Raw genomic sequence first — 121,896 nt, forward strand, 5'->3', positions numbered from 1 at the left:
TATTGACAGTAATAAGGGAGAGTAATAAATATAATATTTTTATTCTGTTCCTTATGTCTAGAGAGAAAGAACCTAAAAAAGAAAAGTTCATTTTAAAAATGAGGTTTCTCCCAGCACTTCTGAATATTTGACAATCTTATAAAAATCATAAAACAAAAGTAGCTTATGTGACAAAATCTGCAAATAAATTCAACTTTCTCAATTTATCATTAACTTGCCTATTAACCTTGAGCTCAATTTTCAGTCAGCACAGAAAAATCACTTAAGTTACATATTAGACTAAAAACTTCTAACAACCTAATTTTTATTTGCTTAAGTTGTGCCTGAAGTCTTGATTGGAAATGTTTCCATATTAAAGTCAAGAGTGAGCCCGGCTCCCTGCTGTATAATTCTTAACACATTTGAAATGGAAAGTCTTTCATGTATGAAAGTCTCCCATTAAGGCAAAGTCAATAATGATGCATTCCGTCTGAATATTTCTGTATAGTGCCCCATCTTGATGGCGCATACATGATCTCAACTCCTGCTCATAATGAATTGTGAGGCAGACCTGACCAGGAATGGGACTCCATTTTACAAACATGAAGTTCACAACTCCAGGAGATTAAATAACTGACCCAAGATTGTGCCTCTGGAGCACAGAGACAGGACCACCTTGATGCTTCCTCCTAAATAAATTCAATGGGCTTGTTTGTGCAACAGAAAATATTTTATTAGTACACTGATTATTCTCTTCTCCATGGCACCCCTTCTTAGTAGGTGTATAATTATCTGGGCATATAAGTATTCTGATGCTCATAGGTTGATTAAAACAGTGAGTTACTGCTAGAGAAAGCCAAGGGGATAAAGTGTGAAAGTCTTGAATTGTAGATTCAGAGCCCTACCTTCAGATCACAGCTTCATTTCTTGCTAATGAACACAAGATGCAGGAACTCTTGCAAGTTAGTCTACATATGCATCCATTTTTCATCTATAAAAGTGAGAGAAAAGAAAATCTGCCTCATATGTGAGGTGAGGATAGAGTGGGGGCAATGTTTCAAAGCACCTGGCACAGTGCCTGATATAAAGTAGAACTGCAAATAAATGTCAGCTTTCCTCCTCAATCAGTCTGTATGTACTTCGAGAGGCATTGATTCCAAACAAGTTGGAGAACTTTATATCTGATTTCTACAAATAAAACTCCTATAATGCCTCAATACCAACCATTACCAGACTCTTACCATGTCAACAATGCTGAAATTGTTCCTGTGATCCATATAAAAGATAGTGTGGGGTTGAGGAAAGAATACACATAAAAAAAAAGAGATTTAGCAACCATAGAAATTTGTGCTCTGTGAACAATGAGTGTGACAGGACAGATGCCTCAGGAGGCCCGCTAACACCAACAGTGTAGGTCTCTTCAGAGTGACTCATCTAAACTGATGAAATATTACTTGTAACTATACTTGTCTTTTTCAGCCCTGCTCCATTTTAGATCCTGCAGGTCTGTCTAGAGATTGAATTCTAATCTGTCCCTGAGGTAAGCCAGGCTAAGGCAGGTATCGGCATTCACCCAGTTCAGACTAGCCTTAACCTTCCACAGCTAGTATGTCTCAAATTTGTCTATTTGGGTGTCTGATGTCTCACCAAGTCACATATTTCTCCCCTAACATGTCAACAGATTTATCGAACCTGACATGATCCTTAAAACTACACTAGTAATCTTATGCTAAGAACAAAGAAAAACATTGGACACTCCCAGAGTCCAAAGCATTATTCCTAAACCATTTGTCAAAACCCACACTTGACAGTTCACGGTTTTTTAACCTCTAATCTTTCTGGATTTAGGCCTAGCTTACTTATTCTCTTTCCTCCTATGAATTTGACTTTCAGAATTGTCTCTGTTAGTAAAAATTGATTCATTTTAAACTGAGTTGGGAGCCAGACAGTGTACTCAAGCTTGGGTGAGTATACATATTACAATGTGCAAGTACCCAGATTCAAACCCCTGGTCCCCACCTGCAAGAAGAAAACTTTACAAGTAGTGAAACTTTTCTTCTTCTCCTTCTCCTTCTCCTTCTCCTTCTCCTTCTCCTTCTCCTTCTCCTCCTCCTTCTTCTTCTTCTTCTTCTTCTTTTCCTTCTCCTTCTCCTTCTCCTCTTCCTCCTCCTCCTCCTTCTCATTCACCTTCTTCTCTGTCTCTGCCTCTGTCTCTCTCCATCTACCCATTACCTCTCAATTTCTTTCTGTTTCTATCCAACAAATAAATAAAATACATAAAAATAATAAACTATGGACTGGCTCTCCAAAATGTTCTTGCTACTTTGACTTATAAATCCATCTCTCCCATTTCACCTGACTCAAGAAAGCCCTTTCTTTTATTTTTGTTAATGATTTAATAATGATATCTTATAAAGATTATGAGATATCAGGGGTGTCGTTCCACATCACTCCCACCACCACTGTTCTGTGCCCTCACCTCCATTTACAACCTCCAGTTATAACCATCATAGTTCTGCCAAGAGGTAAGAAAACCCTTACTTCAGACCATATGGAAGATTTATCTACTTAAACTTTGCAAAGACAAATCAGAGGAAAATACCTTATTTGCTCTCTGGTTTCCTTCCTAGGATCAAAGTCCTGCCCTACATTCTAGTTTTGGGGTATGAAATCCTGGCACATGATCTAGCATTTGCCAGCTCTTCCCTTCAGGTACAAATTCAGTTCTTTTCATTCGATAGCAACAGCATGGGCCTGACTCTTGTTCATATAGAACTCCAATAGGGAATCAAGGAAGTCAAAAATACTTTCTATCTAGAAATGTCTATTGCTACGCCAATCACTTTGTGACATGATAGCCATTGAAGATGTTCTTTGCAGGCACCCTGGTCCTGACTTCTTGTGGTCACTAGGATCTTGTGATCGGTTTTGTTTAATGAGCTGTGAGAAAGAATGGATGTTATTTTGGAACCAAGTCTTTGATTGTCAGTGTTTAAGCCTACTGAGCTTTCTTTTCCTCTTATACAACAACCAGCAATGTTCAGACAGAAATTCTTCTTCCTGGATTCCAGTGTGGAGCTGACTCATAGCAGAGTCTATAACCAATCCAAGTGAGCACAAATATTGGGTGTGGGAAGTATAGATAGTTTAAGGTGGCTTTTCATTTCAGTTTATTTCAGTATAATCTAGCCTATTCTGACTGATATACCTCATAAAAATATAAGTAACACCATTAGAACTACACTTGCTCATATCAAAAACAAGTTTTGTGTGATCAGAACAGTAGGGTCATGCTTGCGGAAAGACATTTAGCTAGATTAATACCTAGCATGTCTCAACTACCTGTCATGCTTCTTTTCCACTCAATTTCACAGAAAATCAGCAAGATGCCTTCTTACCCTACTCCTAGGTTTCCCAAGAGGATATTTGTCAGTGGGGGGGTAGGATTTAGCTACAAGAAATGTCAACCCATCACCTATATGATGAGCTATTTATAATCTGATTTGTGCTTTCATTATTTCCATCATGTCCAAGTCCTTTTAACTCTTTATCCACTCCCCCATTACCCATCCTTTACTGAGGTCAGTGCCAATGACCTCAGATTGCTTACTTCCTGATTTCACAATACTATCATCTTTGACTGTGCATTATTTTCCACATAAGAGCATCCACTAGTGAGGACTGGGTGATGGTTGACCTGGTAGAGCACACATATGACCATGTGAAAGGACTTTTTCTGTCAGAAAACTTATACAGCATATTTCATAGCACTTAAGTTGAACTATCACAGTAATTTGGATTATAATTAGTCTGAGTTCAAAATGTTTTGACCTGAGTGGTATGAAGCTTTATTTTATGTTGTCTGTGAATAGGAGGTTTTACTCATTAAATTAATAGTTACTAAGTGAAATTTTGTTGTTTTATCTAACTATCAAAACAAAATGCTATTTACTGCTTTGCTATATCAAACACTGTCTTAGAAATGTAAATAACTAGTTATCAATGTCTAAGTTATTACTTAAAGATAAAGGCCTTTAAATACCTTTATTTACAAATGTACAAGTAGTCTGTCAATTAAATTCACTTGTACTGTCAGTTAAATTTTAGCTTTAGAAGCACCACAGATCAAACCATTGGCAAAGCAATTGTAAAATGCCCAATAATAATAAGCCTGAAATTCTTTGTGATCTTCTTCAATTTAGTATTTCTGGTTATTCGGTTAACTTTTCCTTCCCTCTAAAATATTTTCCATATAGAAAGCTCTTTTGTCACATATGCAGATTATTAACAACTTGTCCATCCTTACTTCTCCTCTCTAACTGAACCACACACACATACATCCAACATAACTTTAATATATTGCTAGGTGTTTGCTTATAAAGAGCAGAAATCATTCCCAAACAAGTAGCAATGAAAGATTTATGGCACATTAACTGTTTTTGAAACATGTAGATAGATTTGAATTCTAAATTTTGCAAATTGTATTAAAATTGTGATAATTCCAATTCCAACATTATTGAGAAATTTGAATATTGCTTTTTAATTGCTTTTAAGTTTGTTGTTTTTTTAAATACATTAATGGTTTTAGAATTTTTGGCATATCTACTGTTGGGTTGTTGGAAGCCATGACAGATTTTTCTCTGCAAAAACTTGTCATGACTTTCCCAATAGCCCATTAGATAAAACCATGTTACTACTAGAAATAATTTAAAGTCACAAAACAGTTATGTTAATAGCAAGAGTATTATTTATGTCAAGTATGCATCTTTTTGACATCCACATAGTAATTTTTTAAGTATTTTTTTGAAACACATGGCTTAATTTTTCCACACAGGTGTTGTACAGTGCTGGAGAACACATTGTGCTTATGTATACACAAGCATATGCTTCAACCATATTTTTCTTAAAACAAACACTTCATAGACTTCCTGCTATTTATTGTTGGGAACCTGCATTTGGCTTCCAGATCACCTGCTCTTTTTAATACAGGCACTTATCAGGAAACTTCTGAGAGCTTATAAAAATGTACAGGAAATAAATACAATGTCAACTTTGTTACAAAGGTGCCTGAGCTGGTAAGGAAGTGGTTAAAAAAAATCCTTTAGGACTGTAAATGTTGAATGAGATAACAACTTGTGACCCTTTTAAACCTTTCCTGATTAGCTCACTTTCCCCCACAACCCTACAGAAAACAAAACAAAAACTTTATTTGGTATTTTAAAACTTTATTTGGTATTTCTTCTAACACTATATTTAATTTACAAGGACAACTTTCATTCATAAGAACAATAGCCTATATACCAATAAGCGTAATATCATAGTAATAGTAGTTTGTGTTGGATAAGTGCTACCAAAAACATTTAGGTCTTATGAAAGTATACTAGATTAGGAGCCTGGTGGTGGTATACCCTGCTGAGTACACAAATTACCAGGTGCAAGGCCCCAAGTTCAAGCCCCTGGTCCCAACCTGTGGGGGCTGAAGGCAGAGGAGAAACACTTCACAAGCAGTGAAATAGTGCAGCAGAAGTCTCTCTTTCTTTCTCCCTCTATATCTCTCCCATCCCTCTCAATTTCTCTCTACCCTATCAAATAAAATTTAAAAAGAAAGTAACTTAGAACCACCTTAAAGGTTTTTCTACTGGCCAAAGACAGGACAACGTTTGCATCTAAAAAGTAATGACTAATATATATATATATATATCAAATACATCAACATCTGATTCTAAATATAAACATGATAGCATATACTTTCTAAATAGCTATGGAACATGGTGCTTACCAAGTCATATTTATGCAAATATATTTAGTCAGGATTGGGGAGGAGGCATCTCAGTCTGTTAAAGCACAAACTTGATGATAATGTGCATTTAACAGGGTGCATCACTGCCTGGTCAGAGCACATGCTTGCATGCCTGGGGGCCCAAGAAGCCACAGGATTAATCCCCTTCACTACCATATGTTAGAGCTAAGCAGTACACACATCCCCCTTCCTCTCAGAAATAAGTAGGTTTTAAAATAGATATTCATCCAATCCTTCTACATTGAACTTAAATCTAAGATGGTACCAAATTATAATCACTCTTGGATAAATATAGTCCTGCCAGAGTGAAAAAATTAACAGTCACTCTTATCAAATTTGGAGAGCACTAAGGATAATAAGCTTGTCCTCTGTATTGATCAGATTTATTCAGAGGAAAGTAACCAATTATAAGTATATATTTAAAGTGCATAATAAGGAGTTTACTTACATAAACATGAAGACTGAGGAGTTCCACAGTTCACCCTCTGACAAACTAGAAATCCAAAAAATTCAGTGGCATTGTTCTAGCTAAGTCCAAGGATCTGAGAACCAGGAAAACTAATGATACACATCCCAAGCCAAGGGCAGAGAAAGACCATTATCCCAGCTTAAACACATAAGCAGAGAGACAGAAATCTCTTTCTCATCTTTGTTTTATTCAAGTCCTTCACAGATTAGGTGTTACTCATCCCCAGAAGAGAGGGCAATATTGATTAATGTTATCAGTTTCAAATGCTATTCGAATCTTGAAACACCCTCATAAATGTGTACAGAAATAATGTCTAAGCAAACACCTGGGAATTTTGTGAACCTGTAAGGTGTAACACACAAAAAGTGATTATACCATCCATATTCAGAGCTATGATTCTTGTAGTCAGTCCAGTGATTCTCATCCATATTTACGTACTACTTAATACTTTACTTAATGCATCTGGGTTCTATCTTCAGACATTCTCACTGAGTTGCTTTTGTATGTGAGATGGCACTGATATGTTTGAAAAACTCTCCAAGTGATTCTAAAATACAACTATCTGTAAGAACCATTGCAGAGGTTGGGAAAGTCCTGAAACAGAAGCACACTGGACTTGCCTGGGAGAGGTCTCAGTTTCAATCTTCCTCCCTACCAACAACCATAGTGGAACAATGCTCTGACAAAAAGTAAAGGCACTGCAAACTAATTATCACCCTAAACTTAGGCTCTTTCTGGAAGGGGCCCTGTGAAATAGAAACAAGAAAATACTCTTTAGGAAATAAATTTTAGGGGGTATGGTGGTGGTGCACCTGGTTGAGTATATATGTTACCATGCACAAGGACCCAGGCTTGAGTCCCTGTTCCCCACCTCCCAGTGATGGGGCAGGGGGCACCTCAGATGTGGTGAAGCAAATACTACAGATGTCGTTCTGTCTTTCCCTCTCTCTCTATCCCCCTCCTCTCTTAATTCCCCTCTATCCTAACAAATAAAGAAGAAAAAAAAAGTCCACCCAAAGCACAGCACCTAGACCCAGAGATAACCCTTGTAACAGTTTTTAAAAGGGAGCAAGGGGAATAAACTGTAAAACACTATCACCAACAGTAACAGCTGCTCAATGCCAGACATGCCAGAAAGGACAGTAGTACTTATTCAACACTCTTTAAAGCTCTGAAAAGGAGATTTTTTTTTTAGGGGTAGAAGGATTGGGGAAGAAAATCAAACCCAAGAGTTCCTACATATGAAGCACAATGTACTACTGAGATACTTCCCTGGCTGTTCCCTTCAGTTTTCTAGATGAATAAATCACCAATATTCACAGAGTCAATAAATAGTGAAGCCAAGACACAAACAAATCTGCATGTATGCAAAACCCACTCAGATCGCTTTTCTTCCTGATGCTTAGTTAAAATACAAAAATAAAAAATTACTGTCTAGGCTGAACTGTTAACTTCTTAGTATCAGCCTGTGTTGACAAGCGTTTTTATTATACTTCATCAAAGTGCTCCCTCTGGGGAGATAAACACTGGCAGACCTGATTTTACAGGTGTGGTAAAGGCACCTCTGATTATGACTTATTTGACAGTGTGTCATAGGCTGTTAATTCCTCAGAATCATTACTTAGCATTCTCAAATGCAGTATGCATTTTATGTGCAGCAATCAGTATTCAAAGCCATAAACTACTTCTTTCATGAGAGAACGTAGAATTTCCATAAATTGGAACTTGACATAGTGGAAAAGAAGGAGCTGACAGACTTGTCATTAAATTACTATTTAACAGCCCTTTCCAGAAGATGAGAAAACATTGTTTAGATCAAAGAATTAATCAGAAAAACAAGCAAAAAACGTTGGAAAACTATTTTCCTCCTAACCCCCAAACAAAACAAATTAAAAGAAATCCTACTTATTACTTCTGCTGTTCCTCATAGCTAAACCATACTATTTGAGATTAAAAGTAATAAACTATGTATTCTGAAAGTTATGATTGTCGTTATAACTATTCTTAGATTCATCCCCCCTTTTGTTAGAACTCTATTTCCCCACATAGTTTTTTTTTTATATTTTATTTTATTTATTTATTCCCTTTTGTTGCCCTTGTTGTTTTATTGTTGTAGTTATTGTTGTTGTCGTCGTTGTTGGATAGGACAGAGAGAAACGGAGAGAGGAGGGGAAGACAGAGAGGGGGAGAGAAAGATAGACACCTGCAGACCTGCTTCACCGCCTGTGAAGTGACTCCCCTGCAGGTGGGGAGCCGAGGTTCGAGCCGGGATCCTTATGCCGGTCCTTGTGCTTTTGCGCCACCTGCGCTTAACCCGCTGGGCTACAGCCCGACTCCCTCCCCACATAGTTTTTACCGCTTCCACTAAGACTAGGTCAAATCACATCTCATGGTTTTCCTCCTCACTACCTTCTTGCCTTTGTCCTTTAATCTAGTCTGACTATTGCTATCAAACTCATTATCATTTCTATTCTAGTGTTAGTTAGTTAGTTTCCTTTTTTTCCCCCTGTGGTACTGCCACCACACTTACATCCAATTTCACCACTCCTGGGATAATTACTCCATAAAAAAAAAAAAAAAAAAAAAAAAAACAGAGAAAGAAAGAGAGAAGAGAAGAAAGAGAAAAGTGGTTACACCAGAACTTCCCAGGCTGTGGTGCTTACAGTCTTGAGGTGTGAACTCACACACAGGCCTCCTAAGACATATGTCCTCCTAAGAGAGCTACACTCTTCCCACACTTCCTATTTTTAAAGGTAAACTTAGATAAAAGGACCACTCAGGAGAAGCCTAAGTGGGCATATGAAAGTAAAATTCTTTATCACTGTGGTGGGGGTTTGACAAGGTAGAGACAACAGAATGATGCCTCAGCAGAGATGCCAAAGTCAAGGACAGGACACTTTGTCTAATCTGGTTTGCTCTTTTAATAGATGTGAGACAGGGATCTCAAATGAGAAAGAGCAAGGATTTGAGCAAGAGGTAGTCTAAATGAATGCCAGAGAAAATCGCTGGTGACTGTAGCCAATCTATCTGTCTGTTTGTTTGGAGAGGAGTGTTTTAGATGAAGTCCCAGCATGAGTAGCCAGACTTATTTCAAAGGGTAGGATGGATTTGACTAGACATACTCTGACTGCCATGCTCTATCATAAGAGAGGAGGAGGGATTTCTTAGCCCACATAATCCTTGGTGGATCTGTCACTGTGTCTGTTTTGTCACTGGGATTTTGTAACTACTTTTCCCATCAGATTTTTTTCACCTGTCTGGGAATGTGTACAAGGCAGAGGTTATTGAATAACTGTAAACAGGGTCTTAACAGTTCCTCAGGACTACTAAATTCTGCTCTTCCTTCCTTCCTCCCTCTCTTTCTTTCTTTCTCTTCCTTTCTTTCTTTTTAGTTATCTTCATTTATATACTGGATAGAGACAGAGATAGAGAGGGAAGGAGATTATAGAGAAGGAAAGAGAGACACCTGCAGCCCTGCTTCACCACTTGCAAAGCTTTCCCCCTGCAGGTGGGAAATAGAAGTTTGAACCTGGGTCCTTGTACATTATAACAACTACTTTCTAAATGGCAAACTAACCATATAGCAAATTCTGAGGGGGGAAAGCCAGCCAAATGTGTTACTAGAAACACTTCCTCAGAGTTTCTGTCAGTCTGGGAACCAGGGAAATCATCATGACTTTTGTTTCTGTCAGAGTCTAAGCAGGAAATGGAAACCACCTGAGTATTCACATTATGGACTTCTAAATCAGGAATAAAGTACATAGGTAATGGTGAATCAGTAAAGCAAATATGGAGCAGTGAAACAGCCTAGAGAATATGGAAGGATATCACTATGACACCAGGCTGGAAAGATGTGGGAAGAGATACATTTACTGACCTCTGGGTGAAGGTCGAGACCACAGCAGGACTATTCATTGAAGAGATGTGCCTATTTCTGAAGTCGCTGCCCAAGAGAGAGAAAGAAGTGCAAAAACAAAACAAACAAACAAACAAAAAACAACTCGGCTTGCTCTCACTCCAATTACAGATCTCCCAATAATGCTGGTTGAATTGGGAGGCTGGAATACCTGTAGAGGGGACAGGGCAGAGGACCTAATAGAAAGCGGTATGTCAATAGCTCAGACACTAACCGCTCGTCTTTGTGGATCTTCACCCACAGACACACTTCTATATCAACATTGCTCCTTGGCAAAGCTCCACAATATATTTTGTACTTCCATCATCCTTCTGCTAATCCTTGGAGTTCCCAATTCATCCATACTGACTCAATATACTATGGGCTATGAACCTCTCTCTGCAAACACTCTTAGGAGGAGAGGTTGGGTGGGTGGTGGCACACATGTTACAATGAGCGGGCACCTGGATTTGATCCCCCCGGTCCCTACCTGCAGGGGGAAAGCTTTGCAAGTGGTGAAGCAGTGCTGCAATTGTCTCTCTATCTCTCTCCTTCTCTGTCACCCCCTCCCTCTCAATTTCTGGCTGTCTATCCAATAAATTCAGACAGTTTAAAAATAAATAAATAAACACTATGATGTTAACTAAAATGTGATTCAATTTTGACAAAGCCCTTCATATAATGCATATTCACCATACACTTGATAATAATTTATTTTTTAGATATTTGCTTTCTTTTTAATTTTTATTGGTGTTTTAATAAATATTAGAAAGATTGCAAGATGAAAGAAGTACAATTCCATAAAGTTACCACCACCAGAGTTCTGTGTCCCGTCCCCTCCCTCCATTGAAGACTTCCCTATTCTTTGTCCCTCTGGGAGTATGAACCAGAATTCATTATGGGATGCAGAAGGTGGAAGTTCTGGTTTCTGTAATTGCTTCTCCGCTGGACATGGGTGTTGGCAAGTTGATCCATAACCCCATCCTGTTTCTATCTTTCCCTGGTGGGGTAGGGCTCTGAAGAGGGCAGGTTCTGGGACTCATTGGTGAGGTCATTCTGCCCAGGGAGGTCGGGATGGCATCATGGTAGCATCTGCAACTTAGTGGTTGAAAGGCACTGACATATAATACAGGACAAATTGTTTAATAAACAGGAACCTAAAGGTAGTAATAGAGCAGATGAAACTAAGGGACTTTTTGTGGGAAGAAGCTAGGGAGAAGAGTCATAGGATAAGGAACAAAACATACCCATCCATAAAGATTTGTGTATACCTATGTTCATAGCAGCACAATTTGTAATAGCCAAAACCTAGGCGCAACCCAGGTGCTCAACAACAGATGAGTGGCTGAGAAAGTTGTGGTATATATACACAATGGAATACTATTCAACTAATAAAAATGGTGAATCCACCTTCTTCACTCCATCTTGGATGGAGCTTATAGGAATCATGTTAAGTCAGCTAAGTCAGAAACAAAAGGATGAATATGGAATGATCTCAGTCATAGACAGAAATTAACAAACAAGATCAAAAGGGAAAACACTAAACAGAACTTGGACTGGAGTTGTGTATTACACCAAAGTAAAAGACTTTGGGGTGGTGGGAGGTGGCTCTGGTCCTGGAGCATGATGGCAGAGGAGGACCTAGTGGGGGTTAAATTGTCATGTGCAAAATTGGGAAATGTGACCCATGTACAAACTATTATGTTTAACTGTCAAATGTGAAACATTAATCTTCCAATAAAGAAATTTTAAAAATTAAGTAAAAAAAAAAAAGGTGAGTTATATGAATAACTAGTCTTTCAGTGTTGCATGAGTCTTATACAAGTTCAGTCCTCAGATTCCCACAACAATCTTAGATTCTCTTTTGTAGATGAAGAAACTAAAATTTTTATGTGCTCGCTTCGGCAGCACATATACTAAAATAAAATATAAAATATTTTTTTAAAAAATCCTACTGGTTTGCTGGCAAGCTAGCTCACAGGGGAAGGTGCCTGCTCTTCATGCATCTGCCCCAGGTTCAAGTCTGACCCCCACAACACTGGAGGAAGTTCTGGTGCTGTGATGCCTTTCCCTTTCTCTCTTCCTATCTGAAAAAGTCATCCTGAAATAGTACAACTACACATCTGCTGGTAACATGGCGTAGAAGTGACAGACCCAGAAATCAAACATAGAGTCAACCTCCAGAACCCAAACTTTTACCCAGCATTCATTCCTGTTCTAATAATGTGCGTCAGGTAATGATCAGCATAGAGATCTTTGTAAATGACATCATGGTTTAGTGGGAGAAGATATTTTAACTGTTCTTTTTCTTTATTTTTATTATTATTATTTTTATTTATTTATTTATTATTTTTTTATTTAAGAAAGGATGAATTAACAAAACCATAGGGTAGGAGGGGTACAATTCCACACAATTCCTACCACCCAATCTCCATTTCCCACCCCCTCCCCTGATAGCTTTCCCATTCTCTATCCCTCTGGGAGCATGGACCCAGGGTCATGGTGGGTTGCAGAAGGTGGAAGGTCTGGCTTCTGTAATTGCTTCCCTGCTGAACATGGGCGTTGACTGGTCGGTCCATACTCCCAGTCTGCCTCTCTCTTTCTCTAGTAGGGTGGGTCTCTGGGGAAGTGGAGCTCCAGGACATATTGGTGGGGTCTTCAGTTCAGGGAAGCCTGGCCGGCATCCTGATGACATCTGGAATCTGGTGACTGAAAAGAGAGTTAACATACAAAGCCAAACAAATTGTTGAGCAATCATGGACCCAAAGCTTGGAATAGTGGAGAGGAAGTGTTAGGGGGGTACTCACTGCAAACTCTAGTGTACTTCTGCTTTCAGGTATATATTTTGCAGTAGTTTATGGATACGTGTGAACATATGCTCTCTCTCACAGAAACTGGTGTATATCTAGGTTTTGGGACTTTGTTAGAAAGTGAACCACCTGAGATGAAATTAGAGTATACTATGAAAGGAAAGGTCTCACCTGAGTAATGAAGTTGAAGGGTTGTCATTCCACACGTGAAGTCTCTGGACACAGTCTGAAGTGAAGCATGTTGAGGTGGCCATCGTTGCGTTGGTTAGGTTGTGATCGGCAGATGCAATATTATTTGATATGGATTGGGAGAGGCATACGGGAAAGTGGGCCCTATCCAATGGTTCCAGGACTGGGGGAAGTAGAGGCTCTATAGTGGAGATGTGAGGTTCCTGCTGTCTTAGGGTTCAAAAAGACAATCAATAGTTAATGTTATCATCACATTATTTCGTAATTGGGTTAACTTTGAAAAGTCCTTTTGTTAGGGTTTGTTGTTCAGTACCCAGTATCTTGTATATAGCTGTGCTATTGGATGCTTCTGATCTACTTGGTCTAGACTTTTGAGAGAGTCTGCATATCAATTACACAGCCTATATATTGAAAAGATTCAGTTTGTGATTTGAAAAACTTTGAGACATACAATTAATTTTCCCCCTCTCATATTAATTAACTAGTGATTTATATGACTACATTTTACTAAGAGTGTACATAAACACCATTCCCACCACCAAAAGACTGTGACCCATCCCTCCCACCCACTCCCACCCCCCACTGGACCAGGAAGCTGCATTTCTACCCCTCACCACAGGGTTTTTACTTTGGTGCTCTACTTACAATTTGGTCAGGTCCTGCTTTTAGTTTCCCTTTCAGATCTTCTTAGTCAACTTCTATTGATGAGTGGAATCATCCCATACTCATCTTTATCTTTCTGACTTAGCTCACTTAACATAATTCCTTCTAGCTCTGTCCAAGATGGGTCAGAGAAGGTGGGTTCATTGTTCTTGATAGCTGCTTAACTGTTCTTTTTCTCTTCGATCATTTTACTAGGGGGTAAATGGTTTACAGTACAGTTGCTGACACAGGTTTCCAATTTTTCCTCTCCCCATGAAAGGCATTTTCAAAAACACTTTCATCTCCAACTTAGGTCTTTCCCATCATTTTAAGATAACTCTAGTTTCACGGATTTACAGAAAGTAGGAGAGTTGTATATACATCATTATTTGCTTTTCCCAGTGTTCTCAGCTCACACATTCATCGCATAGCTGTGATTACAGGGTAACTAACACAAGTGTAATACTAACAAGTGAATGAACTACCGACTTGAATAGACTTCACTAGTTTTTCCTGTTTTTGTTTCTTTTCTTCCAGGAACCCACATAGTCCACCACATTGCAATTAGTCATCAAATTTCCTTCGTTTCTTTCAACCTATGACAGTTCCTCAGATTTTCTTTGTATTTTTATGACCTTGACATATGAAAAATAGAGGTCATATCTTTCTAAGGAAGTTCATCAGTATGAGTTTATCTGATGTTATATCAGAGTTGAATAGAGTAATAATTAACATAAAGGGGGAGTACAATTCTCACCACTCTCTGCTAAAGTTCCATGCTCAAAATATCATTTAATATTGGTGACATTAATCTTAACCATTTAGTTAAGGTAACATACAGAATTTTATAATTTATTTTTATTTATTAATGGGAGGGGCAACTGACAAGAGGGCTGCTCAGCTCTGTCTTCTGGTGGTACTGAGGATCAAACCTGGGACCTCAGGCAATAAAGTCATAGGCATAACCATTATGCTGTCTCCCCAGCCCACATACATAAATTTCTTCACTGTTAAGTCACCATTTCTTTGTTTTCATATTCAATAAATCTCCTCCAATTATATACTCAATCTTTTACATCAGTATAGATTCAGATGTTTTCTTATAAGGGATGATCTAATATTGTGATTTTTTCTGCACAATTTTTTTTACAATTTTATGGATTATATTTGTATATACTAGACTATGCACAACACATGCATAGACTAGAAAAAAATGCTATAAATGCCATGCTTTATGTCAAAGAATTATAGGTGTGATTCAATATAAGTGGGGCAAGGCAGAGCTAAGAATACTCACTTGAACCCTTAGGTTCAAACCTGGTACGTGAAAATTTATTGGCCAGGTGAAGGATAGGAAGAAGGCTTTCAGGCAATGGGAGCAGCATCTGAAGAAACACTGAGTGGAAAGAGTTCAATGCCTATGGACACCTGGAAGAGGTCCATCATGGTTGGAACACAGTGACTCAGGGAAAATGAGACTGTAAACGGGCAATGTGCAGTCACGTGGGGTTCTGAAACTCATGGTAAGGATTTCTGATTTGTCAGGCCAGCTGTGAATTGCCATATGGGAGGAAGGTGCATCTTGTAGAACTAAAAGGCTCTGTGGAATGGGAGCATTACCAACCTCCTCATCTCTTCTATACTTCAGCCTATAAGCTCTTCTCTGCTGACAGCCATCTCTGGGGAACCACACCATATTGCTCTGGTTCACACCGCAGGTGTATTTTTTCAGTTGTTAAGGTTTCACCAAGATCATATAAAACAGGTGCATGCGATACATGGGTAATTTTGTTGTAAAATGTGCTCCTGTTTTCACTCTTATTTGACTCAAAATCTTTAGCCCTACTAAATATTAAGACTACACTTTCCTTATTACAAATTGTGCTGCTGTGAACATAAGCATACCAGATCTTTTTGAGGGGTGTGTATGATTCCTTAGCAGTATAGTTTGTAATAGCTAAGATCTGGAAACAACCAAAGTGTCCAGCAATAGATGAGTGGCTAAGAAAGTTGTGGTATATGACACAATGGAATACTACTCAGCTCTTAAGAATTATGAATTCACCTTCTTCATCTTTGCTGGAGCTTGTAGGAATCATGTTTAGGGATAAACCTGAAAGAGAATATAAATTGGGATGTTCTCACTCATAGACAGAAGTTGACAAATAAGAACAGAATGGGAAAACACAAAGTAGAACTTGGACGGGGTTTGGTGTAATAACCAAAGTAAAGGATTTTGGCTGGGTGAGGGTGGGGAGCAGGGAACTTTCAGGTCCTGGTGCATAATGGTAGAGAAGGACCTAGACTGGGGGTGAGAGTATTTTACTGAAAACTGAGATTTTACACATGTAACTACAACTGTATTTACTATAAGCCATTAATCCCACCCTCCCCCACCCCCAAAAAAAGATTACAGTCATCCAGAGCCAGCAAAAACCCCTCACCTGGGAGTCCAGCTGCTTGGTCTTGTTTGTGACTAGGGTTTTATTCTGACCCAGGTTTGTTTTGCTTCTAGTAGCAAAAAAGTTCTCCATCATGTTTTACAATCCCTTTATGGTGTCTTCTTCAATTGTGAGTTATTAATAAAGATTTTCATCTTCTACTGTTTGACAGGATCTAGTGAATACTAGGGTGTACATTATTTCATTTTTTAAAATTGTAATTACTAGATAGAGGGGGAGGGAGGGAGGGAGGGAGAGAGAGAGAGAGAGAGAGAGAGAGAGAGAGAGAGAGACCTGTAGCACTGCTTCACCATTTGTGATGCTTTCCCCCTGCAGGTGAGGACCAGAGGCTTGAGCCCTGGTCCTTGCATGTTGTATTGATAACATATATATGTCCTACCAGGTGTTCCACCACCTGGCCCCAGGATGTATATTATTGCACTGTAGTTTTACTGTAAGAAAATTTAGGATCTTTGCGGGGGGGCTGTTGCCATGATGCACACAGTTAATCACACATAGTAGGAAGCTCAAGGAAGTGGTCAAGAATCTGAGTTCAAGTCCATCTCACATTTGCAGAAAAGACACTTCACAAGTGGTGAAGCAGGTCTTCAGGTGTCTATTTTTCTCTCACCCTCTTTCTCCCCCTCCTCTCTCAATTTCTCTCTGTTATATCCAATAACAGCAGCAATAGTAACAACAATAACAACAACAGTGGAAAAAAGATGGCCATCAGGAGCAGTGGATTCTTATTGCAGGTACCAAGCCCCAGCAATAACCCAGGAGGCAGAGAGAGAGAGACAGAGAGAGAGAGAGAGAGACAGAGAGACAGAGAGAGAGAGAATGAATGTAGGATCTTTTAAAAAGTAAGATAGTTACAAGATTATTTTAAAAATTATCAAAGCCATAAAGAAGTTCATTCTACCACTGACTGCAATAATCTTATCCTTCACCTACATTATCTGCTTCAGCTTGTGGATTCCAGTAACATGAAGCTCCTGGGACTTTTCTGCTTCTCTGAACAACTCTAATTACTGCAGAGTTTTTAGAAGTTTATTGATCTTTGGGTCAAATAAATTAACAACGGTCTATTGTTTTTCTTAAATAATGAGATGGTAGTTGTTTAAAAATGTTTATAGTGTCTTATATAAGATCTAAATACTAAGTATAAAGCAGATTAGGAAAATAATGTATTTATTAAAAGCATAGATTTTAAATGCATAGTTTAAATATAACTATAAAAACGGAATGTAGAATAGTAGTGTTAGCCTATGATAATGGGAATAAGTATCTCAGAGAGACACTATTATAACCATTGCTTAATTAAGGTTTACTTTTCTTTCCTCTTGTGATAATTATTCACCCCCTTTGGACTTAGAGATGTTGACAGTCTGCTAACACCATGGTTATTTTTGTTCCCCACACACTGTGGTTTTCTCTCATTTAGTCCGAAGACAAAGTATTCAATTACTTTCACGTCCTAAATTTAATTTAATTCAACTTAATGCTGTCTCTGACTACTTAGATTAATGAGTCTCTAATTTTTAAAATATAGATTAGTGCCACATTGATATTGTGGAAGTATATACAAAGTAATTTAGCAAGGTAAAGAATTGTCAGTTCTTATACTGTACATAAATGAAAGTTTGGACAAGCTAGAATAGCATCAGGGCTTGGAGTCACAAGACTTGATTTTGAATGGCAAGTCTACTATGTACTAGCTGTGTGTGAACTTGCACAGATTAATTATTTCAAGTTGTCCTCTTTTTTTTCCTGGTTTTATGATAGAGTTGGTCATCACTTACTCAGACAATTCACTGGATTATTACCCAGTTTAAGCAGAATAATGTCCAGAACCCTATTCATTTTGTATGCCATACAGTTTGCGTCAGTTATTAGTAACAATGCATATACTCATGACTTTCAAAAGGATTTTCTTTTGGTGCTCAAGCTAGAAATTTACAGATCTTTGAATAGAAGCTCATGGGACCAGTAAGATCCCTAGATAATAAATCTGCTTTGTTATGCAAATGACCCAGGTTGAAGGAAGCTCAGTATGATTTGCTCTTTCCTTCTCTTCCTCAGTCTGTCTTGGTTTATCTGACAAAGTCGGCTCAGGCTCAGACAGTTATGAAAATAATAGTCAGCCCATATCTATGATCTTGGGAGAACTACTGTAGCTTCCAGTAGAGAGAAAAGGAATACAGAAATCTGGTGGTGAGAATGGTGTGTAATTACACCCCCTGTTATCTTATAATTTTTTAAATCAATATTAAGTCACTAATACCATTCAAATTAAATATAAGTAAAGTATAAGGTAAAAAAAAAACTCAACTCAGAATGGTGAAACCATGACAATGACAAAGCAATATTTAAATAAATAAAGTTGAAAATTATGATAAAGGCAAAGTTCCTCAGGTTAAAATTTTAAGTAATTATCCTTCTATTTGCATAACAATGAAAAATTATTATAATGATGTCATGATTTTTTCCAACTATCTTTTTTCACAATTTATGTTTTGCTCATTTTAATAACAATGTTCCTACTTTGACATAGATATATTTGTTAAGTGTTAACCTTTATGTAGCTGAATTCTGAATTATAAAATTAATTCTGTTGTGTTTCTACTACTTTGGATAAAGCAGTCAGATTTTCACTAGTATTTGGTTAAAGTAGTGAATTCCCTCAGCATTTATGTTGAATTCCCAGTGTTGTCTTTGATCAATATGGGGAATGCACAGGTGGAGAGAAACTTAGTCAGTTGCCAGGGCTCTGAAACTAGATGCATTCCAGGGTAGAGAGAGCAAAACCACAGATAGTAGACATACATTTGATCAGAAGAGGTCAGGTGGGAATACAGACATATGAGATCCCTAGCTAGGACAGTGTCGAGTATGTGCCTCTTTCATCCCAAGCTTCAAGGAATATTTATTTGTAAAACTTGGGGATTACATAACATACATCACAAGTAGATGTTCAGACAAAACAACAGGTGGCTATACATTACATAGACAAAGATCAGAAACATCAGGGTAAGGGTGCCTAAAACTGTTATTATCCAAATGTCATTATGTCAGGTACATTCTTTTGATGCCATCAGATACTGAATTTATTCCAGTTATGTTATGCACACTTTCCTCACAGGGCAGCAGTCAGACATCAGAATTACCGGTGATTGTATGTGACAACCCAACCCTCTACTGGCTGTGTGCAGAAATCTCTAAAATATCCAGATTTAACTTTAGAGAAGGATTTTATTATAACAGAATAGAGCCTGAAATAAAGGCCTCATGTCATATATTTATCAAAAGAATATACTTACTAGACAAATGACACATTTTTGCAACCTAGATGCAAAGGTACGGTGGGGGTAGATAACATAATAGGTATGCAAAAAATCTCATACTTGAGGCCCCAAAGTTCCAGGTTCAATCTCCCACACCACCAATAACTAGAGCTGAGCCATGTTCTGATAAAAAAAAAAAATACAAAGGTAATAGTCAGTAGGATTTTTAATAATAAGTATCAGGAAGTCTGGGATCAGAAAACTTCAACAGGTAAATTTTTATTTTCTACTTATTAACTTAATTTATAGAGCCAGGGTCTCATTCATGTACCTTTTTACTGCTCTCAGTCTCTTCCACTCAATAGAAAGGTGGTGAGAGGGAAAGACAGCCTGGCACCAGAGCTTGAGTACTGTCATATGATGTAAGGATTGGAACCAGGACTGTATTCATGGCAAGGCAAATGTCCTGCTGAGTGAATTGTTCTTCACTCCCTGTCACTATAATCATGGACAAGATTTTATAACAGTTTTTAGGAAATTTCACTGAAAGTTCTTGAATAGAATCCAAGTCTTGAATTGCTTAAATGAATTCCATTTAGTTCTGAATGGCTGTGTGGGGCTTCAGGATGTTAGATAATAGAATTGTGATCCTTCAGCTTTAGTAGAGCTAATTCTATTAACGAACTCAGACAGCCTCTTATATAGAATGATAAAAACAAACAGCATAGCACTTTAAACATAGAACTTTCAATCTCCTTAGAGCAATGCCACAAATATAGAAGTAAACTTAATTATTTGAAGAGAGAGTGCTTTCACATATTGCTTAAACTAAAGTACTTGGGGTATGGGAAACAGACTGTAAGGATACTTAGATTATAAGGACTTCTGGTTCCATTCATCCAGCAAAAAGTAAGGTCTCTCCACTTCCTGGATACCAAGAGGTAAGCATTGCTGCTTCCAACATGATGCTGTTTAACAAGCTTCATGGACATCACTCTGTTGATAGGGTATTTCTGCATTTAAGACTTGTATCATCCTAGCTTCCTCCAACATGAAGACCCCAAGTCTCATCTGCTATATTCTTACCTTTATATTCATGATTATTGAACAGTTTGTTCTACTCTGTATCTTGATGCTTTACAGCCACTGAATTTCAAATGCTAACATGAAGCTAAGGTGACTTCCCTGGGCAGACAACCTCACCAATATGTCCTGGAATCTCACCTCTCCAGAGCCCTACTCCACTAAGGAAAAATAGAAACAGACTGGGTGTATGTATCGACCTGTCAATACCCATGTTCAGCAAAGAAGCAGTTATAAAAGTCAGACCTTCCATTTTCTGCTTCCCATTAAGATCTTTGGTCCGTACTCCCAGAGGGATAAAGAATAGGGAAGCTTGGAGAAGAGGGAATATGGAACTCTGTGATAGTGGGAATTGCATGGAATTGTACCCCTCTTATCCCACAATTTTGAGGATCATTATTAAATAACTAATAAAATAAAATAAAAATGGACAAATATATAAAAATATAGATAGATAATCAAAATAATAATCAACCTATATCTGTGATCTTGGGAGAACTAATGTAGTTTCCAATGGAGGGAATGGAGATACAAAACTCTGGTGGTAGTAACTGTGTGGAATTATGCCACTGTTATCTTATTTTTTTGCAAATAAATATTAAATCACTAAGAAGATTTTTTTTAAAAATGTGTATGATACTAAAAGAGAAAGCAGGCCAATGAGATAGTGCATGTGGAAGGCAGCTACTTCGTTAAGTGTAGGTCCCACGGGCAAGTACTTGATCCTGGTGGTTCTGGGGGAGTTTTAGTGCTGTAGTCAGTCTCTATCTCTCTATATCTGTCTTCTTCTATCTAAAAAAATTTGTCCGGGAGCTGTGAAAGTCCAGCAATATCAAAACAAATAATAGTAATAATTAAAAAAAAAAGATCAGGATAGAAGGCAAGTAGGATAAAATAAGACTGCCACTGCTGAGAAGTCTAAATAATAAAATCCTACATACTTTTTAATAGTGAGGTGGATTTAAAATTTAGCTGTAACTTGTAAAATTGATAAAGTAAAACAATACAAGGCAGATCATTTGCAGAAAGTATAAGACCATTGCTATAAACAGATAAAAATAGAGTTAGAAGTTATGAATTTAAATCCTGCCTCTGTTATTTAGTAATATTTAAATGACTTGTGGCATCCAGTAAGTTATTAGACTTCTCAACTGTCTTTATTTGTAAACTATAGGTAACAGCGAATGCATATGCATAAGGAATTGTTCTGAACAACAATTCGGGCTGGGTGGTATCTGATCTGGTTGAGCACACAGGTTACAACATGCAACGACCCAGGTTCAAGCCCCCATCCCCACCTACTGGGGAAGCTTCATGAATAGTGAAAGAGTACTTCAAAAGTCTCCCTTGTCTTCTCAATTTCTTTCTGTCACTGTTCAATAAATAATAAATCAATACAATGTTGATAAAAAAGAATTGCCCTGTACTTGAATTCTGAAATTAGTGTCTGTGACTTATTTTCTCTTTTGCCATCTAATTTCACTCACCCTTGACTTGTCTACACTGTCCTGGGGTGGGGGGAGGGGTTCTTACTCTGCCAGTGCCACCTAGCAGGCCCATTTTTGCCTCTTGACTTCTGGTTCCATTCAGCCACCAAGACATAAGCTCTCTCTATTTCCTGGAGACCAATAGATAATCCATTCTGCCCCCATTGTTATTACAACTTCTGATGAACAGTTGCCTTTAACACCATTAACTCTAAGTTTCAAGACTGTTGCCTTTTGCCCCTTTAAGCCACACAGTGGCAACAACTTGATGTGACTACCTACCCCTGATGCCTCAGGATCTCTTGTCTATTAACCCTACCCATAATTTCATAAATAAGCCTTTCATTAAATTCTCATCCAAATCCAATATGAGCATGTATTCTGTTCTGGCCACCATCCTCACTGATACAAGGTTAAAATGTTGGCTACAGAGTCTTGTTTTTGAATCCCTATTACTGTTAGGGTTAAGGAGACTACATTTCCCAAAACCCTTTTGCACCAACACCTTGATTTAGTGGCATTGCCTTTACCTGTGCAAATCACAAAGCCAGGTAAATTATGAACAGGACAAATCGTGGACGACAGGAAGGGGGTTAAAGTGCAATTTAACCACTGAGAGGTTATACTTTCTTGGCCTCTTTTGGCCTGTCTTCTTAGTTGGAGGTCTTCTGTGACCATCTCTTCTTTCTTTCTCTTTCTTTCTTTTCTTTTCTTTCTTTTTTTGTTGTTTTTTTAACTTATTTTCCCTTTTGTTGCCCTTGTTGTAGTTATTGTTATTGTTACTGATGTCGTTGTTTTTGGGTAGGACAGGGAGGAATGGAGAGAGGAGGGGAAGACAGAGATGGGGAGAGAAAGATAGACACCTGCAGACCTGCTTCACCACCTGTGAAGCGACTCCTCTAAAGGTGGGGAGCCGGGGGCTTGAACCAGGATCCTTTCATGGGTCCTTGTGCTTTGTGCCATGTGCACTTAACCCGCTGCACTACTGCCTGATTCCCTTCTTCAACCTTTTTTTTTAAAAAATTTTATTTATAAAAAGGAAACATTGACAAAACCAAAGGATAAGAGGGGTACAACTCCACACAATTCCCACTGTCAGAACTCTGTATCCCACCCCCTCCCCTGATAGCTTTCCTGTTATTTATCCTCTGTGAATATGGACCCAAGGTTGTTGTGGGGTGCAGAAGGTTAAAATTCTGGCTTTTGTAATTGCTTCCCTACTGAACATGGGCATTGACAGGTCGATCCATACTCCCAGCATGCCTCTCTTTGCTTAGTGGGGTGGGGTTCTGGGAAATGGGAGCTTCAGGACACATTGCCTTCTTTATTCTTAAGGTAAGAGTGGGCAGAGGAGAGATGGTGAACTAGGTGTTCTCTCTCTCTCTCTCTCTCTCTCTCTCTCTCTCTCTCCTCTTCCTCCTTCCCTCTCCAAGCCTTTAAAAAGTTTGTGCTTAGAGATATGGGGTGGGGGTGGGGCAGGCAGTCCTGCACCTAGTTAGGCAAACTAAGTGCAAGAACCTGCACAAGGATCTGGTTTGGAGGCCCTGCTCCCCACCTGTCGGGGGGATGCTTCACAAGCAGTGAGGCAGGTCTGCAGATGTCTGTCTCCTTCCCTTTATATGCCCCCTCCTCTCTCAATTTCTCTCTATGTCCTATCAAAAAAAAAAATGAAGAAAGAAAAAGAAAGAAAAAAAAATGGGACACCAGCATCAGTGTATTTGTAGTGACTGCTCCAAGTCCTGGCAATAAACCTGGAGGGGAAAGAGAGAGAGAGAGAGAGAGAGAGAGAGAGAGAGAGAGAGAGAGAGAAGGGTGCAAGGACTAAATATAAGAAATATCTAGCAACTCTTACTTGGGCTTATATCCCACCATTATTAAACCCATAGGGTTCTTTTAACAAATAAATCTTGTCCCACATTTAAGGAATGAAGATCCTGATGGCACATAATCTGCGCCCCATCTTTGAAAAATTGCCTCTAAAAAAAGGGCAAAAACTTGGTATTATTGTTATTGTTGATCGTTTTGCTTTTCCTGGCAAACTATTATTGAGGCCAAACACAGATAGACACTATGTATCACAGCTATTTAGTAAAGGATGATCAATCTGAGGAATTGTATGAGACAGGGTGGAGAGAATATCTTGTAACAATTTGCAACATAGCACTCAGACCTTTCCCATCAGATTACACCCTCTCCCCAACATGGACAGTGAACAGAAAATAGTTGAGAGTTATTAGCTCAGGCTGAATAACTACAACAAAATGATAGTACTTACCAAGATGTAAAATACTGCTCTAGATTTTAATAAAATCCAGAGGAATGGTAGAGCAAAGAGTAAGTATACAACTTTTCTTTGTGTACCATTTGGTACACCTGGGTATAAAATGAAGGTGAGTGAGGATACATAATTAACAGACTGACTTATGTTCTCACATGCCTAATTATATATGGGGGTCTGATTTGCAATTTTCAAATGATGTGCCATCAAGAAGAGACTATTTTGCTTCCTGTTCACACACACACACACACACACACACACATACACACACACACACACACACACACACACACACACACTTAAAAATTACGTAGACAGTAGTGAAAGAAACGAGTGTCCACAAAATATGTTATTCACAGGGTTTGAACACAGCATAGCCAAATAAATGTCTGTAGACATCCAGAAAATTCTACTGCTGTTCTTAGAAATCACTAAAGTCAGATCATGTCAAGTTCTCCTCTTCCTGTTCTCCTCCTCTTCCTTCTCTTCCAGACTCCACCAATCCCATCAGGCTGTAATTATTTTATAAGGTAAGATAGAAAAATAATAGAGAGTGAGAGGAAAAGAGAAATATATCACAGGTACCACAGAGTCTATTCTACATGTTGCTTCCATGTGGTGGTGGAGGCTTAAACTTTGCGCATGGTAAATTCTACTAGTTGAGCTATCTCCCAGTCCTAATGTTTAATAAAATTCCATACATGTTAATGCGGTCAAGAGAAAACCTCTCCTTCAGGTCACCATTGTTAATTGAGATTTTTTTTTCTTATCTCCATTTTGATACATTTATAGGAGAGCAGAGACATCTTGGATTCTTTTGTGCACAAGTTGTCCCCATAGGCAAACAGAAAAATCTTGTATAAAATAGCCATAGCATAGAGTTCACACACATACAAAAACCTCAAAGTAAAGCATTTTTATTTTCTTTTCTCCATTTTCATCCTGCCTTGATTTTCAACATGTGTAAGCCATTCTCTTGCTATAAATCTTAATAAATGAAGTAAAAGAGCAAAGACCAAAAATGTAGTAATGAAATGAAGTTGTAATCCTTTGGAATTTTTGGCATGATCAGCTTGATTATATTTGATATACACTTAAGGGGTTTTTGTTTCAGACAGAATGTTTCTTTAAACCATTCATGTGTCCCAGATGTGACCTAGTTTCACTTTGTGAAATTGATGCTGTGTGTTTCACAGGCAAATCAAACAGACATGGTTATTTTAGGAGCCATTAATGTAATGTACTTGTGGAAAGCAAATATCTAATTCCAGCTGGCCATTGAAAAAACTTTATTGAGCATTTATTCTGTACTGAGCGCTACACCAGCCAGTTTCCAGAAATGCGGACACAGAGAACACATTCCGTTCTTGAGCAGCTCATCAACTTGTAAAAGAAAGCAAGTTTGTCACAGTGTAAAAATAAATAAATGAAAAATTAAAAGGAAGATAGTAGATGCAAGCATTAGAAACTGTAAAATGGTATAGAATCATAAAATGCATGCATTTTCTGTCTTCTTTCCCCTTCTATTTTATTATTTGATAGGACAGAGAGAGACTGAGAGGGGAAGAGGAGACTAGACTGAGAGGGAGAAAGACACCTGCAGACCTGCTTCCCTGCTCATGAAACATCCTTCTTCAGGTGGGAAGCTGTGGCTCAAACATGGGTCCTTGCACAGGGTAGTGTGTATGCTCAACCAACTGGGGGCACTACTGCCAGGGTCCCCCAATATTCTGTCTTAACAAACTCCAAGGAAAACTTCACAGAGGGCATAGAGTCAGAACAAATGCTTATGTTTTCACTCCAGTTTGGAAATCTTTTTCAATTAAAGCATGATCAGTTTATGGTTTCCCTGGATCAGTGAGAAAACAGATGGAAAGTAGTTGTGGGAATTAAATAATTCCTGTGTCCTATATTGTAAAAGCTGAGATAAAATTCACTCTCATAAATAATCATTTTAACATATAATTGAGTGGCAACTAATACATTCACAGCATTTTACAAATTCTAGAATACCTTCATCATCCCACAAAGAAATCCAGTGTTCAGTGAGTAGTCACTAGCCATTTCCTCCAACTCTCAGCTTGTTACTGCTCTACTGTGCTTATGTCTCCATGTCTTTTGGGGACATTTCACTTTAATATGTCTGTATAATGTGTGATATTTTGAGTCTGACTTTTTTCAGTTACTATAGTGACTTCAAATTCTACCCACAATAAAATATGAATATTTTGTTCTTTGTATGACTGAATAATATTCAATGTCATATCTACAGAGCATGTCACTTAAGAGGGATAAGTTCTGAAAAATGCTTTTTGTACTGATTTTGTTAGTGTGTGAAAGCTACAGAAGACTGTTTAGCAAGTCTTAATGGTATAATATGGTAGAATCGACAGATTATAATATGGTCTGTTGTGACTGCTATATATGCAATTGGTTATTGACACAAACTATTATTTTTAACTCACACTTTGCAAATCCATTCATTTATGAACATTGGGTTTTATCCACCTTTTAAATGTTGTGAATAATATTGTTGTGAACATTCAGGTAGAAGTTTTTATTTCAGCATATTTTTCTTTTAAAAATATTTATTTAGGTAGAGAATTTAGCACAAAGTCTCTGGTGCAGAACAAAAAATGATTGCTCAAAAACAATAGCCCGAGAGAGGCCCAGAGGGGTTCACACTGACCTATTCTCCTGAAGGAGGACTGTCAGTGGTGAAGCAGGAACCATTAGGTTTCTTGCCTTTTATCAGTTTCAGGATACATCAGAGGAATTCTGAAACAAATTATTATTTCAGCAAAAAGTAGAATGGATTATTAAGGTGAACAAATGACTGTATTTTGGGCATCATCATATTATGAAATTATTTCCTAACCCAAGGTTATAGAAATTTACATTCCTCTAATTCTTCTTTTAAGACTTTTAATTATTTGCTCTTACATTTAGCTCTTTGATACATTCTCTAAAAAGAATGGGACCATTCAGCCCTGAGTGTTTTTGTTTGTTTGTTTGTTGGCTTGCTTGCTTGTTTCTGTTAAAAGTTTTTGGCTACTGATTCATGTCCTGACTTGGTTTATTTATGTGTTTTTAGATTTTCTCTTTCTTTCTGAATCTGTTTCAGTAGTTTGTATGTATGCAGTTTGTGTGTTTCTAAGAATTTATTAGACTAGAGATTTAGACATTGTTTACATATATACTTTGTTGATGCACATATATTTACAATATCCCCTTCAAATTAGTTATCTTTTTATTTCATGAAGTCAATATTATATCTCTATTTCATATTTAATTTTAGTAATTTAAATATTTTTTCTTCATTAGTACTGAATCAACTTTTGGGTTTATCTTATAATTTTGTTACATTTGGCTCTAGTCAGGAAGTTTTAGATAAGCTGTTTTATCCTTCATTTGTGTCGATATTTTCTTTATTATTTTATTTTATTTTATTTATTTATTCCCTTTTGTTGCCCTTGTTGTTTTATTGTTGTAGTTATCATTGTTGTTGTTGTTGTTGGATAGGACAGAGAGAAATGGAGAGAGGAGGGGAAGACAGAGAGGAGGAGAGAAAGACAGACACCTGCAGACCTGCTTCACCGCCTGTGAAGCGACTCCCCTGCAGGTGGGGAGCCGGGGTTCGAACCGGGATCCTTATGCCGGTCCTTGTGCTTTGCGCCACCTGTGCTTAACCCGCTGCGCTACAGCCCGACTCCCAAGATATTTTCTAATTATCTGTTTTTGTCCTGTTGATTGCTTATGAATATGTTTTCACTTATTTGTGAATTTGCTGCTCTTTTTATCTTTTATATCTTTCTTTAAATATGTGTATGTGGAGAAAACACTAAACAGGACTCTACGCTCAACAAATTTAAGTATATACTACAGTATTGTTTACTAGAGACATAAAATTATACAACAAATCTTTATAATTTATTCCTTTGAAACTTTATAACATTGGATTTAGCAATATGACACCAAAAGTACACATAATGAACACAAAATTATACAAGTATGAATTCATCTTGAAATTTTATACCACTACATATACATTTTATAACACTACTCCCTATTCCTTCCTTCTTTGAGTTACTTGTGACAAACATTTACTCTGTTTTTAATATTTCTTTTCTGTCTTTTTTAGATAACTTATGTAAATAGAATCTAGCAGCTTTTGTCCTTCTGTGACTGACCTCTTTCACCAAGGACAATGTCCTGCAGATTTATGCATGTTGTTACATATGGTAGTATTTCATTAATTTTTGAAGACTAAAAAATTTTTACATTGTATTATGTACTTTATTTTCTCTATGCACTCATCTATTAATGTACAAATAATTTGATTAGGTATCTTAACTACTGCAAATAATTCTTAAGTGAACATGGGAGTAAACATTTCTTGTAGCGATCTTGATTTCAATTCTTTTGGACATATACAGAAAGTGGGGTTGTTCACTCATATGGTAATTGTAGTTTTAATATTGTGAGACACTTCCATAAAAATTGCACCATTTTACATATACAAATAACATGCAGTGATTTAAATATTTTCACAACTTTACCAATAAGCATTCATTAAAAAGAATAGCCATTCTTATAGGTTTGAGTGGCTTTGATTTATATTTCCCTGATGATTAATCATATTGAACATCTACTTATAAACCTGTTTGCCTATTGTACGAGACTTGGAGAAGTGTGTGGTTCAACTTGTTTCTGTAATATTAATTGTGTAATTTAAATTTTTTGGCTTTATTTTGCCATTGAGTTGTGAAAGTTCCTTATATAATTTGAATATTAGTCCTCAATAAGATATATAATTTTAAATATTCCCCTATGTATAATATACCTTTTACCCTTTGATTTTATGTTTTGTAGTAGAAATGCCTTTACATTTGAAGCACTCATATTTATTTATTTTGCTTATGCTGTTTGTATTTTTATCATATGCAAGAGATAATTACTAAACTCAATGTCGTGAAACTCCCCCCTATGTTTTCTTCTAGAAGTTTCACTATGACTTATTACTTTCATTTTTATCATAGAGAAAATACTCTGTACATACTCTGTCTTTTAGATATCAAGATTGATTTTTTTGTGACCTAATATGTGGTCTACATGTGGAGAATGTTGCCTGTGCAATTGAGAAGAATGTGCATTCTGTTGTTAATGGGTGAAGTTTTCTATATATGATTCAGGTATAGTTGGTTTACAGTGTTGCTCAGTCTTCTATTTCATTGTTGATCTTGTAGGCTCATTCATTACAAAGGTGAAACAGAGTTTTCATGCTAGTATTATTGAACACTCTATCCTTTTGCCAGTTCTTACTTCATACATTTTGTAGTTCTGCTTATGTGTTTAAAATTAATTTGTCTTCTTGATGTATTGACATTTATCATTATGCAATATCTCTGCATCATAATTTTCTTCTTAAACTCTATTTCACCTGACACTGATATACTTAACTGCAAAGTTCTTTTGGCTAGTATTTTCATGGAATATCTTTCCTCACATTTTAATTTTCAGCCTAGTTTGTCCTTGAACCTATAGTGGATCTCTTGAAAGCATATGGTTAGAACATGTTTTTAAGTAGATCCCGCCATTATTTTTCTTTTGATTTTATTTCATTTAAATTTAAAGAGATGGTGCACAAGAAAAGACTCCTATTTTGCTATGGTCTCCATATGTCTCATATATCTTTTGTTCCTAAATTATTGTATCACTGTCTTTTTGTATAAAACATATATTTTTACACACCTGGTTGAGCACACATGTTATCATGAGCAAGAACCCAGGTTTGAACCCCTGCTCCCCACCTGCAGGGGGAAAGCTTCACAAGTGGTGAAGCAGGGCTGCAGGTGTCTGTCTCTCCTTTTTTTAAAAAAAATATTTTTATTTAAGAAAGGAGACATTAACAAAACCATAAAATAAGAGGGGTACAATTCTGCACAATTCCCATAACCCTATCTCCATATCCCATCCCCTCCCCCCTGATAGCCTTCCCATTCTCTATCTCTCTGGGAGTATGGATCCAGGGTCATTGTGGGTTGCAGAGGGTGGAAGGTCTGGCTTCTGTAATTGCTTCCCCGCTGAACATGGGCGTTGACTGGTCGATCCATACTCCCAGTCTGCCTCTCTGTTTCCCTAGTAGGGTGGGGCTCTGGGGAAGCGGAGCTCCAGGACACATTGATGGGGTCATCTGTCCAGGGAAGTCTGGTCAGCGTCTTGCTGGCATCCAGAACTTGGTGGTTGAAAAGAGAGTTAACATACAAAGCCAAACAAATTGTTGACCAATCATGGACCTAAAGACTGGAATAGTGCAGATGAAGTGTTGGGGCTATTCCCTGCAGACTCTTGTGTACTTCTGCTTTCAGGTATATATTTTCCCCCTACTTTATGGGCATGGGTGAACCTATGCTCTATCTCAGGGGACTTGGACTATACCTAGGTTTGTGGACTTTACTGGGGAGTGGAACACCTGGAATGGAATTAGAGAATACTATGAAAGGAAAGGTCTCACCCGAGTGATGAAGCTGAAGGGTTGTCATTCCACACCTGAAGTCTCTGGTCACAGTATGAAGTGAAGCATGCTGGGGTGGCACTCATTGCGTTGATTAGGTTGTGATCCTCGGTGGATGCAATATTATTTGATTTGAATTGAGAGCAGCATGCAGGAAAGTGGGCCCCACCCTAAGGTTCCAGGACTGGGGGAAATATAGGCTCTATAGTGGAAATGTGAGGTTCCTGCTGTCTTAGGGTTCAAGAAGACATTGGATAGTTATTGTTATCGTCACATTATTTGGTGATAGGGTTAACTTTGGAAAGTCCCTTTGTTAGGGTTTGGGGTATAATACCCAGCATCTTGTATATAGCTGTGCTACCAGTTGCTTCTGTTCTCCCTGGTCTAGGCTTTTGGGAGAGACAACATATCAAAGACTCAGCCTATGTATTAAAAAGACTCAGTCTGTGTTTTAAGAAGTTCTAGACATATGATCAATTTTTCACCTCTCATATTAAATAATGGTTTATATGTTTATACATTAATAGGATTGTACATAAACACCACTCCCACCACCAAAAGACTGTGTCCCATCCCCACCACCTACCACCCACCCCCACCACCCGCCGTGCCAGGAAGCCCCATGGCCACTGTCCCCTTCACCACAGTGTTTTTACATGTCTCTCTTTTTCTATCACCCCTTTCCCTCTCAATTTCTGATTGTCTCTATACAACAAATAAAAAAAATATAAAATTTTCTCAAATTTGCCTTTTGATAATTTTCTTATTTTTCCTATGAATTTTTAAAGTTATTTTCTTAGTGTTGCCTTGAAAATTACAATTAACATTGTAATCTTTAACATCTAGTTTTAATTAATATCAACATGGGCTTAATTATATGCAACTTCTTTACTCCTATATAATTCCATACCCTTTACATTGCAACAAACTATATATTTTATGTGCTATGTACCACTAAAATAGTTTCATAATTATTTTATGCAATTTTCTTTAAATTACATTGGGAAAAGGAGGAATTACAAATTATATGTATAATATACATATATTCTTTCTTTGTCACCAGGGTTATCTTTGGGGCAAGAACCCTTCATGGGGACTCTACCAATATCAGTAGCTTATTTTTTTAAAAAATTTATTTATTTGTTTATTTATTTATGAGAGAGAGGAGGATAGAGAAAATTCAGAGCACTACTCTGGCATATATGATAGCAATTGAACACAGGGCCTCATGGTTGAAGGTCAAATGCTTCATCTACTGCACTACATCCTGGCCTAGATTTTTTAATTCTTTCTTTCTTTTTAACTCATAGAATGCTAGAAGGAAAGAGGAAGGGTTGGGGAGGGAGAGAGAGAGAGGGGGGGGAGAGGGAGAGAGAGAGAGAGAGAAAGAGAGAGAGGACTACAACACTGTTCTGCCTCTAAAGAGGCTTGTACAGGTGAAGACAGGAAACTTGAACTGGGTCCTTGTATATGTTTTTTTTTTGTTTTATTTATTTTTTATTATTTATTTATTCCCTTTTGTTGCCCTTATCTTTTTATTGTTGTAGTTATTATTGTCATAGCTGCTTTGTTGTTGGATAGGACACAGTGAAATGGAGAGAGGAGGGGAAGACAGAGAAGAGAGAAAGACAGACACCTGCAGATCTGCTTCATGGCCTGTGAAGCGACTCCTTTGCAGGTGAGGAGCTGGGGACTTGAACTGGGATCCTTCTACTGGTCCTTGCGCTTTGCGCCACGTGCGCTTGTATATGGTTTTGTATACATTCTATCAAGTGTGCCACAGCTGAGCCCCCAAACTAAATATATACATTAATATTGATATTGATATTTATTTTCCATTGTATTGCCTCCAGTCTCTGCAACTTGGAGCCATCACTACAATCCACCACTCCTGGTGTCCATTCTCTATTTCTCCCTTTCTCTCTTTCTTCATTTTTTATTCAATAGGACTAAAAGAAATTGAAAAGGGAGAAGGATACAGAAAAACACCTACAGACCTGCTTCACCTCTTGTGAAGCGTTCTGGATGCAGATGGGGGAACTGAGGCTCCAACCCGGTCGCTTAGTAATATGTGCGCTTAACTTGGTGCACCACCGCCCATTTTCCAATACTTATTTTTTTTCTATTTTTATTTATTTATTCTCTTTTGTTGACCTTGTTGGTTTTTTTTTTTAATTGTTGTAGTACTTATTATTGTTGTTGTTATTGATGTCATCATTGTTGGACAGAACAGAGAAATAAAGAGGAGGGGAAGAGAGAGAGGGGGAGAGAAAGGCTCCTGCAGAACTCCTTCACCAATCATGAGGCGTGCCCCCTGCAGATGGGGAGCTGAGCGGCTCAAACTGGGATCCTTATGCCAGTCCTTGCACTTTGCGCCACCTGCGCTTAACCTGCTGCGCTACCACCCTACTCCCCTAATCTTTATATTTACAAATGTTGTTATCTTTTCTGACCCCACTGTTTTCCCTTTCCTTCTTTTGCTCCTTAAATTCTAGTTCCTCATTTCTTATCTCTCTCTAAAATCTTTTTATTAGATAAGACAGAGAGAAATTGAGAGAGGAGCGGTAGGTAGAGAAAGGCACGTGCAGATCTGCTTCACCACTCATGAGGTGTCCCCCCTACAGATGGGGAATGGGGGCTTGAACCCAGGTCCTTGTGCTTGGTAATATGTATGTTTAACCAGGTGCACTACCACCCAGCCCCTCTCTAAATTTCTTTTTTTTATGAGCCAGGGCCTTTCACATGTGTGATTTTGTTTTTGTTTTTGTTTTTGTTTTCTGCCACCAGGCTTATCCATGGGGCTTAGTGCCACCAATACTACAAAGTCACCACTTTCAGAGGCCATTTTCTCTTCCTCCTCCTCCTCTTCCACTTTCTTCTCCTCCTCCTTCTTCTCCTTCTACTCCTCCTCCTTCTCCTTCTCTTCTCCTTCTTCGTCTTCGTCTTCTCCTTCTCCTCCTCCTCCTCCTCCTCCTACTTCTTTTTCTTCTTACCATCCTATTCGATAGAAAAGAGGGAAATTGTAAGGGGAGGGTAAGATAGAGGGGGCAAGAGATAGATAGCATCTTCAGAATGCTCGTTGAAGTTGCCCCTGCAGGTACAGAATGGGGGCTCACACCTAGGTGCTTGCACAAGGTGATGTGTGCATTCAACCGGACGTGACACTGCCCAGCCCCTGCACATGTGTGATTTCACAGCTCTTGTGCTACTTGTTCATTCAGGTAGAGTGGCCCAGAAAGAGACAGGGAGAGGGAAAGATAGCACAGTATCAGTTGTATCCTGCCCCAAGCCATGGCAGCTCCTATGTAATAGCAGGACTGATACCTGCATACCTTTTGCATGGCCAGAGAGATAACCTATGCTATTCCCCCATCCCTCTTTCTTTTTGTTTTCTTGCAACACTGCCCTCATTAAATAGTAGGCATAGAAGGGGTAGAGACTGACTTATGTTGCTCCGTATTTCCAATGTCAAAGGAAATGTTCTCTCTTTTGAAAAGTCCTTAATATGTTGCTGTTGATGTTGTCCTAGACTTCCCTTCTCCTTTCTATTGGCAATCTCTTAGTATCCCTGTTTACAGTGAGAAAACTAAGAACCAGAAAAGTTCGAGAATTTAACCAAGGAAATAATGAGGGAATTTTAAAATAATGTCCTTCTGGGCTTGTGTCCAGTACTGTTTTTCAGGCACCTCAGGTTAGTTATCTCTTACAAGTGTACAACAAGCCTTCTTACCACTCACCTGTCTTCTGTCACTTGTAATGAACAATCAAACTGAGACAGCATTCAATTTGAGATGCCTATCTGTTCTCTTTGAATCAACGCTGAAAGCAAATGAAACAGAATTGCTTCCAAGACTCCCTGAATAGTAGAGAGAAACATTTGAAACTTACTCTCAGTGGAAGGGTGACTTTTATGAGGGCACATTGAACAATTTATGGAATCAGGAGGACAGCATGACCATAGTCTGCCCATCTCCAAATTTGAAGTGGGTGAACTTTATCTTTTTAGCCCATATGTGGCTCCTTTCATATATATATATATATATATATATATATATATATATATATATAATTTATTCATTCATTCTCTTTTGTATTGTTGTTATTATTATTGTTGTTATTGATGTCATCATTGTTGAATAGGTCAGAGAGAAATGGAGAGAGGAGGGGAAGACAGAGAGGAGGAGAGAAAGATAGACACTTTCAGACCTGCTTCATCGCTTGTGAAGCGACCCCCCTGCAGGTGGGGAGCCAGGGGCTCAAACCAGGATCCTTACACCTGACCTTGCTCTTTGCACCATGTGGTGCTACCACCCAACTCCCCCTTTCTTATTTTTTTAATTAATGATTTTTTTAGATTGTTTTAACTATTGAATTTGATAGAATAAAAGTATGAAAGGGTAGGAGGATAGAAAGAGTGAAAAGAGACAGATACCTGCAGCACTGCTCCATTGCCTGTGAAGCTTTCCCCCTGCAGATGGGGTACAGAGGCTTGGAGCCAGGCCCTTGAGCATGGTAACATGTGCATTTAACCAGTACACCACCACCTAGCTTCTTATACCTTTTTTTTTTTTTGACTTGAAGAAAGTCAAGGACAAGTGAGAAGTACAGCTGTCAATGTAGGGTTCCAACAAATTAGAACTTTCGTTCTGGGCTGCTTACCATTTCTCACTTGCAATAGTAAGGTGTGTGAGGATTAATCTAAGTCATGTATGTGAAGGTGAGTGGAATAAAAAACATATTCTCTTTCTTTCTTCATCCGTGGTCCCTCCTACTGTCCCTCTCACTTTTTTTAGAGAGACACTGAGTGATGTAATAGCTCTCCTTCTCTCTCTTTTTAAAAATTTTATTTATTTATTTATTCATTTGTTTTTACCAGAGCACTTCTCAGCTCTGGTTTATGGTGGGGAGGGGGCATTGAACCTTGGACTTTGAAACCTCAGGCATGACAGTCTCTTTGCATAACCATTATGCTATCTACCCCTCCCACTTTTCACTTTCTCCAGTATCCTCCTCCTCTAAGCTTCCAATCCCATATAAAATATTTTGACCCTAAAGTGTTAATGACTATGACTTAATGTTTTATTATAATTTTATTAGAATGTCTATATGTGTCTATATTGTTGCCATTATTATTGCTGATGCTGTTGTTTTTGCCACCAAATTTACAGCTGGGGCTTGGTGCCTGCAAGACAAATCCACTGCTCCTGGTGGCCATTTATTTCCCTTCTTTCTTTTTTTAAATTTCTAATTATCTTTATTTATTGAATAGAGATAGCCAAAAATTGAGAGGAAGGGGAAGATAGAGAGGGGGATGATAACATTAACTATCGATTGTCTTTTTGAACCCTAAGACAGCAGGAACCTCACATCTCCACTATAGAGCCTCTACTTCCCCCAGTCCTGGAACCATTGGATAGGGCCCACTTTCCCGTATGCCTCTCCCAATCCATATCAAATAATATTGCATCTGCCGATCACAACCTAACCAATGTAACAATGGCCACCTCAACATGCTTCACTTCAGACTGTGTCCAGAGACTTCATGTGTGGAATGACAACCCTTCAGCTTCATTACTCGGGTGAGACCTTTCCTTTCATAGTATACTCTAATTTCATCTCAGGTGGTTCACTTTCTAACAAAGTCCCAAAACCTAGATATACACCAGTTTCTGTGAGAGAGAGCATATGTTCACACGTATCCATAAACTACTGCAAAATATATACCTGAAAGCAGAAGTACACTAGAGTTTGCAGTGACTATCCCCCCTAACACTTCCTCTCCACTATTCCAAGCTTTGGGTCCATGATTGCTCAACAATTTGTTTGGCTTCGTATGTTAACTCTTTTCAGTCACCAGGTTCCAGATGCCATCAGGATGCCAGCCAGGTATTTCTATTACCATGCTTCCTGCCTCCTGTGGGAATCCTGCTATATTCTTGTGAACTCCATGTTGTGAATATGATTTTATCTACTTTCCATATAAAGTATAAACTATGACACTTGTCTAAAACATAGTTTTCAATACTGTTGAAAAACATTCAGAATTGTCTTAGACACTTATACCGTAAAGTTAGATTTGCTTGCTTTTTAGGGACAAAAATCTGTGGCTTAAATGACTAGCAACTATGTGTCAGAATTTGGCCTTTATTTTAAAAATCTGCTTACATGGATTACAAGGATTGTTGTGCATAAAAAATAGGTCACCATCTGAATAAAAACCATGGGTCAGCTTTCCTAACAGGATGAAATTATTATGTGTCTTATGATTCTTGTGATTCACCTTGGTCAATGGAATATAAGAACAATATTTACATTTTTAATTTTTATATTGGTTAAATTTTACTAAATGTCTACGTTTGCTATATATTTTCTAGTTTTTGAAGAATATGGTACATATATCTATATATTAATTTTTTATTATCTACGTTACTTAGGACAATGTAAAGTAATTCTCATCTTTATTCAACTTGGAGTTTGGAGGTAAGCTGAAATGTACTTATAAATGATATGGCTATGTTTATTTTCACTCATCAATTTTTTTTTAAACAGAGCACTGTTCAGTTGTTCAGTTCTGACTTCTTCTGGGGATTGAATCTGGGATCTTTGGTGCCTCAGAAATGAAAAATCTTTTTGCGTAACCATTATGCTGTTTCCTCAGCCCAAGAAACAAATGGCATGTTAAGCATTCTTTTCCACCATTTTAAAATACACAACAGGCTGTGCCGTGATTACAAGTTTTTTTTTTCCTCCAGGGTTATTGCTGGGGATTGGTGCCTGTGCTATGAATCAGCTGTTCTTAGAGGCCATCTTTTAAACTTTTTTCCCTTGTTGTTGTTGCTGCTGCTGTTGTTGGACAGGACAGAGAGAATTTGAGGGAGAAGGTGAAGACAGAGAGGGGGAGAGAAAGACAGGCTCCTGTAGACCAGCTTCACAGCTTGTGAAGTGACTCCTCTGCAGGTGGGGAGCAGGGGGCTTGAACCGGGGTTCTTAAGCCGGTCCTTGTGTTTCACACTATGTGTGCTTAACCCTACAATTTTCATATCCATCTAAGACAGAGCGCCCCAGTCTTAATTTCTCCAAGTGGCATTTGTTTTATACCAAGTCCCTAATCCCCCAGGTGTGTCTCCTTTGAGTATAGGGGATTGCTAGTATTTATCCAAGAATAAATTCAGGAAGGACACAGAGAGGTAGTGATTAGATAAGAGTTTTACTGCAGGGAAAAAAAAGTGAAAAGAGTAGAATTAAGCAGAAAGTACACTTTAAAGTTCATTAAATAAATTTTTAAAAAACTATTAAGAGAGGACCAGCAAGGTAGCTCACTTTGACAGTTCACTTTCTTTGCCATGGACACCACACAGGTTTGAGCCGGGACCCCACTGTACTGAGAGGGAAGCTTTGGTGCTGAGGTATCTGTCTTTCTTGCTGTCTCACTAACTCTTTCTCTGTTTTTTACTTCGGAAAATGTCAGCCTCTAGCACTGAAGCCCCAGTGGTGATCAAAAAAGAAAGGGCAGGGAGTCAGGAGGTAGCGCAGTGGGTTAAGTGCAGGTGGCTCAAAGCTCAAGGACCAATGTAAGGATCCGGATTCGAGCCCCCTGCTTCCCACCTGCAGGGGAGTCACTTCACAAGCAGTGAAGCAGGTTGGCAAGTGTCTATCTTTCTCTCCCCCTCTCTGTCTTCCCCTCTACTCTCCATTTCTCTCTGTCCTACCCAACAATGATGACATCAATAATAACTACAACAATAAAACAACAAGGGAAACAAAAGAGAATAAATTAATGAATTAAAAAAGATAATTTCTTTAAAAAAAAAAAGAAAGGGCTATTAAGAAAGAGCAAAATGCACTTCTCGTCAGAACAGGAAGTGGACAGACTTTAAGTCTCAAATTGTCTGCTCCATGAAAGGGGCTTTTCTTGGCCTTTCCTTCTAACCCCCCTTCCCAAAAACCAAAGTTTGATTTTATGGTTTAACTGAATTAGCATTGAATTCAGCACCAGGTGAGGTTGCTGTGGTTTCTAGGGTTGCCAAGAAACTCAGGTAATGGATCTCATGCTCTAGCATGGCTGACAGCAAGGAGTTATTACAGCAGGGTGTCCTCTGAGCAGTTTCCCTAGCACAGATATTGTCTCTCTGTTGAGCCAAGAGGAAGGGGATTTTAGGTCTGCTGTTGAAAGCTTTTAGATTATGTGTGCTCAGTTCTTTCCCATCCACACTGGTTCTAGCTGGAGTGCCCAATGTCTGTCTAGCTCCTAACTCCTATATGAGACTATTGCACCTGCAGCTACAATGCTTTTCGATGTTAAGAGTTTTCTCAAACAGAGACAATCAAGGATGCCCACATTCTTCTGTGACCATTTTAATTTTGTAGTTATACTATATAACCATAGTTAGGGCCATCTGTCTTTTATTATTTTTTTTTTTCTCAGCAGAGCTTTATGGCTGTGAAATTACACCCACTCTAGACAGTGCCTCTGTCTCTCTGTCTCTGTCTCTCTCATGTGCGCATGCATACACATGCTTCAGATACAGAGAATGAAACAGGAAGGCAGAGATAGAGAGAGGAGAGGCAGGGAGGCCAGGTGGTAGCACACCAGGTTAAGCACACCTAGTACAAAGTGCAAGGACCAGTGCAAGGATCCTGGTTAGATCCTGGTTAAAGAAAAAAAAAATGGGAGATTTACAAGGCCTGGTCAGAGTTCAATGGAAGAAAGATAGTTACAAAAAAAAAAAAAAAAACCTGACATTTAAAACAACCTTAAGTCTGCAGTTAAATTAAGTGCAAGAGTCTAACTCCATCAATTGCTGAGGTTCTAACAGCAGACCAAATCTCCCTTCCCTGTGCATGATCAGTAATACTCCAAGTATTTCCCAGATTCTGAAAATTGTCTATCTTGAAGAGTCTGCTTCATTTTTTTTCTTTTGTATGTTTCTCTTATTTATTTTTTTAATTTTTTAAAATTTATTTATTGGGGAATTAATGTATTACCTTTGATAGTAAATACAATAGTTTGTACATGCATAACATTTCCCAGTTTTCCATATAACAATACAATGACATGTATGGAGAGAGATCTTTTGATGCTATTTTAAAGTATTTTCCCAAGTAATTAAACTTCGTTCAAAATACTAAGTAAAATATATTGAATTGTAGGGATATAATGCATTGAATTGCTCTTCTATTGAAATAAACTTATTGCTTCTTCATTTATTCTTTGATAAATAGCAATCAACAACTTTATTGGCAGTTAATTATTTAACTTTTATTATTATCTTTATTTATTTATTGTATAATGCCAGCCAGAAATCCAGAGGAAGGGGGAGACAGAGAGAGAGAAAGAGACAGAGAGACACCTGCAGCACTGCTTCACCACTTGTGAATCTTTCCTCCTGCAGGTGGGGACTGGGGCTTGAACTAAAGTCCTTACATATTGTTAAATTTGTGCTCAATCAGGTTCACCACCACCCGGCCCTTAGGATCTAACTTTTAAAATTTTGTTGTGCAGTGAATACAATATTTTGTTTAGTGATCTGAGAAAGCACTGGATAATGAAAAGAATACAAGGTTAGTAGTATTAATTTGTCGATTTAAATTTAGGAATTTGGGAAGCTCTCTCTGCTTTTTGTACATCTACAGACTGACCATATGCCCAATTTGGAGATTTTTTCCACTTTATTTCATTGTGTATGGTTTCTTCTCCTTTCTTTCCTTCTTTCTGATATCCCAATAACTAGTAATTTCTTTTTCTGATGCAGTGTTTAATCTCTTTGAGGAAATGCTTTCTTTTTTATTTTTGTTGTTTTTTAAATTTTTTATAAAATAAAAAAATAGAAAATGCTGATAAAGCCATATAATAAGAGGGGTATAATTCCACACATTTCCTACCACCAGAGTTCCATATCCCATCCCCTCCACTGTTAGCGTTACAATTTTTTATCCCTATGGGAATATGGACCCAGGATCGTTATGGGGTGCAGGTGGTGGAAGTTCTGGCTTCTTTAATTGCTTCTCCATTGAACATGGGCATTTGGCAGGTCTATCCATACTCCCAGCCTGTTTCTATCTTTCCCTAGTGAAGTAGGACTCCAGAGAGATGGGGTTTCAGGGTATATTCATGAGGTCGCTCAGGGGAGTCAGGCTGGCGTCATGGTAGCATCTGCAACTTGGTGGCTAAAAAAACATAAAGATATAAAGCAGAACAAATTGTTGTATAATCTGGAACCTAAAGGCAAGAACATAGCAGATGAGACTTGGGGTTTCCATTTTGGAAAAAGTTAGTATGCATATTTCAGGTATATTCCAAAGGGCCCATGACTTTTCTAACTTTTTTCTGAGCCTGACAGCTAATGTGCAGATGGGTTAAAGGTATTATCTAGGGAGATGGCATCAGGGTTGGACATAGGACTAGAAAGATGGATCAGGAAAGAGAGTAGCTCCCAAATCCCAAATATAAATACCATTAACTGTAAACCCCATCCATTTGATCTGGGTCTCATGTTCAGTGCAGGAGCCTGTGTAACCTCTGTATCTCTGTAGGTCTGAGCTCACATTCTATGATCAGAGCTTGGAACATTCTAGGCTGCACTCATTGCCAGACCCATCTTCCTCTAGTGGTAGAGGATTTTGGTCCAACCTCCCTTCTGAGAATGGGGCAGTCCCTACCATTGCTGATCCACATTGAGGGCAAGGTCTTAATGGTGCCCAAATGGGGTCCATTATGTTGTCCATTATGTTGTTCCTGGTGGAGATGACCAGTGACAGTGGAGAGAGGGATCTGTTAGAGGTCTAGGCCTATTATATCTGTGTGAGAATTTCAGGATTCCCTAATAGATTCTGGAAGTGAAATTATTGGTATAAATGCTAAATATTTTAAACCTCTGCATATGTTATCTAAAATGCTCAGAAATAATGTGTCAATTTACAGCCCTGTCACTAATGTTTAAAAGTTAAAAATTTCTTATTATTTTTGTCTTTTGCCATGAGGTTTATTGCTATGGCTTGGTGTCTGCATGAAGACTTGAAGTTTTCGGGAGTCGGGCGGTAGCGCAGCGGGTTAAGCGCAGGTGGCACTAAGCACAAGGACCAGCGGCAGGATCCCGGTTCGAGCCCCCGGCTCCCCACCTGCAGGGGAGTCACTTCACAGGTGATGAAGCAGGTCTGCAGGTGTCTGTCTTTCTCTCCCCCTCTCTGTCTTCCCCTCCTCTCTCCATTTCTCTCTGTCCTATCCAACAACAATGACATCAATAATAACTACAACAATAAAACAATAAGGAATAAACAAAAAAAGGAATAAATAGATAAATAAATAAAATTTAAAAAAAAATTAAAAAAAGACTTGAAGTTTTCAAGCAGCCTTTTTTTCCCCTTTTCCCTTTTATCCCCCCCTTCTTCTATCTGATAAAAGTATGAGGTGACAGAGAACAGAGATAAGGAGAAACACCTGCAGCTTCACCACTGGAGAAGGTTTCAGCTGCAAGTGGGGAAAAGAATAATAATTGCTGAGAAATAATACCTTCCCTACACTGTATTAGGCATTTCTGCTGGTAATTTTTTTTATAAATTCATATTTGAGATTTTTTTTTTTTAGTCAATTTCTTTTTTTTTTAAATTTTTTATTTAAGAAAGGATTAGTGAACAAAAGCATAAGGTAGGAGGGGTACAACTCCACACAATTCCATATTTGAGAATTTTAAGACTTTAAGATATAAAAGACTGCAGAAAAATTCATTGCCCATATATGAAAATTACATAGTATTTTGCCATTTTTGTCTTATAGCTGTGCATTATGTACCTAATTGATATTTAAACTTATATGGGTGATACCTTCACATCTAAAATTTGAATTTAAGGCTATATCTTATGAACATTTTATGACAGCTTCTTCAAATAATTATTTTTATTAACTGCTTTAATGTCTACCTTATGAATATGTCATAATGATTATTGGACATATATTGACAAATATGTAGAGACCTGATATAGATATCATAGTTAATAATCATGGGCTTACATTTCTGATGTTTATCAGGGGATTTATGATCTGAACTGGAAGTATGCAATCATAACATTTCCTGAAAACTATTGATAAAAACTCTAAAATACCTGTTCCAAGTTTGTATGAAGTGTACTTTACTCTCCTTGAAATTTTTATTTTCAATAATTCGTGTTTGGCATTTTCTTCCTTATATTTGAAATATTTTTCTATGAGTTTAATGATGATAGCCTTTGTATTTTTTTTCTATTATACTAGTATGATGAAGAAAGTTGGAAATCCTTCTCTGAGAATTACTCTCTACATAGACAGAGTCCAGAAAATAACTCAACTGCACCACTAATTAGCCTTAAATATTTCATGTAGTTCAGGGCCTGCGATGTTTAGTGATAAGTGTTCTCATATTCTAAACACACGACTGTAGCGAATCATATTCATAAATGTTCAATTAATAAAACTCAGGAGTCGGGCGGTAGCGCAGCAGGTTAAGCGCACGTGGCGCAAAGCGCAAGGACCTGCATATGGATCCCAGTTCCAGTCCCCAGCTCCCCACCTGCAGGGGAGTCGCTTCACAGACGGTGAAGTAGGTCTGCAGGTGTCTATCTTTCTTCCTCTCTGTCTTCCCCTCTCTCTCCATTTCTCTCTGTCCTATCCAACAACGATGACATCAATAATAACTACAACAATAAAACAAGAACAACAAAAGGGAATAAATTTAAAAAAATTAAAAAATTAAAAAAATAAAACTCTCCCACATCAGCAATCATTTCTGCCACAAGAGGGAGGTAGGTCAGATTGGTTTTACTAGTCTATTTTAGGAGTGTATTGTTGAATCGCAGAAGAAAGTTGGTGAATAGCTATTGAAGACTAATGTGAAAACCAAAGAGGTCTTTAGTTCTAGATTTTTAACTTCCCATTAAGTCATATCATTAATATTGTTAGTACTCAGAAACAGAAAATGATTATACACAGGGCAAGGAACTTCTGAAACAATGTTAAGGGACTAAATACATATGCATGTACTATATTTTTAGAATGAGATTGACTTACATTGGGGTTTTTTTAATTACAGTCATCCATCAGTTTTAACTTTCAGTGTCTAAATATATAGATGCAGCTATAGAAATAAGACAGCTGTATTTTTACGTGGAGCGTGAATTGAAGAGTTTATGAATGAGTGAAGTGATAGAAATCAACAGCAAGAGTAGAAGTCTTCTAGTCTATTTTAATAGCTTAATCCATATATTGTACCCTGGAGATTTTCTAAGTTTAAGCTATCTCTTTCCCCAGGAACATTCTTAGATAGTACAAGTTTCAAACCCAAAGAAAAATAGGTAGGCATAATGTACATTTTTATCTTTCCTTTTTTTATCCCCCCCCCAAATTGAAAGATCATTTCTTTCGTTTCCCAACCTAAAAATGGCTTTCCTTTTTGCCTAATTTAAAATAAATCGCCCATGGCTTGAGATCACTTGCTTATTATTATTTATTATTATTATTTTTATTTCAGCGGCTTTATGTTACTAGCCCCCCCCCCCATTAGAAAAGCACATTTCTTTGCCGTGTCTGGAAATAAAAACACCTTCCTTCCTCCCTCCCTTCCTTCCCTTTCCTTTTCCTTCCTTCCTTCCTTCCTTCCTTCCTTCCTTCCTTCCTTCCTTCCTTCCTTCCTTCCTTCCTCTTTTTTGCCTCCAGAGTTGTTGCTGGGGCTTGGTGCCTGCACTGCGAATCCACTGCTCCTGGAGGCTATTTTTCCCCTTTTGTTGCCCTTGTTTATTATTATTGGATAGAACAGAGAGAAATGGAGAGAGGAGGGGAGGGCAGAGTGGGGGAGAGAAAGACAGACACCTGCAGACCTGCTTCACCGCCTGTGAAAGGTCCCCCCCCCCCCCGCAGGTGGAGAACCTAACCGGGGGCTCAAACCTGGACCTTTAAGCCAGTCCGCCAGTCCTTGCGCTCTTAACCCGCTGCGCTACAGCCCAGCCCCCAAACACCCCTTTCTAATGAACGACGAGGACAAAACCAACTCTCCGTATGTGGAGTGATTTCTATTCACGGGCCACATCTATTTCCAAAGTCCTGGGTGCAGAGAACATGTCTCTTACAGCTATAGCCAGAAGCTATCCTAACCCCCGCCTCCCCCCAAAAAAAGGAAATTCCCTTTCCTTTCCCTCAAGCCTTGGTACCTGCAGCCGCTAGAGCACCAGAGGTGTCCAGTCAGCCGCGCAGGGGCTCCTTACTCCACCTCTGCCACCACCTCCAGGTCCTCACTACACCTGCCAGGTCATAAACCCCTCCCCACACACAGACTCCAGGCTGTCTTGTTTCACGCTGATTGGTCAGATTCCAGGAGGGTGCGTCCAATCACCAGCCCCGCCCGCGCAACCTATTCCAGCTCTTCCCGCCTTCTCCCGCCCGGCCCGCCCCTCCCGGGCACCTATCTTCTCCGTGACTGGCTTTCGCGCAGGTCATTCAGCGTGGCCGGGGAAAGAGGGGGGGGGGCGAGGCGGGAGAGACGTGCGAGGCAAAAGGGGGCGGGGCTCAGGTGCGGAGCGGCGCTCTGGGGGCCCCACGAGGGAGGGGGCGGGAGCCGGAGGAGGTGGGGGGGGCTCCTGGGGAGGGGGGCGAGGTTACGCCGGCGACGTCGGCTGCGCGAGGCTTCGTGCGTGAGCAGCGCGGGCGCCCGGCTGAGCCGCGGGCTCTCGGGGGCGGGCTCGCAGGTTGTCGACGGCGGCTCCCGGGAGGAGCGCGGGCCCAGGGAGGTGTCAGTGTCCGCTGCTGCCGCCGCCATGGAGGAGACGCAGCCTCTCCGGCAGTCGGAGCTGCCCCTGTGTGACAGTCTCATCATCTGGGTGAGTGAGTGAGTGGGTGCGTTCGCGGAGAGGGACCTAGGGGTGCCCGGGACGCGCGTGTGTGTGTGTGTGTGTGTGGGGGGAGTGTAGCCAGTTGTCCCCAGGTGAGCTCGGGCTACCTGTGCCCTGGGCTCAGGTGCATTGCCTTCCGGGTCTGCTGTCACCCTTGGGTGCCACCTGCGGGTCTCGGTGTGTGTGCAGGGGGGAGGGGGGACCCCTGCACCTCCGCGTCTTGCACTCAACAGCTGTGGCTGGAGCTAAGCTCCTTAAGCCTTTTCTTTCCCTGCTTCCACCCCTTCCACTTGGTGTCCCAGGCCCTGGACTTTTCCGGAGCACAGACCTGTGTCTTCCCCCCTGCAAACACAGTGAAGACCCCCACCTGCCCCAGGAAACCTCCCTCCCACTCCGCCCACCTTTCGCTACAGGTGGTCAAGCTATGCCTTTTTTCATTTTCTTTTTCTTTTTTTCCCCCTTTAATTATCGCTCCTCCAGGACCACCCACCCAGGAAACCCGATTTTGTGGAAGCCTTTTAGAAGAGATGGTTTCCACATTGTCTGCTATGTAGAGGAGAAAATGTTGGGTGTGCTTGTGTGTGCTCATTTTCTCCCCAGGGTGGGCTCCCCCTCTCTACAGATGGGCAGTATTTTCTTTAAGAAAGAAAGAAAGGCAGGCCGTTTTTCTTTGCACATTATACATGATTGGTATTTATATTATTGATCATTATTATTGGGTTTGGGCAGGAGACATCTTTCAGAGTATTTCTAGTTAGCAGAATGACAGCTCAGCTCTCTCATAGAGTTGGCCTTCAGATTTTTTTTTTTTAACCCATATGGTGAGCAAAGGATGGTGCTTGATGGCCCAGAAGTCACTATGGATGTCACCTGCCCCCAATCCAATTGTTGAGTGGTGTGTATGGGAGTGTGTGCAGAATGGAATGTAAACAGACTGGATCTGAAGGCGGTAATTGGTTGATGAGATTCTCTAAGGATTTGTTTATGTGTGCAGTTTGGAAGAATGAGAAATCAAGGAAAGTGTCAAGAAATTTCAGAAGCCTATTGGAAATAACACTAATTTAAAGCAACCCTTACCCTTTGGGCGTAATAAAATAGCTTTTGCCTTGACATGGAATGCAAGTATCTAGTGTGGGTTCTACTCAACTAACTGTTGATCTGTATTTTCATTTAAAAATAAGTATGAGGGTGTAGGTGGGGCATTTAAGACTGCCCCTGATGGAAGGCAGCATTAGGTTTAATGATGTGTTTTGTTCAAAGCAAGTCACTAATTACAGGGTGTGTCCTAATTTGTTACATTGTTGTGTTGCTCTACATGTCTGCTTTAAGTAGTAAACTTAGTCTTTATGATGTCATTGGCATACGTGAGGCCATGCAGTAACAGGCCTTTCTGCAATTGTACTGCAGTTCAAAAAACAGTCTTGACTGCGCACGTCCTCTTGTTTTTGTTGAGTTCCACTTTGCACAAGGCACTGAGGAAGAAATGTCAAAAATAATCAGAGAACTCTCCATTTTCATTGGAGAGTGAACGGCAAAATTCCTTAAGCTGAAAAAAAGTTATAAAGTGAACAATAAGGAATTGTAGATGGTAAACAATGACTTATGCTTTGCTTCTCTGCTTCTCTCAAGCTTGTGAAACCCTGGAGAAAACTGAATTATTGTGCAGTCTATTATCTCTATAAATGATGTGATAGCTCACAACCATGCCCAGCTTTATGATTACAAGGTGCCATGTTGTTCCTCTAACAAAATTTTCTCTTTGCAAATTTTTATCAGTGTTCTGTTGGAGCCTTCCATTCTTGTCCCCATCAAGCAGATGGACACCTCTTTATATTTGTCTCTGACTACATCCAACAAATTTCCACTTATTCTAAAACTTTGCTTTATCATTTATCCCATTTCTTTATTTACAACTTCATTTTTTATTATCTTATTTATTGGATAGAGACAGCCAGAAATTGAGAGGAGGAGGGGAGATAGACAGGGAGAGAGACAGAGAGACACCTGCAGCCCTGCTTCATCATTTGCAAAGCTTTCCCCCTACAGGTGGGGACCTGGGGGCCCGAACCCGGGTCCCTGTGCACTGTAATATGTGTGCTCAACCAGGTGCGCCACCACCTGGCCCCCACAACTTCACTCTTTTTTTTCTGTTGATTTCTTTATTGGTACATGCTCAAGTTTTCCATATCTTAAAAAAAATGTTGAAATTACCTATTCCCTTATTAAAGCCCATATGTTTTGGCTCCTTCGCTTCACATTCAAATTTATTGAATTTTTTTATACTTACCCTTTTTGCTTTCATTCAGTCCTCAACCCACTGCAACTGAACTTCTTTTCTCTAAGGCCTTTCTTTCACCCATAAGATCAGGATAATAAAAGTGACCAGTGTGCTAAATTCAGCAAGTGAAAGAAAGGCATGCCACACTCATTCTGTTTGCTGCATGGACTTTCTATTTTACTTTTTTAAATTTTTAAGTTTTATTTAATTTATTCCCTTTTGTTGCCCTTGTTTTATTGTTGTAGTTATTGTTGTTGTTATTGGATAGGAGAAAGAGAAATGGAGAGAGGAGGGGAAGACAGAGAGGGGGAGAGAAAGACAGACACCTGCAGGCCTGCTTCACTGCTTATGAAGCGACTCCCCTGCAGGTGGGGAGCCGGGGGCTCAAACTGGGATCCTCACACCGGTCCTTGTGCTTTTCACCACCTGTGCTTAATCCATTGTGCTACCGCCCGACTCACGACTTTATGTTTTTCTTGAGGAAGTTGAGCTTTTTTTTTCTTCCCCAATTGGATACAACAAATTTTTCCTCCCTGAAACATTCTTCTTCTAGTTCTTTCAGGACTGTTCTCATTTTAACAGTGACTGCCTGCTTCTCATCGCTCAATTCTTAGGTGTATTATCTTTTGGAAAGACCATGAACTGTCTGTCCTGTTTGCCACTCCTATCCCATCCTAGCAATAAAAACCCATGAACTTCTTTATATGTTGTGTGTATAATATTTCACATTTTCTGAGACCATCTCATTTGCTTTTAGGAGTCAGATCCTCATTCTAACCTATTTTCCGTTCTGTCTCAGGAGCAAAACCTGTCTAGGATCTCCATGACACTGAATCAAAGGGGTGGTAGTAAATACCCTTGTCTTGGCCCTGGCGTCAGAGGCTTGTATTACACCATGAAATACATAGGTTTTTGTAGGTACCTACAGAAATGGGGTTTTACAGTTTTTAACTGTATCCTAGAAGATTGGTGGCATTCAGTAATTACAATCGGGGAAAATGTTTTTTTTTTTTTCCTCACAGACAGTTGGGAAAAACCATAGCAGTAATGCAGAAATTGGTCTTGTTTCATTGTAGATTAAAAGGAAGTAGTGGAAGAGATGTTTGTCATGCATCCCTGGTCTCTTGATGTACTCATGCTGGATAATGTTGCATTTTGAAAGGAAGAGAAGGAAATAGAGTTATAATGTTAAGATAGAGTGAGGATGGGGCCAAATTTTGGAAGTGAAAAGATAACTGCAAATAAATTCTCATCTTTCACCAGGGAGTGGAGGAGGGAGACAGGACAATAGAACTACCTTAAACAGAATTAGAGAAGTCATCAAAAATGGTTGAGTGAAGAAATGCCTCTTGAGGAGTCCTTAAACTGTGTTTTGGGCAGGGCAAATAGCTCAGCATGTTGGAGTACCTACTTGCAGGCTTTAGACTCCAGGGGCTGCAAGTTCACTCCTTAGCAACACCTTATACCCCCCACCCCTTTCTAATAATCAATGAATGAATGCATGGCATCTGTAAAAATAAAGTAAAAGATTTATCTTTGTTTTTATTTATTTTTAGCACAAGGAAATGAATCCATGACCTTGCAAAGGTTTCATTGTACTGTAGAATTGAGTGGCCTTGGTGGACTGACTATAATTGTTATTTATTTATTTTTATTTTGGAAAGGGAGAGAAGTTGGAGGAGAGCAAGAGACTAGTGAGAGATATAGGAGAAAGGAGAGAGACACCATATTATTTCTTTACCAACTGTGTAGCCCCACCATGTTGTGCATGGTGCCCCCAGTTGTGTTGAGATTTGAACCCATGGCTTCATGCATCATAAAATATGTGCCTTTCTAGGTGAATTATCTCCTGGCCCTACAAAATTGATTTTATGACTTAGAATTCATCATAAGGCCATTCTTAGAAATGTTATAAAGCTCTTTATTGAAAAATTTGGGACTGTACTTTCAATTAATCATTTTTATGGTGGAGAAAGTATATGACAGTTTGAAAATTATTTTGACTATATGACACCGGAAATTAAAGTAAAATTTTAGTTTAGATTTCACCAAATAAATGATATGTTTTTTTAGTTGTTCCATAATTTTTGCAATCTTTATCAGACAGATAGGGGAAAGATAAATACCACTAATAATTTACATTGTTCAGCCCAACTAGTACTATATACCGAAATTCACACAAATTCTAAGTGCCGAATCTTTAGGAAGATCTTAAAATGCTGAGATTGAGAATATAAGAGTAGAGTTAACCCACAGGTGAGTTTCTATTGATTGTCAGTTGTGAAAAAAATCCATCTCCTGTGATATTAATATTGGAGAAGAATTTTCTGATGACTTGCTTTATAAATACAGAAGACACCCAGGGGAGCTCTATCTACTCTAGGTTGAGGTCAGCCAGTAATCTGACTTGATTCATTAATTTTTCTCCAAAGCACAGCTCAGCTCTGGCTTATGGTGGTGTAGGGAATTGAGCCTGGGACTTGGAGCCTCAGGCATGAGAATTTATTTGCATAACTGTTACGCTGTCTTCCCTCTCCCTAATATGTCTTTTAATTTTTTTTCCATGAAAAAAAAAAGAAAGAAAAAAGAATACATTTTTGTTACTGTGCTTGAGCCTCATGGCCTCCTAAATGAACTTTTTAGTTTACTCACCATTCCTCATTATAAAACCTTTCACACATGCAGTATATATGTTGTATATTTTCTAACGCCACCCTGTAGATGTAAAGAAGCACTGAAGTCACTTTCTGTGTATTGTTTTAGCTGCAGACATTCAATACTACTGCACCTTGTAAAGATGTCCAGCAGCTAACTAATGGAGTTGCCATGGCACAAGTTCTACATCAAATGTAAGTACCGGCCCAAACTCCTTGTGAAGGAAGTGTAAATTTGATACTGATGAAGAGAACTTCGACTTGTATTCTAAAAGGTTATTGAAACCTTTCCATAGTAAGTGATGATAACCAGGTGTCGCTGCCCAGGCATCCTTGCCTATAGGGAACAATGAAGTTTACTATCTCACTGTTCTTTGCTTGTTCATTTAAGATATGTCTTAATTAAATGAGAAATCAGGATCATTACTTGAGAATTTAATTTTAAAAGTGTTCTGGTCTTATTTACAAGCTACAACAGCTGAAAGAAGCAGGTTAACTGTTATAATTGCTTGCTTCCTTGAATATTGATTGCCATTTTAAGTTATCAGTGCATGAAGGTTATGATTGTAGGATGATTGAAGCTTAAGATAATAAAATAGTAAATCTATAAGTATAATTTTATGCTAAATATAAAATCTTATCTTTTAATTAGTAATAACTATAGGACTGCCAGTAGTAAAGTGATATATAAATAGAAGTCATAGACACTTGGTAGCCTTTACTAATGAAGTGATTCTGTTTATGTCAGCCGTATATCATATAATCATATAGGATTAAACTATGTAATATCTAAATCTGTTATTTCCTAACTTTGCAAATCACCATACAAGAATATAAGTTATACTGTCTATAATGAAATGTACCCTTGGACAGTCAGTTCTGTAGTCAGTAGTTTAAAATATATAGATATAATCTTCACTGTGATCAGGATCCTACTTATGCTGCATTGTTTTAAAGCAGATCTGATTTAATTGTTGCCATGATGTTGTAAAGGTTTGTTGTGACTGACATTGAAAAATCTTTAGGTGACCTGAAATAATTCTTTACCATTCTTAGAAAAATAAAAGGGTAGAGAAATTCTAGTTACTTGAGTTTCACAATTGCCTGATATAAAAGGCAGTTTATGTTTAACTCAGTACTAACACTGTGAGACAAATTTGACATGTTAACAATTTGGAGGGTAGTCTTTGTAAAGCATGCCTTACTACTTTGCTTTCTTATGTATGCTGTTTATTTTAACCTTGATCATTTTCAAGGTGACTTAATGAACATGAGCCAAGCATTCTTCATAATTTGGAAATAATCATTATTTTGCTATTAGAATATACGAGTTGCCTTTTTCTCACTGCAGTATATTCTAAGTATTGCAGATGCAGATACCTTTTTGTTTGGTACAGATGTCTATGGCGTGTGTCCACTTAATGGTGTCATGTAACTTATTTCTGTGTCTGTGCTGGTATTTGTTTACCTTGTACCAAAATACAGTAGGAAACACTTGTTTTTTGCTGTGAAGGCTTTTTGACTTTCTGCATTCTAGTATTGTCTGCCTGTCTTTGTTTCATGACAAAGAGACAGAGAGAAGCTAGAGCATATATGGTGTCAGGAACTGAACCTGGGACCTCAGTCATGTAAATTCTATGCTCTTCTGCTGAGCCCTAGAGTAGGGTCAGGCCATTTTAGTTTGAGTGTATCCTTTATCTCCAACTCTTACATTGGATTCTTCTATTTCTGCTGGCTCTTTCTCTGTGGCTTTTTATTCCCTCATTATCTCCAAGTAGATTTTGTGCATATGTGGTGTAATAGCTAATGAATCAAAAATTCTCTTTATAAAACAAATCATGACATGAAATTGTGCTTAACTCTTAGTTTTGAACTACATTTTTTTTTCTTTCTGTATGGTCTTAAATATCTAAGCTTCTTTATCATGTAAGGACTGTTTATATTTTTAATCTTTTTCAGTTTTTTAACTTGAAAAGTCTGAACCTAGACAGTTTAGTTTATAGCACATACTTTCCCCTCATTGCGTCAGTATGTCATATTCCTGCTGTAAGTCCAAATTTAAATGTATTTTATACAACACTTCAGAGGACGTTGTGTATGTATATATATCTAGTAATATGTAATGTGTTGTATTACATATTGTATGGATTACTATTCTTCTTGACATTAAGATACATTAAAGTTGTTACTCAAGCAAGATCTAAAGGGGAGTTCTGGTTTTTTTTTTTACATTATTTATTTATTTATTTTAAAAAGGAGACATTAGCAAAACCATAGGATATGAGGGGTACAACTCCACACAGATCCCACCATTAGATCTCCATATCCCATCCCCTCCCCTGATAGCTTTCCTATTCTTTCTCCCTCTGGGAGTATGAGCCCAAGATCATTGTGGGATGCAGAAGGTGGAAGGTCTGGCTTCTGTAATTGCTTCCCCGCTGAACATGGGCATTGATCCATAGTCCCAATCTGCCTCTCTCTTTCCCTAGTAGGTTGGGGTCTAGGGAAGTGGAGCTCCATGACACAGGGAAGTCTGGTTGGCATCATGCTAGCATCTGGAACCTCATGGCTGAAAAGAGAGTTAACATATAAAGCCAAACAAATTGTTGACCAATCATGGACCTAAAGCCTAGAATAGTGCAGATGAAGTGTTGGGGGGTCCTCTATTTTCTAGATAGCTAGCAGGCATATTTTAGTTTTATTCCAAAAGGCCTGTGGCTATACTAGTTTTCTTTTATTTTTTCTCTGAGCCTGAAATCTGATATACAGATGTATCCAAGTTATTTTCTGGGGAGGTGATGTCATGGCTGGAAATGGGACAACAGAAAGCTGGGTCAGGGAAGAGAGTAGCTCCCTAATATGGGGAAGGGGTATAAAGATTGTTGACTATAAACCCCATATATCTGATGTGATCTGGGGCCCATATTCAGCTTAGGAGCCTATGTGACCTTTGCATCCCTGTACATCTGAGCTCACATTCTGTGGTCATGAGTAGGAACATTCCAAGCTGCCCCAATATCAGCCCGTCTTCCTCAGGTGTAGCATAGAGTATGTTGTCCATCCACCCTTCGGATCCAAGTTGAGGGCAAGGTCCTATGGGGGGCCCACAAAGGGGTCTTTTTTGTTGTTCCTGATACAGATGACCTGTAACAGTGGAGAGAGGTCTAAGCCCATCATGTCTGTTTGGGAATCTCAGGACTCCTTGAATAGGGCCCGAGCTGATGGGGTGGCCTGATAGTGACTAAAGAGTCATCCTTAAAGTATGCCAGTCTCTTATTGCCCTTATTCAGCTTTTGCAGTCCTTGTTTTGCTAAGGTTAGCTTTGGATTGAGTAAGAGAACTGTAATAGGAAGTAGGTGAGGAGTGTATCTAAGTCTAATTAGATACTATTTCATTAGGAACTTTATGCTGATTCACTGCAGACTATTGTGTACTGTTGCTTTCAGGTGTATATTTTGCCCTAGTTTATGGAAACGTGTGAACATATGCTCTATCTCATGGGACCTGGTCTATATCTAGCTTTTTTGGACTTTGTTAGGAAGTGAATCTCCTGGAATGGAATTAGAGAATACTATGAAAGGGAAGGTCTCACCTGACTAAAGAAGCTGAAGGGTTGTCATTCCACACCTGAAGTCTCTGGACACAGTCTGAAGTGAAGCATGCTGAGGTGTTGCACTGATTAGGTTGTGATCTGTGGATGCAATATTATTTGGTATGAATTGAGAGAAGCATGCAGGAAAGTGTGCCCCACCCTAAGGTTCCAGGACTGGGGTCTAGTAGAAATGTGAGGTTCCTGCTGTCTTAGGATTCAAGAAGACAATAGATAGTTATTGTTATAATCACATTATTTAGTAATTGGGTTAACTTTGAAAAATCCCTTTGTTAAGATTTGCTGTATAATACCCAACATCACCATAATTTATGTCCTTTGACATTATTTGTATATAGTTGTGTCACCGGTTGCTTCTGTTCTCCCTGGTCTAGGCTTTTGAGAGTCAACATATCAAAGACTCAGCCTATGTATTAAAAAAGACTCAGTCTGTACTTTAAAAAGTTTGAGTCGTCCAATCAAATTTTCCCCTCTCATATTAACTAAATAGTGATTTATATGACTACAAAGTAATAGGAGTGTATATGAACACATTCCCACCACCAAAAGACTGTGTCCCATCCCACCCCCGCCCCCACCTCCATCCCCAGGAAGCCGAATATCCACCCTCACCCTCACCCCAGGGTTTTTCACTTTGGTGCCCTATGGGAGTTCTATTTTAAAAGGAAGGAGTAGAGTTTGACAGATAATCCTTATTTACTGAGGCAATATGCTCCTAATAAATAATATCTTAAAAATTGATTCTCAGTATATATGATTTAGAGCTGAGAGTCATGGAATTATTATTGGAGAGCTACCACACCTTAACTGTTATCTTTAGTCTGAATACATAATGCACATGTCTTCTTTTAAAAATGTACATAGACAGCACCACTGAAATAATGACAAGTGGATTAGTTTCCTAGGGTTGCCTTAGCAAAGTTGCCTTAAAACAACAAAAGTTCACTTTTTCATAGTTGTGGAGGCAAACATTCCTGAAAGAAATCATTGGCCAATGCCGTGTTCAATAAGAAGTCTCTAAATCAAGATAATTCTTACCTTTTTCCAGTATGTGGTCCCCCTTAGCATGCTTTAGTTTTAGTAGGACAAGTTTAATCTGTATCTTTATCTGGCAAAGAGAGTTTCTGTTTTCCTTCTATGTCTGTATCTCTTGTCTTTTTAGAGCAATGATCAGGCTGGATTGGAGCTCATCCTAATATAGGTGGGACTTCATTTCTTAATCTGATGTAAAAAAGTTACTTTGACAGTTTTGACTACCTGCATTAAGTCCTTCCAAGTAAACAGGGTTGGGGCCAGGTGGTAGTGCACCTGATTGAGAGCACATGTGAAAATACTCAAGGATCCAAGTTTAAGACCCTAGTCCCCTCCTGCAGGGGGTAAACTTCACAGAAGGTAGAGCAGGGCTGTAGGCATCGCCTGTCTTCCTCCCTCTCTGTCTCCCACTTCCCTCTCAGTTTCTGGCTGTTTCTATCTAGTAATTAAAGATAATTAAAACATTAAAAATAAAAAACAAGTAAACAGTAGGGTAGATGTATATCATTTATATACATAGCCTAGTTATTTTGGTAATTATAGCCGTAACATCTGGGAAAATTGAACATGAGCAACATTAATCTGCTCAAAAGAGAATGGTTACATATTCCAGACGGGAATTAGAAATGAATACATTTGGTGGTTACAAGTTTCAGGCAGATGAATTTAAAAAATATTTTTATTTACCCAATCAGTGATGATTTCTTTGTATTTAGACCATATGGGGGGAGTCAAGATAGAGAGCTTTCCAGACAAACAACAGCTAAATGAATTTATTGCCACTAAACTGGCCCTACAAGAAGTACTAAAGGACTTTAGAAGAAAAAAAAAAAAAGAAGAAGAAGAAAATACTCTAATGGGGCAAGTGAAGAAATAAGGCAAGGGAAAACAAATTTGAATGAAGACAAACTTTGGACTTGGATTGAAAATCTGAGGTAACCAAAAGGGTCTGGGGCAGTGCATATAAAAGAAGAGGGGTCCAGTGAACTTTGGAGGAGGTACATTGTTATTTTGGTCATAGGTATGGCATGCTAGCATGGTGTTAAGTGGAGTGAAATTTATAGTCTTGGGAACTTTCAGGAGGAGCTATGGCAACTTAGTCTCTGGAAATTGACTGTTTTCCAGAAAACAGATATTAAGATGAATTATGTTAATTTCATCAGAGCATAGTTGGGATTTCTGATAAAAGGAAAAATAAAAAAAAACACTGTCTGAAGATTGGTGATTGCATGTGGACAGCAGGGACAGAAGATAAAGTAGAAAAAGACTCAAGTGGAATAATGGCACAATGAATTGCAAGTGGATAGTATATCTGCAGTTGCTTCAGATCCTTGCCATGGATTTAAAGGTCCCATGTGGAGCCACTCAGGAATCATATGACTTAGGAAAGGAGCTCAGAACTGCTATTTGTACTTGTAAAGGCCACAGACACTTGAATGAACTCCAGGGTACAATCAAGACTAACCAGGGAATTGAACATTGTACCTTGTGGCAACAGATAAGCCGACCAAACTCTAAAGTATCCCAGTCTGCCGTAGAGACCCTAGTGTATAGGGTTAGAGTGCCCTGCAGATGGGAAAAGTGACTTTGAACTCATAGTGGATTCCTACTTTCATTGAAAAGTTTGAGATGAGCAGAAAGACCCTTGGGATTCTTCTACTACCCCCCACACTCCCACCCCAACTAGGACTCTTTTTAAGGGACATCAGGCACCATGATACTATATCACTTCTTCAAAAATCCTTCCTTCCTCTACAACGAACATACAAAGCAGAACCAAATACTACCTGCTGGCCAACAACAGAAACCAAAGTAGATGAGTAAAAGTAGGAAAAAACCAGTTCTAGAAAATCAACACATTATCCAGAATAATACAGATCCAGAGGAGCTATCAAGAGAAGGAATTTAGGAAATACATTATCAAGAAATATGAATAAATGCAAAGCTGTCAACTATCTGTGGGCAATGGATTAAAAATAAATCCATGGCCTCAGAGATTCACTTGATAGAAAATGGAAGATATGAAAACTGTGCTACAGGGTATGAATGCATATGAATGTCAAGTAGTACACCATGGGAGTAGACATGTCTATATAGTATGGGTAATACTGGGGGTTGGGCAGTAGCACAGCGGGTTAAGTGCATGTGGTGCAAAGCACAAGGACCAGCATAAGGATCCTGGTTCTATCCCCCAGCTTCCCACCTGCAGGGGAGTCTTGTCACAGGCAGTGAAGCAGGTCTGCAGGTGTCTGTCTTTCTCCCTCTCTGTCTTCCCCTCGTCTCTCCACTTCTCTCTGTCCTATAGGATAACATCATCAACAACAATAATAACAACAACGTGTACTAGGTATGCTACTACCTGGCCCCCAAAGTCAGTGCTATGTAACATAGGGTTTCTAAAGAACTTAGTATTAATTAACAGCTGTAACAGTTATGCTAAATCTCATTCTATAGAGCAGTGCTGAGTAAATAGCATATATTATATCTTTTATCCTGACCAAGATTATTTAATGGTGGTTGTCATTAATAATTTATTAAATTATTTAAAAAGTAAAATGATTTGCCTTTATTTGTCTCAGTGTGTTTCATCTACAAAGCTAGTGATTATTATTTCTTTTTTTTCAAATATTTTATTCTTATATATTGGATAGAAAACAGAAATTGAGAGATGAGAGATAGAAAGGGAGAGAGAGAGAGAGAGAGATCTATAGCACTGGTTTTCCTTTTCTGAAGCTTCCCCTCTGCAGGTGGATCAATCTTTCAGCTCTTGCAACCAGGTGCACCACCACCCAACCCCCAAAAGAAATAATTATTTCTATGCTTAGTAAGCTCTAACACTGTTTTTTGTTTTTGCCTCCAGGGTTATTGGGGCTTGATGCCTATGCTCAAATCTACTGCTCCTGAAGGCCATTTTTCTCTTTTGTTGCCTTTGTTTATTATTATTGTTGTTGTTATTATTATTGTCATTATTATTGTTGTCATCACTGTCGGATAGGACAGAGAGAAATGGAGAGAGGAAGGGAAGACAGGGAGAGAAAGATAGACACCTGCAGACCTGCTTCACCTGTGAAGCAACCCCCTGCAGGTAGGGAGCCAGGAGTTCCAACCTGGATCATTTCACTGGTCCTTGCGCTTCATGCCATGGGCACTTAACCTGCTGTGCTACAGCCCGACCCCCTAACACTGTATTTCTAAAGAGCTTAGTAAATGAAATGAAGAATTTCATAGTACCCATTCAAAATAATTTAAAAATTCTGCAATAGGATTGGGCTGTGAGACACCCAGTTCAGTGTGCGTGCTACTATGCTTAAGGACCCAGGTTTGAGCCCCTGCCTCCTATTTGCAAGGCGGAAACTTTACAAGTGGTGAAGCAGGTCTACTTGTGTCTGCCTTTCTCTTTCATTCTCTATCTCCATCTCCCCATTCAATTTCTCTCTACTATATCTAATGTGAAGTAAATAAAGGGAGTTGAGCAGTAGTGCAGCGGGTTAAGCGCAGGTGGCGCAAAGTGCAAGGACTGGCATAAGGATCCTGGTTCAAGCCTCTGGCTCCCCACCTGCAGGGGACTCGCTTTATAGGCAATGAAACAGGTCTGCAGGTGTATATCTTTCTCTTCCCCTCCTCTCTCCATTTCTCTCTGTCCTATCCAACAACAATGACATCAGTAACAACATCAATAATAACTACAACAACAAAACAACAAGGGAATAAATAAATATTTTAAAAAATTTAAGTAAATAAAGTAGGTCTGAGCTTGCATTCTGTGGTCTCGAGTAGGAATGTTCCAGGTTGCACCAATTTCAGGACCCATCTTCCTCAGGTGGTAGGTAGTGTTGTTGTGCGCGGGCCACGGAGAAGAGAGAGAGGGGGTCTGGAGTGAAGAGTAAACACAAATCTTTATTTGTGCTGGTACCTCAGAGTTGGGTGCTAGAGAAGCAGGTTGGGCCACGTGGAGGTAGCGAAAATGGCCGCCTCACGCAGTAACCTTTACTGCGTCTGAACACTGGAGTGGAGTGCTGGCAAGAGAACAAGGTGCGGAAGAAGAAGAGCTTTTATAGGAGCAGCTTTCCCGAGAATGGGAAGGGGAAGGAGTAACCATAGCACTCCAGGATAGGATAATAACTCTCGTGAGAATGGGAGGGGGGAGGAGTAACCAAAGCACTCCAAATATTTCGGGGATATAGACAATGCCCTGAGGGCACAACATGGCTGAACAGGCACTCTGAGAATGTCCTAAGTCTCGTGGGAACTAGCAGTAGCCTGAGGGGACAACATGGCAGATGTGACTGCATTGGCACAATTTCCCAGCAAGGTAGAGTATGTTACCCAACCTCCCTTCAGAGGATGAAACAGTCCCTACCATTGTTGATCTACATTGACAGCAAGGTCCTATGGTGGCCCACAAAGGGATCCATTATGTTGTTCCTGATGGAGATGACCAGTGACAGTAACAACTGGACTTCCCTGGGCAGACCACCCCACCAATGTGCCCTGGAGCTTCGCCTCCCCAGAGCCCTGACCCACTAGGGAAAGAGAGACACAGGTTGGGAGTACGGATCGACCTGTCAACGCCCATGTTCAGTGGGGAAGCAATTATAGAAACCCGACCTTCTATACCCTATAATGATCCTGGGTCCATACTCCCAGAGGGTTAAAGAATAGGAAAGCTATCAGGGGAGGTGTTGTTTTCGACGGGTTATGTTGTTTTCGCTGGGCTGGCTTCACGGGCGGGTAACAGACGACCAGGGACTCGTGGTTGAGCTGTAGGCAGTATCTCTTTATTCATGCAGGACACAGCACAATCTAAGATGAGCTAAGCTAAACTCAAGGTACTGTAAAACTCACAATGCTGTCTTTATATATACTTGCCAAGTAGGGTGGAAACAGGATGTGACATAGAGAGGGTGGAGAGAAAAGTGACTGGTGAAAATCAGAGTGTGACAAGGAGGGGGTGGAGCAGGCGAGAATCCTATCACTGAACCACCAATGCCCTGGAGGGAGGGTGGTACTTGTTAACAGTGGTTATGTAAATAGAATGAAGTGGTTATGTAAATAGAATAGTGTTAAGCAGGGGGGATTTAAACCAAATGAAACAGAAGGGGTCTCATGCATACCAACAGGGAGGGGATTGGATAGAGAGTTCTGATGGTGGGAATGGTGTGTAATTTTACCCCTCATATTCCACGGTCTTGTCAGTGTTTCCATTTTATGAATAAAAATTATATATATGTATATATATATATATAAAGTAAAATAAAATACATATGTATATATAAAGTAAAATAAAAATTCACTATATTTTGACTTTTTTCAGTCAGACATGATATATGATTTATTTGGTTAATCAAGTGAGGATTAGTTACAAGTAGTAGGTAACTTGGGCTTTTCAAATGCATGTCTAAATATCTTGTTTCTTTGGGCTATTTTATAAAAAGAATGAAAATGAATAAAAAGAAGATCTTGATGTATTTGGAAATTTGTATCTTTAATTTGTGTCTTTAAATAAAAAATGTTCTAAAGTTATTTGTCAGCTACTGCTTATTGTGTTACTTTACCTGTGTTCCTCTTAAACTGTCTGCCACAGAAATCAATATTAATATGGTCATATAGAGATGAATAAAAAATAAAACTTAAATAAGACTGATATTGTTGAAGTTACCTGTGCTTAGTAATCTTTAGTTTATTTGTCTTTAAAATGTTTTAGTATCACAGAACAAGGCAGTAGCATAGTCAAGAGAATGTACTTGTTATAGTGCACAGGGTCCCAGATTCAAGCCTCTGGTCCTCAGCTGCATGGGGAAGCTTCAGAAGTTATCTCTCTATAGTTATCTCTCTGCTTCCCTTCCTCTCTCTTCCCTTTCCTCACAAATTCTATATTTGTCCAAAACCAAATAACAAAGTCATTAAAAAAATTTTTAATTGATGGAGGATAATTGGACACATAAAATCTCAAGAAATATTTATTATTAATATTCCTACATTATAATGACAACAAATTATTCCACTAGTAATATCCATAGCTATCACTCCATAAAGCATATGTATATATAATAAAAGAAGACACTAAACAAAAATAATTTTATCCATGTTAAATCAACAGTATTTTGACTTTTTTTTCTTTTGTCTTTTTTTTCTTTTTTCTTTTAAAATTTTTTTATTTAAGAAAGGATAAATTAACAAAACCATAGGGTAGGAGGGGTACAACTCCACACAATTCCCACCACCCAATCTCCATATCCCACCCCCTCGCCTGATAGCTTTCCCATTCTATATCCCTCTGGGAGCATGGACCCAGGGTCATTGTGGGTTGCAAAAGGTAGAAGGTCTGGCTTCTGTAATTGCTTCCCTGCTGAACGTGGGCGTTGACTGGTCAGTCCATACTCCCAGTCTGCATCTCTCTTTCCCTAGTAGGGTGTGTCTCTGGGGAAGCTGAGCTCCAGGACATATTGGGGGGATCTTCAATCCAGGGAAGCCTGGAAGGCTTCCTGATGGCATCTGGAACCTGGTGACTGAAAAGAGAGTTAACATACGAAGCAAAACAAATTGTTGAGCAGTCATGAACCCAAAGCTTGGAATAGTGGAGAGGAATTGTTAGGGAGGTACTCACTGCAAACTCTAGTGTACTTCTGCTTTCAGGTATATATTTCACAGTAGCTTATGGATATGTGTGAACATATGCTCTCTCTCACAGAAACTGGTGTATATCTAGGTTTTGGGACTTTGTTAGAAAGTGAACCACCTGAGATGAAAGGAAAGGTCTCACCCGAGTAATGAAGCTGAAGGGTTGTCATTCCACACGTGAAGTCTCCGGACACAGTCTGAGATGAAGCATGTTGAGGTGGCAATAATTGTGTTGGTTAGGTTGTGATCGGCAGATGCAATATTATTTGATATGGATTGGGAGAGGCATACGGGAAAGTGGGCCCTATCCAAGGGTTCCAGGACTGGGGGAAGTAGGGGCTCTATAGTGGAGATGTGAGGTTCCTGCTGTCTTAGGGTTCAAAAAGATAATCGATAGTTAATGTTATCATCACATTATTTGGTAATTGGGTTAACCTTTAAAAGTCCTTTTGTTATGGTTTGCTGTACAGTACCCAGTATCTTGTATATAGCTGTGCTATTGGATGCTTCTGATCTACTTGGTCTAGGCTTTTGAGAGAATCTGCATATCAAATACACAGCCTATATATTAAAAAGATTCAGTTTGTGTTTTGAAAAACTTTGAGACATACAATTGATTTTCCCCCCTCATATTAATTAACTAGTGATTTATATGTCTACATTTTGCTAGGAGTGTACATAAACACCATTCCCACCACCAAAAGACTGTGACCCATCCCTCCCACCCACTCCCACCCCCCACTGGCCCAGGAAGCTGCATGTCTACCCCTCACCACAGGGTTTTTACTTTGGTGCCCTACTTACAATTTGGTCAGGTCCTGCTTTTAGTTTCCCTTTCAGATCTTCTTAATCAACTTCTGTTGATGAGTGGGATCATCCCATACTCATCTTTATCTTTCTGACTTTGCTCACTTAACATAATTCCTTCTAGCTCTGTCCAAGATGGGTCAGAGAGGGTGTGTTCATTGTTCTTGATAGCTGCATAGTATTCCATTGTGTATATATACCACAGCTTTCTCAGCCACTCATTTGTTGTTGGGCACCTGGGTTGCTTCCAGGTTTTAGCTATTATGAATTGTGCTGCTATGAACATAGGAGTAAACACCTCTTTTTGGTTGGGTGTTATGGAGTCCTTGGGATATAACCCCAGGAGAGGAATTACTGGATCATATAGAAGGTCCATGTCTAGCCTTCTGAGAGTTTTCCAGACTGCTCTCCACAGAGGCTGTACCAATTTACATTCCCACCAGCAATGTAAAAGGGGTCCTCTGTCCCCACATCTTCTCCGGCATTTGTTGATGCTGTCCTTTTTGATGTATGTTATTCTTACAGGAGTGAGGTGGTATCTTAGTGTTGTCTTAATTTGCATTTCTCTGACAATCAGTGACCTGGAGCAGTTTTTCATATGTTTGTTAGCCTTTTGGATCTCCTCTGTAGTGAATGTTTTGTTCATATCCTCTGCCCATTTTTGGATGGGATAATTTGCTTTTTTGGTGCTAAGTTTGCTGAGCTCTTTGTATATTTGGTGATTAGTTTCTTGTCTGATGTATGGCATGTGAAGATCTTCTCCCATTCTGTGAGGGGTCTCTTTGTTTAATACTTTCTTTGGATGTGGAGAAGCTTTTCAATTTGATGTAGTCCCATTGGTTTGTTTCTGCTTTAGTCTTCCTTGCAATTGGTTTTGATTCATCAAAGATATGCTTGAGGTATAGATGGGAAAGTGTTTTACCAATGTTTTCCTCTAAGTATTTGATTGTTTCTGGTCTGACATCCAGGTCTTTGATCCCTTTGGAGTTGATTTTTGTTTCTGCTGAGATAAAGTGGTTCAATTTCATTCTTCTGCATGTTACAACCCAGTTTTCCTAGCACCATTTATTGAAGAGAGCCTCCTTTTTCCATTTAATCCTTTGGACCCCCTTATCAAAGATTAGATGTCCATAGGTGTGAGGATTTATTTCTGGGCTTTCAATTCTGTTCCACTGGTCTGTGTGCCTATTTTTGTTCCAGTACCATGCTGTTATGATTATGATGGCTTTATAATATAGTTTAAGGTTTGGGAGTATGATGCCTCCATTTCTGTTTCTTTTTCTTAAGATGGTTTTGGAAATTCTAGGTGTTTTCAGGTTCCAGATAAATTATTGTAGTGTATGTTCTATTCTCTTAAAGAAGCTTGGTGGAACTTTGATGGGTATTGCATTAAATTTGTATATGGCTCTGGGGAGAATATTCATTTTGATGATATTTATTCTTCCAATCCATGAGCATGGGATATCTTTCCATTTCTTGGTATCAGTTTCTATTTCCTTGAGTAGCGACTCATAGTTTTCAGCATACAAGTCTTTCACTTCTTTGGTCAACTTTATTCCTAGATATTTGATTTTGCTGAAACAGTAAATGGGAGTGATTTCTGGATGTCTTCTTCTTCAGATTTAGTGTTTCCATAAAGAAATGCCACTGATTTTTGTACATTGATTTTGTAGTCTGATACCTTGATATACTGCCTAATAACTTCCAGTAATTTTCTGCTGGATTCTTTAGGTTTTTCTATGTATATTGTCATATCATCTGCAAATAGTGAGAGCTTGAAATCTTCCCTTCCAATCTGTATTCCTTTGATTTCTTTCTCTTAACTGATTGCTATGGCAAGAACTTCCAATACTATGTTGAAGAGTAACGGTGACAATGGACAGGCCTGTCTAGTCCCTGATTGAGGGGGAATGCTTTCAGCTTCTGTCCATTGAGTATGATGTTGGCTGTAGGTTTGCTATATATAGACTCCACTATCTTGAGGTATTTCCCTTCCATTCCCATTTTTTTGTAGAGTTTTGAGCATGAATGGGTTTTGGATTTTGTCAAAGGCTTTCTATGCATCTATTGAGATAGATAATCATGTGGTTTTTGGCTTTGCTTTTATTGATATGGTGAATGACATTGATTGACTTACGGATGTTGAACCAGCCTTGCATTCCTGGGATGAATCCCACTTGGTCGTGATGAACAATCTTTTTGATATGTTTCTGTATCCGGTTGGCCAAGATCTTGTTTAATATTTTGGCATCTATGTTCATCAGCGATATTGGTCTGTAGTTTTCCTTTTTTGTTCTGTCCCTATCAGCTTTTGGTATCAGGGTGATGTTGGCTTCATAGAAGGTGGAAGGGAGTATTCCTGTTTCTTCAATCTTATGGAAAAGCTTAAGAAGTATGGGTACTAACTGTTTCCTGAAAGTTTTGTAGAATTCGTTTGTGAAGCCATCTGGTCCAGGACTTTTGTTGTTGGGGAGATTCTTAATAACGGTTTCAATTTCTTTGTCTGTGATTGATGCATTTAGATTTTTTAGTTCTTCTTGGTTCAGTTTTGTAAGGACATATGCTTCTAGGAATTGTTCCATTTCTTCCAGATTCTCTAGCTTGGTGGTGTATAGTTCTTTATAGAAGTTTTTCAGGATTCTCTGGATTTCTGTGGTGTCAGTTGTGATATCTCCTCCATCGTTTACAATTCTATTAATTTGAGGCTTCTCTCTTTTTCGTTTGGTGAGTCTGGCTAGGGGTTTGTCAATTTTGTTTAATCTTTCAAAGAACCAACATTTGGCTTCATTGATCTTATGTATGGTTCTTTTATTTTCGATGTGGTTTACTTCTGCTCTAACTTTAGTGATTTCTGTCCTTCTGGTTGCTTTAGGGTTCCTTTGTTCCTCTTCCTCTAAGTCCTAGAGGTGTGCAGTAAGGTCGTTCATTTGAGCTTCTTCTTGGTGTTTAATATGTGATTGTATGGCTATAAGTTTCCCTCTCAGTACTGCTTTCGCTGTGTCCCAGATATTTTGATAGGTTGTGTCTTCATTTTCATTAGTTTCCAGGAACATTTGAATTTCCTTCTTGAGTGAGTCTCTGACCCAGTGGTTCTTAAGGAGCATGTTGTTTAGTTTCCAAATTCTGTGTCTTTTAATAATTTTCTGTCTGTTGTTAAATGTTAGTTTTACTCCACTGTGGTCTGAGAAGATACTTGGGATGATTTCAATGCTCTTGAATTTATTGATGCTGTCTTTGTGGCCTAACATGTGGTCTATCCTTGACTATGTGTTATGTGGATTTGAAAAGAAGGTGTATTCCAGTTTTTGGGGGTGAAAGACTCTGAAAATGTCCAAGAGGTCCAGTCTGTCAATCTCTTCATTCAATTCTCTTGTATCTTTATTGGTTCTCTGCTTTGTTGATCTGTCTAAGTGTGAGAGTGGGGTATTGAAGTCTCCCACTATTATTGTATTACTATTGATGTATTTGTGAAATTCTTTCAGTAGGTGCTTAATGTATTTAGATGGTCCCTCATTGGGTGCATAGATGTTAATAATTGTTAAGTCTTCTTGGCTGGTTGATCCTCTAATCATTATGTAATGTCCTTGCCTATCTTTTATTACTTTATTTAATTTAAAATCTATCATGTCTGAGATGAGAATGGCTGTTCCTGCCCTTTTTTGTGGTCCATTAGCCTGTATGATAGTTTTCCATCCTTTCACTTTAAGTCTGTGTTTATCTTGTTGTGACAGATGGCATTCTTGCAAGCAGCATATGGTTGGGTTATGTTTTCTGATCCATCCCCCCACCCTGTGCCTTTTGATGGGTGAGTTTAAGCCATTAACTTTTATTGATATTATGGATTTAATGTATTGTAGTGCCATTGTTCAAAAAAAAATTTGTTTGCTCTGATATATTGCAAGTATTATAGTGATGTTCTTGTTTATAAGAGGTCTTTTAGAACCTCTTTCAGGGCCGGCTTGGTGATGGTTGCCTCCTTTAACTGTTGTTTGTCTAAGAAGGTTTTGATCCCTCCATCTAGTTTGAATGAAAGTCTAGCAGGATATATTATCCTTGGTTGAAACCCTTTTTCATTCAGGGCTCGATAGATATCTTGCTATTTCCTTCTGGCTTTTAGAGTTTTAGTGGAGAAGTCTGCAGATAATCTTATGGGTTTTGCCTTGTTTGTGACTTTTTGTTTCTCTCTTGCAGCCTTTAGGATCCTTACTTTATACTTACTTCTTCTCATTGTGACTATGATGTGTCTTGGTGTCTTCAGGTCTGGGTTGATTCTGTTTAGTACCCTCTGGGCCTCTTGAATCTTGATGTCCTTTCTGTTATTCAGGTCTGGGGAGTTTTCTTCTATTATTTCCTCTAGAATGTTTGCTTCCCCTTCCTCTCTTTCTTCCTCTGGCAGGCCAATTATATGAATTTTACTTCTTTTGAGATCATCCCATATGTCTCTGTTGTTGTTTTCAGTGTCTCTCAATCTCTTTTTAAGCTCTTTCACCTCTTTCTTCGTTTTCTCTAACTCATCCTCTGTCTGACTAATTCTGTTTTCTCCTTCTGTTAGTCTGCTTTCCCTTGCCTCAGCTTCTTTCTTCATTACAGCTATTTCAGCTTTCAGTTCTCTAATTGCCTCAAGATAATCAGTATTTTCTTTGGGGGTCTCAACTGTTGTTTCCCTAATACTGCCATTCCTTTCCTCCAATGTTGTTTTCATTTCTGTGATTAATAAGTTTATTATTGCTTGCATACTTTTCTTATCTATGGTTACTTCTGGCTGATTTGTAGTTTCTTCTGGTTTCTTGTCTTCATTGGATAAGCAGTTTTATTTGTTTTTGATCTACCCATTTTTTTTATTTATGTGTTTCTTTTTTTATGCTCTGTTGTTCCTCAGTTGTTGTGTCTTCAGTACAAGTAACACTGTACTAAATACCATTATGACAGTTGCACTCACCAACCTCAGGAATTACAGTAGCAACTGAAGCAAGTATTGAAGCAGTTTAATCGTTACCAGTTAGCCAAACAGTTTCTCCAGTCCGTGAATATATAGTAACCAAATCCCAGTGAAGAAGAAAGAGAAAAGAAAGAAAGGATAGCAAGAATAGACAGTTATGCAAATCTACTATCCACTGTTTATCTAGGGGTAACAAGAAGGTAAAGGGAACTAGAGCAGAGATACACACATAGAGAGTCCACTCTGAGTCAGATTTCTTCCCCAAAATAATTTACAAATTCAGAAAGGCAAAGAAGAAGAAATAAGTGTATGACAGGATAAAAAAAAAAAAGAGACAAGAGAGAAAAAGGGAAAAGATAAGAAAAAGAGCTGTAATTAAAGAGCAGTGAAATGAAATTCCCAAATGTGTATCAGTGAATTCAAAAAAGCACACTTTTTGGTGGTGTGGGGGCTGGGGGCTGTGACTTTGGAAGCTGTAGGATTAAGGAAGAAAGGATGACAAGAATGAGAAAAAGAAAAAAAAAGAAAGTGAAAAAAAAGAAAAAGATAAGAAAAAGAAGAGTCATAAAAGAGCAGTGAAAGGAAAAGGTTTTTTTAATGTATTTATTTTTAATTATTTAATTAGCTTTGCGGGGTAAGGTGGGGGGGTTGGCTACTTAGAAAGAAAAAAGGCCAGAGGTTTCAGAAGGGTATAGACTTAGAATGAATGATACTCCCTGGTGGGACAGGAATTTGCTAAAGTAAAGGTCCCCTGCTAGGAGCTGGTCCCCAGGGACTGGTTATGGGGGGCAGGGGACGGAGGTATGCTTAAAAATTAAAAGGAAAAAAATTTTTTCCCGTTTCCTACTCTAATTCTTAACCCAAATTAAGTTATAGTCACCTTCTTGGTGTCACCACTAGGACCCCTTATTGGCTGGCATACTAAAGGCAGAAAATCCTGTTTCCAGGAGATGTGGTCAGAGCTAAAGCCACTAGCACCTTCTCAGTCCGCCATCTTCCGGGAACCTCCAGTATTTTGACTTCTAATGAAAGTATTTGGCATTGAGAAATAGCAGGAAGTGACAGATTAAAACATTCACAATTCTGTTGTTAAAATGTTTCTAAATAAATTAAAGAAAAAGAAAAATGTTGTGCACCTAAAAACTATTGCTCCCAAGACACTGCTTTCAAAACCATTATAGACATAAAAAAATCTCTGTAAAAGCTTTAGATTACACAAGATTATTTATAAAGAAAATCATAAACAGATGTATTTCACATGAAATCTCATTCAGTAGAACTTGTGAAATGAAGTAGAAACGAGATAATACAGTATAATAGGCCTTAAGCATTAGAAAATTAAGCTCCCTTAGCTTTGACTCCTCTGTGAGCTATTTATAATCTGAAGAGGCAGGATGTTTTCATGATGCACTGTTTACTTCTTATTCAGTAGTATGGGACTTAGCTAGTAATTGGACCTGGTGGTAAACCAAGTTTACCTCAACAACAAATGAAAAATATGAGAATAGAAAAAAAGTAGGAATTCCCCTCCATCCGCCCTCAAACAAAATAAATAAATAAGAGAAAGAAAAGAAAAACATCTGAGGCAGAATGACTACTGAAAGCTATAATCTTTAAAATTTTTTTTAATTTTTTTTAATGCTATAATATTTTTAAAGAAATTTCAGCTTTGCTTTTTTAAATTCAAGATAGAGCCTTGGGAAAAAAAATCCTTTGTTTTTTTTTTTCCTGTCTCTAGTTGGTTTATTTTGAAAGTGAAACTTTAGGTGTTAATGTACTAAGTAAGTTATTGTGAAGAATTCCAAAGAAAATCCTCAACTACCAGCAAAAATTCAGCAGCTTAGTCTAGGTGATGTTTCTTGTTGTTATTGAGGACAGGATAAATGACATAACTTTGTTGATTCAATGTGATATTTTTGTATAATTAAAATGTTTTAATATTACTTTTTTGTTTTAGTGATGTGTCTTGGTTTGATGAATCTTGGTTAAGCAGAATTAAAGAGGATATTGGAGACAACTGGAGAATAAAGGTTTGTAGAAACAATTGACCCAAATTATTTTTCTAAAATTACCATTCTGCTTAACTAAATCTTCTTATTTACTAAATGATATGTGCTTTTTATTTTGGTACCATTTTTGACTTGTATTCTTATGTAATTATAAATATTAGATCTAGAACATTTGCATTAGAGCAAAATACGGACTTAATGCTTCATCACAAATATTTTTTTTTTATGTTGGAGGCAGAGAGCAATTAAGAGGAGGAAAGACAGTGGTGTGTGTGTGGGCGGGAGACACCTGTAGCACTATTTTACCACTCGTGAAAATCCCCTTCCATAAGTGGTAAGTGGGGACCAAGGGCTTGAACCTGGGTCCTTGGGTATTTTAATGTTTATGCTTAAGCAAGTGTGCCACTACTGTCCCCATAATTTTGTCTTCTGTCTTCTTTCTGAGGATACCAAAATTTTACTTTCTGTCACAATAGATTTTATCTTTAAAAGGGAGTCAAGGGGCCAGGTGGTGGCACACCTGGTTGAGCACACGCCTTACAGTGAGCAAGGACCTGAGTTCAAGTCCCTGGTCCCCACCTACAAGGGGGAAAGCTTTGCAAGTGGTGTAGTGTTACAGGTATCTCTCTGCCTCTCTCCTTGTCTATCACCTTGTTCTCTCTTGATTTCTGGCTGTTTCTATCAAACAAAATAAAGATAAAAAATTTTTAAAAGTCAAATATTTCTTTGTTACTTTGTATATATCATCTTTCATTTAGTGAAATGTTTTTGAGACTCATCTATGTTGTCTGGATTAATAGTTATTTTACTTTCTTCTATCGGTGCATCATAGTTTTCTTGGTCATTAATTTGTTATTGACTGTTTGAATGGTCTCTTGTTAGTTTCTATGATAACCCTTATGATAAGTGTCCATGTGTGAGTCTTTGCATAAATATGTATTTAGGTTTTCTTGGGTAAATTTCCAAATATAGTTACTGAGTTATATAAGTCTATGTTTCTAGACTTGTCAGAAATTAAAAAACTATTTTTTTCTTAAGCCAGTTTTATTATTTTTAATACTTTTATTTTATTTATTATTGGACGGAGACAGAAATTGAGAGGGGGGAGATAGAGAGGGAGAAAGTGACAGAGAGACACCTGCAGCCCTGCTTTACCACTCCAGAAACTTTCCCTCAGGTGGGTACCCAGGTCCTTGTGCATAGTATTATGTGCACTTATACAGATATGCCACCTCCTGGCCACTCTTAAGCCAGTTTTACTGTTTCTTTTAGTGCATTTGTTTTATTTCATCATGTGGGTAGTCTTAATTTGTTGGCATTATAGTTGTTCTCAGTTGCATTAGTATGCTAGTGACATACCAACAACTCTATGACTCTGCAATCTTTAGTGATATTTTCTCTTTATTTGCTCATATTTGTGCTTTGTCTTCTTTCCTTGATAAACATTTTTTTTTATTTTATTGACTTTTTGTAGAAGTAGCTTTCGTTTCCTATTTTACTGATTTCCTCTAGTATTTGCATGATCTCATTTTGTTAATTTACTACTTTGTATACCTGTTGTACAACCTCACTGCTCAGCATTGCTTTTTTATCAGTAATGTTTTTTAAATTTTTTATATTTACTTGTTTATTTTCCCTTTTGTTGCCCTTGTTGTTTTTTTTCTTGTTGTAGTTATTCTTGTTGCTGTTTTTGATGGCATCATTATTAGATAGGACAGAGATAAATGGAGAGAGGAGGGGAAGACAGAGGGGGAGAGAGAGACAGACACCTGCAGACCTGCTTCACTGCCTATGAAGTGACTCCCCTGCAGGTGGGGAGCCGGGGGCTGGAACTGGGATCCTTATGCTGATCCTTGCACTTCGCGCCACGTGCACTTAACCTACTGTGCTACCACCCAACTCCCTCAGCACTGCTTTTACACTCAGATACACAGAATCAGAGTGAGGGAGAGAGTCCACGACACAGTTTTCCCAGATGCAGCACCCTCCCCCCGACCCCGAGTGGGTTTGCCAAGTCTTTTGTGGCACTGAGGATCAAGTCTGGCTTGTGCCCTCTCTGTTGAGCTCTCCTGGCCTGTTGCTTCTACCAAGTTTCTTGCTTTTTAAATTGGATGGTTGAATGGTCAGTTTTAAGCTTCTTGGGAAATTAATTATTGAGCATTATCTTAGCCTTATCCTATACATTTTGACATGCTGTGTTCTTTTCTTAATTTAGTTTAAATTATTTGTTAATTTCCCTTATGATTTTTCCTTTCCCCACAGGACAAATTAGAAGTAATTATTTCAAATTCTAAACATATGAGATACTTTTATGTATTGATTCCTACTTTGATTAGACTTTGATTTGAGAACATACTCTATATTGAGAAATTCCTTTTAGGATTACTGAGACACATGCTTTCAAGTGGTTTGTCTCAGTGAATGTTCCCTGTGTATTTAAAAACATTATGTATCCTGCAGTCAGAAATCAAGAGAGAAGGGGAAGATTGGAAGAGAGATAGAGAGATACCTGTAGCCTGGCTTCACTACTTATAGAGCTTTTCTCCTGCTGTTGGAGAACCAGGGCTCGAACCCAGGTCCTTATGCACTATAACATGTGCGCTCAACCAGGTACACCACCAGTGTCCTTTGTGCCCTCTCTAGTCTGCCCATCCCCCATATTTTTTTTTCTTTGCCTGCTGCAGTACACCACACCCAGTCTAGTTGTGCCAGGAGAGTTAAGTGTAGAACCTCTTGCTCATTCCTGACTGGAGATAGACTTGCTCAGAGCTAGCTAAATTTTTAAATACTTGAATTCATTTTCATTATGGTTCATTTTAAATAGTTATCTTGGTTAAACTGTGAGAACATGAAGACACTTTAAATCAGATTCTGACTAATACTTTGTTATTTAAAAATATTATTTATTTGTATTTATAAAACTATGCATTTTTACAAAGTTTCTGTCTTTTGCTGCCTTTCATTGTGACATATTTTTTTCATGATTAAATGAGATAATTTAATCATTTTTTTCTCCATTAGGCTAGTAACTTAAAGAAGGTACTTCAAGGAATCATGAGTTATTATAATGAGGTATGAAAAACATTTCACGTTCTTTAGTCATTGGCAATGAGTTGACTTATTGTTTATAACAATTCACTATGATATGATTTATATTTTGTGTATATAACTACTTTTTGCAATTTTTAGACCTTTGTGAACATAAGGCTTCAACTTAATATGTTGCTTTGTAAAATAATAACTTAATATGTTAATATGTTAGTATGTTAATACTTTTAAATATATATCTTCTCAAAATATAGTTATATAAATTGTTTTATGCAGTAATTAAAGCAGAAAAGTACAAAATGAAAGTAGCAATAAAATACATTAGAGGATATATTATCTCAATAGGTTTTTTTCTTTATTTTTTTGAAATTTATAATTTCTAGTCGGTTACAAGGTTGTAAGATCACTGTGTACAGTCCCACACCACACCACACCCACCACCAAGCTGTATCCCTACCTTCCTACCTCACAGAGACGACCACAAGAGTTCTCACAAGTCTTAGAAACAGTTTGCTGGCTTCTGCTTTTCTTTTCTCTTCTTTTTTCTTTTCTTTTCTTTTTTTTCTTTTCTTTTCTCTTCTTTTCCTTTCCTTTTTGAAGACCCATGTATATCAGATCTCTAGATCCCATGTATGAGTGAACCTGTCTGGTAGTTGTGTTTCCTCCCTTTACTTATTTCTAGAAGCATAATCACCTCTAGTTTCATCCATTTTGTCCCAGAAAGACACAATACCATCTTTAAAAATTTTTTAAAGTATTTATGTATTTATTCTTTTTTATTTTATTTATTTATTCCCTTTTGTTGCCCTTGTTGTTTTTTTATTGTAGTTATTATTGTTGTTGTCATTGTTGGATAGGACAGAGAGAAATGGAGAGAGGAAGGGAAGACAGAGAGGAGGAGAGAAAGATAGACACCTGCAGACCTGCTTCACCGCCTGTGAAGCGACTCCCTTGCAGGTGGGGATCCGGGGTTCGAACCGGGATCCTTATGCCGGTCCTTGTGCTTTGCACCACCTGCGCTTAACCCGCTGTGCTACAGCCTGACTCCCGTATTTATTCTTTTTTGTTGCCCTGGTTTTTTTTATTGTTGTATTTATTGCTGTTGTTGTTATTGATGTTGTCATTGGATAGGACAGAAATGGAGAGAGAAGGGGAAGACAGAGAGGGGGAGAGAAAGATAGACACCTGTGGACCTACTTCACCACCTGTGAAGCGACTCCCTTGCAGGTGGGGAGCTGGGGGCTTGAACCAGGATCCTTATGCTGGTCCTTGCACTTTGCACCACGTGTGCTTAACCCGCTGCACTACCGCCTGTCTCCCTGAATACCACCTTTTTAAAAAAAAAATTTATTTATTTCCTTTTGTTGCCCTTGTTGTTTTATTGTTATAGTTATTGTTGTTATTGATGGCCTCCTTGTTGGATAGGACAGAGAGAAATGGAAAGAGAAGGGGAAGACAGAGAGGAGGAGAGAAAGATAGACACCTGCAGATCTGCTTCACTGCCTGTGAGGCTACTTCCCTGCAGGTGGGGAGCCAGGGGTTCAAACAGGGATCCTTATGCTGGTCCTTAAGCCACCTGCGCTTAACCCACTTCGCCACCACCCGACTCTGACAATACCATCTTTTTTATTGCGGAGTAGTATTCATGAAATGTATATCACATAACTTCATTAGTTGGTCATCTGTTGATTGCCATTTAGGCTATTTCTGCTCTTTGGATATTGTGAATAATGCATCTATGAACATAGGGGTGCATGTGTCCTTTAAATTAGTGCTTGAGTGTCCTTTGGATAAATGCCAAAGTATTGCTGGATCATAAAATAATTCCATTTTTATTTGCATAAGGTCTCTCCATATAGTCTCCCAAAGGGGCTGCACCAGTTTGCATTGCCACCAGCAGTGAGGCAGAGTTCCTTTTTTTCTCCACAACCTCGCCAATACCTGTCATTTCCTGATTTGTTGATGTAAACCATTCTCTCAGATGTGAAATGGTATCTCAGTGTTGTTTTAATTTGCATTTCCCTTATGATAAGTGAAGTGGAGCTTTCTTCATGTGTCTGTGGGCTGTGTGTATCTCTTATTTAGAAAACTGTTTAGTTCTCTGGCTCAATTTTTTATTGGGCTATTTTTACTTCTTATGTAGATCAGTACCAATACTGTATGGATGTTTGATATCAGTCACTTGTCTGACATGTGATGTACAAATAACTTCTCCCATTTATTCAGTTGCCTGGTTATCCCTGAGTAGTTTGCTTCTGATGTGTAAAGTCATTTTTATTTTATACAATCCCATTTATTTATTCTTGTTTTCATTTCCCATGCCCATGTGGTTGAGTCTCTAAATACATCTTTGACATGAAGATCCTGCAAAGTTTCACTGAAGTTTCTATAAATTTTGGAAATTGATCAAATTTATGGATTTATCAAATCCATTTTCTTTTGACTTTGGTATATGGTGTTAGGTGGTAGTCTAGTATCACTTTTCTATAAGTAGCTGTCCAATTTCCCCAGCAACATTTATTGAAGAGACCTTCTTTACCACAGTGATTGGTGTTGGTCCCTTTGTCATATATTAGATAGTTGTATATATTCCTGATGGGAATTTAAGTTGGTTCAGTCCCTATGGAAATTACACTGTGACCCAGCAATTTTCTTCTAGGGGCTTATCCAAAGGAAGCAAAGACACCTATTCAAAAGGATCTACGTATACTTATGTTCATAGCAGCATAGTTTGTAATAAGCCAAACTTGGAAGCAGTCCTCATTCGTAATTACAAACGAGTGTCTAGAAAGTTATGGTATATTTACACAATGGAATACTGTTAAGAATGGTGATATCATCTCCTTTGCCTCATCCTGAATAGGTCTTGAAGGAATCATGTTAGGGGAGATATGCACAAATGAGAAAAATGGATACCAGATTATCTCACTCATGTATGGTAATTAAGAAATAAGGGCAGAAATGGAAAATACAAAGTAAAACAGAGACTGGTTGTGGTATTGCATCAAGGCAAAGGACTCTGGTAAAAGAGGAGAGGAAGCTGGTGAGGGGGGCTTTGGTACCCTGATGCATGGTGGGGAAAAAGAACTTAAATGGAAGGTGAGAGTATTTTACAGACACCTTTACAGGGAGATGAAAAACTGTCTCTATGTGTCAACAACTCTATTGTAAACCATTAAACCTCCAATAAAGTGGTATAGAGAAAGAAACTTATTAAATGCGGTAGAAAGCATAATGGTTGCGCAAAAGACTTCCATTCCTGAGGTAATACTGCTTTTTGGCCTTTTGGTTGAGATAAAGTGTAGTATCATTCCTGAGGTACTGGACTCCCACATTTAGTCCCCCAAACCAACATATGACAAAACTGAGAAGTACTGTAGGGGGAGAAGTAGAAAAAAAAAACTTGATTTATGTCTGCAAATATATTTTTACTATTATAATTATTTATTTCTATTTTTTAAATTTTCACACAACTAAGCTTGTACTTTTTTCCAAATAGTCTTAAGACTTGAAGGGTTTTTTTTAAATTCATTAATACATGGAAATTGTTTTGAGAAAAAAGTATGCTAAGGAAACTTTTTAAAGAGTTTAAAAGATGTCAAATTAAACCTTTAGATTGTTGTTCATTCAAAACATTTATATTGTGGTTCCTGGCAAATGAGTCATGTGCCAAAATGGTGAGAATATCCTGAGGATTAACAGATTTACTTTCTTTCTTTTTTTTTCTTAAATGGAAAGGCACATTTTTTCCACAAAAGCTCAGATCAAATCAGAAGCTTCTTAGATTAAACAATCCCACTGGCAGTGGGGTAAAAAAATATCTGGTGTAAAACACTTTTAATTCCCTTTGTGCATTCACTCAAAACATTGGATGATTACTTGAACTTTGCTAATTGACTGTAGTCAGTAACTATGGAGTTACTTGTTAGTATGAGTTCATGAACTTATTTACAACACCTTAATACTGGAATAAATCTTTATAATCTATGAATATGTCATCTTATTTCCGGTTTTATTTATACAGTTTTTGGGGCAACAGATTTCTGAAGAACTTATTCCTGATTTAAATCAAATAACAGAATGTTCAGATGCCATAGAGCTTGGAAGGCTGCTCCAGCTTATTTTAGGTTGTGCTGTCAACTGTGAAAAGAAGCAAGGTAAGTGAAATTCATTGATGTGATGATATCTTCTTACTAACCTACATTGCTAAAGAAAGCATAGCTTTTTCCTGTTACAGCTTGACAGACAGCACCCTGAAATAAAAAAAAAATCAGGTCTGAATTCTAACGTGATTCTGCTATTAAGAACTATGAACATTGTGATATATGTATAATTGGTCATTGTGTTGGCATAACAGAACACAGTGGATATACATACAGATGCGTCCACATAGATGGTTTTGACTGAATGTCATGAATAAATTGATGAAATGAAATATCCATAATCTACTTTCTTTAAGGGCTGACATCAGTCATGGGAGGGAGGGTGACATTATTGAAAAGATTTAATGTAAATAATTTTAGCATGTTTGCTAGTTTTAATAGTTTTCACAGAATCAACTTTTGGCTTGATGTTATTTTGTTTGTACTTATCTCTGTTTTTAATCTTATTCTATTTTACTGTGAATTAGCTGTCTTCATTCTAAGTCATAATTGGCCTTTACAGTTATTATTTCCCTTAAATCACAGTTGTGTTGCCTCCTGCAAATTTTCTTATAGTATGTGGTATTCTCATTTCTTCTAGTATTGACTTGGCCATTTTGCCCTCAGATTTTAAAAAGAAATTTAATTCCTGAATTCAAAGTTTAGTGAGTAGTAGATATACATAGTCCTGTTTTCATTGTTGAAATACTAAAATTATTTAATTGAATTTACTTTTGAAGCTATATGTCCGGGTTCTCACTTTCTAGGAGTGGGCAGAAAAAGCCTTCTAGTAATTTAATTCCAAAAAGGAGGGAGCTGGGTAGTGGCACACCTGGTTAAGTACACATATCATTGCAGGGTTTGACCCCCTGCTCCCTGCCTGCAGGGAGGAAGCTACGTGAGCAATGAATCAGGCCTACAGGTGTCTTTCTCTGCCCCATATTTCTCAGTTTCTCACTGTCTTATCAAATAAAATAGAAAGAAGAAAAAAGTGGCCACCAGGAGGAGTAGATTCGTAGTGCTCGCACCCAGCCCCTGCAATAACCCTGGTGGCAATAAAATTAATAAATCATAGCAAAACACAGCATCTAAGCTTTTACATTTTGTGCAGAGAATTGATTTTCAGAGTAATTCCAAAGTATTGCAACACCTCAGTTTTGAAACAAGGAGTTGCCTTCTGATTTCTTGATGGAAAGTTTATTTTTATGAATGTTTCAATAAATTGAAATACTTTATCATCCGGAAAACTTAACGGAAAATTTTCCATGCTTATCCATTCCCTAGTTATTCTTTCTTTTGCACCTCTGTAGCATTCAGTGATGAAGTACATATGAGAATCTTTCCGATTTTTCTTTTATTTCTTGCCTTCAACCTGAAAGATTTAGTGAGTTTTCAGGAAATTCTCTGCGGCTAAGTTATTGGATAGTACTGTCTTTAATATTTGAATATCTTGCTTTAGGTGGAGGATGAAACTAAAATAGATTTAAATCTTCAAACAAATCAGAGTATTTCATATGGTTCCTTTAAATTTTCTTTCTTCCAGTTTTGCTCTGGCAAGATAACTTACCTTGTGGTTGCTTGGTTTGTCGTGCATGTGGCCCAAGATTGAACTGGCCCCATCAGACTAAGGGATTTTCTGTGCTGTACTACCTTTCTAAGCCTCCCTCTCTATCTGAAAAAAATTTTGTTCCTGGATCTTGTGAGACTCTAAAGTTGACAAAAAAAAAATTTAAGTTTAAATAAACTTAACTGGCATACTGATTCATAGGTTTAAAGTATATTGTATAATAGTTTGGTATATATATTATATAATGGTTGCAAAAGTTTAATTAACATCTGTCCTCTCATAATTACAAAAGAGAGAAACACATGTTGAGAACTTTTAGGAATTAATGGCTCTGTTACCATTTGTTAAATTGGGACACAATGAATAACTTCTTGCATATGCTTACAGCATAGGCGTTTTCGGTGAGGCTTAGTGACATAGAGCTGGTGCTTAGGAGTAACTGTATAAAAGTCATTTCTCTGATAGTCTTGTTTAAATGAACTAAGTAATGAAATTCAATTTTTTCACTTAAGATATTAGAAGTTCAATCAATACATAAGATTTATCCCATCATATAGAATATTTAGCAAGAAAAAAAAAGTTGTATTTGCTTTATGATTGAAAATTCCTTTTCTCTCCTCTAGAATAAAATTAGAGATTTCCTGAAGGACAATAAAACATTAAACATATGTATAAGTATTTTTCAGTGGATTTATTTCTTGGGAAAAGTAATATGCTTGCATAAAGAATCATGTTGATAAGTGACTTTTTGTACTATTAACTGAATGGCAGAAGTACTGTGAATTAAGAGTAACATTTTTCAGCTTTGGTTCTGGTTTTAATCATTAGAACATATTCAAAATATAATGACACTGGAAGAATCTGTTCAACATGTGGTCATGACTGCTATTCAAGAGGTAAGTTACACCTTCTTTACATGTATAAAAATCCTAAACCAAATAATATAAAACTTTTCATATAAAATTAATATATATATATATATATATATATATATATATATATATATATATGCTTTTCTGTTTGTGTAAATTTGCCCTTTGCAAGTGACTTTCCTCTTTTTTTTTAATATTTTCATTTTACTACTAGGCATTTATAAAAGAGATTTTTCAGGTTACTAAGCAGAATAAATCAGCTTCCACACAGATAATAATTTTCTTTCTTCCCTGTTTGTCCTAATATGAACAATAATGCTAAAATTAGAGAGGGAGGGGGGTAGAGCTGTAAGCAATTCTGGTGGTACAAAGGTTTTTGGAGTACAGTAGCTTGTGTCCAAGCCAGTCAGTTATTTAGGTTGAACCAAAAGGTTCAACATTCATGTGGGGCATGTTAATTGTTTTATTTGGTGGAGGTATTAATTATTAAAATCTTTTAAGTCTGAAATGCAGTTGAGTGCAGATAACATCTGGGGAAAAAATGAAAGGATCAGTTGAAAGAGACATGTTTTAGATGGTGATATCACATAGGACTTTAAGAAATATAGTACTCTGATTTCAAAGCATCACTATACATAAAATCATATATATTAATTTACCAGATCCTTTTTTAGTGTTATTTTGACCTGAAACTAAGTATTTTCTTATTTAAGGAGTTTTGAAAATATTAATTTATGTTACAGAAAAATTTTTTTTTATTTTAAAATAGTATACATTAATAAAACCATCGGATAAGAGGGGTACAAGTCCACATAGTTCCCACCACCAGAACCCCATATCCCACCCCCTCCCCTGATAGCTTTCCCATTCTCTATCCCTCTGGGAGCATGGACCCAGGGTCATTGTGGGATGCAAAAGGTGGAAGGTCTGGCTTCTGTAATTGCTTCCCCCTCTGAACATGGGCGTTGACTGGTCAGTCCATACTCCCAGTCTGCCTCTCTCTTTCCTTAGTAGCGTGGGGCTTTGGAGAAGCAGAGCTCCAGGATACATTGGTGAGGTCAGAAAAATGTTTTATTTAGAAATTTATTTTTTACAAACTTAAATTGTAATATTTCAGAACACAAATCTTTTAAATATATCTTTTATATATATGTTTCACTTAAACTTATGTCTTTGGTCGGGGGGGTGGCACACCTAGCTAAGTGCACATGTTATCAGGTGAAAGGACCCAGGTTCAAGCCCCTGGTCCCCACTTGCAAGTGGGGAAGTTTCACTGATGGTGAAGCACCGCTGTAGATGTCTCTCTGTTCCCATTTTCTCTCAATTTCTCCTTTATATGAAATATATATATATATGTTCTTACTAATGTCTGAACCTTGTTATTTAGCTTAAGCTTCTAGTGTATATTTAAGTAATTTTCAAAGAATCATCAAAATAAGGCAGGGAAACACTAGAAACATTTAACAGTCCTTTCTGATAAGAATACTTCTACTTCATAAGTATGACTTTATTGTACTTTACTTTTATATTTCTTTTTGTAGTTAATGAGCAAAGAAATACTGAGCTCTCCTACAAATGATGCTGTTGGAGAATTAGAGCAGCAGGTGAGTGTCTCTGTATATGAGAAAATTGTCAAAAGTAGTAACACATATAAAAATATTATCTGTGAAATTTAGACTATTTTACTATAATAGCTCAGGTGTATAACATTATATTCTTTAATTAATGCAAGTAATGTTATTCTTCAGCGAATTTTGTGTTTGTTTGAAGAGTTTAGTAACTTTTTTTGGGCATTTGTAATACTTTCAGTATATATTTTGGGCATTTGTAATATATCTTTCAGTATAGTTATATAGTCAAATAGTACTTTTTTTTCGCTAAATTCATCACAATTGCTTTGAATGGGGTCAATCTCAAGAATAGCTTAAAAACCTTGTGCTTAAGGTTTCTTTCCCTTCTTACACTATGTGACTACTTTTTTAAAATAGTGACTTTAAATTTTTAGATCAGTAAGATTGTGGGATAAGAGGGGTACAATTCTATACAGTTCTTACCGACAGAGTTCCTTATCCCATCCCCTCCATTAGAAACTTGTCTATTCTTTTTTCCCTATGGGAATATGGAGCAAAGAACTTTATGGGGAGCAGAAAGGGGAAGGTCTGGCTTCTGTAATTGCTTCTTTGCTGGACATTGGTGTTGGCAGGTCGATCCATAACTCCCCTCCAGCCTGTTTTTATCTTTTCCTAGTGGGGCAGGGCTCTGGAGAAGTGAGGTTCCAGGACACATTGGTGAAATCGTCTGCCCTGGGAAGTCAGGTTGATGTCATTGTAGCATCTGCAACTTGGTGTCTGCAAAGCAGTAAGATATAAAGCAGAACAAACTGTTTAATTATCAGGAACCTATGTGACTGTTTTACATTGCACTCCTCTTTAACTCAGTTTGGACTGTAGGGGGAAAGGGAAGAGAAGAGTGAATCTAATGTCATCTCAAAATATATTTTAAATAATAATTTGATTTGAATTTAAACACAATATGTTGTTTCTAGTATTTAAGAAGCATTTCTAATTTGTTTTATCTGAAAAAAATAATCAGGATTTCTTTTCATCTAATATACTCAGAATATTTTTTTCTTCCATTTTTGTCTGTTTTTTTAAATTTATTTAAAAAAGGAGACATTAACAAAACCATAGGATAAGGGGGTACAGCTCCACACAGTTCCCACCACCAGATCTCCATATCCCCTCCCCTCCCCTCCCCTGCTAGCTTTCCTATTCTTTCTCCCTCTGGGAGTGTGGATCAATGGTCATTATGTGATGCAGAAGGTGGAAGGTCTGGCTTCTGTAATTGCTTCCCTGCTGGACATGGGCGTTGACTGGTCAATCCATACTCCCAGCCTGCCTCTCTCTTTCCCAAGTAGGGTGGGAAAGCGGAGCTCTAGGACACATTGGTGGGGTTGTCTGTCCAGGGAAGTCTGGTTGGCATCATGCTAGCATCTGGAACCTGGTGGTTGAAAAGAGAGTTAAAATACAAAGCCAAACAAATTGTTGAACAATCATGGACCTAAAGGCAGGAATAGTGCAGATGAAGTGTTGGGGGCGGGGTTCCTCCATATTAGATAGCTAGTAGGCCTATTTTAGTTATATTCCAAAGGGCCTGTGGCTATACTAGTTTTTTTTCGCCTGAGCCTGAAATCTGATATGCAGGTGGATCTTAGTTATTATCTGGGGACATGATGTCATGGCACTCTTAAAAATATTACACAAGGATTTATGTGATTTTTATTTCAGTGGGACCTTAGATTTAAGTGTTAATGAGACTATGAAAATATTATTCACACAGAAGCAACTATTAAGCTTTATTTGTTATTGGGTTAATTTTTTAAAATTATTGTTCATATCAGTACATATGTTGTATTTGAATAGAAATATGTCTTTGTGATTTGCTAATTGTGATGTTTTATATTGCAGCTTAAAAGAGCCTTGGAGGAACTCCAGGAAGCACTAGCAGAAAAAGAAGAACTGAGACAAAGATGCCAAGAACTAGACTTGCAGGTGTGGAAAAGAACTTGAATCTTGAAAAAAAAAATTCCATCTTTCAGTTTATAAAGACTTTATTTTAGTTAATTGACATAAATGATTTGAAGGTCCTTTCAGTTTCACTTTGTAGAAAGAGCATTAAAAGGATTTTTAAATTTTATTTAATTTATTTATTCCCTTTTGTTACCCTTGTTGTTTTACTGTTGTAGTTATTATTGTTGTTGTTGTTGTTGGATAAGACAGAGAGAAATGGAGAGAGGAGGGCAAGACAGAGAGGAGGAGAGAAAGACAGACACCTGCAGACCTGCTTCACTGCCTGTAAAGCGACTCCCCTGCAGGTGGGGAGCCGGGGTTTGAACCGGGATCCTTATGCCGGTTCTTGTACTTTGCGCCACCTGCACTTAACCGCTGCGCTACAGCCCGACTCCCTAAAAGGATTTGTAATGGGTTTGAATATTCACACATGACATTGATATTTTTTTTTCTCTGAGAATTGAAAATTGCTGGTCTTGTGCCAGGCTAGCATCACGGGCGTTTCTTCCTGGGCACCTGCTCTCTGGGTTGGAGAGAACTCAAGCGGAGCCAACCTGGGCTGCTGCTTACTCAGCGACATGGGAGAGAGACCAGGAACTCGTGGCGGAGCTGGAACACAATGCAATGACTTTATTGATCAGAGACAGTGCCTTTATATATCTCTTTAGCCGGAAGTGGCAAGTGGGAAAAGGAAAAGGCTAGGAGAGGGGGAGGAGAAAAGAGCGTGAAGATAGAAAGCTTCCAGAGCAGGTGTTGCAAAGGTTCTAACTAGTGGGATTAACCAATACCCTGCAGGCAGGGTGGGCAGGTCTCAGGCAAAACAATGATTATGTAAATAGACCACAGTATCAAGCAATGCAGGGGAGCTGGTGTAATGCCCAACAGTCTTGGGCTCAGTCAGCAGCATGTAGAGCTTTCATGCTTGAGACTAAGTTCAGTCTCCAGCACCACATGTCTGCAACATGCACAGAAACAAGTAGAATCCTATAGATTGTAAAACAGAGCTTTTTTTCCTTCCTTCCTTCCTTCCTTCCTTCCTTCCTTCCTTCCTTCCTTCCTCCCTCCCTCCCTTCCTTCCTTCCTTCCTTCCCTCTTTCCTTCCTTCCTTCTTCTCTCTCTGTTATAAAAATACATACTTATTTTTAAAATATTTTTATTTATTTATTATTGGACAGAGACAGAGAAATTGAGAGGGAAGGCGGAGATAGAGAGAAAGAGAGACACCAGCAGCTCTGCTTCACCAGTCATGAAGCTTTCCCCCTGCAGGCGGGGTCCAGGGGCTTGAACCTGGATCCTTGTGCACTGTAATTTGAGTGCTTAGCCAGGTGTGCCACCCACCGCCTGACCACATTTTTTTTTCATGAATGGGGAGATGGCTCATCACTAGAATCAATATACAAACTTCTGGGTTCAGTCCCCAGCATCACATTAAATAATGAGAAAAAAAATGCTAGCTTAATTACCACTTTGGGAAAACTATTTTACCTCTCCTCTCTGAGAAAACTTTCAACTGTCTAGATGAAATCTTGGTTTTTATTTTATAAAATGGGGGAATTCAAGTAGTTATTTCATACTTTAGAAGAATTTAGAAATGACTTGACCCCAATAAATGTGAAAACTGGCAAGATAGCTCATTTGGAAGGATAATTGCTTTGCTCTGCTCATGACTCAGGTTCATATGAGAGAAGGGTCAGTGCTGTGGTGTTTTCCTGCTGTCCCTGTCTCTGACTCTGTCTCTTTTGCTTTCTGAAAAAGTTGGCTCAGACCAGTGAAGCAGCAGGCATAACACACACACACACACACACGCACACACACACACACACACGTGAGTGCCAAGTTTGTTTTGCTAATGTGTATATGCATATGAATGTGTGTGAATAATTCTTTTGTTCATACATATATACATATACTTTTTAAATAAACTTGACATGAAAGACAATGTTAGTAGCAAAGGAGTAGAAATTTAAGCCAGCCTACTGGTATTCTGAACCTAGCCATGTTGCCATTTATTTGTAAACTCAGACAAATTACTTAATTTTACTGTAGTTCAGTGTTTTCTTTTGACAAATGGTTGATAATAGTATGTACCTCCAAGAGAGTGATTATGAGATTAAATGAGTTCCTGTATGTAAATCACCTAGAGCTAAACATGAAACACAAGGGTCATGTGTTTGTATTTATTGCTGCTATTATATGGAAATGCAAAGTTTTTAAAATGCATGCTAAAAAAAAATAAAACTAAAATAAAACAAAATGCTAAAGTTTTAATGTAGTGTTCCATAAATTCATTTTGTTCAATAAATGTAGACACTATAAAGCATGAGAACATGAAATATGAATTTTTGAAGAGTTACCTTGCTTGCTGAGATCAGTATCTAGAAAGATATGACTGGGTATGCCACTAACACTCAAGGGCTCGGAAATCGGGAAAGAGATGACTTGATTAGGATGACTCAGCTGCTCAGGGCAGTGACAGCACTAGAATCTTGTCTTATAACTTTGTAAACCACCCCTCTGACTTGAACAATGAATTGGAGAAACAGTCTATCCCAAAGGAATGAATAAACTTCTCACCTCCCTAGTTTAAGCTACTTAAACTCCAGAGTGGTGAGCTTAGTCCAGGTTTTATGACAGGATTATCCATTACTTCATCTGACTTTCACTCCTTCGCCAACCAAGCATAAAATCACAGTGGTGATTTTATGGAGGAGAAAGAATGCTGGGTCTTGAATAGAATGGAGAGGAGAGTCCATGATGGTTTCAGTACTGCTCTAACAAATAGTGTCTTCACTGTGAGGGAAGCATGAGCTAGATGAAAAGAGTAAACACAAGGCGTCTTTGTAAGTATTACAGATGAAAAAGAAAAATAAGTAAGGACATGTGAATTTGATTGTTGAGCTAAGATTAATTTGCTTTATATTTTATAATGAGTTCATAAGAACATATCAGCAAAATAGACTAGACAATGGAATAGCAGAAAAAAAATTTAAGAAATTACAGAAACATAACAAATAAGTTAGTAAAGGTTCACAATAAAAGTAAGATCTACTGAAAAATTTCAAAAATAAAAGGGAAATAGCTAAGCAGTCATTTATATAGGAAATTCACCCACAGAATTTATGCTGTATCAAATTTTAGAAACATAAAAATGCCCCCCCCACAACTAAGGCAGGAATAACATTTGAAAGTATCCTCCTGAGATGCATTTGTTCTATTTTTCCTTTACCTAAATGAATATCATAATTTGATTTTAGACACCTCCCAGAAGCAGAGTTCCATAGTTGAACAGAATCTTTGAAATTGTCTAATCTGACTGATCAGTCTGTCTAATGACTTAAGAATTAAAATTCAGGGGAGTCGGGTGGTAGCGCAGCGAGTTAAGTGCAGGTGGCGCAAAGTGCAAGGACCTGTGTAAGGATCTCGAGCCTCCCGGCTCCCCACCTGCGGGGAAGTCGCTTCACAAGCGGTGAAGCAGGTCTGCAGGTGTCTGTCTTTCTCTCCCCCTTCTGTCTTCCCCTCCTCTCTTGATTTCTCTCTGTCCTATCCAACAACAATGATGTCAATAACAACAATAACTACAACAATAAAAAAGCAAGGGCAACAAAGGAATAAATAAAATAAAGAAAATTTTTTTTAAAAATTAAAAAATAATAATTAAAATTCATAACTCTATCTAGCCTTGTAAGATTTTTTAAAGATACTCATTTATTTTCCTGTGTTGCCCTTGTTTTATTGTTGTAGTTACTATTGTTGTTGTTGATGCCATCATTGTTGGATAGGACAGAGAGAAATGGAGTGAGGGGAAGACAGAGGGGGAGAGAAAGACACCTGCAGACCTGCTTCACCGCCTGTGAAGTGACTCCCTGCAGGTAGGGAGCTGGGGGCTCCAACCGGATCCTTCTGCTGGTCCTTGCACTTTGTGCCACGTGCGCTTAACCCGCCGACTCCCTTTTTTTTCTATAGATGCTTATATTTGTAAATTTGATTTTTTAGGTGACTGCACTTCAAGATGAAAAGAATTCACTGGTTTCCGAGAATGAAATGATGAATGAAAAGCTAGACCAACTGGATGGATCTTTTGATGATCCAAATACAATGGTTGCAAAAAAATATTTTCATGCACAATTGCAACTGGAACAATTACAGGAAGAAAACTTCAGGTAGCTCTTTTTTTTATTTTACTTACTCTGTGTAGTTCTGTATCTTGAATTAGTATCTAAAATTTATAACAGAAACTACTAATTTTTAAATAAGATTAAGCATGGTCAGGACACTGGTTTAGCTAATGAAAACATCAGATGGCATAAGCGGTTTCTGTGTATGAAGGATTTACAACTAGACGAGTGAAATACTTACATAAAAAAGAACTACTCAGATGAACATAGGACAAAAGCCTAATCAAGGTCGCAGACATAGACAAATCCAACTGGTGTTTAAAGAATTAAATGCTAAAAACTAAGGGGATAGGGAATTTCTATCATGAGTGAAGGAATCTGGCACAGAAAAAAAAAAGTAAACCTGAAGCTAAAGAGCTTTAACTTTAACTTTAAGCTTTTTAACTTCAGTGTTTTTTTTTAAGTTTAATCTTTTTAACTTCAGTGTTTCTCCTTTAAAAATTACAGTTGTGCATCGTGCTTTTTAATAAATAAGGATTCTTTCTTGTACACTCACCGCTGACCTTTTCACTATAAGACCTAGAGAACAGATACTTTTCGTTTTACTGTCTGCATTTTCTTAAAAAATTTTGAAATGTAAATTTTCAACTTACAAAAATTAGAATTTCATTCATAGTAGGAATTTTTTTATAGTTGTCTCTGTTTTCTTAAGCAATCACTACAGCCATTCATGTACTGTTATATATATTTTTTATGAGCCATTTGTGAGTGATATGGAGACAGGTTAGTGGTACAGTCAGCTGAGTGCCCATGTTACAGTGTGAAAGGACCTGGGTTCAGGCCTCCAGTCCCTACCTGCAGGGGGGAGCTTCTTGAGCAGTGAAGCAGTGCTGCAGGTGTCTATGTCTACATATCATCTTATCTGTATCTGTAGCTATGTGTCGATCATCTCCATTTCTCTGCCTCTCTTCAATAAATAAATTTTACTTAATTTAATCAAAATAAAAAATGAGTCATCTGGAGGCTTGCCTTACTTCTACTTTATACTTTGGTATGTATTTCCCAAAGACATTCATTGAAAACACAGTATAGTGATTAATGTTAGGGACGTTATCATTGATAGCACATACAAGCCACAGCTTATATTCAAAAACCATCAGTTCTCTCAATATCCATTCTAGCTATTTTTCATCTTAGCTCTGAATCTATTGAAGGATCATGCATTTCATTTAGTAATGGGCTCTTGGTCAATGGACTTTAAATCTATTACCACCAGAATCCTGATGCTCAATTTATTCCACATTCCACCACTGGATAACCTTTTGTCTGACCTGTGTCCTTTTTACATATTCCTATTTAAGTATTTTCTTTCAAGTACAGCAAAGTGCCCCACTCTCATTGAATTTTTTCTTTTACCCAGCTGTGGAATAAGTAATTTTTTCCAAGAGTCTTGATTCTTTTTATTACAAGGTATAATTTATGAATAAAGATATATGTTCTCTGTGTGTCCTATTATTATTACTCCTTGGCTGTTGTGGTGTTTAGAGATACGAAATACATTTGCATAGATTCATACTTGTTCACACACTTGTATAGGCATTTGTCTATGTTTACTTATGTTTGTGTTTATTTGTGAAACCTTTATTTAAATCTTAATATCTTCAGGGTTCATTCTAATTGCCTCAATTTCTAAATCTTATGTCTTTTCTCCAACAGAGAGTAAACATGACTTCTCTTTTCCACAATGTATTTACTTATTTATACTTTAATTACTTATTTATTTATTTATCACCAGGGTTGTTTCCGGGGCTCAGTTCCAGCAATACAAATCCACTGCCTCCAGTGGCTGCTTTTTTCCTTTCTAATTTTCATTAAGTAGGACAGAGAAATTGAGAGGGGATGGCAAGATAGAGAGACATTATAAAGAGTACCCCCCAGGGGGGACCTGGGGGCTCAAACCCTAGTCCTTGTACTTGGTAATATTTGCACTTAACTTGATGCACCTTCACCCAACCCCCCTCATTTATACTTATTTATACTCTACAGTTCATAGAAAGTTATTTTTATCTTACCATTTGGTTTTGGGGAATGAACCCAAGGTCTTATACATGTGTGATGTCCCCTCTCCAGCTACCAAAAAAAAAAAAAAACAACCCACATTCTTATTAGAGTAAAGGAGGTGAATAGTCTTTTTGAAGCTAAGATTCATGTAGTGTAATAGGGATAGATACTGGGTACAGCTTGTCATGTTTTAGCAAGTGCATTAACTGGTATAGCTCACCTTTCTGTTTACTTAGTTTTCTTTCTATTTCTCTATCCGATTTCTGTCACTGCAGTAAATTCTGTTATGCCCCTTGCTCATCCACTACTGCCTTTTAAGTTCAGTTACCAAATTACCATTCTAGTTATTTTTCACCAGAGTTGTTTTTTTTTTGCTCATCTAGAAATGCATAGTTTGCATTGTAAGTATTATTTTTAAAATTTATTTATTCCCTTTTGTTGCCTTTGTTTTATTGTTGTAGTTATTATTGTTGTCATTGTTGTTGGATAGGGCAGAGAAATGGAGAGTGGAGGGGGAGACAGAGAGGAAGAGAGAAGGATAAACACCTACAGGCCTGCTTCACTGCTTTGGAAGCGACCCCCCTGCAGGTGGGGAGCCGGGGACTTGAACCAGGATCCTTACACTGGTCCTTGTGCTTTGTGCCACCTGTGCTTAACCTGCTGCGTTACCACCTGACTTCCTTCAGTATGAATTCTTTAGTGACTGACTTCATTTTCTCAGTATGTTTGTGGGACTAATCCATGCTGTTGAGCGTATCAGTCATGCATTCTTATTGCTGAATATTATTCTAGTCCATAGAGTTATTTCACTCTGTAGCCTGTAGCTTATCATTTTACTCTAAATTTGCTATTATATCTTCCTGATAACTACTGATGTGATAAACTTATTTTACTGTTAGTGTATCTTAACATGTCATTTCTTCAGACCATTAAGTTTTTTTTAATCTGGTTATTTGTTGTCATTATTGTGCTGTGTAAGTTTAATTGGTGTATATTTGGGTTACAAACATGTTGTCAGATAAGTATATAATATCTCATTCTGTGGTTTGCCTTTCACTTTTTAATATTTGTTTATTTATTTGATAGGACAGAAAGGAATTGAGGTGGGGATGATAGGGAGAATGAAAGACACATGCAGTACTGCCTAACCCTCTGTAAAGTCCTCTGCCCCCACCCCTGCAGGTAGGGACTAGGAACTTGAACATGAATCCTTGTGCACTGTAATGTGCACTGGCTGCCCCCACCTTTTCATTTTTTAAAACATTTCTTTTTTATATATATTTATTTTCCCTTTTATTACTCTTGTTGTTTTTCATTGTTGTTGTAGTTATTGTTGTTGTTATTGATGTCATTGTTGTTGGATAGGACAGAGAGAAATGGAGAGAGGAGGGGAAGACAGAGAGGAGGAGAGAATGACAGACACCTGCAGACCTGCTTCACTGCTTGGGAAGGGACTCTTCTGTAGGTGGGGAGCCAGGGGCTGGAACCGGGATCCTTATGCTGGTCCTTGTGCTTTGCGCCACGTGCGCTTAACCCGCTGAGCTGCTGCCCGACTCCCAACATCTTTTCATTTTTTTAAAAAATGTTTTTCAGGTAGTAAAAGATTTTTTTTAAGTGAGCATATATATATTGGGCGTATGATTCAAGAAATGTTGTTTGCTCCCATTATGAAGACAATCTCCAATATTTTCTTGAAAGCCCTTCATAGTTTTGTCTTTTACATTTATGTCTGTGATCCTTCTTGAATTTATTTTTTAGAAGTGTGACTGGGGCTGGGTGATGGTGCAGTGGTTGAGCACACATGCTGCTATGCACAGGGAACAGTGTTGAAGCCCACTGTCCCCACTTACAGGAGGAAGCTTCACTAGCAGAGAAGCAAGGCTGCAGGTGTTTCTCTCTCTCTCTCTCTCTGTCATCCTCTGTTAACTGCCCCTTTCCTTTATGAGATCAGGTATATTCAGAGTTGTAGACCGCCCTAGTGAAGGGGGCTTGTCTTTTTAGTATTTCAATATGATTGTAATGTCTTTGTACTTGTTCCCACTATGGGGTTTTAAGTATTTATCCTTAATGCCTCAGTCGACAACTTGCATTTAATATTTTAACACTTCAGATGATATGTTATTTTGATTTTAAAATATAACTCTACTATTCTCTTTTTAAATTGAGATTAAAATTTCTTTTAGAATTAATTGTAAGTAAGCCCAGTGCTTCAAACATGAAAAAGGATATTCAAGATCAAGTTTACTTTTCACATTTGTTTTAAAATCATGAGATGAGTCTCTGTTTAGGTGTCCTTTTTAGTCTTTTCAGTGTGGAATTAAAAAAAAAAAGAGAGAGAGATGACTTGTTAAATCCATACATCCCTAAGAAAACAAATTATGGAAATTACATTATACTGTTTCTTATATTCAAGACTTGAAGCTGCAAAGGATGATTACCGTGTTCACTGTGAAGAACTTGAGAAACAGCTCATTGAATTTCAGCATAGGAATGATGAACTGACTAGTCTTGCTGAAGAAACAAGAGCCCTAAAAGATGAAATTGATGTTCTTAGGTATGGTCTTCCAAATGTAATTATATCCCTTGTAAGTTACTACTAGCCACTTTGATAGTCCATGTTTTAGTAAGAAGGTCTTAGTGTTATTAGATATTGTTCAGATTTTTATTCAAATTCTGAGTCTCCTTTTATGCTTATTGATAGCAATTCCTGTCCAAGGATAATTTTTATTCTTGTTAGGATAATTTTATGTTAGAAAGTGGTACCCTTTTTTCTTAATATTTTATAAAGTTGAGTTACTTCTTGATAAATTTTACTTGATTTTCTATAGTTGTTAGTGTATCTTGTAAAATTATTATGTAATTTTTATTATCTGTATTTTTATATTTGATAAAATACAGATTAATATAGATAAGAATTATGACTTTCATTTAAGGGTTATTTTTAAGGATTATTTCAGGTTCTTTAGTTGTCTTTGACAAGATATTTGTACATGTGTAGTCACCCATCTTATGAGACAAAGAGACTGAAACACTTGTCCTGCTGTGTATGATGTTATATTAGTTTTTTTTTTTTTTTACTTTTTATTTATAAGATGGAAATATTGGTAAGACAATAGGATAAGAAGAGTACATTTCCACACAGTTCCCACCACTAGAACTCTGTATCCAATCCCCTCCCTTGATAGTTTCCCTATTCTTTATCCCTCTGGGAGTATCCAGGATCATTATGGGGTGCAGAAGGTGGAAGGTCTGGCTTCTGTAATTGCTTCCTCGCTGAACATGAGCATTGATAGGCAGATTTATACTGCCAGCCTGTCTCTCTCTTTCCCAAGTAGGGCAGGGTTCGGGGGAGGTGGGGCTCTAAGACACATGGTGGGGTCGTCAGGTTGGCATCATGGTATCATCTGGAACCTGGTGGCTGAAAAAGAGTTAATATAAAGCCATGTTGACTAATCATGAACCTAAAGGCTGGAATATTGCAGATGAAGATTTGGGGTGTCTTTTGGAAAAAGCTAGTAGGTCTCTTTTAGGTATATTCTAAGGGGCCCATGATTTTGTTAGTTTTTGCTTGTGCCTGACATCTAATATGCAGGTGGACCCAGGTTATTGTCTGGAAAGATGGTGTCATAGTTGGAAAAAAAGACTAAGAAGCTGGATCAATGTGGGGAAAGTTTATAAATATTGTTAACTGTAAACCTCATCAATTTTATCTGGGGCCCATATTCAGCACAGGAGCCTGTGTAATACCTGCATCCCTATAGGTCTGAGCTGGTATTCCATGGTCATGGCTAGGAATATTCCAGGCTGCACTAATTTCAGGACCCATCTTCCTTGGGTGGTAGGTAGAGTATGTTGTCCAACTTCCCTTCGGAGAATAGAACATTCCCTACCATTGTTGATTCACATTGAGGGCAAGGTCTTATGGTGGGGGATATATATATATATATATATATATATATATATATATATATATAGTGGGTTAATAGTTAATAGTTCCTATGTTTTTAAGAGGTATGAGAAACTGAACCTAGGGTCTCACTAATACAAGCACAACTTTATCACCCAGCCACTTCCATGCCTAACATTTGTATTTAAATCCTATGAAATGTTAATTCAAGCAAACAAATTATCCATGTATTCTTTACATTTTCTTTTAAACTACTAATTATTTTTGACAGAATTAGAAATTGAGGTGGAAGGGGAAGTTAAGGAGCAAGGAGAGACCCCTGCAGCACTGCTTCACCACTTGTGAAGCTTCCCTGCTGATGGGGGTCAGGACATGAACTCAGGTCGTCCCTGCACATGCCAACCTGTGCTCTCTACCAGGTGTGCCAGCTTCTGGCCCCCCTGATAAAAATTTTAATAGGCCATTTTATTGTTTATTTTTTCTAATAGCCACTTGAAACCAAGTCTTTGTAACCATTAATGTGAATTGCATTTAATAGTGAAGTAATTTATTTTTGCACTAATCCTGTTGGTTGACAAACACAGATCTCATGAGATATGCTTTGTCAGGAAAATTTTCAGTCAACTACCTATAATATATTTTTGTTCAAATAAATACAGATGTACTAAATGCTATATATAACGCAAAATTGTTCCATAATCTACCGAACAGTCCAGAATTATTAAATTGCTCTTATAAAAATCATTCTTTATTATTCATCGTGGTGATATGTTTAACAGTTTGGTAATTGAATCTGTCAAATTTGAACTATTTTTACTGTGTTTGAAAAATGATTAAGACTTAGTGGTGGGTCTTAGTAGGTTCTCGGCATTCTCTTTTTCCTGAGTGACAGTCTCAGGGTTATGGGCATCTACTCGTTTTTAAACAGTAATCTTCAGTCTTTAATATTACAGGGCTACCTCTGATAAGGCAAATAAACTCGAGTCAACAGTTGAGGTATATCGTCAGAAACTACAAGATCTGAATGACCTTCGCAAGCAGGTGAAATCTTTGCAAGAAACCAACATGATGTACATGCATAATACTGTCAGCTTAGAGGAAGAACTGAAGAAGGCGAATGCAGCACGTACTCAGTTAGAAACCTACAAGAGGCAGGTAAGAAAGTAGTGCCATTTTTTTATCAGCACAATTTAAAGAGGTTAGCTTTTTTATTTCATCTGACGGCTATTGTAAGAAGCATGACGTTTAAGGGCCTGGGTGGTGGTGCACCTTACACTGTGCAAGGACCCAGGTTCAAGTTCTCCTGCGGGGGGGTGGGGAGGAGCTTCACAAATGGTGAAACAGTGCTGCAAGTGTCTCCTTCTCTGTCTCCTTTCTCAGTTTCTAGCTATCTCTAGCCAATAAATAAAGACAATTTTTAAAAAGTAAAGTGTCTAAAAGTATAAAACAATACTTAAAATCAGCCGGAAATTTAGGGTGATAATATTGTTGTATCTGTGATTCAAATTTAAAGGTTTATAACTGAGTTTGAATTATTTAGTTATCTGAGAGAATCTTTTTGGACATTGTCAATTACTGGCATTTCTTTATAGCCAGTGTTTAATACCTACATATGTTTATCAAACAAATTAAATATTAGAGTAGTAGATTTTTCTCTTTTCAGCTAAATTATAATTTTGATATTTAAAATTTTATGTTCTTATCTATATGCTGTTTACAGAGACTTTTAGAAATGAACTGTGATCTTCATTTAAATATTATTGCAAATCAATGTCTTGTTTATTGATATAAGAACAATTACCAATACTATATTTTCTTGTATTTTACCTGTGTTTCTGAACAAAGGTTCAGGATCTTCACAGTAAACTTTCCTCTGAATCCAAAAGGGCAGACACACTAGCATTTGAAATGAAGAGGCTTGAAGAAAAACATGAAGCTTTACTAAAGGAAAAAGAGGTAAGCATATATAAAGTTGGTAAGTAATGTCTATTTTCTTTGTTGTTTTCTTTGAACTGTACTTGAGTTCTAAGAATGGAAATAGTATCAACCAGTTCTTTCTCCAAATTAAAATTGTAAGTATATAGAAATGTTTTGTTAAAAAAAAAATTCCATGCAAGTTTGTGAAGCAAAGACTATAATGGAATTTTTGAGCAAACTCTTCTTTGCCTTAATTGGGAACACAGCTGTTACCAACTGTAGTTTTCAGTGCTCCTTCAGGGCTGGGGGGAGGGTGATAATAGTAATCAAATATGGGTACAAAGTCCCAGTTACACGAGATATCATCCAGTAATTGCCCTTCTCATTTTGGCTTACCTTAACACAATCTGTTCAAGTTAAATCCAGCATGAGGTAAAAAAGATGGCTTCCTCATTTTTGCTGGATAATGTCCCATTGTGTATACAACAACTTTCTTAGCCGTTTATCTAGAAGTAGTAGGCATCTGGGTTGCTTCCAAGTTTGGGCTATTACAAACTGTTCTGCTGTAAACATAAGTGTATGTAGATCTCTTTGGGTGAGTATATGGGAATGTAGGAAATGACGACAGAAGAACACAAAGTAAAATCTGGACAGTAAAGCAAAGTACTCTGGGAAAGGAGATGGGAGGGTTCTGGGAGTAGGGATGTGGGCAGAGGTTTGGGTCCTGGTGCCTGGTGGTGGAAAAGGACCCAGCCTGGAGGTGAGAATGTTTTGCAGACACCTATCACAGGGAGGTGAGAGACTGTACCCATGTCCCAAACTACTGGAATTAAAGTCAAAAGAGTCAAATAAATAGGTTGACCAAGAAATACAGCTAGAAAGAAAGTAGTGAAACCCAGGTTAATCTACCACCAAATTTAGTGTGTTTGCCCCATTACTCTAAGGTTGCATATCTGTACTTTGACATAATTCATTTGGTTCAAAAATAAACCAATGGAGAAATCACAAACAGTATAGTATATAAGGGTCACCATATCTGACTTATTCAAGAAAACAACGCCTTAGCAAAAAGTGAGAACACTTCCATTTTTGTTGAATAACAACAGTTATCAAATTAACGTACTAAGATAAATTATGTTAAACATAAAGCACATTACTTATGGGTAGAACTCAATATTTTACTTAAACGACTTTTAAATTTATTTTTATTTTCTTTAGAGATTAATAGAACAGCGTGATACTCTGAAAGAGACTAATGAGGAACTCCGATGTTCACAAGTGCAGCAGGACCACTTCAACCAAACAGGTCATTCTTACTGGGTTTAGACCAGTGTTTTTAATGGGAGAAATACCGAATATTAATCTTCTGTGCTTGTTTTCGTTGTTGTTATTTAGATGCATCTGCTCCAAAAAGTTATGAAAATCTTGCTGCTGAGATCATGCCAGTAGAATATAGGTAAAAGTGTCTGTACTATTTGCTAATCCATACTTAACATGTGAAATGTGATTTTTTTTTGGAGGTAAATTTCTTAGTATTTCATTTTATTTATTTATTTATTTTTAATGTATTCCTTTTTTGTTGCCCTTTTTTGTTGTTGTTATTGTAGTTATTGTTGTTATTGATGTCGTTGTTAGATAGGACAGAGAGAAATGGAGAAAGGAGGGGAAGACAAAGAGGGGGAAAGAAAGAGACACCTGCAGACCTGCTTCACCGCCTGTGAATCGAGTCCCCTGCAGGTGGGAAGCCAGGGGCTCCTGTATTTTATTTTAATGAGTCACATGCATTGTCTCATCTGCTTACACTTTCTCCCTCATGTTGACATTGTCACTATAGTAGTCTTAATTCATGAGAAGTAATGCTTTATCACTTCGCTGAGTGACCCTTTAGCTTTTCTAATATGACCTGAATTTATTTTCACTATCCTTAAGCTCAATGTAAAATCTTTTCCTACAGGGGTGAAAAGAAATGTTTTAAGAATTATCAATAGGGGGTGGAGTAGTGGCTCATCTGGTTGAGTGCATGCTACAATGCACAAGGACCCAGGTTTGAGCCCCTAGTCCCCACCTGCAAGGGGAAAGCTTCATGAGTGGTGAAGCAGTGTTGCAGGTGTCTCTGACTTTCCCTCTCTGTCACCCTCTTCCCTCTCAATTTCTGGCTGTCTCTATCCAATAAATAAAGATAATTTTTTTTAAAAAAAAAGAAGAATTATCCATAGCAGCAGAAGGATGAAGCATAAATTAAATATAATGTCTAGAGGCTCCTTTTGACTATATTTTTATCTGGGTATTTCACTACTGTGTTTATTGCTACACGTGGCTAATCTGGGATTCTTAGAGCTTCCTTTTCCTTTTAATGATAACAGATTAACTCATTCAGACTTGTTTACTCTTAAGTTGACTGAGATGTGGTTTATTTTTTAATTTGTACAGTTTAGTGACTTTAGTATTATGACACCTATGTAACCACCATCACTAATTATAAATCATCAACCACTACTTTTTTGTCTCTCTCAATTTGAATGTTATGGACATCTCATGTATGTATGAAATAATGGAGTATTTGACCTTTTGAGATTGACTTCTTTCATTTACCCTGTTTACAAAGTGTTGATTTTCAGCTTTATAATTGATATTGACAGCTCCTCACACACTTTACTGAAATCTGACTCATACTTGTATTAGCATTCAGCAATATTAATATCATGTAAAAAATAGATGGAGTTGGTGTATTGCACCAAAGTGAAAGACTCTGGAGTGGGTGGGTGGGGGGAGAGTACAGGTCCAAAAAGGATGACAGAGGACCTAGCGGGGGTTGTATTGTTATGTGGAAACTGAGAAATGTTATGCATGTACAAACTGTTGCATTTACTATCAAATGTAAAACATTAATCCTCCAATAAATAAATTAAAAAATAAATAAATAAATAGAAAAAAAAAACCAGCAATAACAACCAGACATGGGGCTGGGTGGTGGTGCATTTTGTAGAATAGACACATCACCATGGGCGAGGACCTAGATTCATATATATATATATATATATATATATATATATATATATATATATATATTTTTTTTTTTTTTTTTTGGCCTCCATGGTTATTGCTGGGGCTCAGTGCCTGCACTATGAGTCCACTGCTCCTGGCAGCCATCTTTTCCATTTTATTGGATAGGACAGAGAGAAACTGAGAGAGGAGGAGGAGACAAGAGGGAGAGACACACACACACACACACAGAGACTTGCAGACCTGCACCATAGCTTGTGAAGCAACCGCCCTACCCCCACTCTGCAAAAAAAAAAATAGATGGTTCAGAGAATCCACAAGATATCTCATCCAGTCTAATACCAGTCTTAGTGTCCCTGAGGACCAGCTTTCTAAGGAGCACCTTGCAAAGGGGGCACTTTGCCAGTGGTTCAGCAGGTGCTGTGATGTCTTTCTCTCTGTCTCTCTATACCTGTATGTCTCTCACCCTCTACTTGGATGAAAAAATAAAATGAATGAGTCTGCCAAAAGCTGTGGAAATGTACAGACATGAAGTCTCAAAGAAGCTCTGGCTGTAATGGGAGAGGGGAAAAAAGGAGAAGGAGCAGGAGGAAAAGGAGGAGGAGAAGAAGAAGAAGAAGAAGAAGAAAGAAGGGAGAAGGGGAAGGGAGGAGAAGAAAAAGATAGGCAATAATTCAATTTGTTATAGCTGTATGCTTTGCATTCCTGGGGTCCCAGAGGTCCCAGGTTCTTTCTCTTGCACCACCATCAGCCAGGGATCAGCAGTACTCAGGTCTTTTTCGGTCTCCCTTATAAAAACAAATCAGTTGGGTGACCAGATGGTGGTGCATGGTGCACCTAGTTGAGCGTCCATGTTACAATGCACAGGGACTCAGGTTCTAGCCCTGGCCCTCATCTACAGAGGGGACGCTTCATGAGCTGAGCATGGTGAAGTTGTGTTGCAGGTGTCTCTCCCTCTCCCTTTCCATCTCCTCCTTCCCTCTCAATTTCTCTGTCTCTAACATAAATAAATAAATATGAAAATTAAGGACCACAGCGGGTTAAGCGCAGGTGGCGCAAAGCACAAGGACCGGCATAAGGATCCCGGTTCGAACCCCGGCTCCCCACCTGCAGGGGAGTCGCTTCACAGGCGGTGAAGCAGGTCTGCAGGTGTCTATCTTTCTCTTCCCCTCTCTGTCTTCCCCTCCTCTCTCCATTTCTCTCTGTCCTATCCAACAACGACGACAACAACAATAACTACAACAATAAAACAACAAGGGCAACAAAAGGGAATAAATAAATAAAATAAATTAAAAAAAGAAAAAAAAAAGAAAGAAAATTTAAAAAAATTTAAAAAAAAGAAAATTAAGGACCAAATGGTAGCACAGCAGTTTAAGCACACATTGCTCAAAGCACAAAGACTGGCGAAAGGATCCCAGTTCAAGCCCCCAGTTCCCCACCTGCAGGGGGTCACTTCACAGGCAGTGAAGCAGGTCTGCAGGTGTCTGTCTTTCTCTTGCCCTCTCTGTTTTTCCCTCCTCTCTCAATTTCTCTCTGTCCTATTCAATAACAATTACAGCAATAACAACAGTAATAATAACAACAAAGGCAAACAACAAGGGCAACAAAAAGGGAAAAATGGCCTCTAGGAGCAGTGGATTCGTAGTGCAGGCACTGAACCCCCGTGATAATCCCGGAGGCAAATAAATAAATTTAATTAATTAATTAAATAGAAAAATTAAAAATAAATCTTTAAAAATTATATAGGCATATGAGTCTGGTTTTTTTCAGTCATCACTAGAGTTAGTGCTGTGTGGCTCAAGGCCTGCACAACAAATCCACTGCTCTAGACAGCCATTTTCTTTCCTCTTTTCTTTCTTTCCTTTCCTTCCACCCTCCCTCCTTCTTCCTCTCTCTCTCTCTTGCTTTCTGGTTTGGATAGAAACAGCAAAATTGAGAGGGGATAGAGAAATAAAGAGAGAAAAAGAGAGAGACCTACAGCACTGTTTTACTGCTTGTGAAGCTTCCCCCTGCAGATTTGAACCCAGGACCTTGGGCAAAAAACTGTGCACTCTACTTGGTGTGCCACCACCACCCAGCCCCTGTTTTTCAAAGTTATTGTGATGGCATCAACACAAAACTTAAGAACGAACTGGTTTGATCTCACAGGTGAAACTTAAGAAACACAGGAATAAAAGAAAAATAAAAGATGAAAGTGGCCTAAGTGTAGTCTCTTGCAGCCAAACCAAGAACTCTGGGTGGGATGGGGGTGGGAGGGAGGCAGAGTGCTTTGGGGGCCCTGTGCAAATGTTGGAGGAGGAATGAACTTGGTGGTGTGAGTGGTGCAGGCACCTATCACAGGGAGATAGGAAATTGTACTCATCTGACAACTGTCTTTATTTTAAATTATTATTTCACCCCAAATAAGATGATAAAAAAATAACTGAAGATTGTTGCCTTTGGAGAACAGGATTTAGGAAGATAGCAGGCTAGAGCATTTTACTTTATTTCATGTAATGCTTATCATTTGTATTTTTTACTTTTACCAGAGCACTTCTCAGCTCTGGTTTATGGTGGTGCAGAGGATTGAACCTGGAACTTTGGAGTCTCAGCATGGGAGTCTCTTTGCATAACCATTATGCCACCTACCCCCCCCCCACCCTTGTCTATCATCTGCTTTTTTAAAATCAACACACTTATAATTTATTTCTAACAGTGCATGACTGTCATAAAAGTGTGTTTTAAAAATGTAGGCTAACTATAATTTCTTAAATCTACTTCTTCTAAATGTAGTTTCCAGGAATGTGGTATATATTACCTATCATGCATAATTTTTGAATTTTCAAAATAATAAAACTCATCTTGTATTAAACTTGCATTTAAATATTTATGAATAAACAGTTAATGACATAATATTACACCTATACTGAACATTTTTACTACTTGTTTTGAGTCCAGTGTACTTAGATACATAAATTAAACTGTTATTGTAAAATCTTTACAGCAATTTGGTGACTTTTTTTCTTCATATTGTGTAATCAGGGCCTCATGCATGCATTCTTCTAGTATTTCCAAGTCACTTTTTTCTTCAGATAGAGATGGAGAGAGGCAGCGATGAGAGGAAACATCAGAGCACCAGCATTCTTCTGGTACTGGGACTCGAACCTGTGCCGTGTATATAGCAAGGTGCATGTCCTAGCAGTTTATTTATCTCTCCAGCTCCACTCTAGTGACAGTTTAAAATAATAACTGCTGAGGGACAGGAGTTTTCCGTTTCAAATAAGTTAAGGATATAAGAATGTTACTTAAAAAAAAAAAAAGGCAACGTTTATTTTTTTTCTTTTCATCCCCAGGGAGGTATTTATTCGACTTCAGCATGAAAACAAGATGCTTCGCTTACAGCAGGAAGGCACAGAGAACGAGCGGATAGAAGAGCTTCAGGAGCAGCTGGAACAGAAGCACCGCAAGATGAATGAATTGGAAACCGAGCAAAGGTGACAAGCTCCTTTGTAAATGAAATGCCTGGTGGGCTTAATGACTAACCATGAATGAAGTTGAAAACATCATTCATTGTAAGGTCAACCAAGCAACTCACTTGGGTGGGTGCTGTGTTGCCATGGGCACAGAGCAGGTTCAAGCCCAGCCCCCAGTCCCGAGCCCCCAACCCCCAGCCTCCAGCCCCCAGCCCCCAGCCCCTAGCCCCTAGCCCCTAGCCCCCAGCCCCCAGGATATTGAAGGAAACTTCCCTGCTGCTTTGTCTTTCACTCTCTCTGCTTCTCTATTGGTAGCTACCAAAAAAAAAAAACAAAAAAAAAAACAACAGGAAGGAATTGGAAGAGAAGACATCACTATAGTTTAAATATTTTCAGAATAAATTTAAATTTGAATCTTACATTTGACTTTTAGGTTGCTACTATTAATTTTTTAAAATATTTTATTTATTTATTCCCTTTTGTTGCCCTTGTTGTTGTTGTTTTATTGTTGTAGTTATTATTGTTGTTGTCGTCTTTGGATAGGACAGAGAGAAATGGAGAGGAGGGGAAGACAGAGAGGAGGAGAGAAAGATAGACACTTGCAGACCTGCTTCACCTCTTGTGAAGCAACTCCCCTGCAGGTGGGGAGCCAGGGTTCGAACTGGGATCCTTATGCCGGTCCTTGTGCTTTGTGCCACCTGCGCTTAACCCGCTGCGCTACAGCCTGACTTCCACTACTATTAATTTTAATGGATTGGGTTAATCAAATTCCTTAACTTTGAATTTCATGTTGATTTCTTTATAACGGACAGGGTACAGACTTAGTAAACAGCAGCCTGATGTTCTGCTGCAGTGTGGTACATAAGTGGAACATAGACTGTGGAATCTTACCTCTACTTAACATTATTTACTCGTTCTAGGTAGGTTTCTGCACCTTACATGCAATGTAACTATAACTTCTATGCGGTGTAACTCTTTTTTTTTATTTAAGAAAGTATTAATTAACAAAACCATAGGGTAGGAGGGGTACAATTCCACACAATTCCCACCACCCAATCTCCATATCCCACCCCCTCCCCTGATAGCTTTCCCATTCTCTATCCCTCTGGGAGCATGGACCCAGGGTCATTGTGGGTTGCAGAAGGTGGAAGGTCTGGCTTCTGTAATTGCTTCCCTGCTGAACATGGGCATTGACTGGTCGGTCCATACTCCCAGTCTGCCTCTCTCTTTCCCTAGTAGGGTGTGTCTGGGGAAGCGGAGCTCAAGGACACATTGGTGGGGTCTTCAGTCAAGGGAAGCCTGGCCGGCATCCTGATGACATCTGGAACCTGGTGACTGTAAAGAGAGTTAACATATGAAGCCAAACAAGTTGTTGAGCAATCATGGACCCAAAGCTTGGAATAGTGGAGAGGAAGTGTTAGGGGGATACTCACTGCAAACTCTAGTGTACTTCTGCTTTCAGGTATATATTTTGCAGTAGTTTACGGATACGTGTGAACATATGCTCTCTCTCACAGAAACTGGTGTATATCTAGGTTTTGGGACTTTGTTAGAAAGTGAACCACCTGAGATGGAATTAGAGTATACTATGAAAGGAAAGGTCTCACCAGAGTAATGAAGTTGAAGGGTTGTCATTCCACACGTGAAGTCTCTGGACACAGTCTGAAGTGAAGCATGTTGAGGTGCAATCATTGTGTTGCGGTGTAACTCTTAAGTTTAAGTTGATGCGGTTTTCAGGTTATGATGAAGATTACAAGGCATGTGTTGAAAGTAAATAGTGCACTTACCTGATGCCAGTGTGATGATAAAAAAGGGAAGCACAGGGTAGAACTTGGACTGGGTGAGATGTGCAAAGCAAAGCAAAGCAAAAGACTCTGGACTAGGAGGACATGGGGTGGGGGAGAGCACACCTTGTCTAAGACACAATGATAAAGACTCTTGGGTTGGTGGTGGGAGAGGCATGCAGACACCTGTCACAAGAGGGTGAGAAACTGTCTGGTAAATAATTATTTCCCAGAGAAAATGATTTGGATTAAAAAAAAATACAGTATGCATTGCAAATATTTCTCTAAATCTATTTACATTGTTTAAGGTAAACATAGATGTTTTAACTATTTTATTCTTCATTAGAAATTACTCTGTAGGTAGATAAAGGAAATAAAATAGGAAAAAATAGCATGTTCTGCTTTAAAAATTACTATATATAGAATACTGATACACCAGGCACTTTCTTTTTTCTCTTTTTTAAAATATTTATTTATTAATGAGAGGGATAGGAGGAGAGAGAAAAAGAACCAGATTATCACTCTGGTACATGTGCTGCCTTGGGATTGGACTCAGGACCTCATGCTTGAGAGTCCAACATTTTATCCACTGTGCTGCTTCCCGGACCACTACACCGGGCACTTTCTTAAGCACTTTTTTTTTTTCTTTATTAACTCAGGAAATTCTCACTGTAGCTCTGTGTAGTATTAACTGTGATATCTTTTCCCTTTACTTCACGATGCGATTATTTTTTATCCATAAGGAAACTGAGATACAAGAAAATGTTAAATAACGTGCCCAAAACTATATAGATAAAAAGTTCTGACTACACTTGAACTGTCTGCCATCCTACTTCTAAGTCTGCACTCTTGACCACTATGCTAACCTACCTCTTAATAGCTAACATACTTGCAATAAAGTATTTGTATTTATTTGACCAAACTTTATTGGAACTTAAGAACATTAGGAGTTTTAGGGGTATGTAAGTTTTTCAAGCTTATATATATAGTACTTATATATATAGTATAGTAAAGTTTTCCGAAGTGACCATTAAATAGTACTAACCTTTTATAGCTATCAGCACTAGAAATAACTGAGAATTATTATATGAAAATAATTGGGTTGTAGGAAAAGCCATGATGGATTTTCCTCTGTTTTTCTATGCAGCAGTGTGTCATGATTTTTTTTTTTTCAACTACATGGTAAACACAAGAATAATCACTGTACTATGTGATAACTACAACAATGATGCATTTTAAAGGACCAAGCTGTGCCATATATGAATAGAAAAAGTCAAACAGATGCAAACTCTACCTGGTAACTTCCAGTGGATTCATGGTACAGGCACTGAGCCTCATCAATAACCCTGGAGGCAAATAATAATAATAATAAATTTAAAAAAATAACCAGGAAGATTGGGCTAGTTGTCTAAATTTTATACTGATTATGATGCTTGCATAACAAAAGAATGTCTTTTTTAGAATTATTTTCTTTTAAGTACCTTACTATGGTGTACAGGTAGCTGTGGATAATTATCCTACATTTGTTACTACTATCAAAAGTATATATATATATATATATATATATATATATATATATATATTTTTTTTTTTTGCCTTCAGGGTTATTGCTGGGGCTCAGTGCCTGCACCATGAATCCACTGATCCTAGAGGCCATTTTTTCCCCTTTTTGTTACCCTTGTTGTGGTCATTATTGTTGTTGTTGATGTTGTTTGTTGTTGGATAGGACAAAGAGAAATCGAGAGAGGAGGGGAAGACCGAGGGGGGGGGGAGAAAGATAGACACCTGCAGACCTGCTTTACTGCCTGTGAAGTGACTCCCCTGCAAGTGGGGAGCCAGGGGTTCAAACTGGGATCCTTAAGCTGGTCCTTGTGCTTTGCGCCACGTGCGCTTAGCCCACTGCACTACCACCTGACCTCTCAAAAGTATATTCTGTGAATTAGTTGCATAAATTTATCTTGAGACCCTTAACTGCCTTGACTTTCAATACAAGTAAACACATATGATGCATTTTATAACAGGCTGAACAAAGAGCGCATCCGAGGACTACAACAGCAAATCGAGGACCTCCAGAAATCTCTACAGGAACAAGGTTCCAAATCTGAGGGAGAAAGTGTACGTAACTTAGAAACTATAATAAGTCTACTGCATATGGATTTTCTAATGGATGTAGAAATTACTCTTGCATTTGACTGTATCAACCTTATCATTGGGGGTATCCTTAAATACCGTATATATCTGCATAATAGATGCAGTGCTTTTTGCCAATTTGGAGCTTACTGATTGATGGAATGAATGAATTGTGAGCTGATTTCTCTCTATCCTGTTTCAGTTGCTATACCTAAGGTTTTTCATTCCTGATTGAGACTGTGTTACCTAACAATTGTTGAAGTCTTCACTGTTCTGTTGCCACTCTGTCTCCCCAGTGAGAATAATGAGCAGTTAGAATGGAGGAAATCGCTTTTTTGTTGTTCATTTGTTTTTATTTTCTTTTTTCGTTGCCATCAGAATTATTGCTGAGGCTTGAGCTTGCTGTTAGCATGATGAGTCCACTTGCTCCTGGTGGCCTTTTTGAAAAAAAAAAATTTTTTTTTTGTAAAGTCAGAGAAAAATTGAGAGGAAGGGATGCTAGAGAGGGAAGAGGAGAGAGAGGGAACTCATGAAACTTTCTCTCCCTCAGGTGGGAATTGGGGATTTGAACCTGGATCCTTGTGTATGATGACATGTGTGCCGTAGCGGGTGCACCACCATTTGACCAGAGCTGAGGAAATTTCTAAAAAGAAAAGAGCTAAGGAGATTTTTTTTTCCACAGGAACATTAAATAAGTGAATCATCCTGAACTCTCAAAAATAGAAACCTTAATCCAATCTTGGACACACCATTCCTTACTTCTCCTCACTTTGCCCACTGACTGAGGACCTTGCCATTTCTAATGCTATTTGATGGCAGATGTTATGAGGGCAGAGATGAGACTTAAAAGAGATGAAACCCAGCCTAAAATCTGAAATATACCTAGCTCTTCTTTTTTTTACAACTTGATATTTTTATGCAAGAAGGGAAATGAAGTAATAATTGAGGGAGGGATGTAATTAATGTAAAACAACAGATGGGATTAGATGTCTGTTGGATTTGGATTAGATATAATTTAGGAGATGATCATACCTGCTTTGATGGGGGAGAAAAATGGATAATAAGCAAAGAAATGAAGAGGAACATTGAAAGGGTCAAGTTTCCTTTCCGTCTTTTATATGCTTTATGTGATTTTCTCTTTTTTCCCCGGGGGCTTGGAAAATAGAATTCGTCTCATGCATGGCGGCATCTCATATGTGCATATATACGGTATTGTAACCTCTCTCATACAAATACTTCCTAAGTTACATACAAATATTTCCTAAGTCATATTAGGGAATATATCTGTAGTGGGATCTATTGGCGGGGGGGACACAAACACACTTTGGGTTGCATTACTTTTTAAAGATTTTAAGTTTATCTTCTAAAAAAAAAGATAATGGTATCCAGATCATCCATTTTTATTCTTTATTTACTATGATGGTGATATCCCAAATGATACAGAGCCACTGTTGCAATATAAATGTTTCCCAAAGAGGAAATTTTGTATTAAATGTCACTTCCTAAGAGCATTCGCTTTGTTTAGTTTAAAATGTTTGCACTAATAATGAAGTTTGTTGTGAATATAGTAACTCTTAATCATTAAAGGCATAAACACTTAAAACTTGCATTATGAATGAATTATTTATTAAGTACTTTTTTGGCACAGTGTATCACTTTCAGCTTGTCTTACTATTTTTAAAGTATATTATTTACCTTTACTACTTTTTCCTTTTTTATTGTATGAGAAATATTTAAAAAAAAATTCTAGAATGGTTATTTTCTACTTCCCTATCCTATCCCCTTTAAGTAAATATGTCCTAAACTTTTTTATTACAAGTATGTTATATGGTAGAAAATTCATATTTGGAGCTGGGGAGATAGCATATGGATATGTAAAAAAAAAAAAAAAAAAAAAAACTCTCCTTCCTGAGTTTCTGAGGCCCCCAGTTTCAATCTCTAGCACCACCATAAGCCAGAGCTGAGCAGTGCTCTAGTGTGTCTGTCAGTTTGTATCTCTTTCTCTCTCTCTGCCCCCACCCCACCTACTCTGTATCTTTTATTAAAGCAAATAAACAAAATAATTAAAGTGTTTGTAATTTTAAACAGTGTATCTTCAAACGGAAGTAAAAAATAGTTTGATGTCTGGAAAATGTCACTTTGTCACTATAGTTTGCTTATAGCAACTTTCTTAAATTTTTATAGTCCAGCAAACTAAAACAGAAGTTGGAAGCTCATCTGTAAGTAAAGCTGAACTTCATTTCAAGTATGTGGGGGGAGGGTTTTTAGAAGTGCTTCTAAAGTTAACATGTTTTCTGAATGTATTTCTAAAAGCAAATGCTATTAATGCTTGTTGATTGGTCACGGCCACCAGAAAATAAAATGGAAGGCATGCTAAAAATTCAGTTTCTTTGCTAGTTGATTCCAAATTCTTACATTTTTCATTTACCAAAATAATTTGAAAATTTAGCAAAACAGTGATCCTAACTGAATTATATAAGATATGGGATATTTAACCTGTATGATACCTTAGCTTTCTTAGGCAGCAAGTGTGACAACTGGGGTAGGGTGGGAGGGGACCAGGGAAGCAGTTGGGGGGAGGGGACTGTGGTAGAGTGGAGGTGGTAGTGACATTTTTGACACCTACCATTTGCCAACCTGTTCAAATTCTCAAAACAACTTTATAAAATTTGTCAGGATTGCCCAGTAGGTGGCGCAGTGGATAAAACATTGGACTTTCAAGCATAGGACCCTGAGTTCAATCCCCAATGTTACGTTGCCAGAGTCATTCTTTGATATTTTCTTTCCCATTCCCCCCTCTTTCTCATTAGCAACAAAACCAGTTTAAATTAAAAATAAATAAGTGAAATGAAATTTGGCTGGCAGTATTCCCATTTCACAGCTTAGAAATCTAAGAATTAGAAGTGACTTACCCACAGTCTACTGATAGTGTGTGGCAGAAACTAGTTTTCATTCAGAGGTATTTTTTTTTACTTCAAAGTTCCATTCTTTTTCAATTATTTAGGGAAAAATTAACCGAGGTCCATGAAGAATTACAAAAGAAGCAAGAACTTATTGAAGATCTTCAGCCAGATGTAAACCAGAACGGTAAGGAAGTGTACAAGTCTGTATCCGATATAGCTAAGTGCTTACCTCTTTTATTAAGAAATGAAAAAACACCTGTCATTAATAATAAATAGATTTCATGTGTTGTAAATAACCATGGCAGCTTTCACTGATTATTTGTTAATAAATAATAATAAAAATAACAACATAATGAAAATTATTTTAAAGTAAAATATCTTGAAAATATCTCAGAAATTGGGAGTCGGGTGGTGGTAGCACAGTGGGTTAAGCGCACATGGTGCAAAGCACAAGGACCAGCTTTAGGATTCTAGTTCAAGTCCCACCTGCAGGGGAGTCGCTTCACACACAGTGAAGCAGGTCTGCAGGTGTCTATCTTCCTCTCCCCCCCTCTGTCTTCCCCTCCTCTCTCCCTACCTGCAGGGGAGTTGCTTCACAGGCGGTGAAGCAGGTCTGCAAGTGTCTGTCTTTCTCTCCCCCTCTGTCTTCCTCTCCTCCCTCCATTTATCTCTGTCCTATCTAACAAAAGCATCAACAACATCAATAATGATGACTAAAACAACACTGAGAAACAAGGTCAACAAAAGGGAAAATAAATAAATATAAAAAAATCTAATTAACTGATATATATGACCATCAAACTAAAACGTAATAGAACTAGTGCTGTGAAGATATAAATATTTTTAATTAAAGTATTCTACATTTTAAAATCAAACTTAAAAAAAACTTTAAGCATATGCAGAAAGTGTTTAAGTTCTCTGGAAAATATGTATTTACATTTTCTTACGTATGTGGTGCTTTCTCATTGAGATACTTGATGTAAAGGTAAAATTAAGCTATTAAACCTTTTAAGGAAAAGGAAAGATCAGCAATATATTAGTTGCAGTTCAAAAGCTTTTAGGTCAGAATGCATTACAAAGAATAACATTTTCTTTTAAGTTCTCTTCAATTATTTTTAAAAATGACCCAAGACTAACATAACTCGTTTATAAATAAAACATTTAAAATAGGTAGTAATAGGTCATGTTTCATTTTATTTTCAATGACAGTACAAAAGATCAATGAACTTGAAGCTGCTCTTCAGAAGAAAGATGAAGACATGAAAGCAATGGAGGAAAGATACAAAATGTACTTAGAGAAAGCAAGAAATGTGAGTTCCCCTTTTTTACTTTTTCAGAGTTGAAAAGGAATATTACAAGGCGTCAGTGCTCAAAGTTTGATGTGACTAAATGTAATTAGTTCTGAATACTAAGTTTTGCAGAAGGAACATTTGATATGGGGTGAAGATTTCATTTTTATACTAAATGTCTTTAATTTAAACTATTTAATAAAACAGAAATTGAAAGTGAGGGGAGATAGTATGGGGTGGAGAGAGCAAACAAAACAGAGAGAGAGAGAGAAAGGGAACTACAGCACTGTATCACTACTTATTAAGCTTTCCCCTTCAGGGTGAGGACTGAGGGATTGAACCTAGGTCCTTATGCATGGTAATACATGCTCTTAACTAGGTGTGCTACCACCTCGCCCCTATACTAAATGTTATATCCTCTCATGTGCAAAATAATTTATTTTTGCTATACAAATTAGATTGTAAAGTAGTCTCTACTTATACTACTTAGTCTATACTTAGCTCCACATTTCTTCTGGATAATTTCCTACTTATGCAGATTTCATAGACTGTTCTTATATTTCAATTTTGATAATATCAACATATTTTCCTTTAAATAGGTAATAAAGACTTTAGACCCCAAACTAAATCCAGCATCAGCTGAAATAATGCTACTTAGAAAGCAGTTGGCTGAAAAAGAAAGAAGAATTGAGATTCTGGAGGTAAAATTCTCTTACTTATGCATCTTAATTTTCCTGGATAATTCTGGAAATTTACATGTCATGTTTGCAGTTAGTGATGAAGATCCACACAGAATTGGAAGTGTCCGTTTTAGCATCCAGATGTTATGCAAAGTCTAACCAGTCCATGTGCTTGTTCGCTGTACAGCTTAGTATAATTATATTGCATTGGATTTGCGTTATCATAAATCATGTGGTTATCCCTTAGTTTCTGATACTTTTGCTATAATACATCTTTCAAAAGTATGCATATGGGAATTTATTCAGAAAAAGTAGAAGAAATCAAATGTACATCGTAACAAAAGGATCTGTACTCCATTAACTAAATTGTCACTCTCTTAAACCTAAACAAATTTATGAGAAGGTTATTTCAGGGAAACCTTGAAATGGAATATTGGTTATTAATCACTCAAAGCTATGGTATTATTTTGATATACCCTCATTAATTTTTTTGATATTTTATTTTTCTTATAATAGTTTTTTGGCATCCCTGATTTACAAGTCTGTAAATATTTTAGAAGTATAATTTTTCGTCTCCTCAAAACTATATTACCATCCCAAAGAGCCTTCCACCAAAGTGCATTGTATCACCCTTGGAGCACCCCATCCTCTTTGTTACTTGCAGTTCTGTTTTCTGAACCCATAATTTTCATTGTGCTTTGCTTGTTCTCATTGCTTTTGTTTATAAGCTCCTTATGGGTAAAGTAATTCTATAATTTCATTTTGTAGAAGTCTTTTTTAATATTCCTTGTAGGTCTGGTTTAATGGTGTCTGAAAAGTACTCTGTCCCTCCTTTAAACTTCATTGATAACCTAGCAGACAGAATAAAGTATTCTTCAGAAATCTTTTTCATTCAAAACTTTGGATATATTTTTCAAGTCCTTTATAGCCTTGGAGTTTCTGTTTCAGAAACAGGTGAGATTCCTCTTACATATAACTCCATACTTTTCTCTAGCAGCTTTTAAAATAGTCTTTTTTGTCTTTGATCTTTGTCTTTGTAAGTGTTATGTGCTTAAGTGAACTTAGGTTTGGATTCATTTTTCTTGCAACTCTGCAAGCTTCCTGGACCTGGGAACCTCTCCCATTCTTTAACTTGGCAGAAATTACCATTATATCTTCAAGCATGACTTCTGCCCCTTTCTTTTTTCTCTTGCTGTACCCCTGTCATGTGCATATTGTTCCTCTTGATGCTGCCCCATAACTTTCTAATACTATCTTCATTTTTTGTAGGTTATTTTTTTGTTTTATATAGTAGTGAGGGGTCGGGTGGATTTCTCTACCTTAGCTTCCTACCCCCTCTTTCTTTATTTTTAATTTTTTTCTTATGATTGTTATTTATTTATTGGATAGAGACAGTCAAAAATTGAGAGGGGAGGGGAAGACAGAGAGGGAGAGAGATAGAGAGATACCTGCAGCCCTGCTTCACCACTCATGAAGCATTCCCCCTGCAGGTGAGGACCAGGGGGCTTGAACCTGGGACCTTGCGCACTGTAACAAGTGCGCTCAACCAGGTGTGCCACTGCCCCCTCCCATCTCCTCTTTCAACCTTTGGACTTAAGTCTTCTTGTAAGAGTTTCCTTCTCCTATGATTTTTAATTTAATAACTCCATTCATCATTCCTCAGATCACTGTTGTGAATTTTTCTATAGTTTCTCTCATCATTTCTCTGAACTTATTGGAGTCTTCCTTTATAAATCCTCTGAATTCAGTGAGCATGCTTAGAACTATTGGCTCTGAAGTATTCATTGGCAGCTCTGTTGAATTTGGGACTTTCATCAGGCTCCTGTCTTGGTCCATCATTGCAGATAATTTCCTCTGGTTATTTGCTTTGCAGTTTATGGGTTTTGTTTCTTTTTCTTCTGGGCAGATTGACCAGAGGAGGTGGGTGTGGGCTGGATGAATGACAGTGGCAGGAGCCCGATGACCTGGCCAGATGGGTAGTGGTGCTAAAAGCCAAGTAGGGCAGATTGTTGTCACAGCTAGAATCAGGTCATGTGTTGTGAACCTGAGAGGAAAAGGGATCTGTACCTTCTTTGTCACCTGTTTTTGTTTTCCTTCTTTTGTTGTTAATAATCTATCTGAACTCCAAGGTCATTTCTATGCTGGTTTTTCTATCTGAGCTGTAGTTTGTGCTGCTGGTGGGCAAAGGGACCTGCTAGTCTGCAGCCATGTTGGCCAGAAGTTCCCCATTCTTATCTATTGATTCTCTGTTTAAAGTTTATTATTATTATTATTATTTACTTATAAAAAGGAAACACTGACTAAACCATAGGATAAGAGGGGTACAACTCCACACAATTCCCAACACCAGATCTCTATATCCCATCCCCTCCCCTGATAGCTTTCCTATTCTTTATCCCTCTGGGAGTATGGACCCAGGGTCATTGTGGGATGCAGAAGGTGGAAGGTCTGGCTTCTGTAATTGCTTCCCCACTGAACATGGGCGTTGACAGGTCAATCCATACTCCCAGTCTGCCTCTCTCTTTCCATAGTGGGGAAGGGCTCTGGGGAAGCAGAGCTCCAGGACACATTGGTGGGGTTGTGTGTCCAGGAAAGTCTGGTCCAGCATTATGCTAGCATCTGGAACCTGGTGGCTGAAAAGAGAGTTAACATACAAAGCCAAACAAGATGTTGAATAAACATGAACCTAAAGGCTGGAATAGTGCAGATGCAGAGATGGGCCTATCTATTTTGTAGATAGCTAGTAGGCATATTTTAGTTATATTCCAAAGGGCCTGTGGCTATACTAGTTTTTTTTTTCTTTTTCTTTTTTCCCCTGAGCCTGAAATCTGATATACAGGTGGATCCAAGTTATTGTCTGGGGAGATGATGTCATGGCTGGAAAATGGACCAGAAAGCTGGGTCAGGGAAGGGAGTAGCTCCCTAATATGGGAAAGGGGTATAAATATGGTTGACCGTAAACACCATTAATTTGATGTAATCTGGGGCCCATATTCAGCTTAGGAGCCTATGTGACCTCTGCATCCCTGTACATCTGAGCTCACATTCTGTGGTCATGAGTTGGTACATTCCAAGCGGCCCCAATATTGACCCATCTTCCTCAGGTGTAGCATAGAGTTTGTTGTCCAACCTCCCTTCAGTTGATGGAACACTCTCTACCATTGTTGATCCAAGTTGAGGGCAAGGTGCTATGGGGACCCACAAAGAAGTCTTTGTGTTGTTCCTGATAGAAATGACCGGTAACAATGGAGAGAGGGATTTATTTGAGATCAAGGCCCATCATGTCTGTGTGGGAATCTTTGGACTCTCTGATTAGGGCCCCAGCTGATAGGGTGGCCTGATAGTGACTAAAGAGTCATCATTAAAGTATGCCAGTCTCTTGCTCTTATTCAGCTTTTGCAGTCCTTGCTTTGCTAAGGTTATCTTTGGAGTGAGTGAGGGAAATGTAAAAGAAGTAGGTGAAGAGGGTATCTAAGTCTAAGTAGACACTGTTTCATTATGAACTTTATACTGACTCACTACTCACTATTGTATATTTTTGCTTTCAGGTATATATGTGCCCTAGTTTATGGATACATGTGAACATATGCTCTATCTCACGGGACCTGATCTATAATCTAGGTTTTGGGACTTTGTTAGGAAGTGAGCCTCCTGGAATGGAATTAGAGAATACTATGAAAGGAAAGGTCTCACCTGAGTGATGAGGGTGAAGGGTTGACATTCCATGCCTGACATCTCTGGACACAGAAGCATGCTGTGGTGGTACTCATTGCATTGATTAGGTTGGGATTGGCAGATGCAGTATCATTCGGTATAAATTGAGAAAAGCATGTAGGAAAGTGAGCCCCACCCTAGAGGTACAAAGACTGGTGAAAATATAGGCTCTGTAGAGGAAGTGGGAGGTTCCTGCTGTCTTCGGGTTTAAGAAGACAATAGATAGTTGTTGCTGTAATCACATTATTTGGCAATTGGGTTAACTTTGAAAAATCCCTTTGTTAGGATTTGGTGTATCATACACAACATGACCATAATTGATGTCCTTTGACATTATTTGTATATAGCTGTGCCACCAGTTGCTTCTGTTCTCCCTGCTCTAAGCTTTTAAGAGAGTCAACCTATCAAAGACTGAGCCTATGTATTAAAAAGACTCAGTCTGTGCTTTAAAAAGTTTGAGACATTCAATTTTTCCCGTCTCATATTAATTAGTGATTCATATGACTACAAATTAATAGGAGTGTACATAAACGCCATCCTCACCACCAAAAGACTGTGTCCCATTCCATCCTCCCTCCACCCCCCCCCCCTCAACCATCACCCTCACCCTCAACCCAGGGTTTTTACTTTGGTGCCCTACTCCAAATTTAGTCAAATCCTGTTCTTAGTTTCCCTTGCTGTTTAAAGTTATTTCTGCCTGTTGATTCTATCTTTTATGAGTTGGAGAAGCATGTCAGTATGTAATTGTATTTCCTTATGTTTTGTAATTGGGCACATTCTACTTTTTTTTCCAGAGTGAATGTAAAGTAGCAAAATTCCGTGATTATGAAGAAAAACTCATTGTTTCTGCCTGGTATAATAAGGTGAGTTGAGACGGAGTCAATGTGAGGTTATTTTTCTTCTCTCTCTTTTATCAAGGATTAGAATTTAAAAAAAAATATTTATTTTATTTATTTATTCCCTTTTGTTGCCCTTGTTGTTTTTTTATTGTTGTAGTTATTATTGTTGTCGTTGTTGGATAGGACAGAGAGAAATGGAGAGAGGAGGGGAAGACAGAGAGGAGGAGAGAAAGACAGACACCTGCAGACATGCTTCACCGCCTGTGAAGCAACTCCCCTGCAGGTGGGGAGCCGGGGTTCGAACCGGGATCCTTATGCCGGTCCTTGTGCTTTGCGCCACCTGCGCTTAACCCACTGTGCTACAGCCCGACTCCCCAATGATTAGAATTTTTAAGAACAGTTCCCATAAAAGATTTTGACCAGAGTTGACAAAAATGGGTGAATTTTTTGTACTACAAATAAGTAAATAATGTGTTTACATAGGTAACTGAATAAAATTTACCATGGCTGTATTTTTCATATTTTTATAATACTAATGTTTAATATTGGTCATAAGCCAAATTGAATGTATATTTTAATTGACTGTTTCCAGTTTAATATTTTTTAAATCAGTAAATTGATTTTGTGATTTTTTTTTTCTTAGTCAGTGCACACAAAGCACAACTTAAGGATCCATAAATACCTTTTAGGTTGGGCAAAAATATGCAACTTGAGCTCTTTAAAGGGTTTTTATAGAAATATGAATATGTAATGTACAATTAAGTGCCTTTAGTACTTACCATTTTACATTCCTTAAAGCCACTGTATCTTTTCATGCTTTTGTAATTTAGGGAATACTCTTCAACAATTGTCTACCTATCTTAATAAGGAGAAAATAACATGAAATAATTTCAAATTTATTTTATTTTGTCATCTTTAATATCAGTAGAATATTTCCCAGAGTGCCATTCAGTAGTGGGCATGTTTCCTGTGCTGGGGAGAGAGGGGGGTGTTTGTCTTTTTTTTGTAGTTACTGGAGCTCATCATTATGGGTCAGTATTTTCTGATAAAAATGAGAGAGTTGGGTGGTAGGTTAAGTGCACGTGGCACAAAGTGCAAGGACTGGTGTAAGGACCCCGGTTCAAACCCCTGGCTGCCCACCTGCAGGGGAGTCGCTTCACAGGCGGTGAAGCAGGTCTGCGGGTGTCTTTCTTTCTCTCCCCCTCTCTGTCTTCCCCTCCTCTCCATTTCTCTCTATCCTGTCTAACAATGATGGCATCAGTAACAACAATAATAATAACTAAAACAACAAGGGCAACAAAAGGGAAAATAAATAATTTTTTTTAAAAAATGAGAGACACAGAGGGAGAGAGAGAGAAAGAAAGACCATAGCTCTGAAACTTCCACACTGTTATGATAGCTAGGCTTCCTTTGGCTTATTCTGACCAGCTAGAATAGATACAAATGTAGCCTTTTTTTTTTAACTTTAACTATCTTTATTATGAGAAACTTAAACAGCTTATAGACTCTGTGTGAAGCCTGAGCTTCATCAAATAGAACTAGTTCTTCCTCAGAAATTATTTATTCTATCATGCCACCATTGTCTTTGTAATCCTCTTTCCTTCTCTGTATGTTTGAGATATCTGGCCTAGTTTAGCTAGGTCTTGAACTAAATTATTTATAAGCTATTCCTTCCCTCATGATCTGCTCATCCTAGTTAAGACATGTTCCTTTATAACACAAATCTTGAGAGAAGGATATATGCATTCATTTTTTCAATCCATATTTTTTTATCATTTGCTAATGACCACATGTTATTCCAATGGTTAGTGATAGGTGTAAGAATTTTGGCCATGCTTGCAAAGAGTGTTAAAGAATAGGGAAGCTTCCAGTGGAGGGGATGGGATATAGAACTCTGGTGGTGGGGACTGTATGAAATTGTACGCCTCTTACCTTAAATTCTTGTTAATCATTATTAAATCGCTAATTTTAAAAAGGTGAAGATAATGCCAGCATTATAGGTTATTTTTAAGGATTAAATCACTTTGTATATTGGAAAAGTACTTTGCAGATTCTAAATATATATATATTTATGGTCACTTCTTTTTATTCAGAGTCTAGCATTCCAGAAACTAGGGATGGAATCCAGACTTGTGAGCGGCAGTGGTACTTGCAAAGACACTGGGGCATGTACTCCTGCACGGTCCTTCTTGGCACAACAACGACACATCACCAACACGAGAAGAAATCTCTCCGTTAAGGTTCCTGCTACAACGTCTGATTAAACTGCAGAGGAAAACATAAACAGAAGTGCCCTTACAAGATTTTGTATCTTTCAACTACCAGAAAAAGAAGCTTATGATGCTGGATGTCAGCTATCTTAAAATCAAAATGCAGAAAATTGATCATGCCAGCTAACTTTAAAAACAAAATACAGATCTAGCTATTTCTCTGAGGGAGTACATGTGAGTAATTTGAAGACTTAATTATGTATGCATCTCAATCAGTTGTCTTTTGACAGTATTATTTCAAATTGATTTTGCACATTTCACTTTAATGTTTTTAGTCCTATTAGTCAATTAATTAATTTGTAATGTGTAGCTTTAAAAGACATCAGTGTTGATTTTTATTGGTTTTGGCCCACATGAAAATAGCCTTGTAATGACCAGCAAGATAACCTGTGAGAGCAACAGCTTGCATGCCTGAGACTACAGGCTGCACCTTCAGTCCCTTGCTTCACCTCATGCCAGGGCTAAGCAGTGTTCTGGCTCTCTCTCTCTCTCTCTCTCTCTCTCTCTCTAGTTATTTCACTCATGGTAAATCTTTTAAAAAAAGAAAATTATTGAGAAAGTACATGGAAATTTTTTAAAGAGTTCTATTTTTTTACTTCTAATTATAGTCTTTTCCCTTCCAATTCTGTTCTTAAAGTGAATCTATTTTATCATGAAATTAAAGATATAGCATTTGAAGGAGTATACTGTTGAAATGTTTTTGTCTTGGTATAAGTGATTGGTAATTCTGCATATTCAAAAGCTTTCAGATACACATACACTTCGTATATGTTTTCAGATACACACACACACACGTAAACAAGAAATGTATTCTGTAATATAGTTGAAATGGTAAGGGTATGGAAGTAAACTGGCAGTTCCAAGAGATAATTGAGAATAGAAAGGCAGCTAAAAATATACTTTGTGTGGATACACACAAAGTCCGCATATTTACAAATATAACTAATGAAGGCTATAACTGTCATTGCCTTGAAGCATAACTTGCCAGGACTTATACATGGGGGAGAAAAAAAAAGATACTATAATTGTTTGTTTCTTCACTGAAAAGATAGTCCAGGCAATAAAATATTTTTGAATAAGTTTGCTTTATTTACTAAATAAGAAACCTGTTTTGGGTTGAGTTTAATGATTCAGTTCATTTGTACCCTAAGCTCTTCTATTCAAAGGTGTTACTTCTAGTTTTGGAATTTTTATTTTAAGATTCACATTTTTAAATTTTAATTTTTTAGAGATATTTCTTTCCAGTATTGAAGCCATAAGACATACAAAGTAATTTAAGTTAAATTAAGAAAAACTAAAAATCCAGTTTAGTAGAAAAGTCAGACACATTCCACATGCTTAGTGTCCACATGTGACTAGTGGCTGTAACGTCAGAACAGGGCAGACATAAAGTATTTTCATGTTTACAAAGTCTGATTGGCTAACCCCTTAGTAATTCTAACTTGAAAATACTTTTTGATTTTAGGACAAAAAATTTAAAAACAGAAAAACATTAGGACTATTTCAGATGTAGAAAGGAACTGAGTTCTAACTATCATCTTGCCTTAGCTTTTAGTTGGATACTTTATGTTATAATGTTCACAGTTCGCACCTCTCAGCACCAGTTTGGACCAGGGACCAGCAACTTTCTGTAAAGGGGTAGACAGTAATTCACTTAGTAAATAATTTAGGTTTTGTGGACTAGAAAAATCTGGCTCAGGTACTTGACTTTGCCATAAGTCATATTACAGCAGCAGTGCATAAGATGTGAACAAATTGAATATGTATTTCAATCAAACTTTACCTTGAAAACAGGGAGATTTGAATACAGGCTGTAGAACTCTGATCTAGAATTTATACGTTAGCTTTCTTTGCAAAGTATTGGTCTACTTTCAGTATTACTCATCTAGAATTCCTGGTTTGTACATTTTCTAACAGTTAAAATTCTTAGTAACTGAAAATAGAAGGATTTCATGCTCTGTTGTGGTCTAGGAAGCATCTGTCGGGATATTTTGTTTATCAGGATTATTTTTGTCAACTGCCTCTTAGATTTCGATGTTTTTTTCTTTTTTTCAGTGCAGTTACTGTTGGTTTGCACTTTCATATAGCCTTATAGTCTCTACATATGACTTATTCCTTGAAAATATTTTTGCATGCTGATTAGAATTTTCTATTATGGCATTTTTGGTATATTTTTGGTAAATGTAAGACATATGCTCCTTTGCTGTTACTACCAGCTCATAATTGGAATTTCACAAGTCTTTAAGCTCCTTTTTAATAGAATTTATTGTAAAAAAAAAAAAACATCAATTTCAATAAATTAGTATTTTCACAGTTCAGTTGCTCATAATCATTATTATAATACTTGGAATTTCTAACTCATGCAATTTATGAATAAATACTAAGTCTAGACTCTTACAAGGGAAAGAGAAAATTTTGTGATTTGTCACTTTTCTAGTTGATAAGTAGAAGTTGAAATGCTTGATATATAAGTATTTATACAAAGCAAATTTCAAATTCTATGATTATAATTAACATGCGCAATTCAGGAACTGATCAGAAGTGAGATTTATGCCCACATCTGGTTAACGTAGTGAGAGTGACACCCTGTGGGTGGTAAAGCATTATATATACTCATTATGAGCCATGATTTATACAGGTCTATGCTGTGAGACTTGAGCACACCTACCATGGGAGAGAGAGATTCAGCATTTTCTTATGTGATAGGAAATTGAATGTTCCAGTGTAATAAAGTAAATCTACAGATCATTCTGGAAATCATTTTTTAATTTTCAGCATTTTCTCTAAATGAATACTTCTCTCCCTATAATAAACTTTCTTAAAATGTGTATATACATATGACAATCATGTTTGTCCTGTGGTTAACTTAATGTTTTTCAGAAATATCTGAAGTTTATTCTATTTTTTTGTTTCCCAGTGATTAGTCCTGTAGAACTAATGATTTACTAATGGATTAAGAACTAATGGATGTTTTCTCTAGAAAGATCAAACTGCGTATCTCTCATTAAGATACCTTGTGATAACTGGAACATTCATTCGATTATTCTGCTTCTACATCTATTCCCGTTTCTGTGTATTTGCACATCTGACTTGAAGCGATTCTTAGTCCATAGTACTCTCTGTGTTGGGTTCTCTATATGTGAACCTGGAAACATTCACTTGTAAAAAGTTATGTATGAAATTGTATGCATACATGCTATTATGAACCTATGTTTGTGAAGAAGCTTAGACATTTTCTGAAACAAATCGTAAAAGTAAATAGTGTGTGGCTATCTCTATTTTCTATGGCACAGACTCACAGGAGAAATAGAAGCAATATTCCATTTATTTTTGTAAGTATTTAGGATATTATTATTTTGATTGTTCAATAAAAGTGTAATAGTTGTGACATGTTTTGAATTAAATAAACTTTCTGATTTTGTGTCTAGTCATGATAATGAATTTTTAGTGGTTACTGTGTATAGTTTTATTCACTGCTTTAAATGGAGGACTTAGGGCAGGGGTAGATAGCATAATGGTTATGCAAACAGACTGTTATGCCTGAGGCTTCGAAGCTAAGTCCCAGATTCAATCCCTTGCACCACCGTAAACCAGAGCTGATCAGTGCTCTGGTAAAAAAAACAAACAACAACAACAAAAATTACTTTAGTTTGGGAGTCAGGAGGTAGCGCAGCGGGTTAAGCACACGTGGCGCGAAGCACTAGGACCGGCCTAAGGATCCTGGTTCGAGCCCCTGGCTCCCCACCTGCAGGGGAATTCCTTCACAGACAGTAAAGGAGGTCTGCAGGTGTCTATCTTTCTCCCCCCCTCTCTGTCTTCCCCTCCTCTCTCCATTTCTCTCTGTCCTATCTAACAACAATAACTACAACAATAAAAAACAAGGGCAACAAAAGGGAAAATAAATAAATATTTTTTTAAAAATAAATAAATAAATGGAGGACTTAGCCTCCATTAGGACTGTATGGGAGGAAGCTTTGGTGCTATAGTGTTTTTCTCTCTCTCTCTCTCTTTCTCTCTCTCCCTCCCCCTTCCTCTCTCCCCCTCCCCCTCTCCCTTTCCTTATCCTCCCTCCCTCTAGCACTCACTTTCTCTCCCCCTCTCTCCCTGAAAAAGTCAAAAAGTCAGCCTAGAGTGAAGTGCAGATGATGACCAGGAGAAAAAAGGAAGGAGTTAAATGACACAGATCTGAAATAAAGTTCATGATGTTGGCATTTCTGGCTTCTGTCCATAGTCTGTAAAAACCCATGACTTAATCTATGCTAGATTAAAAAAAAATGTTTTGTTAAAAGTAGAAAATTGACACTGCTCAATGCTTCAGTGGAGAAACTCCAGTCTCAAATCCATCTCTTCTCTGGTGTCTTTATAACCCCCTTTTAAAGGTTTTTAGGTCTCAACTAAGTTCTCAGGCAGCTGGACTTTGGAGTTGGACTTACCCATTTCTCGGTCTGTAGGCTGTGGAGAGACAGAAGGGAGGGATTTGGATTCTTTTTTTTTTTTAATTTATTTTTAAAAAGGGGACATTAACAAAACCATAGGATAAATGGGGTACAAATCCACACAATTCCCAACACCAGATCTCTGTATCCCATCCCCTCCCCTGGTAGCTTTTCTATACTTTAACCCTCTGGGAGCATGGACCCAAGGTCATTGTGGGATGCAGCAGGTGGAAGGTCTGACTTCTGTAATTGCTTCCCCACTGAACATGGGCATTGACTGGTTAATCCATACTCCCAGTCTGCCTCTCTCTTTCCCTAGTAGGGTGGGGCTCTGGGGAAGCAGGGCTTCAGGACACATTGGTGGGGTCCTCAGTCCAGGAAAGTCTGGTTGGCATCATGCTGGCATCTGGAACCTAGTGGCTGAAAAGAGAGTTAATGTACAAAGCCAAATAAATTGTTGAACAATCATGGAACTAAAGGCTGGAATAGTGCAGATGAAGTGTTGGGGGGTACTCACTGCAGAC

At 37.9% G+C, this 121,896-nt stretch overlaps 1 protein-coding gene across 1 annotated transcript; it reads left to right on the plus strand.

Annotated features, from left to right (window-relative positions):
• The first annotated feature begins 45,472 nt into the window (after positions 1-45,472).
• Positions 45,473-120,377, plus strand: HOOK1 (hook microtubule tethering protein 1). The gene is made up of 22 exons (XM_007522721.3): positions 45,473-45,712; positions 50,766-50,851; positions 69,623-69,695; positions 72,696-72,746; positions 76,747-76,879; positions 79,260-79,327; positions 80,845-80,907; positions 82,771-82,854; positions 86,866-87,032; positions 91,462-91,602; positions 93,909-94,110; positions 94,801-94,911; positions 96,091-96,178; positions 96,268-96,328; positions 101,208-101,348; positions 105,133-105,226; positions 107,426-107,460; positions 108,246-108,328; positions 109,354-109,454; positions 110,033-110,134; positions 114,622-114,690; positions 116,760-120,377. The coding sequence occupies exons 1-22, from the start codon at positions 45,650-45,652 to the stop codon at positions 116,928-116,930; spliced, it is 2,187 nt and encodes a 728-aa protein (XP_007522783.1). The 5' UTR covers positions 45,473-45,649; the 3' UTR covers positions 116,931-120,377.
• Positions 120,378-121,896: the final 1,519 nt, after the last annotated feature.

This window comes from Erinaceus europaeus, chromosome 13, assembly GCF_950295315.1.
Source record: "Erinaceus europaeus chromosome 13, mEriEur2.1, whole genome shotgun sequence".
NCBI classification, from domain to species: domain Eukaryota; kingdom Metazoa; phylum Chordata; class Mammalia; order Eulipotyphla; family Erinaceidae; genus Erinaceus; species Erinaceus europaeus.

Coding starts and splice junctions, on each gene's coding strand:
- HOOK1 (XM_007522721.3), top strand. CDS start 45,650: ATGGAGGAGACGCAGCCTCTCCGGCAGTCGGAGCTGCCCCTGTGTGAC. Junction 96,179..96,267: donor GGACCACTTCAACCAAACAG/GTCATTCTTACT, acceptor GTTGTTATTTAG/ATGCATCTGCTCCAAAAAGT. Junction 101,349..105,132: donor GAATTGGAAACCGAGCAAAG/GTGACAAGCTCC, acceptor ATTTTATAACAG/GCTGAACAAAGAGCGCATCC.